This window comes from Dreissena polymorpha, chromosome 12, assembly GCF_020536995.1.
Source record: "Dreissena polymorpha isolate Duluth1 chromosome 12, UMN_Dpol_1.0, whole genome shotgun sequence".
Classification (NCBI taxonomy): Eukaryota; Metazoa; Mollusca; class Bivalvia; order Myida; family Dreissenidae; genus Dreissena; species Dreissena polymorpha.
In genome coordinates, this window is record NC_068366.1 from 17,872,846 (window position 1) to 18,017,024 (window position 144,179).

Consider the following 144,179-nt stretch of genomic DNA (forward strand, 5'->3'; position numbering starts at 1 on the left):
ATTATACTTGGCGTGGCTATTTACTCCATGACGGGAACCAGTCCACAGTCTTTGCTGCAGCAGGCAACCAGTCTGGGACACCCTGGTGAATGTGGTACCAGTGAAAACCTGTCTGCTGATACTTGTAAGGGAAACAATCTCGGGCACCCTGATGAATGTGGTATTGGTGAAAACATGTCTGCCAGTACTTGTGACAAGATTCCTAGTGAAGTTGTCATCAGTCAGACAGATGGTGCAACTAACAATATCAACTGATGATAGCTAGTCAGTAGTCTGTGATATTTGTTGTTTAGTTTCAATAATATTTTTTTCTTTAGTGCTCAAACCTTAATTTTGATATATTAATTGCATTATTTCAATCAATGATCTGCATGATTGAATATTGTAACATTTATTGTATTAGGGCAGTTGATAGATGCTTCAAAACACTGTACAAGCAAATCATATCAAAGCCCAATGTCACAGGAACATCAAATACTTAAAATTCTTTCCACAATTTCACATGTTAATGACTGGGCTGGGTTGTGGGCACCATTTATTGACATTACGAAATTCACAAATGATTCGAAATAGCACCAGATTTTTAGGGTAAACTGACATGAATTTCTAGTCTTTTCTCATGTAACTGTACATGAAAATACTATTGTTTACCTTTCCTGATGCAACACAAACCTTAGTCTCCTGCTGTAATGAACGTTTTATGTACATGTTAAAGTTTGATATTTTCATATTTGATGGTGTTGCGTATGTGTATTTTATACCACAATGCAGAACAAATTAAGTGAAATTTAAGACACATACATGTATACATATTTCAGTAAAATAATGGTTGACTAATATTGTTCATTTTTGTCATGTTGGACTTGCTCTTTAGTGTATGTATTAAACGACCGGTAATTGTGATGCTGTTTATTATGTAAGCAGTTTGTGTATGTAAACTATGCATATTTATTGCCGTTTACTATTGTGTATTTATTTTACCCAGTAACAGTTGTGAATGCATAAACAGTGAATTTGAATGTATTATTTTAAATTGTGAAATAACAATTAGTCATATTTGTAAGGGGTTTGCATGTTTGTTGTTGTTAAGAAGTTGGGACTTATACATCTTGAATTAACGGTACTGTACCATAACATAATATATACTATTGAAGAAAATGCATAACGCTTGTCAAAAAAGTATGCATCTTGATATCCTTTTGTTAGAGGTTCTTTGTGAATGAAAGGTGTTTTTTAGCGAGGCTGTTTTCGGAGAAAACCCAAGCTATTGTCATTGCCAGCTCGTCGTCCGCCGATCTGCCGTCCGCCGTAGGCGTCGTGCTTAAACCTCAACATTGGCCATAACTTTTTAAATATTGAAGATAGCACCTTGATATTTGGCATGCATGTGTATCTCATGGAGCTGCACATTTTGAGTGGTAAAATTTCAAGGTGAACATCATCATTCAAGGTCTAGGGTCGAAAAAACAAAGTCAAGGGAAGTAATAAGCTTTAAATGGACATAGTTATCTGACCTGCCCACATATATAATTTTGTTAAGGTAGCGCACCTCTAATGGGCACATATCCAAATATAATTTAATTAATTATTTTCCTAATCAGCATCATTTCACTGAACTACATGCAAATTTGTAGGTAGGCTTTCCATGCTTTTTAAAAAAATATACCGATTTTTTTCAAAACCACCCTCACGCTCGGCTTTTGTCCAGTTTATTTTCACCCCTGGGGTATATAAAAGTTCCATAATTCATTCACATTTCCAAATATGGGCATGCAGTTGGTGTGTACAGATGCAGTAAAGTTGTTTAAAGTTTAAACAAGATGAAATAAGTATTATTTTACAGACATTTCTTTTTTACAAATTTTAATCTATGGAATAGCGCCATGAAATGTAAGTGATTTCAGCCAAGTAAAAATTGGGTCGGTTAAAAACAAAGTGTCATAAAATTTAAAATAGTATCATTTAAGTTATATTTTAAACTAAGTTTTTATAGAAACACTATATACAGCAAAAATACCAAAAAAATAGACAGATTTACCGTTTACTTTTTGAAATAAAAATAAAAATGCAACATGCATCATTCGTATTTTCAGCAGTAAATTAATCAATTTAGCCATAACGTTGTTTTAATTTTAAAATTGAAGGATGTGCATACAATTTTCAACATATTTAACAATAAGCATAGCTTATGTGCTATATTAAATCAAATTACGTTAGAAAAGAAATAAAACGCGTCGCAAAAAAGTATGCGATGACGGCAGGAATCGAACCTGCGCGGGAAGATCCCAAAAGATTTCTAGTCCATCGCCTTAACCACTCGGCCACGACTACATCACATCAGTGCAATCTTAAATTAGATATCCATAAGTAAACAGGTAAAAAAGCTCGCTCGATCTTTGAAGAAATCGCGAAATCGTATTTTTCAGATGATAATTGGATCAAAGTCAATATTTATAGTGAAAATAATGTATTCTAAATGAATAAGTTAAACATATATCAAAATTCGAAGTTTGAAACAAATAAAATGCATCTCTCGGAAATAAGCGATCATTGAAGATCGGCAATGATCGTAAAATAAATCGCGGGAAATCATTAGAGGTGCGCTACCTTAAATAAATCAAAGCGGCGCAGTAGGTGGCATTGTGTTCCTGACAAACACAGTGTGGTAAAAGGTCAAGGTCATCCTTTACGGTCTACGGTAAAAAATACAAATTTAAGGGAAGTAATAAGCTTTAAAAAGGGAGATATTTATTCAATATTGAACATAGCCACTTTATATATTTGGCATGCATGTGTATCTCATGGAGCTGCACATTTTGAGTGGTCAATCACAGTCACGGTAGTGACTTTTAATTATTTGCTACTAAAAATAGAGATTTGTTGGAGACAATTATTTTCAAGGGAAGTAATTTATATAATAATAAATCTCATATTATATATTTCCTTACCAAGAATTGAAGTTCTTTTCACAGTTACTGTACAGATTTATTATTTTGATTATTTATAACTCAAATGATTGATTTGTCAAAGGTTTTTTTTTAATGATATAATTATAATTTCTTTGATGTTCATTACATACATGTGGACTTTCGTCCATAGATACATGATCAATTATGAAAAAGAAAAAAAAACTATGGCTATAATCTTTTTTTAATTTTATGAAAAAGAAAAAAAAAACTGGCTATAATCTCTTTTAAACCACAGGCCTTGGTTGTCAGTGATGTCTGACATGGTCATACATAATTGACTGTGAGACCCTCCCCCCCACCCCGGTTGGATTGGACAAAATTCAAGGGAAGTAATAAGCTTTAAAGGGAGATGATTTCTATGCCTGCCAAATGATAAATAGCAATTTTATTTCAAAGCGGCACAATAAGGGGCATTGTGTTTCTGACGAACACATCTCTTGATATAATTATCATTTCTTACCTGTTCTAATTTGTGAATGCTAGTTTTCATTAAATATCAGTGGACTTATGTCCATACATACACGATGAACTCTGGCTATGATCTCTTTGATAAACCACAGGCCTTGGTTGTCAGTGATGTCTGACTTGGTCATTTTTAACTGTCCACAGACCTCCCCCCCCCCCTCCCCCGGTTGGATTGGACAAAATCCAAGGGAAGAAATAAAGCTTTAAAGGGAGATGATGTCTATACCTGCCAAATGATAAATATAAATTTTATTTCAAAGTGGCGCAGTAGGGGGCATTGTGTTTCTGACAAACACATCTCTTGTTGGGTCACTAGGTCAAAAGTCAAGGTCACTGTTACCTCTATAAAAAAAAATACTGACAAGCTCTTGCAGCTGAGCGTTGGCACCCGCTATGCGGTGCTCTTGTTTAATCTGTATTATAAATGATTGTAATACTAAATATTTAATTTCGATATCCTTTTTTAGAGGTCCTCTTGTAAAATTTAAGTGTTTTTTGTCTCTATTTGATAAATGATTAAAGTACTTTAAATTTAAACTTTTAGGGGTTGAGACATACATGCTGTTTGTATCGTTTATGGGAGTCAGTCTTCAAATATCTAGGACACTTTATTTATAAAGTTTTGCTTTGTGTAAAAGGCTCAACAATATGTTTATTGTTTTGCAACATTGATATCAAGTAGATTTTAACACGTTAATAAATATTCTCATGGACAATCCTATTATTTCCCTTTTAGATGTGTTAACAATTTCCAATCTCCACGCAGAGTTGTTGTTCCATGCAATGTATGTCATCACAAGAAAATCCTACTAGATTTGGTAGGATTTTATTAAACCCCCACAAACGAAGTTTAGGGGGATATATAGGAGTGAACTTGTCTGTCGGTCAGTTGTTCGGTCCGTATAAAGTGTCTGCCCTATAATTCAAGTTGTTTTCATCGGATCTTCACCAAACTTGGTCAGATGTTGTATCTAGATGAAATCTAGGTCATGTTTGAATATGGGTCATGCCGGGTCAAAACTAGGTCACTGGGTCACTTGGTGCTTTTTAAACATTCAGCATGCTGTCCGCTAATTAAAGCAGTTTTCATCCAATATCTTCACCAAACTTGTTTAGCAGTTTTATCAAGATGATCTCTACGCCAAGTTTGAACATGGGCCATGCTGGGTAGGTCACCGGGGCACTTAGTGCGTTTTTAAACATTCAGCATGGTTTCCTCTCTCTAATTCAAGTAGTTTTCATCCGATCTTCACCAAACTTGGACAGAAGTTTTACCTAGATGATCTTAAGATCAAGTTTCGAACATGGGCCATACCAGATCAAAAACTAGTTCACGGGGTCACTTAGTACGTTTCACGCATTCAGCATGGTGTCCGCTCTCTAATTCAAGTAGTTTTCATCCGATCTTCACCACACTTGGTGTATCTAGATGATGTGTAGGAAAAGTTCGAACATGGGCCATACCGGGTCAAAAACTAGGTCACGGGGTTACTTAGTGCGTTTTAAACATTGAGCATGGTGTCCACTGTTTTTTGTGAAGACAACATGCAAAATATTCTGTGTCAGTGCGGCATGTGGCTGTATTGGTCACGTCTGTGACAAAGCTCTAGTTCTTTTGTTAAAGTATAATATTATGACAAATAGTATCATTGTTTTTTATATTTTGAATACAGTGTATAATACAGTGTATAAGTTTAGGTTCTAAATAAGAAAAGAAAATACTTTACCTATATTTAAAAAGGGGGTTTAATGCATTATTGTACCACGTGGCTTGGCTATCATCACACTGTTGGTTATGACGGCAGAGGTTTGATCCAGCTATGCAGGTTCCAGTCGATTCTCTGCGCGGATGTTGAACGATATCCTGTAGAATTGTATTGGTACACCCTATCATTGATTGTCAGTGGTATTCTTCTATATGCCACATGCAGCACGCGTCAACATCCAACTCTCCAATATCTTGTTTTGTAGTATGATTAAAGTTTAATTGTTGGAATCATCGTCTTCGTGTAAACCTAAAATCATTTTATAACACAATATTTGTCATACTTAAATGAATGCAATGGTGGTCATTCCTATTGTCTCAAATCACATACGACGCACGATATTGCCGATTTTAGAAATCACCTGGTGTGAAAAGATCGGATTAAGGTTGCCGGACTTTGACGTAACCTTCACATTCTCATGGTATTTAATGCCCCGTTAATATCGGCGTCATGTCGGCATGTTATAATATCCCGATAATGGACCTGTTGTGTATGGGTTTCTTTTGGGACGTAAATGCTGAATTGGCATATCTATTAAGTCAGACAAGTTAACGATCGCCGGTGGGGTATTGGATTTTGTCGGTCTATTTGAGGAAACGCTATCATATATTATTAGCGTGACCGATTCACATGAATTATACATAAGTATGATAAAGTGTTCCATGCTATTGATTATCATTTTGGCATAAGGCGGTTTATTTATTGTGAGAGATATCTTTGCCAGGCTGAATATATTTTAAAGGGCCGAAACCAGTCTAAACTGTTTTGTCGGCGCCATGTATGTGTCATTTGTTTGAACTTGATGTGACCGGCAATACATGGGGCATCCTGAGAAGCACGATGCTGATTAATTACTATATTATATTCATTTATCATGCTTTTAGTCGTCATAATAAGAAATCGTTCTAAATTTAATAATTCACTTCGGATACATGTACTAAGAAATGAATTTCTGATATAGAATTCATGTTAGATACATGTACTAAGAAATGCATTTCTGATTTTTAGCGAGGCTGTTTTCGGAGAAAACCCGAGCTATTGTCATAGCCAGCTCGTCCGCCGTAGGCGTCGTGCTAAAACCTTAACATTGGCTCTAAAATCAAAGTGCTTCCACCTACAGCATTGAAACTTCATATGTAGATGCACATTGATGAGTTCTACACGCCACACCCATTTTTGGGTCACTAGGTCAAAGGTCAAGGTCACTATGACCTCTAATATCAAACTTTAACATAGGCTCTAAAATCAAAGTGCTTCCACCTACAACTTTGAAACTTCATATGTAGTTGCACCTTGATGAGTTCTACATGCCACACCCATTGTTGGGTCACTAGGTCAAAGGTCAAGGTCACTGTGACCTCTAATATATAACTTTAACAAAAACCTTAACATTGCCTCTAAAATCAAAGTGCTTCCACCTACAAATTTGAAACTTCGTATGTAGATGCACCTTGATGCGTTTTACACGCCACACCCATTTTGGGTCACAAGGTCAAAGGTCAAGGTCACTGTGATATCTTAAAAATAAAATCTCTGACAAGCTTTCGCAGCCGAGCGTGGCACCCGTTTTGCGGTGCTCTTGTTTAAAAATCGATTTGTTAATATAAAAATATGAGGACCGTTTTGTGAAATATAAAAACACTATCTTGACATAATTTATTTCACACATCGCATTTGTGATATCAGAAAATTATTCATTTATATCATGTCTTCGCTTCGATTTTTTATCAAACTAATTTAGACCTTGTCGAGTTACGCGGTCCATTCATTGATAACTCTCTGGGGCAGATTTCTGTCATATCGTTCTGGCGGGTTTCCAGGTCGCCAGAACGACTGACACAGCCGACGAAAAGACAAATGAAGGTACCTGGCCTTTTGGCGTGCCCACGTGCAGGCAACATTTATAGCCGCGAACACAACAGAAGCGAAACCAAAAAGTCTGTACCCCGCCGCCAAAACGAAAACACGAACGACAGATCGCCAAAATAGACGGGCCGATAACCAACCGACACGCCAACACGAGAGAACGAAATTTGTAGCGAATGACGTATCGGCGCATATCAATGTCGTTTTGGTGTTGTTTGGGCCCCTGTCCAACAGGAAAAAAAAGACGACCAAAATGGGAGATTTATGAGTCGTGATGTCGCATTATCGTCAGTTTGCTGTTGTGTCACGTCATCATCATCGTACTGTCGCACTTACTGTCGTATTATCGTAGTATCGCCTCCCGGTGCCAATGCGTATGTAAGTTTCTTCTATCCACGGTACGTTTACTCATATACCGGTAATTGAGCTGAGATCATGTAAATATTCAGTGTTCTGTAAGAAATTTGAATTGTTTTAAAATCTTTGTGAACATTAAACAATGCACGTGGACATCTTCACGTTCGCAGATAAATTTCATTATAAGCACACGTGAACTCCTTTGAGCGCGCGGCTGAGCATCTTGACGATATAACGCGAGCAGAGCTATGGAGGTCCGGGAGCATATCTGCGTGCAACCTTGGCATATGTATGTGCTCACTTCAGCACTTGAAAGCGCGTTGACCTTGTAACTAAAGCGATTTTACCTTCGCTCTTTTACATCTTACGATCGAATCAACACACATTCAACTAGGAATACCAACTCAAAACGGCACCAAACATAAATGCCGGATAGCCTAGCGGAAACACAAACTTTGCTTCACGCCTGAGGTCTCTTCTTTAAACATTCATATAGAAAGGCTTGCAGTGTTTGTACATAGTTACACGGCTTCATACTGACCCCGTACGGTGTGATACAGGGTCGTAAAATTAATATAATTGAGTCGTGCTCTGTAAAAAGGGGTTTTTATGCATGTGCGTAAAGTGTCGTCACAGATTAGCCTGTGCAGGCTAATCGGGGACAACACTTTCTGCCTAAACTGGATTTTTGCTAACGATAAATATCATTACAGCGGAAAGTGTCTTCCCTGAATAGCCTGTGCGGACTGCACAGTAATAACCATTTTTCTTACCCACCTAATACAATCGGCTTTTAATTTTATTTAGATATTTAGTGTTGTTGTGTTAAACGACAGTACTATTTTCTATTTGATCTCAAGTTTACGAGTATAGTGATGTGGCTTAAAAAGTATCGAATTAAGGTAGCGCACCTCTAATGGGCACATATCCAAATATAATCTGATTAATTATTTTCTTAATCAGCATCATTTCACTGAACTACATGCAAATTTGTAGGTAGGCTTTCCATGCTTTTTTTTTTAAATATACCGATTTTTTCAAAACCACCCCCACTCTCGGCTTTTGTCCAGTTTATTTTCACCCCTGGGGTACATAAAAGTTCCATAATTCATTCAAATTTCCAAATATGGGCATGCAGTTGGTGTGTACAGATGCTGTAAAGGTGTTTAAAGTTTAAACAAGATGGAATAAGTATTCTTTTACAGATATTTATTTTTTACAAATTTCTATCTATGGAAGAGCGCCATGAAATGTAAGTGATTTCAGCCAAGTAAAAATTGGGTCGGTTAAAAACAAAGTGTCATAAAATTCAAAATAGTATCATTTAAGTCACATTTTAAACTTAGTTTTTGTAGAAACACTATATACAGCAAAAATACCAAGAACTAGACAGATTTACCGTTTACTTTTTGAAATAAAAATGCAACATGCATGGTTCGTATTTTCAACAGTAAATCACCCAATTTCGCCATAACGTTGTTTTAATTTTAATAATTGAAGAATGTGCATAAAAATTGCAACATATTTAACAATAAATATAGCTTATATGCCATATTAAATCAAATTACGTTAGAAAATAAATCAAACGCGTCGCAAAAAAGTATACGTCGTCGGCAGGATTCGAACCTGCGCGGGAATATCCCAAAAGATTTCTAGTCTATCGCCTTAACCACTAGGCTACGGCACCTAATAGTAGGCTCTTCAACCTTCGAAGAAATCGCGGGAAATCATAAGAGGTGCGCTACCTTAATACATGGTCTAAGCTTAAAAAAGTTTTGGAAGTTCAGGAATATAGACCATTTAAAGAAAAATCACAAAAGAAACGGTCATCTAAAAGAAAACCGATGGTGGAGGAAGGAACTAATGAGGGAGTGAAAGAAATTGTTAAGCACTGACACGTATGAAGTGTTCCTGCTAAATTATTGTATTAGCTTTCGAAAACAACCGGTGTGAAGTTGATTCGTTAAAAATTGTTCGAGTTACATGGTTTACAGTAAAGATGGTGTAGTTTTTCGGCAAATGAAGTTGCACTCCTTGTTTCTATTATAGCATATATATATATATATATATATATATATATATATATATATATATATATATATATATATATATATATATATATATATATATATATATATATATATATATCTATATATATATATATATATATATCTATATCTATATATATATATATATATATATATATACTAGGGGCTTCCCTCCTGTGGTCGAGCATACCAGTGTCATCACCCAAATCATCAAGGAAGCACGCGAGAACAAAGGAGACATCGCGGTGATCTGGCTTGACCTAGCGAATGCATATGGCTCTGTTCCGCATCATATGATACAAAAGACTGTATCATGTACCCATTCGATTTCGGCAGATGTTGCGGCACTATTTCGACGAGGGAAATAACCACTGATTGGCAGAGACTGGAAGTAGACATCGTTACCGGGTACACAATTTCAGTGGTACTGTTTGCCGCGGCCATTAATCTGATAGTGAAATATGCGGAGAAGCCATCCATAGGACCCAAAATTACTTCGGGGTGTATCCAATCTCCAACGAGGGCATTTATGGACGATATGACCATTACAGCAAAGTCGTTTGTCGAGAAAAGGTGGATGCTGCAAGACATTGGCAAAATTATCGAGTGGGCCAGAATGAAGCTCAAACCCTAGAAATCAAGGAGCATGGTTCTGAGGAAAGGAAAGATTCAAGAGAGTGCGAGATATCGAATCAAAGATCAGCTGGTCCCGACTGTTAAGGAGCAACCAGTGAAGTGCCTGGGGAAATGGTTACGAGGCTCACTCAATGATCAACAGAGTATCAAAGACACGGTAGTGCAAATGGAGAACTTGTTGAAAGATGTGGACAAGTGTGGTCTGCCAGGAAAATTCAAGGCATGGATTTACCAACATGGCATCCTACCACGCCTATTGTGGCCGCTGCTGGTGTACAGTGTACCGTCATCAACAGTGGAAGCAATGGAGAGGACAATAAATTCATTCCTCAGGAGGTGGATGGGGGTGCCAAAGAGTTTCACCAGCCTCGGTTTGTACTGCACAGGCAGCAAGCTGCAGATACCTCTCAAATCACTGAAGGTCACAAAGGCTCGGAAAGTAATAATGCTACGAGACAGTACTGATGAGAAGGTTAGAGAAGCAGGAGTGCAGGTCAACACCGGGAGAAAGTGGAGGGCTGACAAGGCAGTGGAAGAGGCTGAGGATCGTCTTCGGCACAACGACATTGTCGGTAATGTCGCACAGGGGCGACTAGGTTTCGGATGCGTCACCTGTTTGCAGTGGAGCAAAGCCAGTGCAAAAGACCGGCGCATTCAAGTGCAGGAAGATGTTCGCCGAACGGAGGAATAATCAAGGCTCACCAGAGTTGTTACCCTACGGAAGCAGGGAAAATGGCTGAACTGGGAGGGAGTACTCCAGAGGAAGCTTACATGGAATGCGATCTGGACCATGAAAAGCGACATACTTAGTTCTCCGCTGAAGTCTGTCTACGACGTGCTTCCAAGTCCAACAAACCTAGTGACTTGGGGTCTTGCCGAAACGCCGGATTGCAAGCTTTATGGAAGACCAGCGAATCTGGAACATGTCCTGAGCTCATGCAGGACAGCCCTGTCTGATGGCAGATACAGATGGCGTCACGACAGGGTTCTTGCTTCAATCGCCGATCATCTAGATCAAGCACAAAAAGCGCAGAAGACGACCAACAAAAGCCCCTTATTCATTTCCTTTGTCAGAGCCGGAGAAGGGGCAAAGGCCAAACGCGCATGTGGGATTATTGGAACGGCAACAGATTGGTGAATGGAAGCAGACTTGGAGAAACGGCTCAAGTTTCCGCAGGAGATCACCATGACAAACCAGAGACCCGACATAGTACTGTGGTCAGCTGCATCAAAACAGGTTGTGATGGTGGAGCTCACAGTACCATGGGAAGAGCGGATCGAGGAGAGCTTCGAAAAGAAGCGTGAAAAGTACCAAGCTCTCACAGATACCTGAACAGAGGAAGGCTGGAAGGCATGGTGTTTCCCGGTGGAGGTGGGCTGCAGAGGTTTCCCAGCGCAATCACTGTGGCGCACTTTCAGCAGACTGGGGGTTACAGGAAAAGTCCGGAAAAGGGTCATATCGGTTGGTACACGTGAAACAGAGTCTGCTTCCTTGTGGCTATGGCGGAAGAGAGAGGAGAAGTGGATAGGGGGACACAAGGCAGTTGAATAGCGACTGGCCAACGAGACCTGGCAGATGAGGAAGTGTAGCGGAGGCTTACTATCTCCTGGACGGAAATTGATCACTTTCGCTCGGCACACCATAGGAGGACGTAGTGAGACAATGCCGAAACGTCCGATGAATATGGCCCCACCTGATTAAGGAGATAGTAGCAGCATCACGGCTGTATCTGACAACTAAAACAACATTTGACTTGCACTTTGTACGGCTTACATTTCTTAAGGAGCCTAGCGTACAATTCAAAAGACCGGAACCGGAAATTGTAGTTTTTACGGGTCTTGCAGATTTTACGCTACAACGGGGTTAAGTATAAGCGATCATTTCCAAGTTTGCTCCACACGGATAATATATAAGCAGAACAAACAATGTGTCCTTAAAACAATTAATTACAAATATGTCATTACATTCAATTACACAAACTCTAATAAAGATCTGTTTTTATCAAATATATGTCAAATAGTGACCATAATTGAAGCACACCAAATATGCTCTTTTTGAAATTTTAAACTGTTTAATAAAGAAAAATACACATTTAATTAATGGAAACCAACTTCAAATTAGTTCTCAACCTTAGCAATAACAGGCTACACAGTGGAGAAGAACACACGCTTTCTTACGGTGGCATAGAGGTGTCATTCACTTCTCTCTTTTTTTAAACTGCACTCCTCTTTTTTCTATCTCGTGGCCACGACTTACTAACTCGTGACCACGAGTTAGCTATGTAGTGGCAACGAGATAGAAAAAAGAGGAGTGCACAACCAAATAAAAGAGGAGGGCAATTAAAAAAAGAGCGGCGCCGAAAATAAAGGGAGGGTGCATTAAACAAGAGGAGAGAATTTTAGCTATTTCGAGATGTATTCCACATTGTTTGTCATGGTGATCTTTATACAAAGGGAAGTAATCATCAACAAAAGAAGAGAACATTTTAGCTATCTCGAGATCCCGACTGAGCTAACTCGTGGCCACGAGATAGCTAAAATTTTCTCCTCTTTTTTTAATGCACCCTTCTTGTATTTACTGCACCCCTCTTGTTTAATTACTTTCCTCTTTTATTTAGTTTTGTACTTCTCTTTTTGTATCTCGTGGCCTCGACTTAGTAACTCGAGGCCACGACATAGCTAACTCGTGGCCAAGAGATAGTAGGTCGTGGCCACGAGATAGAAAAAAGAGGAGTGCAATTAAAAAAAAAGTTAATGTCACCTCTATGCCATCGTACTTTCTGCTGTTTTTATTGTTTGCGATGTTCATACACAATGTACCAAGTGTTGACAAATGTATAGTGTGTCTTGGATTAGGTTGGATAATATCTTTAAATTATAAAATATTTGGATATTGATGTGAACTTTCATGTGAAACCTCTTTCTATCTTCAACAAATAATTACATTCTTGTCCCTAATGAAATTCATCCCCAATAGTGTTTTATCACATAAAGCACATTTTTAATCATTTCGTGGTATGTTGAAATTGGGGTCACTAGGTAAAAGTCACTATAACACTAAGTGTGAAAATCGTTTCCGATTAATAACTCGTCAACGAAGTGACCGATTGGCTTGAGACTTCAGATATGTATTGGCCTTGGACAGTAGATGGCCCTATTGAAATTGTGGTCACTAGGTCAAAGTTCACAGTCACAATAAGTGTGAAACTCGTTTTCGATCAATCACTCGTCAACATTGACCGATTGACATGAAACTTTCCATGTGCATCGGCCTTGGGCAGTAGATGAACCCTATTGACATTGGAGTCACTAGGTCAAAGTTCAAGGTCACAATCAGTATGAAAATCGTTTCCGCTCAATAAATCGTCAACGAATTGACCAATGGGTTTGATACTTCAGATATGTATTGGCGTTGGACAGTAGATGACCCTAATGAAGTTGGGTCACTAGGTCAAAGGTCACAGTCACAATAAGTGTGAAAATCGTTTCCGATCAATAACTCGTCAACAAAGTGACCGATTGACTTGATACTTCCCATGTGCATCGGCCTTGGGCAGTAGATGAATCCTATTGAAATTGGAGTCACTAGGTCAAAGGTCAAGGTCACAATAAGTATGAAAATCGTTTCCGATCAATAACTCGTCAACGAAGTGACCTATGGGCTTAATACTTCCCATGTGCATTGGCCTTTGAAAGTAGATGACACCAATTGTAATTGGGGTCACTAGGTCAAAGGTCAAGATCACTGTCACATTTTGTGAGAAAATCGTTTCCTTTCATTTACTTGTCAACAAATTGACCGATCGGCTTGATTCTTCACTTGTATATTAGCCTTGGGCAGTAGATAACGCCTTTTTAAATTGGGATCACAAGTTCAAATGTAAAGGTCAATGTGACATTAGTGTTAGATGATTTTCGTTCGATACGTCATCAAAGAATTGAGTGATGGCTGTCAAGGCCTGTTGTTTGCTTGTTTTTTCAGGGGGGGGGGGGGGGTATCTGTCTCCGACCACGGAGCTCTTGTTATTTATACGAATGTTAAATTCGTCGAAGAATTTTACATTCTTTATTGTGCCATTTTTGTCATTGATTTATATTTCTTTAAAGGGGCCTTTTCACAGATTTTGGCATGTTTTGAAGTTTGTCATTAAATGCATTATATTGATAAATATAAACACTGGATCTAAAAAGCTCCAGTAAAAAATTAAGAATAAAATTTAAAAAAAGGGAAAAAAAAGTAGCCCGCAGCAGGGCTCAAACCAGTGACCCCCGGAGTCGTGGAGTAAAAACCAACTAGATCGCTCGACCATCCTGCCAAGTATGTATGTGATACGTATTTTATACTTTATATAAGCAATCTTCGTAGTTTCACAAAATTAAACGACGACAACAGAACTCTCCCAATTATTCAATCGTTTCGCGTTGCAACGCTTTATAATTTTCAGGTTTTTAAATCGTCAAAAGATGCATATAATGTCTATATTAAACCATGGTAAACGTTCAGTATTACTGTTTCCTTACAAATATCATAACTAAAACGAAAATTTGCGAATCTGAAACAACTTTTTTTCTATTTTGTCAATTTACCAAAACGTGAAAAGATCCCTTTAACAGTTTTTGATGTTGTTGCCCGAAAAATTTAACTTGGTCAGTATTAAAATAAGAAGTATTCACATGTACCGTTTTCTTTAATGTATTGATATTTCGTTTATTTTCATGTTCGCATTGGCGCGGCTTATATTGACAGCAAATCTTTTAACTAATTGTACAACTAACATTAGATATAGTTTACAGATATAGTTTACATTTTAACTACACAATCAAACAGGGGTTGCAAATTAAGTAATCAACAGGGCTAACGCATTTACATTTAGAAAGGGGAGAGTCATAGTCGGCAAAGTCGAGGTCGTCCAAATGCTTCAACATTGTTTACTGGGTTCCGTTTCGATTCTGATCCGTCCGTCTGACATTAATTATATTGCAGGTCATCCCTTCATATGACGGTGTTGGTGACCTTTTTCGATGAATTTAAAGTAGAGTTAGCATATTAGACTGAAGGTTTTGTTCCAAAATAATACACAGGAATGCGATCTGGTATATGCACAATGTCTCGTGAAACCGGCTCGTTGGCCACGGAGATGCTGGTCGACAGCGTCGTTCATTCGGTTAAGCATTATGGTATTCAACAAATGTATATGCATGGACAACAGCGTTATTCCTCGGTAATTGGAGTTTTTGTTGGGGCCTTGATAAGGTAGCCCTCTTTCCACTCTCTTGCTATTGCTCCTTCTTCTTTCCATATCTTGCTGAAGAGCTGGTGGAGTAGCTCCACACTGTTCTCGACGTCAGCTTTCAGCGACCATATTGTCTGGTCCTGCAAACTTACCGCTCCTCAATTGCTTGATGGTGAAGCAGATCTCTTCCTTCGTGGACGCGCGTCACTTGATTGGACGATCACTTGTAGCTGGTGGTATCTACGGTTGTTTCGTAGGGACTTGACTATTTGAAGCTCCTGAAAGTTCTCGATCCGCGTCATCTTATGACTTCTTCTGCTCGCCATATGCTATTACTCCTCCGTTATTTTCCTTTACTGGCCTCTCTGGCTTGGCAAACGTCCCAGCTATTCTCTTGGTGGTGGAGTACAGGTCATACGCCTTTCTGCTGGGGATCTTTGTTCTTCAAGGGCCGGATGTATGTCGGTATGCTGTTTGGCGCTTCTGTAGTTAACGGGTTTTCTCAGGGAAGGGTAGCTAGCCCTTCGCCCAACCCTCCTCCATTTTAGCTTTGAACCGTCCTTTGCGGATTTATTTCAAACCAGTTACCCTTCATAATTGTGCTGCATCATATTTATCGTATGTGTTAAACTTCGCACTTTGATCATCATCCAGGTTGAATGTAGGATTATCCACGCCTACAATTGGAACCGCTTTCACACAAATCGTTCGGTGTGTACAAAACATTCGGTATAAAATGCCTCCGTTTATACTACCGGCACGTTTTCCTTCCTTGTTATACATAATTATAGGTTACGGTTGCACACGACGCGCATAAAACTGTTTGTCCAAATTTTGAGTACAAGAGCAGAGCACTTACATCGTTCATTTGTTATGCATTTCCCTATAATTTAAACGATACACTTTTCAAATACTATTTCACCACATTTTGATCCACTTTTGAAAAGGACTTTAATTAGTCTTTACGGTATTTACCAAATAGTATCGAAACCGAAAGTGATCATCTGCATTTTGCGATGTAAACAATAAATATTTTTCAGTGTGAGGCAGAAAATACAACAAAGACAATGGAGTATTTTTGAAAAACAGACTATGATTGCCGAGTGTATTATTGGCTAAAAAGACCTTAAATGGCAGGTAATATGTAGAGAATATTTGTTGGTTTCGGTAGATTATCGATTTTATTTCACCAGTGATCATAAACAAACTAATTAAACAAATGTATTTCCCTACGAGTGATCATAGATTACGAGATAAACATTGAAACTCTACCGACAACCAAAACAATTTCTTCCTGTGAAATGCTTTTCCGTCATTTTATTGCCGTCACTTGACTAAATATTTCATTAAAATTTCGCGAAAATAATAGTTAAATAATTTATTTTCTTTATGACATCTTGTGCAATGTCTCCTGCATGTCTCTATCGTTTTCTCGCGCAGTTTTTATATCTCGGACGGGTTGTTCAATATGGATGCCACAATGGTATAAAATTAATTGAATGTTCTCTTCCTTCTTAATTCATATTTATTAACACTTAATTCATATCTATCAAACAAAGACAATAGGATATGCTTACTAACATTTTTGCGTTCTTATAAAATTCCTATGGTATATAAATAAACCAGTAGGCTCTTGAAAGAAGTAACTGCTTCGAGATGTTCTTGGTATAAGGATATGTATACATTCGTATATGAAAATTAATGTTTGGCTTTATTGAATATCAGTTTCATCGTGCTACAGTAGCTCTCTATGTAGCATGGTTCGTAAATCGACAAAACCAGCAAGGATATTTAATATTTTAATGACATTTTATTAATTTATTTATATGTATAGCTTATCTTAGTAGTTTTATTTAAAAATAAACTTGTATTTATATATTAGCACCTAAATCAAATCATTTCCTTATGCCTTTATACAAATTCATCGATATCCATTTTTTCGGTTGATTTATACGGCAAATAGAATCTATGATTATGAACAGATGATACTTTTATCATTTGACTATTCAACACAGAGGTAAAATAGTCAACGGGATCAATGTCTGTATTAACATCGTACTTATCTTATCATTAATTCTGGATATTTGTTTTGGGTTTTATTTTCAATGCACGAAATAACCATTATATTTTTCATCTTCTATAGAGTTAATACCGTTAGACGTCATACTACATTTCGATACAACAAACATGGGCGTCATATAAAGAATTTTATAGATGAAAATATATAATATTTTTTTATCAAATCGTGACACAAATACAATATCATTTTTATACAAAATGTTTAACTGGATAGTGGCTTTCAATAAAAACCCATAACTAAACATATTATTTCAGTGTTGTTGTTTTATCAAAATCGGGGCCGGTATCCGAAAAAAGTATAAATTTTTCCCAAATGGGACCTAAAAATTCCCAATTGAAGGTTTCATTTTTTTTAAATCAACATTTAGTTATTCTCCGATTCCAGCTCTACTAGAAACAATTTATTAAATTTAACAGTTCAAACAATTTATTTCTCATTTTTGAAGCATTTTGTTAGCAAAAACAACAACACCAATTTCCCAAATTTTGGTCAAAACGCCGCGATATTTCCCACTCCAAAGGGACCCGGCCCAATTCTCAAAATGGCGGAAAATACACGCTGCTTTTGTATAAAACAGGTGTTATTGTCACCGTCTGTAAAAAGTGTGGTTCATTTCAGTGACTTTCTTTTGATACTTCATAGCTATAAACATTAACGTGTAACGAAAACGATGCCTTATACAGGATATAATAGGATAATGATTTGCTACATATGATTGCTCCGACAAATGCCTCAGTCGCAAATAATCTGGTCGCCGGCCGATGTGTCCGATCTTCAGGCATCGGGAAGATTGGACACGTCGGAGCCGTCCGTCGTCCGATGAGTGACAAAGTTTAATATCTCAGTCACAAATTGACACCGACCACAGTCCGATCAGTGGACGACATATTTTTTCAGCTAATCAGGCTGGTGCCCGGCCGATGATCGCACGGACACAGGGTCATCGGGTCATTTTGTAGCACCGGGTGGCGTCTGGATTAATTTTTAATCTCATAAAAATTTTAACCCGACTTCCGGCCCGGGAATGAATGTAGTTGAGATCGAAAAAAGATCGGACGATCAACGCACGGTTATCGCATCGTGTGCGCGCGACATCGGATTAATTGTACGTGTATCTTAACGAGCGCCGTTCGGCGTTCGTCGGTCATCGTACGGAGCACCTCCGGCAATCAGACGGTCGCCGGCCGATGTTTATGCTCCTGGGAAAAACCTTTTATTTTGCCAATACACGTTCAATGAATCCGATGTCGGGCGATCGCCGGGCGATAACCTTGCGTTGATCGTCCGATCTTTTTTCGATCTCAACTCGATTCCTTCCCGGGCCCGAAGTCGGGTATAATTTTAAGTGAGACTTAAAATTCACCCGGACGCCGCCCGATGCTACACAATGACCCGGTGTCCTTTTGATCATCGACCGGGCGCCAGCCCAATGATCGCAAAAATACTTCGTCCGCTGATCAGGCGGTGATCGGTCTCTATTTGTCTCTGAGGTATAAAGCAGACACCTGTACTGTAGAGGTGAACGTATATCACTTGCTGATACCATAATACAATAAAATTTGTTGTGTTTCAATACGGCAACTATGTAGGATGTCCACATAGTCAAAGTCATTCGCTAAGAGCTATGTAAACTCATTTATTCATTACACATAAGTAGTTTTGTTCAATAATTATCAATACCGTGCCTTCGTAAAATTGGTAGTTAAAGACTAATAGTCTGGCATAAACCTTTATCTAGCGCAAAGCCTTCAAAATATTGAGTGGACGTTAACATTGGAAATGAGCCGTTCTCTGTGTAAAGGGGGTTTAATGCATGTGCGTTGTAACAAAACGTATATTTTGGGCAGGATTTAATTTATATAATGATCGAAATTTGTAGCAACGTTATTTATAAACCAAATTCCATACATTCTTCAAAAGGCATTCACCTAGATCAACATTTCAGTAGCCTCGGATTATCAAACATCAATAAGTTTCGGACACTTTGGATTTTTAGATGGGCGCTTTAGCGCCCGTCTAAAGTGCTTAGTGTGAAATTCAGGTCGATACGACTAGGTATGATTAACCCAATACCCGCTTGCGTATCCGCGCAAGAAAGAGTTGTATAATTTATGCAAGAGGTTTGAGTTCTCCAATTATGTGTATTCACAAATGGCAACATTATATTAATATCGTGTTACATTCAATATTTTCGAACGGTGTTTTATAGAAAAGAATCAATAAACAATGATCGTATTGTACGTGTCGCGGAGGAGATTGTTTATGAATGATTAAAATAGTCCACTTTCTGCTGCGTGTGCGTGACGTAGTATTTTCGCTCAGCTCATTCATAAATCTGAGGCTGGCGATAAACAAAGGGGAGTCCGTGTGATAATAACGCAGTAGTATAAGGTTACGCTTGTTTATATTCACAGGTCTCAATTAATAATACGTTGACCACGAGTTCAACAATTATTACAGGGATACGATAGACAACATAAAAAAAATTTTCATTATCGCTGAAACTGTTAAAAAAACATTTAAATATTACAATAATATTCCCTAAAAAATGTAGTCTTGCTGTTTTGAAATAAGGTTTGGAATTTTGTTTTCTAAATAACTTAATTCAAAACAAAAGTTTAATTATAGTGTTTTTGACTTGTTAGTCGCATATTTACCGCATTATAATGTGTGTTATAATAGGCAAACCATACATTAGTAATATGCAATCTGCCTTCGCACATATAAGGAATGGGTCAATTAGGTGCTGCGTTTCCTTTGCTTACTTCAGTTAGAGGTCAATTATTTAAGTAATAGCAATCACAAGGCTCCGACTTCAAAGGAATTGCGGAGCTTTCTTACATAATAAAAGTCGTAGTCGCATGGTATTTGCGTTTTGCGTCCTATTTGGTCACGTGGTTCTTTTTCCCGGTAGTTTTGGCATTCATGATATATGAGGCTATTAATAGATGCGTCTGTCGATAAACAAAGGAAAGTTTACGGGTTATAACAACGCAATAGGTTACGCTCTCGCATACAACTCAATGACGTAGTACAGGTCGTAAAATGAGAGATTCGGGAAAAAGTTGACGCTTATTTATATCAAAGACCCATATTATCTATAGGTCTTTGTTTATATTCTCAATGTATAAAACGTTGAACATAAGTTCAACAATAACTTCAGCGATACGATAGACAAAAAAAAGTTTCATAATTGCTAAACCCGAATATAACAATTTATATTAATAATACGAATGCAATAGCAGAAGGTTAGTAGAAGGTTAAGCTTGTTTATATTCACAGTTCTCAATACATAGACAGTTGGATATGAGTTCATGAATTACTACAGGCATACTATAGGCAACCTCGAAAATGCTTTTTAATCGCTAAAACCGAAAACAACCTAATATATTATATTAAATATATTTATAACAATAAATGTCTTTTAAAAATGTAGTCGGCGTATACGCTGACTTTGAAATAAAGTTAGCAATTTACTTTTCTAAATAATTAAATACAATTAAACAAAAGTTTAACTATTGTGTTGTGTTTTTCACTTGTAAGCTGCATATTCACCGCATGAAATGTGTGTTAGCATTGTCAAACCACACATTAGTGTGAGTTAAATAAAAAATATACTACGGGAGAGCACTTCATATGTGTCCTCATATGCCTTGTTATGAGTATCTTTCTTCACTATCGAAATATATCGTATGTTTATATTTGATTTAAACGCAGTTTTCTTTCGACACATTTAAATCACACGTCAATAGCGCCGTCATGCGAAAATGGGTCTTATGCGTTTCGGCAAGCGTTTGTTAAACCCAACATGTGCTTTTGCGCAGTCAGGCCATAGGCGACGCTGTTCGCTTTAAAATCACTCAATATGTTATGTTTCTCCTTACCAGAAGGAGTGATAGCTGAGTGGGCTATTTATATGATGGGCGCATATGGAATAAGACCCATTTTCACATGACGAGGGTCATTACAAATCTCATTGCGAATTGAAAATGCCACATTTAAGAACAATGCTTTTTGATACAAAATTGAATTGAAAATAGCAAACTTGTTAATAATGGCAGCCTATCCACACATTAAGGAATGATTTCCAGACGTGCTGACCAAGTACGGCAAACATTGTGGTATGATAATTAAACGATTTTCTCTTATCGTGACACTATACTATTTCGCTAATGATTGTTTTCTCATCTTGGAGGCGAAAGTGAAATTCTGCGAGATGGATTGTAACGCGTAATTGTAACAGGGCCACAATTTGTGTCGTTTGAGCATACAAAGAGTAGTCCGGAATTCCTTACACTGAACAGTGCTACATCCTTTGAATTGAGCACATACGCAGTGGTGTAGCAAAAATTCAGAGGTTGTATCTCGAATCAGCTTATTAAATATTCGAAAATATTCATGCGTGTCTGTTGGCGTTATGTAAAAGTCACTAAGATGAAAACTGAAACAGCTACGCCTAAAAGCGCATGAGTGCTCTATACCTATGTTTATGTTAGCGTTGTTGACACCGTGTGAACTGCTCGGGTAATAAGTAAAGCATAAACAGCAATGTTTATATACTTTTATTCCTCCATATACAAGATACGAAGATTGTTGTATATTTTGAATTTGTATATGGTGTCAAAAATCAAAAGTTTTGTACACGGAACTTTCATTATGAATTTATATTCTTGGTGAGATAGTCATTTGATATTAGAAAAAAATATTCCTTTAATATGATGGTGACTGCAAATTTTCTTTATATTAAGTTATCATTACCATTTTCATCATACTTTCTATGCTTTCAGAACTTCCAAAAAGCATGTTGTTTTTATTTTGTCTTAGTTATTTCTCTGAAATAATAAGGATGATAAAAAATGCACACAAAACTCGACCCGTGCGCTATGACACACACTTTATAAAGTTGAATGGCGTGTGTTCATTTCAAATTTGCGATTGATTTTCAAAAATGAATTGCGTGTTAAATTATGCAATAGCGAACATCTTCAGTGCCTTCAGCGCTTTGATTTATCATAGTTGATGAATCCTTGCATATTTACGTATCCACTCTGGATCAGCAGACGATTTATTTCATACGGAGGAATCCGAGATAGCCGATGTATCACGATTGTTACGTATCATAAAGATCGTCAAAAATCGGTTAATTCCGTATGTACTCTTTATGAGTCCCTTGCATACGTCGTATTTACGTTGCTTACACGTGACTTTACAAACGGCCAATCAGAATTGCACACGTTACAATCAACTTCTGTATTTTCTTAGTAAATAGCCAGTCTTACAAGCGCAGCCGAACATAAAATATGCATTATTGCTTGTTGTCGCGGGCGGGCCCGTTGAGGGTCTTCGTGTTCATCTTACAAATAATTGAAAACGTTGTGTTGTGTTAATAAGCAGAAATCAAACGTTAAGAAATCAGCATTGGACTCTGTCTACATAATCGTGTATTGAGAACTACGTCACAGCGTTAAGTGTCGTTTCAGATTAGCCTGTGCAGTCCGCACAGGCTATTAAGGGACGACACTTTCCGCCTAAACTGCATTTTTGCTAAGGAGAGACTTTCTTTAAACGAAATATATCATACAAGCGGAAAGTGTCGTCTCTGATTAGCCTGTGCGGACTGCATAGGCTAATCTGTGACGACACTTTATGCACATGAATTAAATCCCATTCAAAGAGCACGGCCCTAATTTAAGCTTTCGCAACTGCTAGAGCGATATTTTGAAATAATCAATGCATCTTTACTTGAATTAACGAAGTTATTGTTTGTATAAACATAACGCGAAGATGACATTTAACTTCCGTATGAAGTAATTCTTTAACTTGGGTCAATATATTTGCAATGTCTACATAAAATTCAAGAGGATTGCACAAACAGTGTCTATTTTGAAGATCATTTATTTATTTAGACACGCACTGTATGCAGTTTACACATTTTTACTAAGAGAATAAAAATGCAATAAATCCAAATTATGTGCGTTGGCTAAGGAATTCTAAATAACCTACGAGTTTCTTAGATCAGGGTACCATTGACGTTTTCAAATTTAAATTACATTATATAGTTGCAGAAAAACACGTCGAAATGCACGATGGTAATAAGGCTGATAATTATCTTGGTTGAACTGGGACCGTTTACCTTGGAATATGATTTATAAGTGGTAATGAATATTATTGTAGCCCACCAATTGTCAATTAAAGGCACATTTTCATATTTTTACTGGCCCATGCCTATATATTTTAATTGATACTTAATGTGCTAAGTTTTGAAGCTATTTTAGACCGACAAAGATGGTTAGTACCTGAGCAAAGTTGATATTTGACGACATCCACCTCTAAAATGTAATATTTCTAATGTCCCAGGCATGATGATAAAGTGTAAGTGGCACAAAATATATTTCTCTGGTGATTTAGAGAGGGTTTCTATTTGTGGACTGGAGGAAACATATAACTGGAAACATAAAAATATGCACTTGGGCACTGAAATCATGCTCATAATGTTCACATAACGTATTTAACGAGTGTCCCGTAAACTGCGGTAAGATACGTTAAAAAAATTTGGTATCACATATTTGGTATGAAATTATGTAAAATAGTGTGAATTATATGCATATGACATTGGCAATGGTCACATAATATGTTCATAGTAGTGATTAAACTCATTATTTGAGAATTAAAACAGCATAAATCGACGAAATTCGAATTTTTAATTGTTGCGTACATGTTGTTTAAGATACGTTAACACTGTATCGACTAAATAATCTAAATGAACACAACAATCATATTCCAGGCTATGATTCCTTAATCGCTTGCTCTATAATGACAAGATATAGCACAAGTATTGTAATTAGAACCACAAACCTAATGATGGTAATAAAAACTAAAAATGTTGGTAAGATACGTTATGGTAAGATACGTTAATATGTTTTCATGTAATCATTTTCCTATTTTTCAAAATCCTAAATATAGATTCTTTAAACCATACACGTGCACAACTAACATTAGATAGACTCGACAGAACCATATGTTCTTGGATGATAACCATAGTTTTTTTGGCAGGTTGATTATATAAAAGTTATAACTTCATATATAAAAGTTATAACTTCATATAACGTTTGATACTGGACCAGTGGTTAATTTAATGTGTTATAACTGGGATAAGTTACCGTTTTAGAATCATTCGTTTTGTGTGTTTACATGATATTATACTTTAAACTTAATTTTCAAATGTATATTGTTAACGAATATGTGTGCTTTTTAGTGCATAAAACGAAACAAACAAGCTTAACGTATCTTACATAAAGTTAACGTATATTACACGCTCTATGTTATGTTTAGGGTACAACTTGTAAAAGATGGATTTTATTCTCTCAGTTAATGTGTGCTTGGTTGGTATTACTAGGGTCAAATTACATTACAATCTAAGTATGTGTTATTTTGAACGGGTATTAGGAACTGTGTTTTTTATATTGTATTTACATCTTACAATGTTGCTAACGTATCTTACATTTCTATCCGAACTCCACCATGTGTATGTAAGAAAGAATACAGTGATAGGAAAATAATTTGAATTTGAATTTTCTCGCTGGGACATGGTAATGTTGATACATGAACATGTTACAGTAGTCGATGAGCTATATACCTTCACGAAAAGCACAATGACCTTAAGCAGTTTGTTTACATTAATCTGCACAATCAGTGTTTCATGGAGAATGTATACTTTAACAAAAATATATAATCCTGTTAATTAAGATCGCTGTCTTTTTTGATTTACCATATCTTATAGCTGTCACTTTGTAAGTTCATGATCTTTTCTTGACACTGCATACAGTTTAGATGATAAAAATAATCACACAAATTATAATAAAAAAGAACTTGACAACGAGAGTGCTCTTTATGTTAGATTTTATACGATTTTTTTTATATATATTTCAAATTTATCTAAAATTCATTGTGATCTTACTTGATTTATATGGCAATCAATGCGCTACTTACAATGTTAGACTTTTGGCAAACAAAGATTTATCATGATCTAGCTGGATTCTTTAACATAATAAACAATGAGCTAAAGTGATTTGTTTATAAGTACGTGCAGCAATTTGCAAAACTTCTTTTTTTTTGTTCAGAATGTAGACTGTGTATTTTTATTAATGAAGTTTTATAAACAAAGCAATTGCAATAATAAAGCATCGACGAATTCATAGTTTAAACAGATATTGAGCAACAGACTAGGCACGAAGATGTTCTCTAAGATGGATTCACACTGTAAGATACGTTAACTTTTGTAGTGGTATACAATGTCAAAATATTGATCCAGTATGGTTTACGTGGGATGATTTGACAGTCAAAATGCATTATGTACAATATCAACTATTTTTATGCTTAAATAAGCAAGCAACTTAAGACAAAATGAGTATAGTTGCCACTAAGCTTAAATGTAAGATACGTTAACAATTTCATGTATTTTATTTGCATTTATTTCAGCAAGTGGTTTTGTTTAGACGTTTAAAAAGCTTTTACTTCTAAAGAAAGGCAAGTCAGTCATTCTTTGATAGGTTTTTGTTCTATAAATTGCATTTTTCAATGCATGATATACCTATGTAAAATAGGTTAAAAAGCAGTACAATTTATTATCAAAATATGAACCATTTTCTGCACACATGAACTGCAAATTATTTCCTCATAAATTAGATACTATAAGATTGATGTAATGACAGCGATGATTTGGAAGAATATGTTCGTCTTAAAAGTACACCATACATAACAGGGATCGAGCCATTCTTGATCTTGTTTATTTTATATATGTTTACTATAACTTTATGATAAATTATTCCTTAAAAGGCAAAGTTATACGAAACAACTTATCATTGTTATAGTTATATGTCATTCCTTCACTAAAAGGAATAATATATATTTGGATAGTTGTCGACTCTGTAGTTTTAACATGAAATGATATCATATATATAACGTATCTTACAGATTATATTATACATACGATTTTGTAGTGACTGTCATATTTTATTGATCGCACACACGGTATAGCTTCCCACATCGATTTTTTCATAATTCAAAGTCTAAAGTTTCAATAGGATTTATCAAAATTTCACTAACTACAGGTTGTGGCTTACTACTTTTAAAAATATAAATGTCCCTTGAATTGACAATGGGCGAGCCCTCATTTGTCTCTTGAAAGAAATGTTAAAATGTTACCATGACCACGTTATAAATAATACAGTTTGACCATTGAGTGACGTCCCTTAAAAATACTTTCATAAGATCCTTTATACATATGTATAACTTCAACAAGCATATAATAGATTTACTATGCATCGTTTTTTTAACATACAACGTTTTTTTTATACATGATTCACATTGTTTGCTTCTGACAGCAAACTGTCTTAACTTTGTTTTAAAGAATTCAAATAGCAGGATTTGCTTTCTATGCTACAATTAACTCACTTACTACAAATACTCATATCCCTAACTCTAATAGATCTAGTATCGGTCCTCCTCATAGTATCGTGCCTTTAACGAAAAACCTTCAAGAAGTGCTAGAGAGTTAACTTTTTTTCAGTTTTTAGAAGTTTCAATTTTATTTGATGGTTACCCAGGACTATTACAACGATCATTCTCATGATTTCCGGTGTAGGTCATGTTTATTCCCGGGTGATGCTATGATTTTTAATTACGTAACACACAATATTATGTTAGTTTGTTTATGGAGTAAGAGTAGATCTAGCTTTATCAAATGTTTTAAATGCCGCTTATTTTTGAATAAAAGAATATTTTAAGAACAACAGGAGCAAGAGTTTCTTACTTTTTTAGAACAAGTAAATGCACATAGTTGCAAATCTTAGCAACCCTGCAGTCGGAAGGGCCGATACTATGAGACACATGAAATAGATTACTACAGAGAGCTAAGTCTAGCCAGTGTTTTTTTTTAAACATTTCCGATTTAAATGCAGTTTTGTTGAACATTATGTCCAAGAATACACATTTAACTTTCTGTATATAAAATATGCGTGTTTTTGTATTTGTTCACTTCCAAAATTCGTACGTATTCATTAAGAGGGCCGATACAACGGATAGACATGCTACGCATAGACATGTTGTATGATGATATTTACAATCCAGTCTGTCGAAATGATGCATAAAACGTGCGCACTTTTAATTTTGCAAATTTTACGCAACAGTGGAAACGTTGCCTTTGGATAAATTAGCACTGCTTCACCTAGTCAAGATGCCTGAACAAGTATGCGTACCATAGTCGCGAGATCTGACACGTCTGGATCAGCAGACGATTTATGGCAGTCATCTCTCCTACGAACGATTCCGGAGATAGTCGGTTTATCACGATCACCGGTCTAACGGAGGATTCCGAAGATAGTCGATGTATCACATTAAAAATATTGGAGAAATTTTCGCGAATCGACCGGTAGGTTACACACTCAGAACATGGCATCCGTGTCAGACGAAACTTTTTTCGAAGGGACTGAAAAACTATTGGAAGTTTGGTTTTCTTCTACGGATGACGATGTTAGATGTGATTTACGGACTATTGACAGGTACTTTTTAATATAAAAATATCTTTGCGCAATTAAGTTATGTGAACGCAGTGTGCAACATATTTTCGTGATATGTATAACCAATGCATAAATCAGGTTAGTTTACACTAAATCAGCTTTTTAATCATTTTGGGGAAGATGACATGTTCACGTTGACTTGGTAAATGAAGAGTTAATTTTCTTAAAATGAAGAGTTAATTTTCTTAAAATTTGGAAAAATGCTATTTTTGTTTGATAACTAATTACTACTCAAGACAGCACTGTAGTCTGTAGCACTCCACTTTGAACATAGCCCCCAATTAAAATTTAGGTGCTCAAAAATGTTGCAGAAACACATAATGGCTCAGGATAAATACAAATTATTAAATAACTACTTTGATACCAGAAGAGAGAAAGAACTCTCGACAAAGGCCCTACTTTTAATTTAAAATTGATAAGTGGAATATTATTCATGAGATGGCTGTAAATACATTATTAAGCGAAACAAACTGTGTGTTATCTCTCTTACTGTGTTCCTGCGAGTTGATTCATTGTGACCATTATGTATAAATAATAAGTCAGCTTAATGTCAACAAAGCTCCAAGACAACAAAATAATCATATTTTCATAGATTTTTGCTTTTACCAAATCATACTTGGTGCATTTCAGTTTTTTTCAGATGCCCCCGGGCCATTAGGTTTGGTTATAGAAGGGTGTTTTCTGACGTTTATTTTTTACATTAATGTGTCAAATTTATGTGTTATTTGATGAACTATGACGCATAAAACAGGGGTCTCCTGCCTGCAGCAGTCAGTCTAGATTACCCCCTACAAAAAATATTTTGATATTGCACCAGATAATAACTTCAAGCTGACTATTGTGGCCTACGGCCAGTATTTTTCACTCTGAAAGCCATTTTTCACCTGTTTACAGTGGTCATGAGGCAGTCATTTGGAGGTGGGAAAAGTAAACACTCAAATCACTCTCACTAACAAACTTTCGGCCTGTATGCTAGTAGATGTTTTATGTATAGCACTGTTTATAACAGTGCATTATCAAGAACACCTGACAATCTTAATTTTTAAATATCGTCTAATGAAAGTAATACAGACTGGCAGTTTACTCTTTGAACAAGATGCAGGTATAAACAAAAATATGATTCTTTTATAAATTCATAATTGTAAGCATAGGTATATATTTAAATCAATTTAATTAACAAATATATTTATTTGTATTGTTCAATAATTGTTTTTGTTATTAGTTTAAATACAGTCTAAAGACTGCTCCTCGACCAACATCATCAGCATGGATTACCCCGTCTTAGAATGTTTCGGCCCTTTACTTCCATGAACATTCTGATAGCGGTGGGCCCACAGTGGTGATCAGTCACTGTGTGTTGGTTGATTGCTTCCGGCTCTTCTCCTCTCGCCTCAGCCACAGCCAGCTTGATGCCCGTTCGGCTGCTTGGCTCAGTCTCTGGATAGCCACTCGTCTCTCCCTGCCAGTTGTTCCTAATGCTGTCATCAGCCTGTGCACGGACTGGGAACAGAATATTTGTGTACGGCTGGGTGGGATAACAACTTGCCAATACTACCTACTGAATAACCATAAATAGGGCTCATCTGAGAACAGCGGTCCCCTTTCTACAACAGTCACTTGGCCATTACCCTTGACTGACCGCTGTTCTCAGGTTGGACTGTAAATAAAATGCAAGCGCTTGGGGTACTACCTACTAAATTTCTCTGCTTAATTTGCCCATAACGATCCCAAAACTACATAACCTAGTAACAAATTGATAAGTCACTAAGTCGGACATCAGGTGTTTGCAAACTTTGTATAATCAACAGAATGGTTAGTTGCAGTTACTGAAAAAATACACTGATCGGAAAATTTCAAGAGCCATGGAGACTCTGATTTTGGAATCCAAGCGTCCCAGCGAGGGACCACTTAATGACCTGTGGAAAGCAATAATACTGATCCTTTTGATTGTTGCCTGATGTTATAACCAAAATTTGTCTGCTTGTGGTTTACTTGTTTTTCTTAATTTACATGAGCACTTTTTATTAATGTACTTTCGCATATACATAAACACATGATTTTTCTCATATCACTGTACATCTGTTGTCATCAACAACACAACAAATTTAGTCACTACTGGAAGAGAAATACAATTAGAAAGAAATCCAAAAGCTTAAACAAAGTTATCATGAATTTCACAGATTTTTATGAATATCTATTCAAACCAACTACATGTTATCTGTGCAAATAAATAGCCTTTATTTGGGAAAAAGACATGTTAATGTCAATATCAGATAAGCATAGTAGGATGATGTAAGAGGAGCACTTATATTGCCTTGCTATGTTAGCTAGCTTTTAAAGCAACGAGGTAGAGCGTCTGCCTAGGAGCTGAGAGAGCCTGAGTTCAATCTCCATGGTCAGAGGGGTAATCATGTGACGATCTAAATGGCGATGTCTTTGTTGAGACAAGTATTTTTGGCCGTTTTATACCCTTTATTACTTATATTTTTTAAAATGCTGATAACTTTCCAGCCATAACAGCAAGAAAGTAACAAGCATTTATTTTGTTTTAAACAGTCTATTATGTGAAGTTGGAAAACGGTGTTTGCCCAGACGGTGTATGAGCAAAGGGGGTATGCCCATGCGGTGTATGAGCAAAGAGGGTTTGCCCAGACGGTGTATGAGCAAAGGGGATTTGCCCATACGGTGCATGAGCAAAGGGGATATGCCCATGCGGTGTATGAGCAAAGGGAGTTTGCCCATACGGTGTATGAGCAAAGAAGGTATGCCTATGCGGTGCATTAGCAAAGAGGGTTTGCCCATACGGTGCATGAGCAAAGGTCCATCTATCTTTAATAGAGAACTCTGTACTCTATGGCTTTAATCTTTGTTTTTATGACCACTGACATTTGCATGGTCAAAACAAAGCAAATGAAGCTGAAACAGTCCATTCTAGAATTAATGTCGTTTTCCAACTTCACATAATAGACTGTTTTAAGTTACACCTTAGTTAATATAATAGTGAAAACACCCACTCTCAAATTTGAAGCATGTTTTAGAAAAACAACAAAAACACTATTTTCCCAAATTTGGTCAAAATGCCAGCTTTTTTCCCCAATCCCAAGGGACCTGGCCCCAAAATGTTGAAAAAAACACTGTTTCAATATTGTTAAACCTTAACTCATTTGCAGTATCACAGACTCGGAAACAAGTCAATGTTTTAATACCTGTTTTTTTTTCTCTCCCATTTTTTTCGCTTTACATACATTTCATTTAAAACATTAAGAATGTTTTAACTGATGATAACATGGTTAATGTTGTTATCCCCACGTTTTCAGAGAAAAAGTGGGGAAATTGTATTGATGTGTGTCTGTCTGTCCGTCCCTCCGTCCTGGCCACCTGCTCCTCCTACACTATTAGCACTAGAACCTTGAAACTTACATACATGGTAGCTTTGAGCATATGTGCGACGGTGACAGTGAGGGAATTTTTATCTGATCCCTGGGTCAATGGGGGTTGGGGCAGGGCCGGGTCAGAGATTTTCACTCATTTTTTTATGTTATTTTACATTAACTTCTTCATTTCTGCACCGATTTACTTCAAATTGATACTGAGCCTCTCTTATAACAATAATGTCAATCTCAACTATGCATAGCCCCATTACAAACCCTTGAGCACCCCGGCCACATAGGCCACGCCCACCCAAAATTGCCATTTACTAAAATTTCTTCATTTCTACACCGATTCACTTCAAATTGATACTGAACCTCTCTTGTGACAATACAGTCAATCTCAGCAATGCATGGCCCCATTACCAATCCTCGTGCATCCCGCCAACATAGGCCACGCCCACCCAAAATTGCCATTTATTATAATTTCTTCATTTCTACACCAATTCACTTCAAATTGATACTGAACCTCTCTTATGACAATATGGTCAATCTCAGTTATGCATGGCCCCATTACCAACTCTGGGGCGCCCCGCCCACATAGGCCACGCCCACCCAAAATTGCCTTTTACTATTATTTCTTCATTTCTACACCGATCCACTTCAAATTGATACTGAACCTCTCTTATGACAATACAGTTAATCTCACCTATGCATGGCCCCATTACCAACCCTGGGGGGCGCCCCGCCCACATAGGCCACGCCCACCCAAACTTTTCTTTTATTATAGTTTCTTCATTTTTACACAGATTCACTTCAAATTGATACTGAACCTCTTTTATGACAATACGGTCAATCTCAACTATGCATGGCGCCATTACCAACCCTGGGGCGCCCCGCCCACATAGGCCATGCCCACCCAAAATTGCCTTTTACTATAATTTCTTCATTTCTGTACCGATTTACTTCAAATTGATACTGATCATCTCTAATGACAATATGGTCAATCTCAACTATGTAAGGCCCCATTACCAACCCTGGGGCGCCACGCCCATATTAGGCCACACCCACCCAAAATTGTCTTTCTATAATTTCTTTATTTCTACACCGATTCACTTCTAATTGATACTGAACTTCTCTTATTACAATACGGTCAATCTCAACTATGTATGGCCCCATTATCAACCCTGGGGCGCCCTGCCCATAATAGGCCACACCCACATAGGCCACGCCCACCCAAAATTGCCTTTTACTATAATTTATTCATTTGTACACCGATTCACTTCAAATTGATACTGAACCGCTTATGACAATACAGTTAATCTCAACTATGCATGGCCCCATTACCAACCCTGGGGTGCCCCGCCCACATAGGCCACGCCCACCCAAAATTGCCTTTTACTATAATTTCTTCATTTCTACACCGATTCACTTCTAATTGATACTGAACCTCTTTTATGACAATACAGTAAATCTCAACTATGCATGGCGCCATAACCAACCCTGGGGCGCCCCGCCCACATAGGCCATGCCCACCCAAATTTGCCTTTTACTATAATTTCTTCATTTCTACACCGATTAACTTCAAATAGATACTGAACATCTCTTATGACAATGCGATCAATCTCAACTATGTATGGCCCCTTTACCAACCGTGGGGCGCCCCGCCCATAATAGGCGACACCCACCCAAATTTTTTTTATTATAATTTCTTCATTTCTACACTGATTCACTTCTAATTGATACTGAACTTTTCTTATGACAATACGGTCAATCTCAACTATGCATGGACCCATTACCAACCATGGGGCGCCCCTGGGTTAAACATGCGGCGTTGGGATACGCGTCGGCCTCTGCCGCGCCATTTCTAGTATTTAATCTATGTCAATGTGTGCAATAAAACTATTCAAGCTATATCATGATTTGCCTCACTGCCCTGATTTTGCCATACAAATTTACATTTTGTTGTGCAAATATTATCGAATGGTGTCATTCATCACTCCAATTGGCAAATGTAATTTATATATGGTATGGGGTCATATTGTGGAAAGGTTCCTATGGACATACACTGTTAACCCTTTGCATGCTGGGAAATTTGTCGTCTGCTAAAACGTCTTCTGCTGAATGTCTAAAATTAGCATTTTTTCGATTTTTTCAAAGAATACTATCAGAATAGCTAACAGTTTGGATCAAGATGAGACGCCACGTTCTGTGGCGTCTCATCTGGATCCAAACTGTTTGGAAAGGCCGTCAAAATTTGGTTCCAGCACTGAAAGAGTTAATAAGGGAAACGCCCCAAATGAGAATCAGCAAAGAGATAGAAACTTGCACTATTGCCATTCTTTTAAACATTCTATTGAAAATGCGTGACTGGCAGACTGTACACAGTCATGTTGACTTTTTTTAACAAAAAACCCACAGATCCTTATCTCTGCTACATGCATGTGACCCAATTATAACACATCATAATTTAATATTGATTACTTGCCAATAAATTTCCTTTCCTTGTTAATAGAATTGAACATAGTATTTTTGGTGTTATTTAGTAAAAAACCATTCTTAAACCAATTCCACATGGCATCACTATTCATACATGTCTTTTATATTCTTCAGCAGAATCAGTTTCTAACTTTTTGTTATTGATAGATACAACACCACTTGCAGTTTTTTCACCAAATTTTGACAATAATTAATAAATAAGTATTATTTAACTGGACATGGTAAAATATCAATACAAATATTTTTAAAGGGAACAAGATATCGATATTTAACTGCCACTGAGTGTTATGAAGTGTGGTCTTTATTTGGTAAATGCTATGCCGTGCAGTCTGTGTAAATTGCATGATTTGTGTTTGCAAGAAGCATGCTCTGTGTTTGCTGAATCTTATGTATTGTGCTCTGTGTTTGCTTAGTGCAGTGTGCTCTGTGCTTTCTGTATGTTATGCAGTGTTTTCTGTGTTTGCATGCTCTGTCGTGTTTGCTGAATGTTATGCAGTGTGCTCTGTGTTTGCATGCTCTGCATTTGCTGAATGTTATGCAGTGTACTCTGTGTTTGCTGAATGTTATACGGTGTGCTTTGTGTTTACATGCTCTGTGTTTGCTAAATGTTATGCAGTGTGCTCTTTGTTTGCATGCTCTGTATTTGCTGAATGTTATGCAGTGTGCTCTGTGTTTGCATGCTCTGTGTTTGCTGAATGTTTTGCAGTGTGCTCAGTGTTTGATGAATGTTATGCAGTGTGCTCTGTGTTTGCATGCTCTGCATTTGCTGAATGTTATGCAGTGTGCTCTTTGTTTGCATGCTCTACATTTGCTGAATGTTATGCAGTGTGCTCTGTGTTTGCATGCTCTGCATTTGCTGAATGTTATGCAGTGTGCTCTGTGTTTGCATGCTCTGCATTTGCTGAATGTTTTGCAGCATGCTCTGTGTTTGGTGAATGTTATGCAGTGTGCTCTGTATTGGCATGCTCTGCATTTGCTGAATGTTTTGCAGCATGCTCTGTGTTTGGTGAATGTTATGCAGTGTGCTATGTGTTTGCAGGGAGGACTGGGAGAAGCTGTTGAAGCTGGTTCAGTGTGAGGTGATCTCCCACGAGGTGAACCCAGACATGGACGCATACGTGCTCAGGTAGTGTTACCTTGGTCACTGAAGAGACAGTTTCAATGATATCTTGTGAGTGAGTTATGACTCGTACGCCAGTTGGGATGCCTGCAACTTAATATTTTCTCAATTAGGGTTGATTTCAACCCTTTGCGGGTTTGCTACAGAAATGTTGCTTGTTCCAATGGCTACAGAAATTTGTTATTGGCAGCATTTTGGGCTTCTACATTTTCTGAAAATATTTTGAATAATTTTGAAATAAATTTTACGTTTTTTTGCAGATTTTTTTTTCTAAGATAGAGATATAAGAAGTTTTGCTGCTTAGATAGCCTAAGCCTAACGTTACTCACAAAGAATATGATAAATGTTGTTATTTTTCTTACATTGGGATTTTTCTCCGCATGAAGTCCATGAAGGAGAAAATGATATCAGTTATTGACATGGTATTTGGTAATATACTAATGATATGAATTCTTGCATCAGGTAAGCAAAAACCATGTATTACAGTTGTTCATAAATTAAGTTTATAAATAATATTGCTGCGGGCCAAAATCCATACACCACCCCTTTAATATAGCCTTTAATATAAAACTGAAACTTCATAATTAAACTAATTTAAAGGAGCTCTAAACCTCGCACTAGGCCAAGAATTATTCATTGAACATTTAAGTGTACTTAAAAATTAAGCCCATAGCATCACAATTCATATTAAAGACCAATAAAAGATAATACTTTTCAATTAAATTGCTTTTTAAATACTCATTGTAGCACCAGAACGTGTTCAAGTAGAATTGTTAAATTTACTGTAGCTTGAAGCCTGGTTATATTATTGACTGAAAGTTACGAAATAACAGTAGATTGGACCTCAGACTCACAAAAGCAGATAAGACTGGTTGTATGTTTACAAACAACTTACACGTCATGTGAGTTCTTATCTGGTGGACATATTGGGAGTCATTTCACAAGCCATAGTGGGGAGGTTTTTCATTCTGTTATTAAAGGGATTGTACCACATGATTAAACCTTACCCACTTAGATACACATTTTGACACGTTTGGAGTCCTAAGAAAGTTGAATTTAATAAAATACCTTTCTAACTAAATTCAAGTTTTGTTTTCAACCCTTAGTTACTGATGAGCAGCAAACAGCATAAAACGTGAACAGACTGTGAGTTACTTGCAGGCTGTTCTGGTTTTATGCTGGTTGCAAAAGCCATTTTCACTTTGCTTCTTATAGGGTAAAGGGTTAAATGCATTCTGAACTTTTATGTGAAAATCTTTCCAAGTATACAGACACCACAAAATGTGTAAGACTGTAAGACACGTCAGTGTTTGTTTCATTCAAAATCGGGTCGAGTAACCGGCCCCATTCCCAATTTAAAAAAGTATATATTTTTCCCAAATGGGAGCCACAAATTCCAAATGGAAGATTAAATATTTTTTTTAATAATAATAATATTTTTTTTAGATCTCAATATTTTGTTCATCTCCCATCCATTCAAGTTCAACCTCAGTAAATATAATAATGAACACACCAGTCCTGTATTCTCAATTTTGAAGCTTTTTTAGCAGAACAACAACAACGCTAAAATTTTTCCCAATTTTAGACAAAACGCCGCAAATTTTCTCAATCCAAAGGGACCCGGCCCCATTACCAAAATGGTGAAAAAAACACTGTATGTCGGACATAATTTGAAAGTGTCTGACATTGCGCCAGACAAGTTCTTCTTGTTTCAAATTGGGCTTCTGCCTTTTATTAAGGTTATCTTACAGGACATCAAAGTCTGAACAGCAACATATCTGCAGGTTCTGACATGTATTTGCTGATGTCTGTAATATAGAAATGAGCTGCAATATGGGAAATTGGGCTTAATGCATGTGCATATACTTTAATGGTATTTTTGTTGTTGAAAGTAATTCTTTCCTTAGTTAAAATCTGTTTGAGGCGTTAAATTTTATCCCTGATTAGCCTGTGTGGACTGCACAGGCTATAAAATAAAGACAAAACTATGCACATGCATTAAGCCCCATTTTCCCAGAGGCTCAAACATTATTTGTATGATATTCAGAAAATAATTTATTGGCAAACTCTTTTAAATAATATATATAAAGCACAAGTGTTCTTATTTTTCAAGAATAAAATGTATAACAATATGAGGTAGTCATTACAGTAAACAGAAAAGTTCTTAAAGTGAATGGTAACCTTTAAATCAAACAAGAAAAATAAATATATAAACATTGTCAAATTTCATTGTTCCCTTACATCCCTCCTTTGCCTATATAGCAAATAAACAAAAACTCTGTTTTTTTGGTACTAGCCGTTGGGACTCGCATACCGGCTGAATAGATTTATTGCAGTGATGATGTACATTTATTAAAAACTACTGAATATACAATAATAATTTACAACTAAATAAGCCTGTATATGTATGATGCAATAAAGAGTTTCACGTGTTATTGTTAGGCTGCTACATGTATACTTGTTTATTTTTTCTGCACACATTTTTAGCAGGCTATTGTGCATTTACATATAAGAAATGAGTGGGTGGTGTACAGTTAAATAAGCATTTGATCATGTGACATATTTCCAGCTGTTGTGTTTTAATTGGATTCAGATCAAATATCTGTAAAATATATGCCATCACATCTCTGAAATGGTAACTGCACAATATCTAACCATTACATGTATAGCTAAAAATCTATACTAAACTCTCAATATCAAATATTTCTTTAAGCTGGTCACTTGAGCACAACAACTTGCTCATTTTGAGATCACCTTCTGTCCGTTTTCCATCATCCGTGATGGGTTGCCAACATTTCGCCTTGTTAAAACTCTATAGGCCACATTTACTGTCTGATCTTCATAGAAATTGGTCCAAAGTTTTGTCCCAATTATATCTACGTCAAGTTTGAAACTTGTCCACATGAGGTCAGATTAGGAGTCACATTAATTTTATAGTCCAATCTTCATGAAACTTTGTCATAACATTTTTTCTTGATGTCTCAACCAAGTTTGAAAAATAGTTTCTGTTTGTTTGAAAACATGGCTGCCAGGGGGCAGTTTTCCAGTTTTCCATATACCACTATAGTAAAAACTTTGTTACATGTAACACTCGAGTTTAAACAAGGTCAGAACATTAGTTTTTTTATGATAGCTCAGCTGAGTTGGAAAATGGTTCTTGTCTGTTGAAACACATGGCTGCCAGGGGGCGTGCAGTTTTCCTTGTGTGGCTATAGTAAAACCTTGTTAACAATCTAGAAGTCACATTTATAGTCCAATATTTATGGAACTTGGTCAGAAAATTTGTTCTAATGATTTCTCGGCTGAGTTTTAAATTGGTTACAGTTTGTTTAAAAACATTTCATCCAGGGGAGCAGCAGTTTTGCTTATATGGCTGTATTAAAACCAGGGGTGGCGAAATCAAATGTCCGAGTTGCCCGAGTCGTACATTTGCTTGTCTGGGCAACTGATTTTTTTCAATTAAGTTGTCCGTGGACAACAAGTTTTTTAAAAGTCGGGCCCAGGTATACAAAAAAATACATTGTATTAAAGCCGTAATTAAGTTTTACAAAACCGGATGTTGACATGCGATTACATTGTCAGTGCTATTTGCGGAGCAATCAAGCTAAAATACGGGCACTCTCCTGCGCAGTGATCACCCTTATTCTGTAAGAGACCAGGAGGCATGTCGCATTTTAAACATTCGGCCCGACTGTAAGACAGTGTACAGACTGGTTTCTTTATTTTTACAATCAGACGGATATAAAAAGTATCAAAGTAAGATAATCAAAACACGGTCTACCTTGTTATTTAAGACGACTTTAATGGTAAAAATGGAACATTTAGTTTTTTAGCTCATCTATTTTTTGAAAAAAAATTATGAGCTATTGTCATCACCTTGGCGTCGGCGTTGGCGTTGGCGTTGGCGTTGGCGTCGGCGTCCGGTTAAGTTTTGCGTTTAGGTCCACTTTTCTCAGAAAGTATCAATGCTATTGCATTCAAACTTGGTACACTTACTTACTATCATGAGGGGACTAGGCAGGCAAAGTTAGATAACTCTGGCGTGCATTTTGACAGAATTATGTGCCCTTTTTGTACTTAAAAAATTGCAAATTTTGGTTAAGTTTTGCGTTTAGTTCCACTTTTCTCAGTAAGTATCAATGCTATTGCATTCAAACTTGGTACACTTACTTACTATCATGAGGGGACTGGGCAGGCAAAGTTAGATAACTCTGGCATGCATTTTGACAGAATTATGTGCCCTTTTTATACTTAGAAAATTGACAATTTTGGTTAAGTTTTGTGTTTAGGTCCATTTTATTCCTTAAGCATCAAAGCTATTGCTTTCATACTTGCAACACTTACTAACTATCATAAGGGGACTGTGCAGGCAAAGTAATGTAACTCTGACTGGCATTTTGACAGAATTATGTGCCCTTTTTATACTTAGAAAATTGAAAATTTGATTAAGTTTTGTGTTTAGGTCCACTTTATTCCTACAGTATCAAAGCTATTGCTTTCATACTTGCAAGATTTATGAACTATCATAAGGGGACGGTGCAGGCAAAGTTATGTAACTCTGACTGGCATTTGGACGGAATTATGGGCCCTTTATACTTAGAAAATTGAAAATTTGGTTAAGATTTATGTTTTGGTCACTTTACCCCTAAAGTATCATAGATATTGCTTTCATACTTGGAACACTCACAAACTATCATAAGGGTACAGTAAAAGGACAAGTTGCATAACTCTGGTTGTCATTGTTACGGAATTATGGCCCTTTTTTGACTTAGTAACTTTTAATATATGGTTAAATTTTGTGTTTCGATCCACTCGAAGTATCAAGGCTATTGCTTTCAAACTTCAAATACTTACATGCTATCATGAGGTTACTGTACCTGGCAACTTGAATTTTACTTTGACCTTTGAATGACCTTGACTCTCAAGGTCAAATTATTAAATTTTGCTAAAATTGCCATAACTTCTTTATTTATGATTAGATTTGATTGATACTTTGATGAAACTACTCTTACCTGACATACCACAATAGACTTCACCCAAACCATCCCCCGTGCCCTCCCCCCCCCTCCCCCCCCTCCCCCCCCCCCCTAATTTTTTTTTTTTTTTTTTTTTTTATAAGATCATCTCACAAATGACCACCACACCCTCACACTATACCCCCACCCCACCCCCCCACCCCCCCCCCCAAATTTTTTTTTTGATTTTTTTTTTTTTTTTTTTTTTTTTTTTTTAAGATCATCTCACAAATTATCACCACACCCTCACACTATACCCCCCCCCCCCGATTTTTTTTTTTTTTTTTTTTTTTTTTTCGCTTTTTTGGAAGATAATGTAATAAATGTCCACAACCCCACACTATACACCCCTCTTCACTCCACTCCTCCCTCCTTTGTGATTGAAAATGAGAGTCCCTTCACCTTTAAAAAGAAAATAGATGAGCGGTCTGCACCCGCAAGGCGGTGCTCTTGTTTAAATCTTCAACAACGGAGCAGAAACCCGATGCTTTGAGCAGTCCACCTCCCCAAAAAACTAAGAAAGATTATGATAAAAAATTTGATCTAAGTAAACGCACCAGAACTTTTCAAGAAACTTGGCTCACAGATTTTCAATGGTTACCAGTTGATGATAATCAAATTGCTACCAGTAGGCTAGCGGCGCAGAGCCTCAGTCTGATGAGGTCGACATATTGGACTAGTTTAATTTGTTAAGATTATGATGTACTTATGTTCAGCACATGTTTTTATAACACTAGCTTTGCAAGATTAAACGTTTTAGAAAGTCTTTATATTGTTTATAATATACTGCTATAATGAATGTACTATTGAAATACAACTATAAACAAAACTAGCAAATCATTCTCATTTTGGTATATTCCACATTGTTTTACATTAATCAATAAATGCGTTTATAATTTATATAAACATTAACGGACAAGTGTAGTTCAGCAACGGACAAGTTAAATTTCCTAAATGGTTGTCCGTGGACAAGTATAGTTTTTTTAGATTTCGCCACCCCTGAAAACCATGTTAACACTCTTGTTGTAATGAGGATGTTGGAGCAAAATGATTCATCATGATGGTGGTGGTGATGGTGATTGTGCTGCTGCTGCTGATGATGATAAAGATAATGATGATGATACAAATGAATCTTTTTGACCTTTCATTCATTTATCCTCCTCTCTATATAACTCATTTACCATAAGTTGTCACATATAAAGCGCCTCAATGTATTGCAAGCACCCCCTTTTTTAAACTCATTTACCATGAGTTGTCACATATAAAGTGCCTCAATGTATTGCAAGCACCCCCTTTTTTAAACTCATTTACCATGAGTTGTCACATATAAAGTGCCTCAATGTATTGCAAGCACCCCTTTTTTAAAATCCAAAATGAAGAAAAAAGAGCTCAAGCCAAAAACACTTGCAAATGGAACCAAAAATTACCGCCATTACAATAGCGCAATCCAATAATCCAATAGAATTTCTCATACTCTTTTTCTGCTTTATAACTGACTTTGATATATGATAACAATTGAACAATTTTTGTATTTAATTATGCAAAAACTATTTCATAAACACTAAATCTATTGAAAAAGTACAATGTTAAGTTGTTCTTGCAAATACATATTGTAATTAATCACCCCCCCCCCCACCTATAACATCCAAAGATTCGGAGATGCTTATCTCATGATCTCAAAGCTTGACTACAATTTGTGAAAAAAAACTTCCATTTTCTTTTACTCATTATTAAATTACTTTCTTCATATTTCTTTTATCAAAAATATAGCTTTGTCCCAAATGCTAACAAATTTCTATTTTTAACCAGGTTTTCCGAAGGAAAAAAACTGGTTATTAGATTGGCGAATGCGGGCGGGCTGGCTGGCGGGCTGGCGGGCGGGCGGAACAAGCTTGTCCGGGCCATAACTATGTCGTTCATTGTCAGATTTTAAAATCATTTGGCATATTTGTTCACCATCATGGGATGGTGTGTCGCACGAAAGAATCACGTCAATATCTCCAATGTCAAGGTCGCCACGACTAAAAATATATTTTTTTTTTAAACAAACTTACAAAGGGGGTTAATTTTGTTTGTTCATTTCAAAAGTTCAGTTTGAGTTTTCTCCCTTTATCAGATTTTTTTTTCACAATGAAAACCTGGTTTTGTGACAATTTTGTCCCTTGTTAAAAATATAAGCATACACAAAAAAATAAAAGCATATATTTATATATCTGCCAGAACAATATATACCCTTTCTTTTCACAAAACAACATTAACAACCCTTGCTTAATGTTTATACTACTCTGGTGAGCGACCCCAGGGCCAACATGACCTTCTTGTTAAATATGCCAGGCATTTAGAAGTGTTTTTGTTATTTATGTCATGCAATGTCATGCATATTTGAACTCTCATCACTATTTACTTGTTTGGTTGGCTGGGTTTGATGCGTAAAATCTAATAAGAACATAATTATCTCATGCAATATACATTACAGCCAACGCCGCAAAAACATAATCCGTGGCTATGCCACGGCCAGATTATTAGCGCGTGGCGGCCGAATCGTGTGTTCACGCGGCGTATCGCCGTGGCACTCAGCATCGATCCGCGCAACGACGCCGAGTCTGTATAAACCTCGCGTACTTTCGTGGAGTAAATCCGCCGCATACGTACGCAACGGATCGAGTGAAAAGATATCCACCTACATGTACATACATGTATGTGTAGCGTAGAAACCAAGATTTACGCTGGTTTCATAATTATTATTTTCACGTTTAAATAAGCGATATGACACGTAATGCGCTTTAGCAAATTATTGTTGAATTAATTACGCGCAACTGTTAATGTTTCGTTTGATTATCAAATTATCATTATTAAATTTGTAATCCGAAACACACTTCCGAATTTTAATGCTAACACGACCTTTGGCTAATTCTAGCGTCAAATAAACAGTGCTAAAATATCCTTTGTTTCTTAAAAAGCGCGCAAAAAGTATGCAGAAATGTAGAACGTCGTTTGGAAAGTGTGGGTGTTTTTTGTGATGTATAAATACATGAACATCACGTCAGGCGTAAATTGCGTGTTCATTGGAAAAAAAACGCCTCATTTAGACGGTATTTCATCATCTCTTTAAATAGTAACAAATGCCAAAATGTATTTGATACTTAAGAAAATATGGAGAATGTTTGTGTATCGTAAATATTTACCAGCATTTGCTTTAAAATTGGAATATACGGGATTATCGGGTAATTAGTAGCGATATTAACAGTTGATAATGAACAAAATAAAACGTGTTTATAAACGCATATTCGAACAATAGTTATAATAAGCTGATAATTAACAAAACAACAAATACGTCTTCACCGTCTTGATTATTGATGTGGCTTTAAACTGCTAATTTTCTCAGCTTAAATATAATAGCAAAATCAACATGCAATTAATTTATAAATCCACCATATGCTGGAGCTTTGACCACCTGTATGTGCGAAAACATCATTACGTGACCTTGTTTATGTGTGAAATACATACACTTCGGGCGGGAAACAAACTTAATTGGCCAGACTCATTAACTATGCTTACATGTACATGTATATGCTAATACAATCCGCGCACAATAAATTTATTATGATTTTAATTATTATTATAATTGTTATTTCAAAATTTGTTAACTACATGTAACTAATAATTTTAAAAAGATTTTTTATTTCATGATGCGCATCGACTAGGCATCATGTCGCGGATCGCGGCATGCCTCGGCAGACAGATGCGAAGCTTTGCGGCAAAATGCGACTTGCTGCCGCATACTGACGCGTCTTCATCGACTAACGCGGCATTGACTCGTTTCGCCTTGTAGCCGCGGATCGCGAAATACGTTTGTTCCGCGTTGGCTGTACTGTATGCTGTATGGATGAGAATATGGGGTATGTTAAAATTGCACAATAAAATTGCACAATTTATCAGTTTATGTAACAATTTAAAAGTTAACCATTCTACGATTTACAAGAAAAACACAAATAACTAATAAATAGGAGCCTTGTTTTGGGAAAACTGGGCTTTTTGAATTTGCGTTAAGTGTATTTCCAGATTAGCCTGTGCAGACTTTCCGTTTTTAGGAAGTTTCTCTTTCCCAGGAGGTTTCTTCTAAATGAAACTTCAGTCTAGGCAAAAAGTGTTGCCACTGATTACATGTAGTTTGTGCATACTGCACAGGCTTAATAAATTGGGACAGCACTTTCGTCACTGGCATTAAGCACCGTTTTCACAGAGTCAAGCTGAAATATTTGTGCAAGCTTTCCCAAGAAATTTGTTGAGGCACAGAGGCAACACCCAAGGATGGGCTATGATTGCGGTTTCAAGGATTTTGGTTTCAAGGATTGAGGTTTCAAGGCTTAGGAAATCCATGCACAGCATTAATGTAATTTTCATATCCAAATCAGACTATGATGAGGACAAACATGTATAGTGCGTTGAACATCTATATAGCCTTTGGTCTATATGTTTTTTGGCATAGACTACTTATAAATATTTGAACAGCTCTTTCCAAACAATGACTTATGAACCGGCCTTCCTTGATGGAATGATTGTTGCCTGAAGAGCAAAACATTGGAGACTACATCAGCTACATATGTATAGCTTTTAGTTTCGCTCTATATGTTATTGGCGTAGACTGCTTATAAATATTTGAATAGTTGGTTTCAAACCAGTGAATTATGAATGGAATGATTCTTGCCACAATAGCTGAACATCCGAGAGTATATCAGCTTATAAATAATTCAAATAATTATCTATTTATTATCTTTGTCTCTCTTGGTGCATACAAACAGTAATCGATTGGATTACATCCAAGCATTGTAAAGATAATAATTGATTTGAAGGCAACTGAAACTGCATTGTTGTAGTAAACACCACATACGGTTGGAACTATTTCCAGTCAAAACATTCAGGGGAATTGAACAACTTGTAAGAACTTGTATTGGCAATTGATTGCATGGCATTTCACCGCTGGAAACTGTACCAGGTCTCCTGGGAGTTGTTGGCCTGCATAAAACATGAGCTGGGTTCACTGGTTTAAAGGGGCTTATTGACAGTTAATTGTGGGCCTTGCTCTGAGAAAATGGGGCTTAATGCATGTACATAAAGTGTCATATACCAGATTGTTTTGTGCAGTCTGCACAAGCTATTCAGGAACAACACTTTCAGCTGTTATGGTATTTTTTGTTAAAAGGAAGTCTCTGTTTAGCACATATCCAGTTTAGGGGGGAAGTGTTAAATTGCCCTCATTAGCCTGTGCAAACTGCCCAGGCTAATCTTGGATGCCACTATGCCCATGCTTTAAACCCCATTTTCCCAGAGGGACACTCATAAATAACACACAAAGTCAGATCTTATCATGAGGCATATTCTTATATGTAATCAATATATTTTTCCAGTAGCACTACTACATTTGTATATTGATTATAATAATGTTTTATGACACATATGTCCCTTGTGACAACATTTTCTAGCCTCGCGCTACATTGGTTCTAAGCCTCGCATGATAAACTTGATCTTTATCCAAAACTCACATAATATTCTCTATTTATCTCACAAAACATCTCAGTGACATGCTGTTCAAAATTAATTTGTACCAAATATTTTCCATTCATGCATATAAGACTGATTTGTTAAGTAGTTTTAATGTAATAAATGACAGCCTTGTGAAATGTACTGATTTTATGGATAGTAGACCCATGTGTGAGGCAGTTATTTAATAAGAAGTTCTAGAAATAAATTACTCTTAAGTAAAAGGGAGGGCTTTTTATTTAGTGAAGGAATGTTTGATCTTAAAGATTGAGAAAAAGGCCAAGGGCCTTCATATACATAGAGAATATTATGTTAGTTTTGGATAAAGATCAAGTTTATCATGCAAGGCTTAGAACCGATGTAGCGCGAGGCTTGCCGAGCGCTGACATGGTTCGTGCCGAGCATGATAAACTTGATCTTTATCCAAAACTCACATAATATTCTATTTATCCTATTATTTTGTGGTCGTTAATCGTTCAAAAAGAGTAAAACTACTTTAAAATTCAAAGAAACAACGCTGGTTTTCCAAGTTGATTCCGAAATGTTTGTTTACTTCAACGTCATCATTTGCTATGACGTCACATTGAAACATATAGTGTTCTTAACATAGAGATCGGAAAACCATGGTCTAAAAATAGCGATAGTATAAAGCCCATGTTTATACGATCGTTGTTATACTATCGATTTTCCTCTGGTAATAGGATAAAAAAGCTTTTTGTTTCAAACTTGTTCACTTGTATATTCAATATACATTTTTTGTAATAAATGAGCATGTATTTCCATTGGCTAAATATGAAAGATTAGAATCTTAGGATTAAACTCATTTATTTTCATATCCATGGGGCTAAGAAGATGGGAATGGGGGTCATACCAGCGGGTCATATGTTTAGAAACCTCCGCAATTTAACTACTAAACAAGGTGAAACATGATTAAAATATCATTTTTTTAGCTCATCTATTTGTGGAAAAAAAAAAGAGCTATTGTCATCACCTTGGTGTCTGCGTCCGGTTAAGTTTTGTGTTTATGTCCACTTTTCTCATAAAGTATCAAAGCTATTACATTCAAACTTGGTGCACTTACTTACTATCATGAGGGGACTGGGCAGGCAAAGTAAGATAACTCTGGCATGCATTTTGACAGAATTATGTGCCCTTCTTATACTTAAAAAAATTAAAAATTTGGTAAAAAATTTGGGTAAGTTTTGTGTTTAGGTCCATTTTGCTCCTAAGTATCAAAGCTATTGCTTTCATACTTGCAACACTTACTAACTTTCATGAGGGGACTGTGCAGGCAAAGTTATGTAACTCTGACTGGCATTTTGACAGAATTATGTTCCCTTTTTATACTTAGAAAATTGAAAATTTGGTTACGTTTTGTGTTTTGGTCCACTTTACTCCTAAAGTATCAGAGCCTTTGCTTTCATACTTGGAACACTCGCAAACTATCACAAGGGGACAGTACAGGACAAGTTGCATAACTCTGGTTGTCATTTTGACGGAATTATGGCCCTTTTTTGACTTAGTAACTTTGAATATAATTATGGTTAAATTTTGTGTTAGGATCCACTTTACTTCTAAAATATCAAGGCTATTGCTTTCAAACTTCAAATACTTTCATGCCATCATGAGGGTACTGTACATGGCAAGTTGAATTTTACCTTTACCTTTGAATGACCTTGAATCTCAAGGTCAAATTAGTAAATTTTGCTAAAATTTCCATAACTTCTTCATTTATGATCAGATTTGATTGATACTTTGACAAAACAACTCTTACCTGACATACCACAAAAGGCTCAGTGACCCAAACCATCCCCCACCCCCCCACCCCAGAATCCCCCCCCAAAAGTTTTGTTTTTTTTAAAGAACATGACCACATCCTCACACTATACCCCCCCCCCCCCCCCCCCCGACCCCCCCCCCTTCAATTTCTTTTTGAAGATAAAAAAACACAAATATTTATTTGTATTATTTTAATTTTGAAAGACCGTAAAGTATCCCACCCAAGAATCCCCCCCCCCCAAAAAAAAAATATTTATTTATTTTGCATTTTTGGAAGATAATGTAATAAATGACTACAGCCCCACACTTACACCCCTCTCCACCCCACCCCTCCCTCCTTTGTGATTGAAGTATTGAAATAGGTCCCTTCACCTTTAAAAAGAAAAATAGATGAGCGGTCTGCACCCGCAAGGCGGTGCGCTTGTTAGCCATATTACTTACTTAGGTAACAGATATGTCATTTAACCAATGTTACTAAACAAGATCACATTGGCATGCCACTTTACCAATTTAACTAAACAAATTTACATTGGCATGTCATTTACCTGTCAGTTAACAAGGTGAGATTGGCACGCAATGTTATTAAACAAGGTTATATTGGCATTTCATTTTACCAATGTTATTTTAACAAGTTCTCATTTGCATGTATTTCATTTAACTATGTCACTAAATAAGGTTAAACTAAATTGTCATGTTACCTATTTAACTTAACAAAGTTACATTTGCATGTCGTTTTATTAATGTTACTAAAAAAAGCCACATTTTAATGCCATTTTGCCAATATTACCAGGCTTTTTCCGCCCTATGCCACGGGTCAGAAATTCGGCCCCATTCCCAATGCAAATCTGGTTGTTTTTTTCCCAATTGAATTTTTTTTTCCCAATTCCAAAAAAAAAAAAAAAAAAATTTTTTTTTTTTTTTTACCTTAAAATATATAAGTTAACCTGATCCGGTGTAGAAAATAGAAAGTGTTGCATAATTAAATCATCTGTTGCCTTGAATTTGTTTTAAAAACTGTAAAATATGTTAATGATTATTTAAGACTTTCCTTATTTTCCTCAAAATCCGGCGCTTCGCACGATTTTTTTCACCTCGAAAAAGGCCAGGCCTTTTCCCCATATTCAGATTAAAAAACCTGCACTTATCTCACATGTTCATAATACTTTGTAAAATTTTAATAGTAAGTTATCAAAATAGTCGTTTTTTACCAGTTAACGGCTTCTTTGAAATATAAGAAACACTATTTACATGCGATAATTTTTCCCAATTGAGCCAATTTTGCGAATTATTTTTTTCCCAAAATGGGTGTTTTCACGACGCGAAATTCCCAAAATTCCAGTGTGGCGTATTCCCAAAATGGAGCGGAAAAAGCCTGATTACAAATCAAGATCTTGGAGAAAGTTAACTTGATTTATAAAAGAAAACCGCAAGTATTGGTTGTGATATTAAAGGTTTCATCTATATTGTCAATTGTTCAAAGATGTTGAAGTACTGTATTCAATGTTTATTGGTGTGCCTGCTTTATAGAGAATGCGCTGCAAAAGTTGCCCTGTATAAATTTAAGTGGAAAAATCTGCAAAAAACACCATCAGTTTGTTGTACCATGTTTTAGAAGTTTTTTGCAGCTCACCTGTGCACAATGTGTTTGTCCCAATGATATACTGGCCAAGTTCATAACTGGGTCACGTGAGGTTAAAAAGAAGGTCTCTAAGGTCAAGTTATAAAAGAAGCTTGTTAACAAGTCACATTTATCATCCGATCTTCATGAAACTGAGTCGACCATTTGTTTCTAATGATATCTTGGTTGAGTTAAAAAATGGTTGCGGTCCATTTAAAAAAGATTGAATTCAGAGTTGTGACATTTTTCCTGTTATGGCTATAGTTAAATTTTGTTAAACACTCTAGCAGTCCAGGGTCCTCACACTACTTTGGGGGAAGGGGTCCGCAGCCCTTAGGAGGGGGAATTTTCGCGGCGTTTCCCTTTTGGGGGGATTTTTTAACTTACTTTCTCATTATAATTTCATTTGTACATGTTTGCACTATATTCATTTCATTTTTCATAATTGAGTATGTTTGAAAAGATTAAATTGAAATAGAATTGAGATGTAACAATAATGAGACACATCTTTTTATTAAAAAAAATAAAAAAAACAAAACATTTTTTTTTTAGGGGGAATTTTTCCCTCCCAAAAGGGGAAAAAAGTATACTTTTCAGGTGGGGGACTGCCGCCGAAATTCGATAGATTGAGGGCCCTGCAGTCACATGTTTAGCTCAATCAACATAACACTTGTTTAGAAGATTTGTTCAAATGATATTTGGGTGAAGCTCAAATGGTTCCAATCTGTTGAAAAAGATGGCTTCCATGGGACAGGGCAGTTTTCCTTATTTGAGATTTATTGAAACCTTGTTACATTACCTCTCTTGAAGTCAAATATTGTGCCCAGTCTTCTTGAAACTTGCTCAGAATGCTTTTTAAATTATATCTGATTTTAGGTTGAAAATTGGTATTGTTTGTTGAAAAATATGGATGCCATGGTTTATACTAGCTTAGCTTGTAATTTTGGTTAAAGTTCAACATAGGTTGAAGTTGCTTCTTTCTTGATATGAGAGAAAATAACAGTTATGCACATAATCAGGGATCATATTTTTTTCGGTTTAGTCGGTCCTAGACCGATTGGGGTCATGAAAGACCGATTGAAAATCCCAAACAGTCGGTCCAATTCTGTTTGCTAAAATTCCCATGTCATGAAATCGATTACACCGTGTACATGCTAACATACATTAATGACATTCTTAACTCGATTATGTGTGATAAATCATTGGCTGCAGTCTCTAAACCGGTCAGTGCACGTGAGACCAAGAATCAAAAACTTGTGAACAGCGGATTAAAGACGCATCCAAAAAGACGCGTCTAAAAATGTAACTCAACAAAACATGCTGATACATTTTCCACCAGCGTAATAATCCGGTAATATAATTATGAATGAAAGTCGCGGATCTGATCGACAGAACAGCCGAAAGTTATTTTTATGGGCGGAACTTCACATAAAATAGTTCACAAGAAAAATAGTATGCATTGTACAGTTCAACCTGTCAATAAAGACCACTCAAGGGATTTGGTCGTTGTGGTCTTTGTTCACAAGTGGTCTTTATTCGCAGGGTCGATCGAAACTTTGCAAAATATGCTAGTAGATTTTTAACAGGTACCTTATCTATGTATGTGCTCTATTGTTTAAATTTTTGAATACTTATGCATGTATAATGAAATAAAGGATTGAAAACAGTTTTGTTTTACATTTGTATATTTATTACATGTTGTATTTCTATTCCCTTATGTTTTTATTATTTATTTAATTTATCATATACTGACTCGAGCCAGCCATTGCCAGCCTTCAAGTCCAAATATCCTAACTCACATGCAAACTTCAAGGCTTTCTCCTGGATCATAGGTCCAGACACAGGCAAGAGCCTTGCACTTGCGCCAACAAACCACTTATGCACTCATTCACTGACGCGAATTCCGACTCACGCTTAGGGGGTTTACTTTCACAGTTTATGTTCTCCTCGAATTCGTCCATAATCTCATGTTTACGCCTTAAAATGCTCTGAATTTGAGTTTTTCCAACACCAAGATCACAAGCCACTCGTCTACAACTGTGTCCTTTACCTAACAAACTAATGACCTTAACGCGTTCTTCCAACGTCAAGAACTTACGCTTGGATGCCATGATGGTTAACTTGAACTGACAATTTACTTTTCTATAATCTATGAACGTCTTATTACGGAGAAATGACTTTCAAAATGTTTGTCTTTAATAGGCATCGTAAATGATATGAAACCGTCAATTTCCTTAATGAGTTTATGAAAGCCCCAAATTTGTCTTTGATATTTTCGGCAATTAGTACATTAATCTCGAGTCACTTAAATACAAAGGCAAATTTTTACACTTTTGACCAACTATCAAATGCATAAAAGAAGCAGGTGACTACCAATTAGCAATGCATGTTAAATAAACAAACAACTGCTATCGAGTGCAATAAACTGTCACTTGCCAATATCTCCATAGCGACCGACGAGTCCACTGGTAAGATGTGTATCACGTGACTACGCAGCGTCCTGGCGGCCATTTTTTTTTTGAAAGTTGCGAAATCGTTGATTTTTATGATTGCAGTGGGCGTTGTAAGCTATCAAAATGGAGATTTGGGAATGTAAAAGGGTGGTCGTTGGTCTTTGTTCACAGGTGGGCTTTATTCGCAGGTTCAATATATAGTGAAATCGTTCGGGAGGAAATCGGTATGGTCGTTATTGACTGTTGGTTGCTATTAACAGGCGGTCGCTCGGGCAGGTTGGACTGTATTAATCTTTAGTAAAACCTTGTTAGAATCGATAATAATTTGTGTACTTTATACTTTGTTGTTGAATAACTCACGACCGGAATTAGATGCGTGGTTTCAAATGTTTTGCTCTCGCGATTAAATCCCTACACATCTAAACTATCAGCCGTGGGTTATTTGACAACAAACTATAGACTAATGTATCCTACCGCAACCCAAATTCGACGACACCTAAATTTGACGATTTAGTGTTGTAGCTCGTACAAGCACGTTATAAATGGCCAATTACGGGTTTAAAGACAACAAGACCATGCTACTCAGAAAGCGTTCATTACGAAAACTCCTAGTCGTACAAAACACCACAGGTTACATTCAACTATTCATTTACACACAACACTACATTCCTCCCCACCTTTAAAGAAAAACTGCATAAAGTTAAATTAAACAAATTACTGAGCAACATTTTAAAAGAATAAGTAATCAAAGTAATTTGTTTCAATGTCCATGTAAATAAAACACAAAACTTCACAGTCCTTATAGATTAATCAAATCTCCACTCTCATAATAACTCTGATAAAAGTTTCTTTACTTAAACATATCAAGGAAATCTAAAGTTTCACACAATTGTTCAAAGCATAAGTATTTATGTGGGAGGTAAGTCATAATGGTAATAATAAACAACTCACATTCAACATACACTCATGGTTCAGGCATATAATCAAAGATTACTTGACTAGACAATAAACATTAGCAGCCATATGCTTAATGGGAAATCCTTTTGATACTTTGTTTAATTATTATACAACAATATAATGTTATTAACTTAATCCTAATGTCTTAAGTTTAATAGCTTGTCATTGCCTATAAATGATCATGGCGTAAAGTGATTATTATTTTACATTGATAAAACAATCATTTAACAATGTTAACAATTTAAACAAAAATTAAACTTATATCAAAACTTCCAATGGTTTTTCAAATACCATGATCTTGAATAAAACAGACACTGCTAACCTATGTCAGTTCAAAATCACAGAGTCTCTTAGGCATTCCCGCTGCTCTAGGTGGATTTCTGCGCAAGGGAACAGGAGTCATTGTAGGAGACAAATCAGATTGACTCGAACCAAGGTCAGGTAACTGAGGGACTGGACATTCAACAATGCTTTCAGGTTCACCCTCAGGATCAGGATCAGGATCAGGAATACTAGCATTAACAGGTCTGAAATGTGAGGAATTGCGAGTAATGGTATGACCATTCCTATCAGCGATAACCATGCTTCCACGTCTCTCTTTGACTGTGTAAGGGTCAGGGTTATATGGAGGTGTAAGTTTGTCAACCTTACGCTGTTTGACCAGCACCTGGTCACCTGCTATCAATGTACACGGACTTGTGTGACGTCTGCTGTCTGCATACTGTTTCATCTTTTGCTTACTGTTTGCATCATTTATCGCCAAACGAGTAGAGACAGAAACAGGATAGACAGGCTTTGAGATTTCAGGTAGTCCCATACTCATCTTTCTCCCAACAAGGGCTTCAAAGGGGGATATCTGAGTGGATGCATGGGGAGTTGCTCTATAGTGCATGAGAAAATCATGAAGTTCATCTCTCCAATCACGGTTCGCAGCAACTGCAGCCCTAACAAACTTGTTAAGTGTGGCCATAAACCTTTCTACAGTTCCGTTGGCCTCAGGCCAAAGAGGAGTAATTCTTCGGTGTTTGAACCCACAGGTAGAAGCAAACTCTGCAAATTCCTGTCCCTGAAATGGAGGACCATTGTCTGACTTCAGGACAGAGGGAAATCCTTGTCGAGCAAAGATAGACTTCAATCTAGGTACAACAACTCTGGCAGCTGTCGAATAAACAATCTCCACTTCTGGGAACCGGCTGTGTTCATCCATTACAACAAGCAAGTATTGGCCAGATGGGAAAGGACCTGCAAAGTCAACAGCAACTTCTTCCCATGGCTTAGAAGGAAGCTTTGTAGGACAGATAGGTTCTCGTTTGTTTGGACCGGGATATGAAGCCTGACATGGGATACAAGATCTAACCGCATCCTCAACCATCTTATCAATGCCGGGGAACCACACCTTCTCCCTAACTAGTTGCTTTGTCTTAACCATGCCTTGGTGGGTATGGTGAGCAATTTCGACAACATGCTGCTGCAAGGAAGTGGGAACAACAATGCGGTGGTCACGCAAAATAACACCATCTACTATCGAAAACTCATCTCGAAACCTGACAAAGGACGTACAATCGGAGTGAGACCAGTTGCCGGACTGAATGGCTGTCATAACTTTCTGCAGTGTAGCATCCTCTCTGGTTGCGGTTTGAATCTCCTGTAAGGACATAGCTTTCGGTACTGCCTTCTGGACAATGAAAGCAACATGAGCCTCAGCTGCATTATCACGTTTTGGCCTCGTGAATGGGTGCCTGCTCATATAGTCAGCAGGATTCAGGTCATCTTTACCTGGACGATACTCGAGTGTGAACTGATACGGCATCAACCGAAGACGCCATCTCTCAATGCGCGCAGAAGCAGGTTTACGACTGTTCACAAGACCTAGAAGGGGTTTGTGATCTGTGATCACCTTGAATTCAGAAGCAAAGAGATACAGATGGAAGTGCTCAACACCATAAACAACAGCTAACATCTCACGATCTGTTTGTGAATATCGCTGTTCCACGTCTGTGAGTGCACGGCTTCCGTAACATATAACTCTACCTTCCTGAGTGAGAATCGCTCCGACTCCAACAGGGGATGCATCAACAAGAACCTCAGTTGACTTGTTCTGGTCAAAGTAAGCCATCACCTTAGTACTAGACAGAGCAGATCGCAAACTATCAAAAGCATTTTGGGCATCACTTGACCAATCCCAAGGAACATCTTGCCTAGTGAGACGTCTGAGTGGCTCAGTCATGGTTGCATAGTGAGGTATGTATCGAGAAACATACTGCGTCATGCCAAGGAAAGATCTTACTTCAGCTGGGTTTTGAGGAGCTGAGTGACCTACAATAGCCTTAATTTTTTCTGGATCAGCCGAAACACCTGTATCGCTGAAAACATGGCCAAAGAAAGAGATTTTGTTTACAGAAAAGACACATTTATCTCTGTTGAGTTTGGCACCACATCTGTTCAGTCGCTCCAATGTAAGGCTAAGTGCTCGATCATGATCTGACTGAGATTTACCATGAATAATGATGTCGTCTGCCAAGTTCTTTGCACCAGGGATGTCAGCAAGGAGGTCTGCAACCGTCTTCTGGAAAATTTCAGATGCAGCATTCACACCAAACAATAGACGTTTGTAGCGCCGTAAACCAACATGAGTGACAAAAGTAGTGATGTACCTGCTGGACTCATCAAGTTCAAGTTGGTGATATGCGTTGGACAGATCAAGTTTGCTGAATACTGTAGAACTATTCAAATCTGACATAAGTTCTTCCACAGTTGGCATAGGGTGTTTCTCCCTAGAGATAGCCTTGTTAGCCTCACGCATGTCAATGCAAACACGAACACCTTTTGACTTTTTGGGGACAACTACAACGGGGCTTACCCAGGGTGTGGGACCTGAAATAGGCTCAATAACATCAAGGTCTTCAAGACGCTTGAGTTCAGCCTCAACATCTTTGCGTACATGGAATGGAATTCGCCTATGACTCTGTGTCACTGGGGGAACATCATGATCAATGTGCAGTTTCACAGAGATGCCCTCTATCTTGCCCATCTTGCCATCAAACAGAGAAGGGTACTGATCTGGAATAGAACTTGAAGCTGCAAACGAAGAAAATGCAAACTGAACAATATCCAGAGCTTGAGCAGTTTTGGCCCCAAGGAGACAGCTGGACTGCCTAGAGTCAGTGTTACCTACAACATACATGTCAGCAGTAACTGTTTTACCCTTATAATTGATGGTTGTTTTAAAATAACCCTTAACATCTAAAGGTTGAGATGCACCGTATGCAAAAATCAATGGTACAGGCTGTTGAAGAGAAGGTTTGCTGCCCATGTTATTGTAAATATTTTCATTCATTATATTTACACTAGAACCAGTATCAATCAAAAATTTAACATCACTGTTAAAAATATTAACACAAACAGAGGGTATGCTAGAATTTGTACAACAAAGGTTAAATACAGATTCATCACTAGAACTATTTTGTGTAGCTTCTGAAGTACTGGCTTCTGTATAGTTCACATGTTGTAATCTTGATCTGCAAACTGTTTGAAAATGATTTAATTTGCCACAATGATGACACTTCTTCCCAAATGCCGGACATTTCCGGTCTACATGTTTGCCACCACAGTTACGACAGTCAGTGCCAGTTCTTGATGCCTGGGATGGGTTGTTGTAGGAACCACGACCTCGTGAAGATACACTACGACCACTCGAAGACACACCACGACCACGCGAAGACACACCACGACCACGCGAAGATACACCACGACCACGCGAACCACCAGGGATAGTGTGGATAGCGTTAGCGTTAGCTGCTTGCCGTCCCTCCATGTCAGACGCTCTAACCTCGGAAACCTCCAATGCGCGAGCCTCTTCAATAAGTCTGTCAAGAGTAAAGTTATCTCGCAGAGCTCGACGTCTGATGCGTGTAGACGTGCATCCTTGTATAACTTGGTTAAGGATCTCAGTGTCCTTGTTGTGAAATTCACATGTCGCTGCAAGGGTTCTTAGCCTTGTGTAAAAGGTGTCGATCGACTCACCAGATTCTTGTTTCGACTGCCTAAACTTATAGATTTCGTAGGTAAGATTCTGTTTCGGAGTGAAATAGTTTTTGAATGAGGAACACAATTTTCCATATTCGTCAGGGGTTTCTATGTTATCACCGTTTTCATTCTGTACAGTTTTAGTAGAACCTACCCCTTTTTGTTCATCAGTGAACGAGTCATATATGTCGAAACACTCTTCGCCACAGTAATGCAGAAGGAGAGCCTTTTTGCGCTTGTCAATATCAATGTCCAGTGCACAGATTAAATTGTCTAATTTTTCCGTCCACTTACGCCACCGTACGCCGGCTGAATTTGACGAAGAATTTGACGTGTCGCCGCTGTCATGGATGTTGAACGAAGGAAATGGAGGAAGGTTGGCCATCCTCGTCGCCAGTTTAGTGTTGTAGCTCGTACAAGCACGTTATAAATGGCCAATTACGGGTTTAAAGACAACAAGACCATGCTACTCAGAAAGCGTTCATTACGAAAACTCCTAGTCGTACAAAACACCACAGGTTACATTCAACTATTCATTTACACACAACACTACAGACGATGTTCTATTTGTATTGATTAAATGGATGATAATTGTCTTGGAATCATTTCAAAGTAATACAGCTAAGTTTAAAATTATTATTTTGTGCTATTAAACATTTCGTTATTTCTTTCATTATTTGCTAAATATTGCTTCATGTAACCGTTACATCGTCGAATTTGGGTCACACTGGGATACACGAATACTTTCTTAATTATTTGGTGTGTTATTGTCAGTAGCTAACCTACGCACAGACATTTGTTTGGTTTAGTGCATGTTTGCAAGCTATTATGGAGTCGACAACAATTTAAAACATTGTTATAGACTAACACAGATTAAATATTGACATCGATGAAAAAGTCTGATAAAACAGCACACGAAACACGATGAAATAGCAAATGATAAATCAGTTGAGAAAACTCGTTCCGTTTAAAAAAATGCCTAAGGGATTTTTACTTGAACATTTATTATACCACCTTCATGAATGGCAAAATCAATGGTATATATTTTAACGTAATTTGTCATGATTTCGGACATAATTTTTTCGGATACTTTTTCCCAATTTATATCCAGACCGATTGATGTTGCGGGAAAATATGATCCCTGCACATAATGTATACATCAACTGACCAAAATCAACATATGTTTGGTTATTGTGACCCATGTAAGAGACTAATTTGTCAAATACGTGAGATACAATGAAACATCAATAACTCAAGGAGGCATCCAGATGAGGAAAAAGCTTGAGTTATCAAGGGTCTTGAGTTATCCAGGTTTTTATACAATCAAGGTAAATCAGTGATGTTATTTGTGTCATTTTCTGTTGGGAATGGGACTGGGTGATGTGAAAAAATTCATTAGGGTTTAATTTATAGAGCTTGATGATAGATGACTTAAATGTTGAGATTCAATTTTTTTTAAACATTCAATTGGAAATTTTGGGATCCCATTTGAGAAAAATATATATGTTTTTCCATTGAGAATGGGCCCCTCTACAGACCCAAAATTTGAACGAAAAAAACAACATTGATAGCAAACAATTATTCCCATCAAAATGTGCAAAATCATTTGTATTCAGCAATCACAAGCACACAATTATTTTTAAAGCAATGCAAGTCAAACTTGTATTTAATATAAAGTACTTTATATATAAAATTAGATCAGCAAAAAATCATGCACATTCAAAACGATAACAACAATGTGCAACAACATGTATGTGAAATGTCCTATTGCGGTAGCCATATCCAACATATACATCAACATGACAAATAAACTGTTCAATGTTTTTACATGCAGTTAATCTTGTTAACCAGTTATATATTAAATGCGTAATCAGCAGGAATTGTGAAAAACGTTTCCTAATAATCATGGGCAAAAATAAATGACACTCTTTATTAGGGTCTTACAATTGTCCTTGTAATATGAAGTTATTGATGCTTTAGTTTTAGGGGATTATTATACCCCCATTACCATTTGGTAATGGGGCTTGTCACTTTGTTGGTTGGTCTGTCCATCTGTCGGTCTGTCGTGAAAATTTCATCTGATCTTCACCAAACTTGGTCAGAAGTTGTATCTAGATGTTGTCTAGGTCAAGTTTGAATATGGGTCATGCCGGCTCAAAAACTAGGTCACGGGGTCACTGAGTGCGTTTTAATCCAAAAGTTTGTCCGGACCATAACTATGTTATTTATCGTTAGATTTTAAAATGACTTGGTACATTTGTTCACCATCATGGGATCAGGTGTGTCATGCAAAAGGAGTATGGCAATATCTCCAAGGTTAAGGTCTCACTTGGAGGTCAAATGCTTGTCCGGGCCATAACTTTGTCATTTGTTGTGAGACTTTAAAATCATTTGGTACATTAGTTCACCATGATTGGACGGTGTGTCATGTGAAAGAATGACGTCGATATCAGCAATGTCAAGGTCACAGTTTGAGTTCAAAGGTAAAAAATGGCCAAAAATGAGCTTGTCCAGACCATAACTATGTAATTCATTGTGAGATTTTAAAACCATTTGGCACATTTGTTCACCATCATTATGAGGATGGTGTGTCATGCGAAAGAATAACATCGATATCTCCAAGTTCAAGGTCACACTTTGAGTTCAAAGGTCAAAAATGGCCATAAATGAGCTTGTCCAGGCCATAACTATGTTTTTCATGGTGATATTTTAAAATCATTTGGCATATTTGTTCACCATCATTGGACGGTGTGTCATGCAAAAGAATAACGTCAATAGCTCCAAGGTCAACTAGGTCATACTTTGAGTTCAAAGGTAAAAAATGGCCATAAATGAGCTTGTCCGGGCCATAACTATGTTGTTCATTGTGAGATTTTAAAATCATTTGTTCACCATCATTGGACGGTGTGTCATGCAAAATAATTACGTCAATATTTGCAATGTCAAGGTCACACTTTGAGTTTAAAAATCAAAAATGGCCATAAAGGATCTTGTGGGGGCCACAACTATGTCATTCATTGCGAGATTTTAAAATTACTTGGTACATTTGTTCGCATTCATTGGACGTTGTGTCGTGCAAAAGAATTCAAGAATTCAAAGTCAAAATGGCCATAAATGATAATGGCATAATTATTCTTAAAAATCGCCAAAAATTAGCTTCTTTTGTTTTGTGAAGACAGCATGCAAAATATTCTGTGTCAATGCAGCATGTGGGGGTATACTTCACGTCTGTGACAAAGCTCTAGTTTCATATGGGTACTACAACTGTTTTTTGCGACTTTAATTTTTAGTTAACAATGCTCAACAAAAAGGAATTATACTGTATCATTTCCATCTGTTTAGTATATTTCATTCATCACATTATCAGTGACATGCCATTCAGGAAACATCTATACATGCACATATTTGCAGAGAACCCATGACTGTGTGGGTGTGGGGTAATTATCCAGTAGTTTATATTGCTCATCGTTCCTCTGGGAAAACAGTTATCCTGCAATGTGACTGTTAAAATCAGCATCCATTTCCTTCATAGTTCCTGAACACACATGCTTCCAACTCTGTCACTTGATCAAACGTTTTACACAGAGTCTGGCCATTTATAAGCTGGCCTCTTATACTTCTTATAAGTATATTTTTTAAGATGCAAATATGTTTAAATTGTCACTGCTTATTTCTTTAATGTCACAAATTACTGGACACTATATTTTAGGATAGTAATGTTTATGTAGGACAACTTGCATTTCATGAACAATATAGGAAATGTAGCGTATGAATGCTCCTAGCTATTGGAAACCATCTGAGCCTTAGTTCATGTTGCCAAACTTTATACACATCTATACATTTCCATTTGTATGGCCACATATAACAGTTTTGCATGAACAAAATGTATAATGAAACTTAACTCAGAAGCATATTTCTGCATTACTTAAATGAATCTTAAGCTTGGTTGAACATCCAGATAAGCGAGTTTTGTTTTAGTTCCGTCATTAAAATTCCTGTGTACAGGATTAATAACCGATAGATAAACTATTAAATTTAAAAACGTCGCCATGCAATGTGCTCTTTTACGTAAATACAAAAAAAGAAAAAAGTCATTCAAATCACTGAATTTGACATTTAATTTGATTAAATTTGGTTCACATGACATATATTTGAAAAGCAACGTCATCATACGACATATATTTGAAAAGCAGCGTCATCATACGACATATATTTGAAAAGCAACGTCATCATACGACATATATTTGAAAAGCAACGTCATCATACGACATATATTTGAAAAGCAGCGTCATCATACGACATATATTTGAAAAGCAACGTCATCATACGACATATATTTGAAAAGCAACGTCATCATACGACATATATTTGAAAAGCAGCGTCATCATACGACATATATTTGAAAAGCAGCGTCATCATACGACATATATTTGAAAAGCAACGTCATCATACGACATATATTTGAAAAGCAACGTCATCATACGACATATATTTGAAAAGCAACGTCATCATACGACATATATTTGAAAAGCAACGTCATCATACGACATATATTTGAAAAGCAGCGTCATCATACGACATATATTTGAAAAGCAACGTCATCATACGACATATATTTGAAAAGCAGCGTCATCATACGACATATATTTGAAAAGCAACGTCATCATACGACATATATTTGAAAAGCAACGTCATCATACGACATATATTTGAAAAGCAACGTCATCATACCAGTACCTAGTAATACATGTACAATGATTGTTGTTTATGCCTGACAAGTCCTTAGAAATTGACTAATGCTATTTGAAAATGAGTATTCCGTAGCTTTAAATATATTATTTTTGACTTGCCCTTTAAATAATTTGGTAAGATCAAGATATCATAATAAGATGTTTCTGAAATAATAATTTTATAGTGTTTAATTTGTGTTTATTGAATAATACTATGGGGGCATGTGATTGCTATGTTTTTGCAAACATTTGAAGCGGTTATTATCGCATAATGCACTCAAAATGATCTTGTCACAAAATTTGACTTACAAAAGTTCTTTGCATTTATAATCTTAAATTTAACAGACAGAGCATTTATAAACTTAAATTAAACAGACAGAGCATTTATAAACTTTAATTAAACAGACAGAGCATTTATTAACTTTAATTAAACAGACAGAGCATTTATAAACTTTATTAAACAGACAGAGCTTTTATAAACTTTAATTAAACAGACAGAGCTTTTACAAACTTAAATTAAAGAGACAGAGCATTTATAAACCTAAATTAAACACACAGAGCATTTATAAACTTAAAATAAACACACAGAGCATTTATAAACTTAAATTAAACACAATGCATGTATAAACTTTAATTAAACACACAAATGAGCTCTCCAAACTGACAGCAATGTAAAACAAATTAAATATTTAAATATTTTGGTTCACATTACATGAACTGGCAGAAGTTATTAAACATTGGATATTGCTTTTAAATATTGATGAAATATCAAACAATGATTCTGCATTTTGAGACAATAATTGATCATGAATAAATTAAAGAAAACCTTATCAAAATTAAATGTTAATTTATTTTATATGTTGTCCCCTATTAGTGAAATCGAATAGGACTCATGGTTTGCGCTCTGTCAGTCAGGCTGTCACACTTTTCTGGATCCTGCGATTACTTCTTCATATTTTTTTCATGAAACTTGAAACATGGACAGATGGCAATATGGACATTATGCATGTTATTTCATTTTGTTCCTACGTCAAGAATTCTTGTTGCTATGGCAACAAATATATAAGAAATATTTTAAAAATCTGAAAATGGTGGAGTTTCACCGGTATGGGACTTTTATTGCTTGGCATTAGTCTTGTTTATATTATTTTATATATTTATTTATTCCTAGACAGACCTATGGTTATTGATTTTTTTAATGATAACCCGCTTATTATTGATTTCTCTTTTCACTAACTTTAACTTTTCTGAGTTTTCATGTTTGATATTTTAAATTGTATAATAATTAAGGCTGCTATCTACCATTATATACAGCCTGTTTAAATGCATACTACATGTACCAACAAAATAATTAATTCCACATAAACAAATTTTCAGAGATAATTTTTTGTTGTCACCATGTTTGATACATTCTTATACATCATTAGCCTATAGCTTTGTTTTACCAAATTGTATACATAGGAGACCCATCATACAGTGGCCTGCCGTTTTGCTCCTTGATAGGTAACTAGCATTATGCCAACTGCAATTATCCCTTTACCATTTAGATACGTATTTTGACGCATTACTAAATTCAAGTTTTCAAGGCTTCATTTCCAACCCTTAGTTATGATGAGCAGCAAACAGCATAAAACCTGAACAGACTGCAAGTTACTCGCAGGCTGTTCTGGTTTTATGCTGGTTGCAAAAGCCATTTTCATTTTGCTTCTTATGGGGGAAAGGGGTATATTTGACCAGCATCATGCCAAAATGGGTCTTATGTCATATGGGGCAAGCATAGCTCCAAATAAGCCTGTGCAAGATGGTCTGTAGCTATTCTGCATAGGCTGGTTTTGAGCTATGCTGGTTGCATATGGCACACGAGTTCAATTGCTCATATTTTTAAGTTGGCCTCATGGAAAACAGGGCGTTATGCATGTGTTTACAGTATCGTCTGCAAAGGATTATATGGCTTGACACTCTATACCTAGACTGGAATATAAATTTATGACTCCATTAAATTGTTGGATATTTGCTCAATATTTGTTTCATAGTGATAGGGCTTGCTTCTAGAAATCTTTATGGAGGTGGAGATATTTACAAAGTATTGAATTGCATAACAATCTTGAGTAAACCTGTCCACGTGTAGTGATTTTAGCTCCACTGGCCAGAGGCCATCAGGGCTGATGTCATGGTCCTGTGTCTGTCGTGCTTGCGTCCGTGCGTTAACTTTTCCTTAAAACATCTTCTTCTCCTAAACTACTGGTCCAATTCTGATGAAATTTCACAGGAATGTTCCTGGGATAAACCTCTTTCAAATTTGTTCAAATTATGCCCCTGGGTACAAATTTGACCCTGCCCCGGGGGTCACAAAAATGAAAATTTGCTTATATAAGGCCTATTTTGTGAAAATTTTCAAAATCTTCTCCTCCATAATCATTGGGCCTAGGGCTATCAAATTTGATATGTAGAGACATCTAAAAGTCCTCTACCAAATTTATTCAAATTATGCCCCTGGGGTAAAATTTGACCCTGCCCTGGGGTCACAAAATTGAACATATGCTTATACATGTATAAGGCCTATTTTGTGAAAACTTTCAAAATCTTCTCGTCCATAACCATTTAGCCTAGGGCTATCAAATTTGGTATGTAGAGACATCTAATAGTCCTCTACCAAATTTCTTCAAATTATGTTCCCGGGGTCAAATTTGACCCTGTCCTTGGGGTCACAAATTTGAACATCATGCTTATATAAGGCCTATTTTTTGAAAACTTTCAAAATCTTCTCGTCCCTAACCATTGGGCCTAGGGCTATCAAATTTCGTATGTAGAGACATCTAATAGTCCTCTACCAAATTTTTTCAAATTATGCTTCCGGGGTCAAATTTGACCCTGCCCCGGGGGTCACAAAATTGAACATATGCTTATATAAGGCCTATTTTGTGAAAACTTTCAAAATCTTCTCGTCCCTAACCATTGGGCCTAGGTCTATCAAATTTGGTATGTAGAGACATCAAATAGTCCTCTACAAAATTTCTTCAAATTATGCCCCTGGGGTCAAATTTGACCCTGCCCCGGGGATAACAAAATTGAACATATGCATATATAAGGCCTATTTTGTGAAAACTTTCAAAATCTTCTTGTCCATAACCATTGGGCCTAGGTCTATCAAATTTGGTATGTAGAGACATCTCATAGTCCTCTACCAAATTTTTTCAAATTATGCCCCTGGGGTCAAATTTGACCCTGCCCAGGGGGTCACAAAATTGAACATATGCTTATATAAGGCCTATTTTGTGAAAACTTTCAAAATCTTCTCGTCCATAACCATTGGGCACTAGGGCTATCAAATTTGGTATGTAGAGACATCTAATAGTCCTCTACCAAATTTCTTCAAATTATGCCCCTGGGGTCAGATTTGACCCTGCCTTGGGGGTCACAAAATTGAACATATGCTTATATAAGGCCTATTTTGTGAAAACTTTCCAAATCTATTCGTCCATAACCATTTGGCCTAGGGCTAATAAATTTGGTATGTAGAGACATCTTATAGTCCTCTACCAAATTTCTTCAAATTATGCCCCTGGGGTCAAATGTGACCCTGCCCGGGGTCACAAAATTGAACATTTGCTTATATAGGGTCTATTTTGTGAAAATTTATCAAATCTTTCTGTGACAACCATTGGGTCTAGGGCTACCAAATTTGGTATGTAATGACATCTTATAGTCCTCTACCAAGTTTTTTCAAATTATGCCCCTGGGGTCAAGTTTGACCCTGCCCCGAGAGTCACAAAATTGAACATATGCTTTTATAATTCCTATTTTGTAAAAACTTTTAAAATATTCTTGTCCATAACTGAATGGCATAGAGCGACCAAATTTGGTATGTAGTGACATGTAATAGTTCTCTTCTTAGTTTGTTCAAATTATGCCCCTGGGGTCAAATTTGAAACTGCCATGGGGGTCACAAATTTGAATATATGCTTATAAAGGTCTTATTTTTAGAAAACTTTCAAAATCTTCTTGTCCATAAACATTGGGGGTAGGGCTACCAAATTTGGTATGTAGTGACATCTTATAGTCCTCTACCAAGTTTGTTCAAATTATGCCCCTGGGGTCAAGTTTGACCCTGCCCCGGGGGTCACAAAATTGAACATATGCTTTTATAAGGCCTATTGTGGGAAAACTTTAAAAAATCTTCTTGTCCATAACTGTATGGCATAGGGCTACTAAATTTGGTATGTAGTGACATGTAATAGTTCTCTTCTTAGTTTGTTTAAATTATGCCCCTGGGATCAAATTTAAAACTGCCCCGGGTCACAAAATTGAATATATATTATAAAGGGCTTATTTTGTGAAAACTTTAAAAACTGCTTTTCCATAACCATTGGTTCTAGGGCTACCAAATTTGGTATGTAGTGACATCTTATAGTTTTCTACCAAGTTTGTTCAAATTATGCCCCTGGGGTCAATTTTTGACCCTACCTTGAGGGTCACAAAATTGAACATACCCTTATATAAGGCCTTTTTTTGTGAAAACTTTAAAAATCTTCTTGTTCATAAACATTGGGCCTAGGGCTACCAAATTCGGTATGTAGTGAAATCTTATACTGTTCTCTACCAAGTTTTTTCAAATTATGCCCCTGGGGTCAAATTTGACCCTGCCCCGGGGGATCACAAAATTGAACATATGCTTATAAAAGGCCTATTTTGTGAAAACTTCAAAAATCTTTCTGTCCATAACCATCAAGCCTAGGGCTATCAAATTTGGTATGTAGTGACATCTTATAGTTCTCTACCAAATTTTTTTCCTGGGGTCAAATTTTAACCTGCCCCGGGGGATCACAAAATTGAACATAATGCTTATATACTGCCTATTTTGTGAAAACTAAAAAAAAAAAAAATTGTCCATAACCATTATGCCTAGGGTTACACAATTTGGTATGTAGTGACATTGTATAGTCCTCCACGTAGTTTGTTCAAATTGTGCCCCAGGAGTCGAATTTGACCCTGCCCTGGGGGCCACAAAATCGATTATATGCTTATATAGCGCCTATTTTGTGAAAACTTAAAAAATTCTCTTGTCCTTAACCATAAGGCATAGGGCTACCAAATTTGGTTTTTAGTGACATCTAACAGTTCTCTACCAAGTTTGTTCAAATTATGCTCCTGGGGTCAAATTTGACCCTGGCCGCGGGGGTCACAAAACTGAACATACGCTAATATATGGGGCCTATTTTGTGAAAACTTTAAAAATCTTCTTGTCCATAACCATTGGGCCTATGGCTATAAAATTTGGTATGTAGTGACATCTAATAAATCTCTACCAAATTTGTTCAAATAATGCCTCTGGGGTCAACTTTGACCCTGCCCTGGGGGGTCACAAAATTGAATAAACGCTTATAAAGCGCCTATTCTGTAAAATCTTTAAAAAATCTTCTTGTTGAAAACCATTCAGACTATGGCTACCAAATTTGGTATACAGTAACATCTTATAGTCCTCTACCAAGTTTGTTCAAATTATGCCCTTTGGGTCAAATTTGACCCTGACCCGCGGGTCACAAAATTGAACATTATATACGCTTATATCTTGCTAATTTTGTGAAAACTTTAAAAATATTTTTGTCCTTAACTCTAGGACCTAGGGCTACCATATTTTGTATGTACATGTAGTGAGATATAGTAGTCCTCTACAAAGTTTGCTCAAATTATGCCCCTGGGGTTAAATTTTACCAAGCACAGGGTGTCACAAAAGTGTACATGTGCAGAATAGGGCCTATATAAGTATTTGCACATGCAGAGAATATTTGAATAGCCTTTTTTCAGCAGTAGAGCGATACAGGGCCATCATGGCCCTCTTGTTTGAATTGTAAACAAAGGCACGATAAACCACAAAATTGGCAAAAATGAAACATTATTAATATGATTATAAAAAACAGTTTACCAATTGATTTAAGTGCATGATAAACAGCATTTTTATGCCCCTGATAGGATGGCATATAGCTGTTGAACTGTCCCTCAGTCTGTCCGTACGAAAACTTTAACATTGGCCATAACTTTTACAATATTGAAGATAGCAACTTGATATTTGGCATGCATGTGTATCTCATAAAGCTGCACATTTTGAGTGGTGAAAGGTCAAGGTCATCCTTAAAGGTCAAAAGTAAAAAAATACATTCCAAGGGAAGTAATAATCTTTAAGAGGGAGATAATTTCTAAACATGCCAAATGATATATTGAAATTTTATTTCAAAGCGACGCAATAGGGGGCATTGTGTTTCTGACAAACACATCTCTTGTTCAATTTATATTATTAAGTGCTACACAATTATATGTCTGTATAATACACTAAATACACCATTACTAAATACTACACAAGTTTGGCATTTTTAGTGGGAAATTTTCGTAAGATTTTTTGGAAAAAAAATGTTACTATTTGCCATCGGAGAACAGCCTGTAAGAGACTGTTATTTTAGGCTAAAAAATCACTTACATGATATAACTTTATATTGATTTTCTCATAAAGTTTGACAAGGGAATAATATAATATTAGGATGAATTGTTTTTAACCAGGTTTTCCGAAGGAAAAAACTGGTTATTAGATTGGCGAATGCGGGCGGGCGGGCTGGCTGGCTGGCTGGCTGGCGGGCGGGCTGGCGGGCGGGCGGAACAAGCTTGTCCGGGCCATAACCTTGTCGTTCATTGTGAGATTTTAAAATCATTTGGCACATTTGTTAACCATCATTAGACGGTGTGTCGTGTGAAAAAATTACGTCAATATCTCCAAGGTCAAGGTCACACTTTGAGTTCAAAGGTAAAAAATAGCCATAAATGAGCTTGTCTGGGCTATAACTATGTCATTCATTATGAGATTTTAAAATCATTTGGCACATTTGTTCACCATGGGATGGTGTGTCGCACGAAAGAATCACGTCAATATCTCCAATGTCAAGGTCGCCACGACTAAAAATAGATTTATTTTAAAACAAACTTACAAAGGGGGTTAATTTTGTTTGTTCATTTCAAAAGTTCAGTTTGAGTTGTCTCCCTTTATCAGATTTTTTTTCACAATGAAAACCTGGTTTTGTGACAATTTTGTCCCTTGTTATCTATTGTATTTAGCAGCTGTAATTCCTTTTTAGGTTTATAAAACAGTGTTTGTTTTTGTTCAAATTCAGGTCTGTTACCATACATGTAGGTGATAAATTATATATTTTTCCCCAAATGGAACCTAAACATTCCTTATTGAAGATTTCAATAAAAAATTGATTGAATGTCTGTGTTTCTATTTCAGTGAGAGCAGCATGTTTATCACTGAGCGTCGGTTCATCTTGAAGACGTGTGGCACCACGACATTGCTGAACGCCATCCAGCCCCTGCTGAAACTAGTCAAGGAAAAGTGTGGCTTTGACACTGTCGCTGTAAGACATTTCCTTACAGTCACAATGCGCTGAAGTTTGTTCCAATCATGTTATGTGTAATTCTTACACAGTTGAATTTTGCACACCTTGTGGGTTCATGTGGACATAAAAACAAAGTCCATTTCCATTATTCAATTAGATTATGCATGAAAATGCAAGAAGTTGTAAATATTGAATATTTGTCTGTTTTAATTTGATTTGTTAATTTTTTTTCTTCATGTCTACTTTATTCTTGCACACTCTGACAGTGTTTAATGGTTCAGACATTTTGCAAAAAAACTATTGAAACAATCTTAAGGCTGGAATGATAGTAGTCTGTTGTTTCGAATTCTGACATGAATGTCCCAGTATGGAACAGTTGCCAAATCATTTTACAAAAATCTATTTGCAATATATAATGTTACCATTTTAGCTTATTGTTGCCTTTTTTGTTCCACTAAGAATATAATATCTTCTGAAAAAATGAAGGTAAATTATATTTTAGTGATATATTTGAGACACATTTTGGGAAAATGCTTAAAGTGTAATCCCAGATTAGCCTGTGCTCCGGCTAATAATGGACAACACTTTCTGCGTACATACTGGATAACTGTTTAGAAGAGACCTCCTTCAAACAAAATAATATTCATTAAAATCGGAAAGTGTTGTCCCTGATTAGCCTGTGAAGACTACATAGGCTAAGCTGGAATGAAACTTGACGCACATGCATTAAGCCCAGTTTCCCAAGAACCAGGCTCATTTTGTTGAAAATTGAAATATTTCAGGACATTTTCTACTCGAGGAAGAATTTCCTGCAGCCTGATAAGCAGCCATACATTCACAGGACCTTTGAAAAGGAGGTGGATATCCTGGACACCATGTTCAAGAGTAGGTCACTTGACACCATGTTCAAAAAGTACCTTGACACCATGTTCAAAAAGTACCTTGACACCATGTTCAAAAAGTACCTTTACACCATTTTCAAAAAGTACCTTGACACCATGTTTTAAAAGTCCCTGGACTATATTTTTAAAAAGTCCCTTGACACCATGTTAAAAAGTAGGTCCCTGGACACCATGTTTAAAAGTAGGTCCCTGGATACCATGTTAAAAGGTCCCTGGACACCATGTTAAAAAGTAGGTCCCTGGACACCATGTTAAAAAGTAGGTCCCTGGACTCCATGTTCAAAAGTAGTTCAATCATGGACATCATGTTGAAAAGTAGGACACCATGTTCTAAAGTAGGTCCCTAGACACAATGTTCAAAAGCAGTTATTTGACACCATGTTCAAATGTATGTCTCTAGAACCGTGTTAAAAAAGATCCCTAGACACCATGTTGAAAAGAAGTTCCTGGACACCATCTTCAAAAGAAAGATAGTTTCTGGACAACATGTTTAAAAGTAGGTCCCTAGACACCATGTTCAAAAGTAGGTCCCTGGACACCATGTTCAAGAGAAGGTCCCTGGACACCATGTTCAAAAGTAAGTCCCTGGACACCTTGTTCAATAGTAGTTCTTGGACATTAAGTTCAAAAGTAGGTCAGCTGTCTTTCCATGTTCAAAAAAAGGTGAGAGTCTTTGTACCACATTCAAAAGAAGGTCAGCTGTCTTACCATGTTAAAAAGTAGGTCCGCTATTTTACCACGTTCAAAAGTCGGCCAGCTGTCTTTGTATCATGTTCACAAGTAGGCTTGCTGTCTTACCATGTTAAAAAGTAGGTCAGCTGTCTTACTGTGATCAAAAGTAGGCTAGCTGTCTTTGTACCATGTTTAAAATTAGGTCAGCTGTCTTTCCATGTTCAAAAGTAGGTCAGCTGTCTTACCATGTTCAAAAGTAGGTCAGTTTTCTGTGTATCATGTTCAAAATTAGGTCAGCTCTCTTACCATGTTAAAAAGTAGGTCAGCTGTCTTACCATGTTCAAAAGTAGGTCAGCTTTCTAAATACCTTGTTCAAAATTAGGTCAGCTGTCCTTCCCATGTTTGAAATAAGGTCAGCTGTTTTACCATGGTCAAAAGTGGGTTAGCTGTTTTACCATGGTCAAAATTAGGTCAGCTGTCTTACCATGTGCAAAAGTAGGTCAGCTGTCTTACCATGTTCAAAAGTAGGTCAGCTTTCTGTGTATCATGTTCAAAATTAGGTCAGCTGTCCTTCCATGTTTGAAATTAAGTCAGCTGTTTTACCATGATCAAAAGTAGGTCAGCTGTCTTACCATGTTAAAGTAGGACAGCATTTTTAAAAGTAGGCCTGTGCCAGTATTCACCTAACAATTATTAGACTAAAGTTTAAGAATAAAGAAAATTATTTTGGAATATTCAAGAATTGCTTTAATTTTGAGTCAAACTTTGCATTAAATGCCTCTGTATACATCATTCTTCACGTAGAACATTCTGTTGAGGACATTATCACCAGTGGTAGCATATATGTATTTAAACAGTGGACGCATTTTGCGTATTTCTCAGTATATTCAATTTCTTCATTATCACGTCTAAGAATGGGTTGGTGAGTACTGGCCTATTTGTCTTGATACTTGGGCCTAGGTCACAATCCAGTAGTAGTGTTTTTTCCAGGTCATTTTAGCGTGGCGAAAAGCCACGCCGCCCTCACGGATAGCCACTCTGCCCTTTTCAAAGGCAAATTTTGCCACGCGCCCTTATCGATAACATCTTTATTGCTTACTTGGTCCGCAAAATCAGCATCCTTGATTGTCTGTGACGCTGCGACTGTGCTTGATTTACTCGAGAGACGTCAACGTCTAATCGACTATATTAATTGAGCAGATTTAATCTATTACAGTGCTCGATTTATAGGTAGGTCTTACTGACTGCTCCAAAGCTGTGAATTAGTCATGCGTGAATAACCCCGTGTCAGTATCAATCGATAATGCCAGAGGCTATGTTATACCAAGCGTACTTTTCGGTCGGCAATGTGTACTCCTCCACGATAAAATCGTTACTTCGGAGACTTTTTATGAAAAACTCAATGTTATTCTCGTGGCAATTGTGCATTCCATGCATTATTCAGTAATATCAAAACATATATTTTTACGCATAATTACATTTAAAAACACAAACAAATTTATTCTTTATCGTTTTCGTCTTTAAAATAATTAGATATAATTATTGAAGTAATTACTGAGACGTATACTAATTTAACAAAATGCGAATCGCGTACACGATTTAACATTGCTATGCGCACCTGTAGCTTACATCATTTGACATTTTAACAACATGGCAGACTATACAAAATTAAATTGTGACTCGGCAAGAATGGCAAATAACGTCATAAACGATCGAATTAACTATGGAGGTTATACATTAAGAAGGAATTAATGAAATGTCTGTGATAATCAACGATGCATAAAAATGTTTTAGATAGCAACAACATTATTTATTTATTTGTAATCTACTCGGTGGATGTATGTCACGGAAACGAGTGTTTGCATATTGTTAGCGATCAATTTACTCGCAATGTTATTTTAAAACTCTGGCAAGATTATTGTTAGAAAATGGGATAAGACAAACATGGTTTCATTTATTTGTTAGTGGATCTGTGTATAATCAGATTCACATGCATATATTGCTTTATTATGTTTGTGGTGCTGTACAGTTTATTGAAACAGCATGGAACTTAAATGTACATTGCAAGGTAAATATATTATTATAAATCATAGTAAGTTAAATACATCAATTACCATTAAATGTGCTTGTTTATATGTTATTTTTTCCACAACTGCTTCTGATGCAATTACATGTTTCCCCGTAATTCAGGTATTCAGGGAACGTTTTTGCCCTTTTTTGCCTAAACTGCGCGCTAAAATGCCCTTTTTGAAAGTAATGCGCCATGCCCCTTTGCCCTCCTGGGAAAAACACTACAGTAGGGTCACTGCAGACCAATCTCCGAATATTGACATTTGTGTGCATGTTAAATTTTGGCAGACTACATCTACGAGTGAGAAACTTGTAGGGATGTCACAATCAAATGCGGCTGAACTTTGTTAGCTACAACTTTCTTTTTTTTATACATATGACATCCAGATATCTCTAGTGTGACATATCCAAATATAGACTTTCAAGAAGTGTTTTATTGAAAACACTTTCAATAATTCAATATTTCATAGTCATTTTATAAGAAAGCAATTTTGTACACATATAATGATCTCAAATAAATCAATAATTCAATTTAATTTAACTCAGTGGTTTCAATACAACACAAGAGCTACTTAGACGTTAACAATTTGTTACCAATTAAGCTCATAACTATGTTCATCTTTAGTCATCTTGATCTCTCAACACTTTTAGTCAAACATATCATACTACATGTGAAAACCATTCTTGGATTGACAATCATTTCAACATGACTGATTGTTCTTGTTGAAACTTCAAGACAACAAATTTATTAACCAGGTTTTCCGAAGGAAAAAACTGGTTATTAGATTGGCGAATGCGGGCGGGCTGGCTGGCTGGCTGGCTGGCGGGCTGGCTGGCAGGCTGGCGGAACCAGCTTGTCCGGGCCATAACTATGTCGTTCATTGTCAGATTTTAAAATCATTTGGCACATTTGTTCACCATCATTGGACGGTGTGTCGCGCGAAATAATTACGTCTATATCTCCAAGGTCAAGGTCACACTTTGAGTTCAAAGGTCAAAAATGGCCATAAATGAGCTTGTCCGAGCCATGACTATGTCGTTCATTGTCAGATTTTAAAATCATTTGGCACATTTGTTCACCATCATTGGACGGTGTGTCGCGCGAAATAATTACGTCGATATCTCCAAGGTCAAGGTCACACTTTGAGTTCAAAGGTAAAAAATAGCCATAAATGAGCTTGTCTGGGCTATAACTATGTCATTCATTATGATATTTTAAAATCATTTGGCACATTTGTTCACCATCATGGGACGGTGTGTTGCACAAAAGAATCACGTCAATATCTCCAATGTCAAGGTCGCCACGACTAAAAATAGATTTATTTTAAAACAAACTTACAAAGGGTGTTAATTTTGTTTGTTCATTTAAAAAGTTCAGTTTGAGTTGTCTCCCTTTATCAGATTTTTTTTCACACTGAAAACCTGGTTTTGTGACAATTTTGTCCCTTGTTTTATATAAAATAAGGAAGGGTATATGTACACTTCGACATATCTGAAAGTTTTCCATAAGCCCGCTTTAGATAACACAGTTAAGTAGTATTTATCATCAGACACATTGAACTTTATGCTAAAATATGGAGTTAATACTGTTTACAGATTATGCATGCAGCTGTTGATGTAATTTATACTCTTGATTTACTGTGTTTACAATATCTGCTTCATATTTCATTCACAATTACAATGACATAATATAACCATAGCATTCATAGTTTACAGCACCATTTATTGCTAAATTACAGTGTTTATAGTGTATAGAGAATTGTGTAGTATAATATATCCATGCTGTCAACTAGCAATTCACATTGAATAATTTTTAGGTATTAACAGTCAATGGTTATTATGCTTTGTAACCACAGAGGAGCAAAATATTTGTTGTGAGTCTTCATATCATAATGCTTTATAGAAAGTATATTTACTTTGCACTGACCTGTTCCTAAATACTGCACTAAATCATGAGTACATTTAGTAAAGAGTTGCATATTTAATAAAGTTATATAAGTTTTTTAGTAAGTTAAAAAGTATGACTTTTGTAAAAAGATACAGAGCTCCATATAAGGTTTTGTGGAATTCTTAAATTACTACCAGATTTTCAAAAAGAATTCTTAACTCTGAAATTTTATTCGTAACGTTACTACTAAGTTTTGGAAAATAATTCTTATTTTTTCTAAATGACCTAAAAATAGATAATAATGGTTATTTTCATGCAAAAAAAAATCAAAATAAACATACTAGCAACTTTATTTATGCGAGTTCAACAGTGTCTTTTCAGTATTATACAATTTTTCAAATACATTCATATGCCCAAACTGTGCTTAGATTGCATGCCTTAGATAAATTTTTACATATTTCACAATTAAAACGGGTCTTCCCCTTCAATCTTTTCAACGATTAGCCACGGGACTTGTCCCTTCCACTCGTTCAATGTTTTTGTTGTGTTAAAGTTTGGACTCGTCCTGTCGCGTTTTTGTTTAGCTTTTCCGACTGTGTCGGCAACTGAACATACAACATCGTATAAGATCTTTTTTATAATGTCTTTCTAAACATTTAACTTCGGCTCACTTTGCGTACAATATGTTAAAAGCTTGTTTTTGGACGCTTTGCAGTTTTTTAAGATGTTCTCTGGGCGCCGCCATTGTTTTTTGACAGAAAGACTGTATACGCCGCTTATATTTGAAAAAATGCGATTTGTTATACAAACCCGATAACCATTCTATATAAGCACCGCAAAGATCTTTAATACGCGAAAAGAACTCAATAAAAATCGATACGAACCGATGTAAAAATAATATTCGTTACTTGATTTTGTTATTCTTAATGGTACAACAAGATTTTAAAAATAAATACGTAACGGACTTGAAAATAATTTGTTATTACCAAAATACGACCCTTATCTGGAGCTCTGAAAGATAGTTGTAAATATGATAGGGAGTGCTCAAGGTGAGTAAATGTGATTTCCCTATGTCCAGCGTTGGTCATGGTGCTTTGTTCTGTGTCTGTGTGCGTCGTCAACGTTTAGCTCGTTACCACTCTACAGGCCACATTAGGACTCAATCATGACTTGGTCAGAGTGTTTATCTGGACAAAATCTAGTATGATTTCAAATCTGGCCTCAAAACAAGGTCACCTGGTCAAATCTTAGAAAAACCTTGTTTCTACTCTAGAGGCCACATTTAGAACTCAATCTTGATAAAACTTGGTAAGAATGTTCATGTAGACAATATTTAGAATTAGTTTGAATCTGGGTCATGTGCTTCTTAAAACTAGGTCACAAGGTCAGGTCATAGAATAACTATGTTACCACTGAGGGAGCCACATTTTAAACTGTGTCTTAACCATTTACCAAGTTGAGATACATACTTTGACGCATTTGTAGTCCCTCAGAAAGTTATATTTAGTTAAAGACCTTTCTATTTAGATTCAAATTTGAAAGGCTTCATTTTTAATCCTTAGATACTGATGAGCAGCAAACAGCATAAAACCTAAACAGACTGAGAGTTACTGGCAGGCTGTTCTGGTTTTATGCTGTTTGTACATAGTCATTTTCACTTCTGCTTCTGAGTGGGAAAAGAATAAATCAAAATAGCTAATTATTGAGTCACTATTCTCCAACAAAAATAATCAGTGTAAAAATCAATACAATTGGGGTTTATGCCAAAAGAAGTAAACGCTTACATAGAAGACAATGTTCTCAATGTTGAAGTTAGTTTGCTGTGGGACAGGGTCAATGAAGCTTGGTTAGAATGTGTATGAAGAATCCAAGGCCTATTCAGAATCTGGGTCACATATGTCCGACAACTACATCACCTGTCATCTGTTAGAAAAACCTTGTTATCACACTAGAAACCACATATATAACTTAATCTTGATAACCTTTGTCGGAATGTGTATGGTTATATTTTCTACACTGTGTTTGAATCTAGCCCTGTTTTCTTGATATGTTAAGAATATAGCTAAATACAAGTAGTATTTAAAACCACACCATATTAACCTTGATCTGAGAAAACTGTTCTTTATGCATAAGCGTTTAGTGCCGGTTTTTTTTTGGCCCGATTTAATAGCCGAAATTCGGCTATGTTCCCAATCCCAAAAAGTATACTTTTTTCCAAAATGTGGCAAAAAATTCCCAATTTCCAAAAAAAAAAAAATAAATGATTTTGTTCTTTTAATTTGAATGTGATTATAAAGAGTTATATCAAATTTAGTATTTCCCTAATCAGTGGACTTTTCGTGTGAAAAAAAAGGCTAATGAATTTATTTTCCTAATTTCATGAAAATGCCGATAAAATTCCCAAATCCAAAGCCATAGGCTATCTTCCCAAAAAGTGGGAAAAACCCTGGTTTAGTGTCATCCCAGATAAGCCTGTGCATAATATAATGAAATTTGTAAAAAGTATAAACATTTGTGAACAAATCCCTAATACATGCACATGAACCGGTACCCTTTTCTAAGTATGAAATCTCAACATCAACTTCTAGTGACCCCATTCGTTATTTTTTTGTACATAGATGGGGCCGCCTACACGCTGGGGCGTATCAACCGTGACTGCTGGTATCTGTACACGCTCGATGAAGTGGGTGTCAGCCAGCCTGATCAGACAGTGGAAGTATCCTTGCAAAACTTGGTGTAGTGTAATATATACATGTTAATGGGCCACAATCTGGAAAAACAGGGCTTCATGCATTTGCGTTAAGTTTTGTCCCAAATTAGCCTGTGGAGTGTGCAACGGCTAATCAGGGACAACTTTTCCGCTTTTCTGTTTTTATATTAGAAGAAAGTCTCTTCTTAGTGAAAATTCAGTTTCGGCGGAAAGTGTTGACCCAGATAAGCCTATGGTGATTGCATAGGCTAAGCTGAGATGACACTTTACGCATATTAATTAAACCCTGACATGTAAAAAAGAACTTGAGTTTGAAATGATAAACAGACCCCTCAAACATTTTAATCCTGAATTAATGTCATGATTTGAAGATTCCAGGTTTACTTGCATCGTCATGATAGTTGTTTGGACCCTACTTGGCAGATTTTGTTTATTGTAACTAAATATTCTTATTCTTACTTATATAATCATCAATGTGGTAGGTGTTCTGGACCCAGATGGTTTAATAGTTAATGACTGGTCAAACATACTATAATAAGCACGGTTAATTTAATTTTTTGAATGCAAATAGATTTAAAAATCATTTTTATTTTTTTTACAGTCCAATATCAGCTCAAAGTGTCTAATAGTTTGAAAGATTTAAGCCCCTTGAGATTAGTTAAAGGCAGTAAATAAAATAATGAAAATTGTACCTTATTCTATGAAAACTGGGCTTAATGCCTGTGCATAAAGTGTCATCTCAGATTATTCTGTGCAGTTTCAGGATTGATACCTTCAGTTTGTATGGAAGTGTTTATTTAAAAACATTCTGTTCTAAACAAAAGTCCATTCTAGGCACAAAGTCTGCACAGGCTAATCTGGGATGACACTTTACGTACATGTATTCAGCCATTTATTAAGCCCAGTTTCCCAGAACAAGGCTCAATTTGTCTTCAAACATTAACTATGTTGAATTCGATGGGTTCTCGAGCAAGGCTCAATCAGTAGTAGCTCCTGTTAATGTCCTTAACCCCTTGCTAGCTGCTCATGTGGGACCTGTGCCCCAACATCATGAACATCTTCACACGGGAAGTGAGCGCTGACGGGCCTGACGCCACCAGGGTGAGTGCAAGAGGACTGTATTGTTGTCATAACAACCAAGAACTGTAGAGTTGCCATGGCAATCAGAAATATCAGCGCATTATTATAGAGTTGTGTGTGTCATGTTGGCAGGAATAAGCCGTAACTTACAGACCAATGCCCAAATGCCTAAACAATTGTATATTCTTTACCAAAATGGCTGTAGTGTATCATAAGCAGTAGGAAAATTTGTGGTAATTTTGCATTCATATTCTGTATTAAAAAGGCGGTGATTTTTTCAGTTTATTTTAAATTTTGCTCTTGAATTAATCTTGATCTGAATTGATTACATATTATAATAATGGCTACTACAAAAACTTGTTATGATGCATGCTGAATACATTGGAACAAATTAACAGTATTTACCTGCTATGGGCATTTCTGAACGATTGCTAAAAATGCTAATAGACAGTTCTTCAAGCAGTTATTTTGTTGTGAATTATGGTAAATGTTCACATTTATAGGTATGTAAAATGCCCATAGCAGGTAAATACTGTTAATTTGTTCCAATGTATTCAGCATGCATCATAACAAGTTTTTGTAGTAGCCATTATTATAATTAGTAATTAAGAAGTATTACATTAAAGAAGTTGAAAGTCAACACAAGTTTTTCACAACCGATACTTCAAAACTTGACTGAAAATAAATAAAAAATTCCAGAAATCTGGAATTGACAAGATCCTCCCAGATGCAAAGATTGATGAGTTCCTGTTTGAGCCATGTGGCTACTCTATGAACGGACTGCTGCCCCACGGCCAGTACTTCACCATCCATGTGACCCCGGAACCCAACTGCTCCTATGTGAGCTTTGAGAGCAACGTGCCCAAGGTAGGTCAAGCCTAACTGCTTCTACGTGAGCTTTGAGAGCAATGTGCCCAAGGTAGGTCAAGCCTAACTGCTCCTACGTGAACTTTGAGACCAATGTGCCCAAGGTAGGTCAAGCCCAACTGCTCCTACGTGAGCTTTGAGAGCAACATGCCCAAGGTAGGTCAAGCCCAACTGCTCTTACGTGAGCTTTGAGAGCAACGTGCCCAAGGTAGGTCAAGCCCAACTGCTCCTACGTGAGCTTTGAGACAACATGCCCAAGGTAGGTCAAGCCCAACTGCTCCTACGTGAGCATTGAGAGCAATGTGCCCAAGGTAAGTCAAGCCCAACTGCTCCTACGTGAGCTTTGAGAGCAACGTGCCCAAGGTAGGTCAAGCCCAACTGCTCCTATGTGAGCTTTGAGAGCAACGTGCCCAAGGTAGGTCAAGCCCAACTGCTCCTACGTGAGCTTTGAGAGCAACTTGCCCAAGGAAGGTTAAGCCAAACTGCTCCTTTGTGAGCTTTGAGAGCAATATGCCCAAGGTAGGTTAAGCCAAACTGCTCCTATGTGAGCTTTGAGAGCAATGTGCCAAGGTAGGTTAAGCCAAAGTGCTCCTACGTGAGCTTTGAGAGCAATGTGCCCAAGGTTGGTTAAGCCTAACTGCTCCTACGTGAGCTTTGAGAGCAACTTGCCCAAGGAAGGTTAAGCCAAACTGCTCATATGTGTGCTTTGAGAGCAACGTGCCCAAGGTAGGTCAAGCCCAACTGCTCCTATGTGAGCTTTGATAGCAACTTGCCCAAGGGAGATTAAGCCAAAGTGCTCCTACTGAGAGCAATGTGCCCAAGGTAGGTCAAGCCCAACTGCTTCTACGTGAGCTTTGAGAGCAACGTGCCAAATGTAGGTCTCTGCCATAACCATGGCACATTGGATATGGTGTCTACTAGTTTTACCCAAGAAAAGGACACAAGAGCATTTAAATAGGTTTAATATTAGGTGTCTATACTGGATTGGCAATCAACAGAACCAGTGCTTGCTTAAACATATGTTTCGGAGTAACTATCATCAAAAGACTCCCTAAATTGCAGAGCTCTATAGAAGATTTAGGACTTGCAAAGTAACAGTTAAGGTTGCTTAATCATATATAGATGAACATGTTGAAAAGCAATCTGAGTAATTTTAATGCCCCGAGAATCTACTGAGAGGCATATATAGAGATTACCCTGTCAGTTGGTTCTTATGTTCGTCCATCTGTACCAGGTAAACCTAACATGAGGCAAGAACATTCCCACATCACCTGACCTCATTTTGACCATTACATTGATCTGCTTTTCAGAAAGCCCAAAGTCATGGTTAAGGTATCATGTAGCATTTCGTCTAAAAATCAATTCTGCATCCAACAAAGCTTTGATACTTACATGGATGCTATCTATGAGCACTATCCGTACATTCACTTCACCCTAACCTCAGTTCAACCCTGACTCTGCCCTTCTTATAGACAAATAAAAGTTTCATATTTTTGGTTTTACCAAAATGATGTGTTTTATGCAGGTAGCATCGACAATGCCTCCTATACTTGCATGGATGATGTATTTAAACACTATCAACACAATAAAATATTGAGCTGACCTCATTTGAACTTCAAAGTTTTGGTATGTCTGTGCATCGATGCAGTCTGGTCAGTTGGTCTGTCTGTGGATTCATTCAGTCTGGTCAGTTGGTCTGTCTGTGGATTCATGCAGTCTGGTCAGTTGGTCTGTCTGTGCATTCATGCAGTCCGATCAGTTGGTCTGTCTGTGCATTCATGCAGTCTGGTCAGTTGGTCTGTCTGTGCATTCATGCAGTCTGGTCAGTTGGTCTGTCTGTGCATTCATGCAGTCTGGTCAGTTGGTCTGTCTGTGCATTCATGCAGTCTGGTCAGTTGGTCTGTCTGTGCATTCATGCAGTCTGGTCAGTTGGTCTGTCTGTGCATTCATGCAGTCTGGTCAGTTGGTCTGTCTGTGCATTCATGCAGTCTGGTCAGTTGGTCTGTCTGTGCATTCATGCTGTCTGGTCAGTTGGTCTGTCTGTGGATTCATGCAGTCTGGTCAGTTGGTCTGTCTGTGCATTCATGCAGTCTGGTCACTTGGTCTGTCTGTGCATTCATGCAGTCTGGTCAGTTGGTCTGTCTGTGAATTCATGCAGTCTGGTCAGTTGGTCTGTCTGTGGATTCATGCAGTCTGGTCAGTTGGTCTGTCTGTGGATTCCTAGTCTGGCCAGTTGGTCTGTCTGTGCATTCATGCAGTCTGGTCAGTTGGTCTGTCTGTGCATTCATGCAGTCTGGTCAGTTGGTCTGTCTGTGCATTCATGCAGTCTGGTCAGTTGGTCTGTCTGTGCATTCATGCAGTCTGGTCAGTTGGTCTGTCTGTGGATTCATGCAGTCTGGCCAGATGGTCTATCTGTGCATTCATGCAGTCTGGTCAGTTGGTCTGTCTGTGCATTCATGCAGTCTGGTCAGTTGGTCTGTCTGTGCATTCATGCAGTCTGGTCAGGAGCTACCTTGTCCGCTTCTAAAAACTTTAAGATCACAAAACCTCTGTGACTTTATTAGGAATATGGCTTGCCATGACTAAATAAAGACTAGAAATGGCGCGGCAGAGGCCGACGCGTATCCCCACGCCGAATGTTTGACCTAGGTGTGCCCCAGGGTTGGTAATGGGGCCATGCATAGCTGAGATTGACCGTATTGTCATAAGAGAAGTTCATCATCAATTAGAAGTGAATTGGTGTAGAAATGAAGAAGTTATAGTAAAAGGCAATTTTGGGTGGGTGTGACATATGTGGGCAGGGCGCCCCAGGGTTGGTAATTGTGCCATGCATAGTTGAGATTGACCGTATTGTCATAAGAGAAGTTCAGTATCAATTTGAAGTAAATCGGTGTAGAAAAGAAGAAATTATAGTAAAAGGCAATTTTGGGCGGGTGTGGTCTATGTGGGCGGGGCCCCAGGGTTGGTAATGGGGCCATGAATAGTTGAGATTGACCGTATTGTCATAAGAGAGGTTCAGTATCAATTTGAAGTGAATCGGTGTAGAAATGAAGAAATTATAGTAAAAGGCCATTTTGGGTGGGTGTGGTCTATGTGGGCGGGGCGCCCCAGGGTTGGTAATGGGGCCATGCATAGTTGAGATTGACTGTATTGTCATAAGAGAAGTTCAATATCAATTTGAAGTGAATCGGTGTAGAAATGAAGAAATTATAGTAAAGGCAATTTTGGGTGGGTGTGGTCTATGTGGGCGGGGCCCCAGGGTTGGTTATGGGGCCATGCATAGTTGAGATTGACCCTAATGTCATAAGAGAAGTTCAGTATCAATTTGAAGTGAATCCGTGTAGAAATGAAACAATTATAGTAAATGGAATTTTTTGGTGGGTGTGGCCTATGTGGGCGGGCGCCCCAGGGTTGGGATTGGGGCCATGCATAGTTGAGATTGACCCTAATGTCATAACAAAAGTTCAGTATCAATTTGAAGTGAATCCGTGTAGAAATGAAAAAAATATAGTAAATGGAAATTTTTGGTGGGTGTGGCCTATGTGGGCGGGGCGCCCCAGGGTTGGGAATGGGGCCATGCATGGTTGAGATTGACCGTATTGTCATAAGAGAGGTCCAGTATCAATTTGAAGTGAATCGGTGTAGAAATAAAGAAGTAAATGTAAAATAACCTAAAAAAATGAGTGATAATTTCTGACGCGGCCCCACCCCAACCGCTATAACTTTTGACCCAGGGGTCAGATCAAAATTCCAAATAGTGCAGGGTCGCACATATGCTCATAGCTACCATGTGTGTAAGTTTCAAGGTTCTAGTGCTTTTAGTGTAGGAGGAGATAGTGGCCAGGACGGACGGCCAGACAGACGGACGGACGGCGGAGATAACCACAATATCCCCACCGTTTTTTCAAAAAGCGTGGGGATAATGATGATGATTGAGACTGTTTGCTTGATAAACCTCTCAATGATGGCATGAAGAAGTGCCTCTTATCTTTTGACTTTGTGTTCAGGTGGAAAAGAGGTTTTGTTTCTGTGAACTGATTTGGTAACATTATTTTGTGTGCCCCAATCATGGACATTTACCTTTTGTCTTTCATAAACATACCTTACAAGATATTACAGCCCTAAACTATGCCCTCAGGCTGTAGACCATTTTCAAAATATTCCTACTGAAGTTATTTAAGAAAATCAATTCAGACATTAATAAGAACAGAAACCAAATCAGTACAGGAAAACGCAACCTGTTGTTAGTTTTTTGCTCCCCTGATCTTTGGTATTGGAGGTAATAGAGTGCTTGTGTGGTTTGTCCATTTGTGACAGGTGAATAAAACTAAATGTTTCAACTTCTATCAATACCTGTTGATGGAATTCTTTGATACTACATAGATTTTGGTAAAGACCTTTTTTTGACTTTAAAATAACAATTTTTGCTTAAACTTTTCGAACTTACATGTACACTGTTGTTTCTGATAACCATTACATATCTGTCCATTACACCCAGCCATGCTTTGACCTTGGGTCTTGCCTACATTGAACTAAAAATAATTTAAATGGGCTACATCCTTTTAAACAAGATTTTAGTGTTTTGTCAATAACGAACACCTTAACTCGGGTAAAATAATAAAATGTTTATATATTGATAATAATAATAACAAGGTATAGGCTAAGTTTTTGTTTGACTCCTGTTATCAGTTTTCCAACTCACTTGAATAGGTTTAAGAAATTGTAAACATATGTTACACAATCATTTGTTCTAGAATTACCCAATATTTAGTACATTCATGTCATATGACATACGTCATTAAGACACCACGTGTTAAAAGATTGCGTTACAAAAAATCCAGATAAGTTACAAAGATATCAGGCAACATTACGCTTGGGACATAGCTTAAATGTTTCTCTATGGTAAGTGTAAATATTTCATTCAGTCATCACATGCATGGATTATCAGATAAGCTTAGCTGAAAGTTCTCATTGGAGGAGACCACATTAATGTACTCATGAGTTGTTATTTAGGTCAAGTTTGGCAATAAAACTCAAAAGGGTTAAGACTATTGTCTTAGTATGTTGTTACAGGCATCAGGCAATGTTACTCCTGGGGCAAAGCATTAATGTTTCTCTTTGGTAAGTGAAAATAATTGATTCCCTCATCATATGCATGGATTATCTGATAAGCTTATCTCAAAGTGCTCATAGAAGCAAAGAAAATTAATGTACTCCTGAGTTGTTATTTAGGTCAATGTCTTGAATTTTAATAAGAAGGGTTTAGTGTATTTTCTCTGTACTTTATAATAGATTCATATTATGAAGAAAACAAATTCTCAATTTCTTGAGACCAAGTCAATTTTTATTTGGCGCATGAAATGAATTATGTGTCCTTTTACCTTTACCTGTTCTTACCTTTTTTGTGATTTCAGATATCTATTATATTCCAATAATTTAAGTTACATTAGGTTTATGGTTTGTTTGTTTTTGTCAACAACCATTATAAAACCACTTATTCCTCAACAAACTGTTATTGTGTTTGTGGTAAATGAATAAGAAATACATATTCTCATTAGGTAAACATTATACTGAATTTAAATGTAACACATTTCTTTAAAAAAGGTCAACAGAAATGGGCGATAATTATTTATTATATCGAAGATGTGTTTTCACTTCAATGGCATCATGTATGTTCCTCCCCTTGGACATTTACTGCATGAAAGTCCTTCCTAAACCATTACCCATATTGGTGTAAATTAAATAAACAAAGTGCTCTTCTGACTTGCTTAAGAGTCAAAAGGGAAAAAATAAGAGTTAATGTAAGTAAAAATCCGAAGATTATTTAGACTTTTTTGATGCGTTGGTTTACAGGTAGAACCCTTTCTTGACGTCTAGCTATTTGTTTATATTTTGAGTAGAGAAGTTTTCCATTAAAATGGGGACCTCCTGCAGATCTCTAGGTGGACACTTTCAAATACACAACAGCATCTTGATAAAAGCTTATGTCAAAAGTCTGATATTGATGCATAGGGTCGCTTACTTGTGTGGTCCTTAAAGAGTCACCAGTGACTATGAAACTTCTCTCTTAATTTTATTTCAGCCTAGTTCTGGGCAAACTGAGCTTTACTCATGTGCATAAAGTGTCGTCCCAGATTAGCCTGTTCAGTCTGCACAGGCTCATCAGGGACAACACTTTTTGTTTTTCTGTTAATGGAATTTTTCATCTATAGGAAGTCTCTTTTAAGTCACCTTAAGTGGAAAGTGTTGGCCCAGGTTACCCTGTGCAGATTGCGCAGGCTAATCTGCGATGACCCTTTGCACATTTGCATTTAACCCAGTTTTCCCAGAACGCAGCTCAATTCTACTCCAGTTTGACCTCCACTTTCAGGAGTCGTACAATGGTCTGATGCTGAAGGTGTTGGAGACATTCAGGCCTGGCAAGGTCCTACTGACCCTCTTTGCTAACAAGGTCAGTGAAAGAATGGAGACCTAAGTAGGCTGTTTGGCTGGAAAACGTCTAGATATGCTTCTACACATAGATAGTTGGCTTAATACATGTAGTTGCTTTAATTTAAGATAACTTGATTCTATTCTTATATTTTTTACGAGCAAAAAGAAGTTACAGTCCCTGCTTTATGAAACTAAAAATGTTGGCCAGCGCATTTCAAAGTTTACCAGTGCAGGGAATTGCTGGTTTGTTGTTTTTGTGATGTGGATTATTATACTATTGATTAAAAGATAATTGTGTTTTTTATTTGTAGAAAGATCAGTGATACCATGTTCTATTCTAACTTTATAATCTCTTTACCATAGTGTGTTGATACTCTTAACCAGTTGTAATTTGTTCTATGTCTATTTATTAGACTTTTTCTTAGGAAACTTGTGTAAATGTATGATTGCATGTGTGTAAAGTGTCATTCCTTAGATTAGCCTTTGCAATATGCACAAGTAAGTCAGGGACAACATGTTTTGTCTAAACTGGATTTTAATTAAGAAGTGTCTTCTTCTTATCCTGATCATACTGCACAGGCTAATCTGGGAGGACACGTATGCACATGCATTAAGCCCAGTTTTCCCAGCATAAGGCTCATATAAAGATCATTTAGATTGTTTATAATCCACCTTTTACCTTATGCTGGTGATCTTGTTTGTAGGAGTCGACGGCCCGCAACAGCCACAAAGACCTGGATAACTTCCTGGTTGGGAGCTCGTATGTGCGCGTGGATCACCAGTTCTGCATGTTCAAGAACTACCAGCTCACCTACACCTACTTCACCCGGCCCTACATCTAGGGCTACGTTAACAGAGGTGATTGCATCTGTTGCCATAGTGACAGGTCAAAGGTCAATGTCGTTTCTCCTGCTGAGGTCATCACGAGTCGTCAGGCAGAGAATCCTAAGCATCCTAATTCCAAAGTGGGGCCAACACTCGCTTCGACGAGTGTTGAGTTTGGAGACAGGAGTTTAACGATTCTCTTGGCGAAGAAGCCAGGGAGAACGGTTTTGACCTTTAACCTTTGTTCACTGTGCACTGATCAACCCTCTGTTAGTAACCCCAACCACAGTTTTTTCCCGTTTTTGTACTTGTACAAGTTGGCACGCTTTATTTCTATAAAACTCTTTTCTGTTTTTGATGTTGTCTATGTTTGGAAATCAACAAAAATGAGAAGGAAGTTTAGATTTTCTTTCACAGCCATGACCAAGAAATGCAGATAACATGCCCTACAGTAACAATAGAACCATTTACTTTTCAATTTTACATTATCAGTTTTATAGCGCTTTGTTTAAAAAGCTTATTTTTTTATTAACTTGTTATCTACATAATATTTTAAAACAAACCTTTGTTATTGATGGAACTCACTTAAGGGTATAAGAGAATTTTCATGCATTTTATTTTTGAAATTCTGTTATTGATGGACCTTTAATAGATAAAGCTTCAATTGATGTAAAGCTACAAAGGAAGATAGTTTAATGAATTTTGTTAGTTTTTTAAGGCTACACAATGTTAGTTTTTGCTAAGCATCCTATTTTAGTAAATTAAAATACATTCTTTTGTGTTCCATTTTAATGCATTTACCAAATTTGCATTAACAATCATGTTTTAATATTATCTCTGTTATCATCTGTCATAAAACACAATATCCACTTTCTGACGCACTTTGGTTTTATTATTGAAGAATTTTGTTTTACAAATTGTGTTCAAACTTCCGTATGTATTTGATTATGCAAAGACATTATCTTAAATTATTATAACCATTGTAAAATAACAGTTACTTTGGTCTTATTGACCTTTGTGCACTAAACACCTTTGATACATTCATTATGAATCTCTAACTGTGCATTTTTTCACAATGGATTTGGTCCTTTACTGAACCTCATGGTCTTTGGGTACAGTTTTTTAAATCATGTACAAGTGTCATGAATTTGTAGGCATTGAAAAAATATTTTAAAATTCTAATGCTAGTCTAATTGTTCTATTATTGTTCTTCCCCAGAATTTGCATTATGTTTTTGCTCACCTGAGCATGAAGTGCTCAAGGCGAGCTAGTGTGATCACCCTATGTTCGGCTTCTGTCGGGGAGTGTGCGTTGAGTGTGTTGAGTGTGTCTTCTACGTCAGCTTGTTACCTGTCTATAGATTTTATTTTCTATCAAATCTTGGTGAAACTTGTTTGAAATGTTTTATACTATGTAGACAGTATGTAGGCAGAGTGTGAATCTGAGTCATGTGCATCCGAAAACTAGGGCATCAGACGGTTTCTTAGAAAAACCTTGTTATCAGTCTAGAGGCCACATTTATGACTCAGTCTTGATTAATTTTTAGTTAGAATACTTACCTGTACAATATCTATACCGAGATTAAATCTGGATAAATCTGTGCTATGTGCATCAAAAAAGAAGGTAACCAGTTGAAATGTTGGTAAAACCTTGTTACCGCTATAGATACCATATGTATGACTTATGTTTTGATAAAACTTGGTCAGTCTGTTAATCTTGACAATTTAAAGGCCATGTTGGATCTGGGCCATGTGGGCTCAACTTGCCCATCATGTCAAGTCTTCAACAATTGATGTCTGTGAACTCGTGTGAGCGCTTAAGGGATGTCATGGCCCTTTTGTTTGTTAATATATTGTGTTCTTGGATTACACTGTTTTGAAGAGAAAAGTGAAGGCATCTGTTCTCTTTTACGACTTAAACTGAAATTGCCTGTCATAGTGTTTATCCAGCACAGCATCTTTATTTTTGTGTTTTGTTTTCTCATTGTGGCTGTGTTGACCAAAAGTTGAATTGATCACTTTTTTTGTTCTTTTTGTATTAATTTTGTTTACTTTCCAATATTTGTCCTGGTTTGAGTCACAATTAGGTGCCATTTGTTGTATTCCTCTTTAAGTGAGAACTACAGTCGAAACCCGATGGCTTGAACTCGGGGACGGACAACAAAAGTTCGAGCCATCCGGAATTCGACCCAACGGATGTCTAATACACTTATGTTTACTAACATGAATCTGCAATAGATTTACATATCCAGTGGAAGGGTATTCATACTGCCCAAACTCCTTTCTACTTTCTGCTTTTGCATGAATAAGAACCAAATACAATCATTTATGTACTATTGTTATGAAACAATATTTTAAAACAATTAAAAATAAAATTAAAAAATTGTCATATACTCAATGTATATTTTATCGGCACGTTTTTTTACATAGCACTTTTTATATGTACCGGTACATATTAGAAGCAGCACATAAAACAAAACTTGCTTAAGCGCTATATACACATCTCTGAATATTAAACAGCACTACACATATTTACTTATTCACTTTCTTTTTTAAGAATAACATCATGTCAGTATGTTTTTTATTCATGAGTTGTTGTAAAGATATAAAGCGTTCTATTCCATTAAGTTGCGAATGTACATAGTGTGATGCAGCCATTCCAGCCCTAATAAAAGGCATTTACAAACAGAATGCAAGATTTTATACAACATGTTATATTTTGCTCAAATCAATTAAGGAATGAGTCGATGACATGTTTCAATTATGACTTGCCTTTAATCAAGCGCTCCTTATCGATTAACAGCTTTATGCGACCCGAAGTGAGTTTGAGCCAAACCAACAAAAGAACGTGTGAAAATTTTGACTAGGACTGAAAACAGTTCGAGCCATCCGATAATTAGACCCCCGCGAATTCGAGCCATCCGATAGAAATTTACATGAATGTACATTGTATAGCAATAAAAAATTGGTGCTTTGAGGAGAGTTCGAGCCAACCGGAAATTTGAGCCAAGCGAGTTCGAGCCATCTGGTTTTGACTGTTCCTAAGTTTTAATAGATAAGCAGGGCATTAATTAATGTAACTGCATGCATGTTACACATTTTTAGATTACTGATCACTTTTAATGTTATGATAAAAAAGTATAGCATATGTTACGTTATTAAAATATATATGTTATTGTTAATGGTTTCATGAATATTGTTTTGTTGGATATTGAAACAGTTAAAGTGTGATAAATTGATAGCATTAATGTTATTACTTTTCGATATTCGATTCCTTCATCTTTATAACTCGCCACCATTTAGTGTAAAATGCATGTTTGAGTTTCTTCTTGTATTTTTATTTGCCAATTTTGCCTGCCTTGATTTGTGACAGTGATACAGGGTGCAATTATTTTTTTATTATTTTGTATATTTTAATAGCAGAACTTGCAATTACTTTCCTTTGTTGGTTCTTACGAGTGTAATTTTCTGATGTTGAAGTTTGTGTTTTCATACATCACAAATTTAAACTCTGGTCATCATTGACTTTATCCATTAAATGTATAATAAATAACACACACAGTTTGAACCATATATGCAATTGCTTTCTTCAAAACATTGTATTCCATTATTATTATTGTATTATTATTTTGTTCTGTTTAAGAAAGATAAACTGTCTTTCTTTGTAGATTTATGTCAGGTTTTGAACTAACTGGACTGTTATATCATATAAACATTTTGGACATTGATGCAAGATCAGAGACAATGTTTGTATTCTATATTTTGTTAAAACTCTAAACTTGTTAATATTAATTTCTTGTTAATTAGCATTTGTGTTGTTCATTAAGATACTCATTCATACAATACAATTGATCCTGTAAAAACTGATTGACACAGTTTTGATTTACAATTTTCGTTTTGAAATCTAGGAAGTTAATGTTGGAAGATTTTTTTACGTTTGCATGAAGTAAATGGTGATTGTTATTGTTTGGCTGTATAGGCATGGTTAACAATCCAATTGTCATTGTGGCTGTTTAGGTATGGTTAAAAATCCATTCTTTATTTCGGTTGTGAATGCTTGGTTTAAAATCCCTTGCTGATATGTCTATTGAACTGTTTTATTGTGATAAACACTCATAGCAGAATCAGGCATTATAAATGCTTTTCATTGGTTTTATTACATAGACTTCTTGAGGGGAAACATAGTACATGTATAGTAATTGTGGAAAACATTATCATTGAAATTGGGCTTTTTTGAAATGGTTATTTGTTTTATTCTAATATTTACAAGGTCATTGTTATTATAATTATGCTTAGCATGTGTCAGTTAGTTAATGCCTCTGTCAGTGAATTATAGTGTTAAGAAAATAAATACTTCTATTAATTTTCAGGTCAAAGGTCAAAGTTACAGGCGCTTGTAACACAACATATGTTATGTATGGTATCTAAAGCATGCTAAAACCTATGATCATCCAAATTGATATGCTGGTTACTTGGGGTCAACTTGTCTGCAAGTTAAGATGCCTAAATGTTTTAAAAGCATCTTGTTTGTAAGTAAAACTGTTATGATGAAATATCGGAGTCTCAGATAAAACAAGTGCCATTGTTAGCATCAGAGATTGCAATAACCAACATATGCCAGCTCAATTGTTTGTTTGTTTGTAATTAAAATTATTTGTTTTTCTTTGGTTGTATGATTATTTTACTACTGGCTAAGTAAGTGTTTCTATTTTATTGTTATCATGTAAGGGCTGGTTAACCTGCAAAGCAGTTGTGGGAATTGCTAAAAATACGACGACGTGGAAAGTTATTTGAATATTTCATCTGAATTTTTATTTCAATAGACTTTGAGCAATGAACAAGTTATTTCTGCTTCCATGCAACAAAAAAACCTATAATATAAAATGAAAGGTATTCTTGTAATAATATTAATATCCTATCAATGCTTTGTTAATTTGAAAAGTATTTTTTCAGAACCTAATACTTTGATGGATATTTGTTTATAATCATTATTTACTTTTATATTGGTATTGCATTATATGTATGGGATACTATATGAAGAATTTTAATACTGATTATAGTATTTTTTGAAGTCTTTAAATATAGTGAACATCAAATTGTGTAACCCAACATTCTGGAAACGGAAACATGAACTAAGTACATTCAGACTTGTTCGCTTTTCCTTTCTGGTAGCATTTACATGTTACATTTTCTGCGCAATTCAAATATTTTCTGATAGTGCGTATTTTGAGCAATTCCAAATTGTATTGGACAGTTAAGTAAAACAAGCTTCTCATTTTACTTGTTGCATCTAGCACATGTTTTATAGCTGTTTGATATATAATTATGTAGTTTATGTACGTTCTTTTATATCGATAAAAATGTACGCGGAAAAAAGTGTCCATAAACATGACAGTTTAACACATTAATGATAAAGGAAACATCCGACAAAAATATTGAAGTTCCAGTGTTACTTGAACAAACTCTTCATTAAACGTATAGGCAATTATTATTGGTGTTCCATATGAACAGATTACACCAATAACGGATTAAAGACAATCTTGAAATATTGTTCATTTAAAAGCAAAGAATATACATGATCTGAAGATCTGATGTTTTATTCCATTTGAAATGACACACTAAATATATGCACAATCGCACACACACTTCAGCATTTTATATAGTTGTTTTCGATTTGTATAAGAACTTTTTATTACTTATTACTCACTTTTGTAACCTATTATATGACCATAATTCACGTTTTTATGAAAACATATATAGCAAATCTTTATAGTTAATATATACGTGTGTGTTAATTGATTAAATTGGTCAGTATGCCATCCAAATAACTGCCACAGGTTGGTTTAAAGTCTTTAATCTGAATAAACATTTCCACAATTTACATGTGTTTATTTACTATTTATACGTTTAGGGGGTATATAGGAGTTAACTTGTCTATCGGTCTGTCTGTTGGTCAGTCTGTCTGCTCTCTAATTCAAGTTGTTTTCATCCAATCCTCACTAAACTTGGTCAGATGCTGTATCTAGATAATGTTTAGGTCAAGTTCGAATATGGGTCATGCCGGGTCAAAAACTAGGTCACGGGGTCATTTAGTGCGGTTTAAACATTCAGCGTGTTGTCCGCTCTACAATTCAAGTAGTTTTATATCCAATATCTTCACCAAACTTGGTCAGACATTTTATCTAGATGATCTCTGCGCCAAGTTTGAACATGGGCCATGCCAGGCAAAACACAAGGTCACTGGGAAACTAAGTGCGTTTTTTAACATTGACAGGTTGGTTTTAAGTCTTTAATCTGAATAAACATTTCCACAATTTATATGTGTTTATTTACTATTTATACGTTTAGGGGGTATATAGGAGTTCACTTGTCTATCGATCTGTCTGTTGGTCGGTCTGTCCGCTCTCTAATTCATGTAGTTTTCATCCGATCTTCATTAAACTTGGTGAGAAGTTTTATCTAGATGATCTTAAGGCCAAGTTCGAACGCCATGCAAGATCAAAAACTAGGTCACGGGGTCACTTGGTACGACGTTTTACACATTCAGCATGGTGTCCACTCTCTAATTCAAGTAGTTTTCATCCGATCTTCACCACACTTGGTCAGAAGTTGTATCTAGATGATGTGTAGATAAAGTTCGAACATGGGCCATGCCGGGTCAAAATCTAGGTCATGGAGTCACTTAGTGTGTTTTAAACACTGAGCATGGTGTCTGCCGTTTTTTGTGAAGACAACATGCAAAATATTCTGTGTCAATGCGGCATGTGGGGGTATTCGTCACGTTTGTGACAAAGCTCTAGTTTCTTTTTAATGTAGAAGGTCCACTCCCACTCACTTTCAGCGTTGTGTTCATGAAAAATATGCTGTCCCTCAGCCCCATGTATTAACGTGTATACCTGGCTATATAATTAATGCACCATTTTGACGTTCCCGATATCGAGCACTGTACAATATGCCTCAATTAATAAAACAAATCGCATAAATTTTAATCGTTCTTCTTTACGACTCAATAGCCCTTAAACTTTAAGCTTACAATATACCCTGCTTCCCCACAGGGAGAATTTTCGAAACTATAATTTTATGAATGTACAGCACGTACACTGTTGCTTTGTGATTTGCTGAACAATGGCGGTGGTTTATTTAATGTTAAGGACATGTTTTAGTGGTGAGCTGTTAAAACATCCACTGTAGGGATTTTTAAGGCTTAACGTACATGCATTGAAGGATTTCAAATTTGTTTGGCAAAAAGGTTGACTGTTGACCTGTACAAGACAGTGTGTTTTCTAATCAAACTCTGATTAAAGGCAAATGCCACCTTAAGGGTTAAAAACGCGCATTTTATTGTTAAATTACCGCCTGTCCGAGTTCCATTTACTCCACTTATTAAAGGATATGTGACTATCATGGCACCATGTCAACGTAGGTTCCTTATTATATTTCGTTTTGAAAAGTGTCTCATAAAATTACAAGATGGAACATACACGATGAAGCATAAACGACACATTGTTCTAAAAAGGTGTTTTAAAGCTAGTATGTCAAAAGAAGCGGCATATGTTCAACGTAAAACAAATATGTGGCATCAAACATAATGTTTTGCTGGACCAGCTGGTCATGAAATCCTCGCAAGGACATTCTCCCCTTACCTTGATTCAAGTCTTCAGTGACTGGCATAAGCATGCGTACTAAGTAAACCATCAATGCCACGAAAATGTCACAATGCCGCCGCGATAACTGAAAAACTGTTGAAAACGCCGATTAATCAAACAAAACATACACATAAATATACAATAATATTGTATTTTATCAGGAGGCATGCGTTTTGATACGCAAGACGACAGTGAAGGCAAAAAGCGATTTGCAAGGAAAGAGATCTGCTCTCACATTTTAATGTCTGCGCCAAATTATCTTTTTAACATAGAAAGATGTTAATTAGTGTAGATACTGCATACTTTTCCTTAGCCCAAGTTGTACATTAGACATTAGACGAATCTGTGTCTGAAACAATATGATTTCGAATTTGTACATTTTTGTTTTAAAAAGGAAATACTTAATTATATCGAAAAGTATATGTCTCATCTTTCAACAACAGATAATTCCAAAGAAAATGCGGTTATTTAATATAACTTCGACAAAGAGATGATCACATTCGGCATTACGAAGGCTTACAACACCCTCAAAACCCTCAGGACCAATCAGCCAATGGCCCCTATTATAGCTGACGCATGCGGAAAATTCCTGACCGAGAGTGACGCAGTCCTGAACAAGCAGACTGAATTATGCAGAGACCTCTATAAATACCCACTTAAACAAGTCTCCTTCAGAACGATCCCAAACCAGAAGCGGACGACGAAAGTGCGTCCATACTGATTGCAGAGGTGGAAGAGGCAATGCGTTGTCCTAAGGCAGGAAAATCTCCAACAGTGGACGACGTCCCATCTGAGCTGATTAAGCACGGAGGAGAGGCAACGACTGCAGCAATGACGGCACTATGCAAAAAGACCTGGGAGGAGAAGAAGTAGCCAAAAGGGTGGACTCAGTCTCTTGTCATCCCGCTTCCGGAAAAAGGCAACCTCAAGCTGTGCGTGAAGTACCGTAACACTAGCCTCAACAGTAAACACAGCAGAGTCATGTCATGCTTCGCATCATCTTCAATGGATTGAAAAATAACGACGAGGAACTGCTGGTCAAATAGCAGGCTTGATTCAGACCTGGGCAGACCACAGTCAAACAGATCTACATTTGCAGAGTCATCATTGAGAAACACCTGCAACACCAGCGTGACCTCTTCCAGAACTTCATTTACTTAACGAAAGCTTTCGATATTATGTGGCATGATGGCATGTGGCATGTTAAGAAAGGATTTAACATTGACGAAGGGCTAATGCAAGTAATCAAAGAACTCTAAGGAAACGCCAGCAGCCTAGCACTTTTGTAATAGTCAGAATGGGGACTGCTTCAGGACATCAGTGGGCGTCCGTCAAGCATGTCTGCTCTCCTCTGTCCTGATTAACCTTTCCCGTGAAACAAAGAATGCATGGGACTCTACGAGACCACCTTCCCTCTAACCCCATCGGGGGAAGTCCCATCTAAAACTTGAGATTCGCTGATGGCATAGACCTTATGGGTGGTACAAGCAGTGGACTTTAATATCTCACCAACAAACTATGAAAGTAGGAGCATACGGGATGAAGGTTAGCACGGAAAAGTCGAAGATCAAGGTGCACAGCTCGACCAATCCCAGTGCAGACATTACCATTCACGACGAGGGACTGGAAGAAGTGACCTGCTTCAAGTACTTGGGAGCAACCCTGTCCAAGGATGGTACCAGTAACACTGAGGTACGTTTATGAGTTGTCATGGCGACCGCAGCGATGACCAAACTGAGCAGGTTGTGGACAAGCAGCTCCATCAGCTTCCCCACCAAGTACAGACTCTACAAATCCCTCGTTGTCTCCATCCTATTGTACGGCTGCGAGATCTTAACTCCTCACGCGGACATAGAACGCATGATACTAGCCTATGAACACAACTTCTTCGCATCTCTGTATGTAGCACAAGAACAACGAGTACGTCTGGAACATGACTGCATCACGTTTTGACCCACAAAAGCCCCTATCGGCTGCCGTCAAACGAAGAAAGCTGACTTTGTTTAGCCCGCCACCAGGCACGGCTCTCTATGCAGGACTGTTCTTCAAAGCACGCTTGAGGGGGGTCGCCGTCGAGGCCTTCAGAAGAACAGTTTGGTGGACAACGTGCAAGATTGGACATCACTCCATTTGGGTGCATTCTCAGCTTCCCAACGTTTACCCAAGTGGCGGAGGATTTCTATATGATAAGATTGAATATATTGTTTTTTTAAATTTTCTTACTTAGTAATTTAGATTTTTATTATAGCTAGTCCTAGAAATACATATGTACTATTTAGATTCATGTTCACCTGGCAAGCAACGCTTTCAATAGAGATACTCTGAAACACTCATTTTAGTTATAACAGGTAAGGAATACAGTTTTTCTACCGCATGATACATTAACTGGGTTCCTTAAACTTCCTTCTAACATCGAGTGTGTTGCCCCTGTAAACACTGTGTGTTAGTATCTAGCTCCAGCTTTGGTGGTTTTGTGGAGCCATTCCACCTTGATGTTTTCTCCGCAGCACTGCCTTGGCAGTCTTCTCGCTGTCTCTCTCCGCGATTCCTACTTTTGCCATCATCTTCCATAAGGATGTATCAGAGATTCTTCTGTACCCAGCGTCGACTGAGAACAACCATGTGTACCATCAACTCAGCATACATGTCTGTCTTTCATTCATGGGCCTCGTCACATCGCTCCTCCCACGGGGCTTAGATTCGATGAATGTCAACTTGTTAGTGTATGCTTACCTTTCATCTCACGTGACTGAGCTGATGCCGAAACTCCAATTCTGCTCGATGTTGACACAAGTTTCATGCATTATTCAAAAGGACGTTTGGTTTGGAATTCATTTCCCCCCGTTTAAGATCGATGTGATGTACCAGTTGCCGGGATAACTCTGAAATGGCACCATGTGTATTTTATTGGGCAATTGGTATGCTAATAGAATATAGTATAAGAATCTAATCTTCCAACCCTGAGGACCTGTGTCCTGTGTCAGCTTCCATCGCTTCAGGTTTGCTGGTGTGGGCAGCACTTTGTACTCGCATTTTAGCACAAAGCTGATTCTGATTGGATCCAAGTGCCGAATCTATAACCAAGTCAGCTTTCACTCTGACACATTCCATAGTTTGCCATTCCATCGGCATCAAGGCTGCGGCATCTTGGAAGCTCTCATCGCCTCTACGCTTTTTTTATCTTCCCTTTGGCCACGGCCCTTATCTTCTGCTAATCTGCAGATGCCCGGCTGTGTCATTCTTGGCAGCATTGTCCTTCCCTACCTTAATTTCATATGCCAACAATGTCTTATGTACCAGTATGGACTGGGCAGCTGGGCATCAACAGTTTTGCTCACTGACGATTTCCTGCCAGACATCCGCTCAATCCATGTTGCACTGTTGCACCGATCTTTCAGTGTCATCAGAAGCCTTGGCTTGTTTGAACTCCGCCACCTTTGATGATACAGGCAGTAAAGGCATCCCAGATGTCATGTACATTTTTGTTGCTAGTAAAAGCGAGCGTTAGAGGTGCTTTTCTTTTTCTAAACAATTGTAAATATTAACTTCCTGGTCATAAGGTTCGTACATTGGAGTTTTATGTACAGCGGTAAATACAGTGCTTGTCGCAATAAGCAAGTAGATAAAATAGATGAGCAAGCAATAATTCGTTCAAATAAACGATGTTGAAAATACTTGTTATTAAAATTGAGTATGACTGGCGAGCGGGTGAGCGGGAGGCGGTGTATTACTCGATACCTTTAGTTTGCATTTACAAACTTTGATAAAACTTTTGTATATAATGCTTGCATGGGGACTTCGTATTGCATTTTTGGCGTGTCGGTTAAAGTTCAGGATCAGAATGGCACTAATAATGGAAGAAATATTTTGCGCCGAAAATCTTGAGTTTGAATGGCGATATTGCATTGTTTGTGTAGGTAGCTAACAGGAAGAAGTATCGTTGGGTTGTTTTTTAGCCAGTCGGGTGTAAAGCAAGACCATAATGACTAACAATCGAAAACTAGATCGACAAATCTAGATTGAATTAAGGATAATGTTTGCATAGAGACCTAGTTCGGGTTCGCATTGGTTCATGTCGGGTTAGATTCTGGCGAATTTTACTTAAAATAGAAAAATTGCACACGCTTAATAACTTCAGTTTTAATAGAGGTATTACACTGAAATGTTGTGTAGGTAGTTTAAATGCAGATCGAGCTTGGGATTGCATTTGGGGCACGTCTGATCAAAGTCAAGGTCACTTTTACTTTAAATACAAAAACCGTATCCAGTCAATTACTTGAGTTTAGATGGAGGTAAAGCAAGGTAAAGTTGTTAGGAGGTTGCTTATATGCAATACTTAACATGATTCGGGTATAGATTTCATCAGTAACAATAGTACAAACTTTTTTATATTAATATTTTGTAGATAATTCTAAATCCGATCATAGTATTTTAACATTCTTTTTTTAATTCATACAGCTTTAAACTGTGAACATCATATCAAGAGCCTTGCTGATGGTGCACATTTTTCAAGATTCGTAGTATTTGAGCAATGCCATATTGCGTTTGGTTAGCCCATTCTAGAGGACAGAGAAGTTGTTGTATTGGAAAGTAAACATAATTGTAATACAATGACTCCGTCACTCGTGAACATATGTTAAATATGACCACTCATTGAATGAAAACACGATCTTACATCCAAATCAACAAATATCGTCTATACATGTATCTCAACCGATATGACTATTTAAAAGAAAATTTGTATTTTGCCTTGTCCGCTACAAATAATCTTTACAGGTCGATTATACCACTGTATCCTCTTTTCTGGTAGTCTGATAACTTAAAACTTAAAATCAATGTAGGCCTTAAATGATGTCACGAGAACGTCGACTCGAATCCCCGAACAATAACGCAAGTTACTCAAGAACGTTTAGAGAGCTTAGTTCTTCCATCTACGTCCAAAACATGTATTTCCAGAGCGACCCGTCTAGTTCACAGTCTCATTTCCTGCGTTAAAGGTTTAATTCTCACAGGTCTTCTTTGTCCAGGAAACTGTGTGAAGAAGTCCGACGAGAGGTTAGACGATGCTTGCTGGTGCCAGCGAAGGCACACGCATTTCCCATATCCGAATCTGTGCATCTTTTATATTTATACATTATGGAATAACCCGGTTTAAAAATCTAGAAAAACATGTATTTATTTCAAAGTTTGATATGCATGCATTTCGTTGCCATTTATATGATAATTTGTATTGATTCTATTATTTTAAAGACCCAGGCTGCATTTCTTTTCATAGTCATATCTGTTAACAGTTGTGAAACGTAAAAAAAGTGGTTTTCATTTTGATTTTCGACCCAAAACCAACAATTATACAGACATAAGAAAAAAAGTACTTGTTAAACTGATGTACACTCAATAAAGGGCATTTGCTAAGAAATATACAAGCAATTAATAGGAAACAACGTTTGAAATGACTCAACTCACAATTAATAAATCTTTTTATTCTGCTTCAACTGCATATTGACCATTTCTCAAACACTAGTTTTTATCTATTTAATTAAACATCAAGATTCGTTTAATTTTTGTCAGGATTTCAATACAAATATAAATACACATGATACAAGAAGAACACACCGCATAGACCAGCTTTTTTGCATTCCGTCCTTGTTATATACTATAAACAACAAGCGTAAAACCATACGTGCATGACCCAAACAAAAACGCAACAAATGTTAAACAAATCAAAGTATAAAGCAATCATTCCATGTTGTTCAATATAATATGCCTTTTCCAAAACTAGATGACTATTTATGATTACCTCGATTAATTTTGAATACGTCATAAATTTGCGTTCATAATAAGGAGCTCGCAAGTCTAATAACTACCATGAGTATAGCTTCTTAATATAAATTTTACAACAGAATATTGAATTTTTCGCTGAATTTAAGGTATTTAACAATTCCAAAGTTGTAATCAACATGCGTATACATCACTACCGATATTAAAATTAAATACGATACTTATGCTCGCATATGAAGTCGTCGATATTTGGTATGTCATAAAATATCAGTACGCCCAGCAATCGATAAGTCACCTGAAGTAAGAAGAAGACATCACTCTTGATTTAAAAAAAGAAGTTAACTAGTTTGGGGATAGACATACACACTAAAAATTACAAGGTTATAGGATTCAACTACATACTACGTCGATTGCATGTCGTGAAAGACATAATACTTCAATGTTATTTTGCTAATTTATTTAAATATAAAGTGTTTATGACAAGATTTATGAAATTGCGTTAGTTTTCTTAATCTATGAATATATGCCTTTATACTGTGTGTTATTAAATGTCCATATTTTGTTCACTAGATTTATCTATTCGTTACAAATCGCACTGAAAAGTTATTTGAGTTACACGACAAACACGAAAAAAACGTTTATTTACTATATACAAATATATATGTTTGTATACAATATTTATTTGGGAATATTGTTATCTTTAATATTATGTCTACAAGTTCAGTCAAATAAATACATTAATCTGCTCAATTTCATAATTTCAAAGTTGTTTCTGCGAATTTTCTATTTCTTTTTTGTCCTTTTCACTGGACAATCGCAATTCCTCCTGTCGAGCCTTCAACTGATCACTGGTCATCGCATCAAAGTTTGTCGACTTTCTGCGTCGCTTATTCGTTCGTATTGAGTACAAATGGCAAGTATCATCTTCCATTCCTGCAATTCAAGATTTTATAATACAAAAATAACAAGAGCCAAGCTTACATACGGATATCTTCATAAATAAGGTGCACTTATTACATTTATTCAGAACAGAAACAAATAACTTTATGGATTGTCCAGAAACTGTGGAAACATGGTACTTCCTCATAACTAGAATATTTGTACATGAATAAAATCAACTAAGTCACTATGAGTCACTTGAATACAACACACTGTATTTAGTTTTAATTATAAGTCCACAATACCTGTTTGGCCTTAACGAATCCATCTAACATCAAACCAATCCTTTTTTCGTTGGTTAACAGTCTTTGACCAGGTTTGAAATTGCATTTTCAGCTTTCTCAGGTTTTCATCCAGTTTTTTAAAGAATACCGCAAGATAAATACAGCTGGAACCTAGTTCACCGGCGTATACCAAAGCATCGTCTAAATTTCCTACATTAGCCAGTGCAGCTTAACGTCAAAATACATTTGACAATAGTGCAATAGTCTCTTTATTAAATTATAACAAACATAAACATAATTACAAAAAATGTGCATTCTGTAAATGATAAAATTATATTAAGTTTAATCTGTGTTCAATATTTATTGTCCTGTTTTGTTTAGGTCATTAGTATATTGCCCTAAACAAAATAACGCATGGAGGTAAACACGAATTTCGATCCTTTATACCCAACATACACATGAATAAATGTTTAACCAACCTTTTCTGTATTCGAGCTCAGTGGATTTTGCATCGAGAAGCCTCTTTTCTTGTTCATATTCGAATACTTTTCCCTTCACCACTTTTAGTTCTGCTTTCTTTTGTTGTTCTATTTGTGTTTCAAGATGTAGCTGCTTCATCATGTATTCATTTTAAATATGAAAACATACGAAAAATAGTTAACTACACTTTTGTTTTCGTAAACATTTAAATTGCCCCTATATTATATAACCAGTATTTATATAAATATAAATGTTTCCGCAATTCTTACACAATTTGTAATTTTGACATTAAATATACATATATGTTGCAGTGGCTGGGAAAACGGGTATTATGGCTAAAAAAACACATTTTCAGGTCATACTTTTTCTTTCTTTTAGAACAAAATGCAAAAAAGACTCTTTCATCGTTAGTTTTCGAGATATTAACGTTAACGTAATACCATCGTTAAATGCAAATTGACTCATATTTCGCAATATGCTTACAAAAATCAACACAAGACAAACACTTGTAAGATGATCAATATACACCCATATTTTCTACTTTATTGCATTTTATACATACTTACTACGACATAAACAAACACTTTATTTGTGTCCTCTGATACCTTTTTAAATATGGTTTCCATGGTTACAGAATGAGATTTTTTTAATACATTGATTTTTCTGTCGTTATTTATATGACCATATACAAAATAAAAAAATGCATATGAAATTGTAAACATTTGTTTTTATATTCATATTTCAGGTGCACCTTCTGAGATTATAAGTTAAGCATTGATAATGATAATACATCGTTTTTTTGTGTAGACAGTAAATGCACAAATATACCATGCTCACTTAAGGTGTTAGACAATACAAATTTAATATACACAATAACATGATAAACACTATACCCCAATGCATTCCGTGTTTTGTTGCAGTAAAACTGTGCTTACCATATAAATGGTATAGCATAATAATTACCCAGTGATAACAGTATATGCAAACTTTTTATCCAAATAGTTATCCTGAACATCACAAACCTACTTTAACATTTAACTAATTAACAGCTGATCATAATGTCATTCCCTTCACATTGTGAAATAAATTGTGAACTATTTTGTTAAAAATTGATTACAAAAGGTGCCATTTTTATAAATGTTTAAGCCTGGATTCATAACTTTGTTCAAAACATGGATAGTGGCAATATTTGCTTAAAAATTGTAAGCACATTCATGCATATTTGCAAGACAAAGCCTCTTTCAAAAATGTTAATGTGTACTAAGTACAAATAAAAGTCTAAGAGGATAATGTCACATTAATTGGTAATTTAACGAAATGTACGGATTATTCATCATGAATATTAGGAAACTGCTTGAACAATCTTTTTAAGATACATAACTGGCCCTACATATATGTAAGTGATCTGAAAGTTGTCCATTTACACAGTATTATTAATGTAGAAAAAGCAAAATAAATTAACTTATGAACATGAGTTATTACCCCAAACTGAATATATTGCTATTTTATTTGCTTTACCAGGCCTTTCAACATCAGGCAATAGGCATGTTAATTTTTTTTCAACACATGTCAACTGCAAACTTCCAACATTTTATCACATAAGTACCACTGTTGTTCAGCTGAAAGTCCCGGTCCTAAGATTGTGACTGGCAGTGGTAACATAAGTACCTTTGATGCTGACACCTTTTATCAATTACTGTGGAACCTTATGGTACTCAAAAAAATCTCTTCAATAGCACAAACGTTTTTAACCTTTAACCTTTTACCTTTAACCCTGGACATGAAACGTTTAACCTTTATATCAGTGAAGTTTGAGCCAAATTGAAATCAACCATGTCTATGCATAAATTTGTTCTAGTTCGGACTCGAATATGACTTTCAAAGGGACTTATTCACAGATTTTTGTATTTTTGAACAACTTCGATTGCGCATGCGTCGTGCCTACTAACAAACTTGTTCAACTCTCGTCAAAATTTATTATAAACACTAATCTTAGACTTCAAGGGATTGTTTTTTAGGTTAAAATAGGTAGAGGTTGTTTCACTGATTCATTGGCTACTTGCCTCCGTTTCTGGTAGTTATAACACTTTCGTGTGCATTACAGATTTTTCCTAGTGACCCTGACCTTCGGAAGCCGCCATTACAGACTTGTTTTGAATTATGCATACAGGTATTTTGATTCATTTTACAGCGTTCCTGTTTCTATCCTTGTTTACTTACAGACCAAGCAGAAGCCTACCCAACCACCCAAGTCCAAATAGTATCCAGCCGGGAAATGTTCATATTTATGGTTGTTTACTGAAATTTAACAAGTGGCATATTCCACAGAAATGTACTAGAACTTCATCATTGATGTACTAATGATTTTTCCTCTTTCATTATCTAATGACATAGAGACAAATCCAGGCCCCGAATACCCATGTGGTTCATGTGGTACTGAAGTTTTTGAAAATGATTTAGCCATACAGTGTGACAAGTGTTCTCAATGGTTCCATATAAATTGTCAGAATGTTGATTCCAACACATACAATGACCTTGTAGCATTAGATGGGTCTTTTTCGTGGATATGCTCGATATGTGATTGTCTTAATTTTTCAAGTGGCTCATTGCACTCGTTGTCGCCTCTCTCTTCCCATAACAGTTTTCAACCACTCAAACAATGTTAAACAGACCAGATGGAATACAACGCAGACGGCCACCAAGCCTGGGACACAGAAAACCCCATTTAAACAGTATCCAAAATTAAAAGTTATATGTGTAAACTTTCAGTCCATTGCAAATAAAAAATCTGAATTCTATGCCTTATTAGATCATCATAAACCAAATATTGTTGTAGGTACAGAATCCTGGCTTACTATAGATCATAAAGACTGTGAAATTTTCCCAAAGTTTTTTGGTTACACCCCCTTCAGAGAAGACCGAAGCAGCAAAGGTGGAGGAGTTTTTATTTTAGTGAAAGACACAATTTTGGCAACTGAACAGTAACAGCTAAAAACTGACTGTGAAATACTCTGGATTAAATTCATTTAACCTCATGTAAACCTTTATATATTGTAGCATACTATCGACCAAAAGAAGCTGACGTGCAAAGTTCGGAAGAATTTAGGAAATCTCTAGAGCTAACCGCCAACCTGAAAGGAAATTGTTTGATACTCGGAGATTTTAATTACCCCAAGCTCTCCTGGGATACAGAACACAGACCCACAATAAAACCTGGATGTAGTAATGTAAAACTTTATGATGACTTTATTGACTTGCTTGCAGATTTCAACCTTACTCAAATGGTGACTGAAAGCACAAGAGGAAACAACATCTTGGTCCTTTTCCTGACCTCTAATCACACTCTTGCTAACTCTGTAAAAACTCTTCCAGGTATTTCAGACCAAGATATTGTATCTTTCATTTCAGATCTAAAAGTAAAACTAGCAAAACAGAAACCCAGCGTTGTACCGCTGTATAGAAAGGCAGACTTGGATTCTTTTAAAACATACATGCAAGGAGTGAGTGACAGGGTTCTTGAAAAAGGTGAAAGTACCTCGGTAGAAGAACTTTGGTCAATTTTTTCAGATGAGATATCAACTGGTATTAAAAAATGTATTCCCTCAAAAACTATAGGTACAAGAAGATCACTACTATGGATTACACAACCGATAAAACGACTAATGAGAAAAAGAGATAACCTTTATTTCAGACTTAAAACAATTGAACACATAAGACCAGGAAAATGTTTCTCAATATTAAAAACCTTATCAAACGAAATACTAAAACTGCTTATAATAAATATATCGAGTCCATTTTAGGCATTGAAGACCATGACGTCCAAGAAGACAGATCCAACTTTAATTCGAAGAAACTGTATACTCTCTTAAAAAAACTCCAAACAAGACGCTCAAGGTATATCTACTCTTTTTGACAATGTTTCAGGAAAATCAACATCTGTGAATCAAGAAAAGGCCAATGTTTTGAACCAACAGTTCCAATCCGTTTTCACACCTATGTCCCCCTAACCCTATCTCAATCATGTCTCTCTTTTTTCAGAAATCTTAATGGAATTTCATCTTCATCTTTCAGAAAATTTCCAACAATGCCAAAGATCACAGTCAGTGTCAATGGGGTGCAGAAGTTGCCATCCAATCTTAAACCAGACAAGGCAGCAGGTCCAGATAACATCAAACCTCTTGTTCTTAAAGAATTAAGTAAACAAATTTCTCCCATAATAACACTTCTTTTTCAGAAATCATTGGACTCCGGAATTCTACCAAAAGTATGGACATCTGCAAATGTAATACCACTGTACAAGAAAGGAAACAGAGAAGACCCATCAAATTACAGACCTATCTCTCTTACCTGTATTTTATGTAAATCCTTAGAACATATAGTTTCCTCAAATCTTTCAGCTCACTTCAGTAAATATATCATACTTTATGACTTACAGCATGGCTTCAAAGAAAAGCGTTCCTGCGAAACACAACTTCTACAACTCATTGATGACCTGGCACGAAATATGTCATCTGGCCAACAAACTGATCTAATATTGCTTGATTTCAGTAAGGCGTTCGACAAAGTGAACCATCTTAAACTGCTTTTCAAATAACAGGAACATGGTGCGGATAAAGATACTCTCTCATGGATCAAATCATTCCTTATAGGTCGTACTCAAAATGTTGCTCTAGATGGAGAATTATCATCCGAGGTACCAGTGACATCTGGGGTACCACAAGGGTCTGTGCTTGGTCCGTTACTTTTTCGTCTTTATATAAATGACTTACCTAAATCTATTACTTCTCAAGTTCGCTTATTTGCAGATGACACTGCCGTTTATCTAACAATCAACAATATGCATGACTGCCATACTCTACAAGAAGATCTAGATAAACTTATGAAATGGGAACATCTTTGGGACATGGAGTTCAACCCAAGTAAATGCCAAGTTTTAAACATTACCAGAAATAAATCAAAATTCTCTTTAATTACAGACTCCATGGACAAATACTAGAAACTGTTGACAATGCAAAATACTTAGGTGTGGACATCTCAAAAGACCTTTCCTGGAACACCCATATAAATAGAATTACAAATAACGCTAATAAATCTCTTGGTTTTTTACGCAGGAACATACAGACAAGAAATTCCAACATTCGCCAGCTGGCATACAAGACAATAGTTAGACCACAGGTTGCTTCTTCCGTATGGAGTCCTCAGACTTAACAAAATATACAAAAAATCGAAAAAGTACAGCGTCGAGCAGTCCGCTGGGTCAAGCATAATTATTCTCCATATGACTGTGTCACCTCCATGCAACAGGAACTTGGTTGGCAGACCCTACAAGACAGACGAAATGACACTAAATTAATAATCTTTTTCAAAATTGTTCAAGGTTTAGTAGCCGTGCCGCTGCCATCATATATCGAGCGACCCACCAGAATTCACTCGTCACATGCACCCCTCTCTTTCAGACAGATCCATACCACTGCAAATTATTAAGTTTTCATTTTTCCCAAGTGCTATTGTGATGTGGAACAACCTCCCTGCCACTACAGTATTACATCCTGATCTTGAAGGGTTTAAGCGGTCCCTGCTTTCCCCTTCTGCCCCTTGAACTCCGAGAGACATGTTTTTATCAGCTTTAATTTTAAATCACTTCACCATGCATGATTAATCGTTTATTCTTATGAGTTTATTCTTATGATGGAAATTAATAAGGGGATATTTCAATTATATGTATATGCCATGTTAGGATGAAGTTTGAGAATTAAATAATACATTTTTGGGAGATATTTGTCATTTACAAATAATTTAAGAGTACACATAAACCAAGCCCTGATTTAAGATTTATTTCAAGTAAGAACACAAATACGTTTACACCCAGGGTGGGGTATAATTGGGATCAATAAAATGAAAAGTCAATTAGATAAAAGAATCGAAGGACCATATACTTAACAATGAGTTCTGGTCAGCATATAGACACAAGATTAATTGAACCCACACATGGTCATTAAAATAGCACAGATGAAAGGGTCACCAAAAAGCCTTATTTGCATAGGATATACAAGTTATTGCACTGACAAATATAAAGGGATTACTCTATACCAATATAAGTCGATTAGATTTCAGTATATTTGACAAGCAAGTAAATACATGAATATATTGTTCCTTCTAGAACATTCTGACGAGTCAGCCAATAAATAATAAGCACACTAGCTAAGGACCAATCAAAGTTTTAAAAGGAAATATATGCAAATTAACTTAGAGACAAAATGTGGATGTTGAGCGAGAAAAAAGAAATTGTCTGCGGTTAGATTTGAAAAGAACTTGGAGAGTTGTCACGTCTTCTTGACGTGGCGGCCATGTTGGCTGCCGCGCTTTAAAATTGTATTTCGTGTATATAAGCAAGCGTTGTGTTAAAAGAAATATTCAACAGGAATGAATCTCGATGAAATCAGAAATGAACTGTGGTTGTTACTGTGTGTTATCAACGAACAACGTGTAATTACGCTACATATTGAATATTGGTTACTAGTTTATGCAAGTGTTATATAATGTGATGTTGGTAACTTACCATTTATGGTCACAGTTTGCGCCATTAAGCAAGCGACTTGTTTGTTGAATGAGCGTCATATTAATATGATGAAAATGTGTGTCCAGCCATTCCATCAACCAACGAACCAATCAACCAACAATTTATACTTAAAAATCTGACAACTTCTTCAGAAACGTAAATATAACATTCTCATGCTAACAAGATACACATACACACGTTTGAACACACAGTCATACATTTGACTTGACCGTGGCGAGTATGTTTGATGCCGTTTGTATCACTCTACATCCTGAATACCCGGCTACACCGATCACTGCTATAGGACCGGCCAAAAATGTTGCGACAAGGCCGGTAACTCCAGCGATGAAATTGAACGGATTTGGGTTAGCCACAGCTTTTAAATATTTTTCTCCGCAGCGCGTTCTTAAAAAGAAATTTCCTTTTATATAGTGGGCTATTTAACATGACATGATATTTACCGCTCACGTTGTACAATATATTGACGTTATATAAACTTGGACCAAGCTTTTTCTGATATATCTGAAAATGTTTGAGATGCACAGGTTCATGGTTGATGAATATGGAAGAAACAAGTTCGTAAGACAATCCGATTCTGTTAAAATTCAATTTTCTACGTCACAAATTGGGAAATTACAAACTTTGTTTAACAAGATACAGTTGAATACAACTGTCTGAAAAACCCAATGTTGACACTGTCACAATTTTTAGCTGGGGTACGAATATTTTATTTTTCCATTTATTTCATTTTATAAAAATCTATCAGTGAACGTAAAATATAATACAACATTTTAATATTTTATCAAAACGTTTTATATAAACTATATCAATCGATTTCGCATAAATGGTCAAACATAACCCCCTATTCAAACACATACCAAAAGCCCCTAGTTACTTTAAGAAAGGTTTTTCCACAAGAATGGTTTTGTTGTTATTAATTAAACAAGTGCGGCTTTATTGAGAGTATTTGATATCATATTCTTCAGATTGCACACATGATTCGGCTTCATTTTTAAATGTCTTACATACTGCGACGGGCAGTTTTAAGTTAATTATTGCCTACACTGTATTTCTGGTACTATGTTAGTGTTAAAATCGTACAAATCGCCATTAAAAAACCCAACAATAACGGTCCTACCTGCGCTGCCCAAATCTTCTTCATTTTTTTTAATTGTTTCAGTTCTTCTTGTTATTCCTTTTCTTCTACTTCAAGTTGATTTTGATTAGACATCGCTTCCTCTATCAATCTTGTTTGGTTACGGATGGTTATTTCTAACGTTTCCATTTCTTCTTTGACATCTCGTCTGTTTTGTTCAACTTCTCCGCGTAACATTACAACTTGTAATCTGAACGTATTGCATCTTAAAAAGAGTTGCTATTTTTTCAGACAAAATAGCATAATGCATAACCAGTAAGTTTAGAATAAATAAAACTCTTGACACATTGTCAGAATTGAATTTCCTAAAACAAAACAAAAGTCGTATATTCCCGGCCTTAAACGTATTGCTTATACAGCTATTTTTCTATACAATGAGAACATACATATAACACTTAAAAAAATAAAAAGTACAGCTGGATCCACCGCCTTGGAATAGTCAATGCAAAACAATGGGTGATCAAAAAATCTTATTGACTGCAAATACGCTAAGAAATATTCAGAATAGTATAATTTTGATCCCCCATGGTGACATTATCATAAACCCTCAGAATAATACTAAACATAAGAGTTAAATAAAAAAGCTACGGAAAATACGTACGTGCGCAGACGCGTACAAACGAACAAACACATGCAATGCTTAACGTCTCTCACTTTACGGGGTTAATACAAGTGACATCAAGGTACTACAGTAATTTTTATTAGCAATTCAATTCATGTGTTTTGTCCCAATAATTTTCTTCAGGTATAAATCTTAATCCATTGGTTAATATATTTATTTTTAAACTACATCGACCTAAAAATTTTGTCAAAAAGCGAATTTTCCTTTAAACTCATATAATAACAGTAAAATGTTGTTTTTTCCAAGCGTTTTATTTTTTCATCATTGTGACAATGTTTACCAGAGTAAATGAGCAAAATGTGCACGGCAGAAAATAAATACAAATTCCGACTATATGCTTTTTTGAAAAGATAATAAAGAACCATTCAAAGGGGAATTTTTTTATATGACACATCTGAGTTCAATTAATAAGGTAATAAATGAAATACTATTCAATTAAATGATATATAAAGATGTGGTTAAGAGAAGTTACCTGGCGTTTGAATTCGCAGCAGCATTTTTCATTGATTCGACGTGAAAGTTCAACGGCCTCTTTTATTAAAGACGAGTCCTTTGAAAAGATCAATAACATCCGTCCGAACAAAATATTATAAACTTTAACATATTGGTTAGAAAATTTGGTATTGTTTCGTTTATTTAATACAACTAGCAACATACCTTCAGTTCTATTCCCTTATCAATGTAAGGAAACATCGTGTCAATTATGTGCTCTGAGGAACAAGCAAGCTGTAGCATAACTCTGTATATAAACGAGTGTTCATCTTTTGCTTTATTTACCATATTTCTCAGCTGCGAAATCAAAATGTATATATTCATACAAAAAAGATAAAAATTAATCATCTTCATCTGCCTGAAACATTTGTTCAGCAAGAATGAAATGAAAATCAAAACTTAACATTAAAAACAAATAACAGACATGTTCTATATAAGAATAAATTGGTACACATTATTTAAAACGAAATATTTTAACTAATAAATATTTACAGTTGATATGAAGACGTTTCAATTAATACAATTTAATATATACCTTTCCTGCAACCTCTGTGTGTTTTATTGCAGAAATCATTGAGTTCTAGGCTCTTTGCTATTTTGCTCTGTGGAATGTATATTCTTTTTGTTGTTGGTTCTATCTGTTAGAACATAAATTGCGTGTATTTTTGTACAAAACAACTACAACAATATATGTGTGCGATCCTTTTCCGTTACCTATCAAGTCCACTAGCAGAGTATAAATGTATTTTAATGATGATTTGAGGATGAACAATACATATTTATAAATGTAAATTTGATATACGTCAAGATAACCGTTGGGAATCGTTTATAATGTGTTTTACCGAAGGACACCGTGTTTATGCACGTTGTTGTATTAATTTGTTTATATTTAAAACATTACAAAAACATTCAGCGCCCTGAATGTCATCGTTGAATGATTAAGAGAAGGCCAGAAGATTAACAAAAGTACAGAAATCCATTTATGATTCCCATAACTGGAATAATGTATAATTATTTAGTTTACCGGTATATGCATATTGGAATATTAAAAGATTTCATAAAATTGTTATTGAGATACTTTAAATTTTGAAAGGTATTAAACGGTATTCTTAATTTCATTTTCGGTTGTATTCTTTATGATGTTTCTGTTTTCCGTTTAATGTTTTTTGTGGAGTTGTCCATTTTAACCGACGTTTCTTGCTTTATTATTCAATACTTCATGTCGCACTAGCACACTTTAATATAGATATAGTATATATAATATAGATATATTTATCTAATATATATTGTTATTATGAACTGCATTTTGTTTAAGACAAAAATACTGTTTCAATAATTGAAGCATACTTGAAACATCCGCTCGATAATTTACATGAAACATTACACGGAAGTACACTTTGCATCAAAATGGATAGGAAATTTACTTTATCACACAGTGATGTACTATTGACTATATTATTGTTTCCCATAATGCACTCCTATTCGAAATCCAAGTTCTAGTATCATAACAATATACCCAGTAAACGTAACTAAGGGTCAGTCCGTCTTTTCAATAAGGCATGTGTATAGCCTAATTAGTCTATATGTTTTCTCTTCGAACTTATCTTTCTGATCCACTGTATGTCTGTCCGCAAGGCCGTAAACTGGATCCTGAAATTTCAAAAAAGTACTGAACACCTTTGGATGAAAATAGTTTAATCATTTTGGCATTGTAAGGATTATCTACTTCCATGTGTTTCACCAAAAGTCAAAGGTCAGGCATTTGTTTATGAAAAATACAAAACAACACATATAATTTTTGAAAGCAAAGTTTACCGAATATACAATCATGAAACTTTGTATTAATATTAAAGGGATCTTTTCAGGTTTTGGTAAATTGACAAAATTGAATAAAGTTGTTTCAGATTCGCAAATTTTCGTTTTTGTTATGATATTTGTGAGGAAACAGTAATACTAAACATTTACCATGGTCTAATATAGCCAGTATATGCATCTTTTGACGATTTAAAAACCTGAAAATTATAAAACGTTGCAACGCAAAACGATTGAATGATTTGGAGAGTTCTGTTGTTGTCGTATAATTTTGTGAAACTACGAAGATTGCTTATATAAAGTATAAAATACGTTGTTCACATATGCTTTGCAGAATGACCGAGCGGTCTAATTGATTTTTCCTCCAGGATTCCGGGGGTCAATGGTTCGAGCCCTAATGCGGTCTACTTTTTAACCAGGTTTTCCGAAGGAAAAAAACTGGTTATTAGATTGGCGAATGCGGGCGGGCTGGCTGGCTGGCGGGCTGGCGGGCTGGCTGGCTGGCGGGCTGGCGGGCTGGCGGAATAAGCTTGTCCGGGCCATAACTATGTCGTTCATTGTCAGATTTTAAAATCATTTGGCACATTTGTTCACCATCATTGGACGGTGTGTCGCGCGAAATAATTACGTCGATATCTCCAAGGTCAAGGTCACACTTTGAGTTCAAAGGTCAAAAATGGCCATAAATGAGCTTGTCCGAGCCATAACTATGTCGTTCATCGTCAGATTTTAAAATCATTTGGCACATTTGTTCACCATCATGGGACGGTGTGTCGCGCGAAATAATTACGTCGATATCTCCAAGGTCAAGGTCACACTTTGAGTTCAAAGGTCAAAAATGGCCATAAATGAGCTTGTCCTGGCCATAACTATGTCATTCATTGTGAGATTTTAAAATCATTTGGCACATTTGTTCACCATCATGGGACGGTGTGTCCCACGAAAGAATCACGTCAATATCTCCAATGTCAAGGTCGCCACGACTAAAAATAGATTAAAAAAAAAAAAACTTACAAAGGGGGTTAATTTTTTTTTGTCATTTCAAAAGTTCAGTTTGAGTTTTCTCCCTTTATCAGATCTTTTTTTCACAATGAAAACCTGGTTTTGTGACAATTTTGTCCCTTGTTTTCCTTTTAATAATTCTATTCTTTATTGTTTTACTGGAGCATTTTAGATGCAATGTTTACATTTATCAATATAAAGCATTTTATTACAAATTTCAAACATGCCAAAATCTGTGAAAAGGCCCCTTTAAAATACATATTTGCTTCTTGTCTCATGAATCTAGGTGTACACATAGAGAGAAATGTAAGGTTTATGCGCAACATGTTGTACCAGAGGTCACACGTCTTGTTAACGTTTAACAAATATTCAAACTGCTGTTACAAGTGGTAATTGTATATTGTCAAGAAATATTATTAGTAACGCACATTCTCTCATTTCAAGGGACCTTTTCGCATAAAGAACCTAATTGCATAAAATACTGTAAAATACAGCTTAATTAGAGCAGCATGCTTTTTTTTATCAATTATCTATATCGCACAAAACTGTAAAATAAACTAATAATACATGTAATGAAGAACAAATAATCTGCCAAACAAGTCTTAGTTTAATAGATGATAAAGTCCAATATCATGAAAATAATATTTTGCGAATAAAGGAGAGTTTTGTTGATTTATTTCTCCCTTGTTTATTTAAATAGCCTGTCAAATCGTCACAACAGATCATACATCAGTACTTTTTACTCATTTAAGGCTGATTTGAACATCATCCAAGAACTATCACTGCATAAATGCACCATTAGTAGAATCTTTTATATTTAAGCAAAACATTCAAATACTAAGGCTACACATTTGACGACCTGCACTAAATACAGACATGTATCATACAAAAAAGACATCAGTGTCTGAATAACGATACAATAACAATCGATTTGTTTGTCATATACAAATCGAACATTTATTTACAATTAAGATGCATGTATCACATGATTAAATCACTTTGTCAGTAAAATTTATAATAGGGACACCGCTGGTATGCGAGGAGACAGACGAAGACCGTTGTCATCATTGTCCCTGGTCAATCGCTTTCTAGTTGTGGGTCACGTTGCACTCAGGTCTGCTCTCACATGACATAAACAAGAACTTGTATAGGTTATGAACTTCCATTTCAGACCAGTGGATATGATCCAGGAACATTTTGAGTACGACACGGCACTCCTGAAAATTCAACACATTCCCAATTAAATTAAAGTTTTTAAACAATCATTCAAATGCATATGTGTTGCATTTTATATTTTAAGACGAGTGTGTGGATAACGGTACTGATGTTTGCTCACCGCATCATAATCTTTGAATCGATCACGCTTTTTCTGAATTTGCCATTCTTCGCCACAACTAAAGACTGTTTTCAAGCCTCTGACCTCGATTTTCATACTTTCCCAGAACATCTAAAAATGGCTGACGTGCTCCAAGAATTTTCCTAGTACATCATACGCTTGCTCAAGTTATTTTGAGTCCACACGTTGAACTGTTAATAATTTAACATATATTCTATATAAATACACAATATACATACCAATTGGCGCTAATGGTATTTTAGACAAATTCGATAACAAGAAAACTGTAAAACTGTGTGCTACGTACATGTAAAATGCATATCACGAAACAAAATGCAGTAAAAGAAGTAAGATGCGATTCCCTCCGTTGGAAGGAATGTACCTTTTACAGCTTGCAGTTTCTCCACCTCAGATGTTGTCTCAATAACTTTTATGTTGTGTATATGCACACAGTCCCTAGCCGTTTGAATATATTTCCTTAACTGACATTTTTGGACTTCCAGGTCAGATTGTTGAATACAAGAATTGGTGGTCTAAACGGAAAGTTATGAAGAAAAGAAAAACAGGATATAAAGATATCTAGATTAATCCGACATAAACATGCCATCAATGAACATGTTACAAGGAAAACAATTTAAACAAAAATGTGTGTCTTGGTATTATATGACTAGTCACTGACGTAAGCAATGAACAAAAAGTCAATTTGATTTCCAAGATTGTTTGATTATTAAATTCGAAATCAAAAAGAAGATAATATGACACTTTTTTTCATATCACTATTCAATTGTGTTAATTGTTGTTTTGCATGCAATAATGATTTACATACGGCTCGAGTTTCAAGTCTTGAACCACTGGTGAGTTTGGTAGAAAGGGAATGCCACAGGCCTCTCAGCGAAAAACGAGTCCAAGAATCAACATCTTCACTTGCGACCATTTTCTGATAAATAATAAGTTATATTTATAATAATACCGTTAAGGTAAATTGAATATCAAATTATAAGTATTGCGTTAAAATCAGAACCCTACATCAATCTGTTATGTTCATAATATTTGTTTACTTCGATAACAATATTTTAATACACATTTTAAACTAAGCGTATGTTTAAGTTTATGGAAGGCTGTATACTACTTCATAGTAGAGAAACTTGTATATCTTTATATCTTATATCTGACATTTTGACATAAATAATAGTAATGCGAGTCATTTTGACAAATATTTAATGACAATGCCATATTATTAAAACTTCGAAATATTGACACTAGAAATCTAAATGTCTAAAATTAGCCAATATCATGACATCAACTAGTTACTTAATGTCCCATGTAACTCGCATACATAATATCTTTTGAAAATGTCCTGCTTGAGTGTTTGGCACTTAGCGTGCAGGTTTTCATTGCAAATATGCGTTGGTGATGATGCGAATTTTACAAAGCAGAATTATACTTCAACATTAACTAGTCAGTAGCAGTAACTTAGTAGTTAACATAAATTGACTGCAGTAGGACACAACACCACTTACTGTGTTTCTGTTTTTGCTCCGTCCGGCATAAGCATCTGCTTAGTCATATGCGAAAAAAAGAAGAACGTCATTAAAAATGCACATACTAACAATTTAAACCAACAAACAATTGCAAAAAAAGATCGGTAAGTTTACAAATTTATTAAAGTCGCCTGTGACGACGTTTAAGTGTGTTTACTTACTTAAACTATCTGATTCTTCTTTAAGACGTTTAAGATTATGTTCCAGTTCTGTTTTCTTTGTTTGAAGATCTTGCTGTTCTTGTTTAGATCTATTAAGTTCTTGCTCAGCAATTCTTCTTCTGGTTTGTACAACTTTATAGTTGTCATGTTTTTTCCGGTTTTTGTTTTCAATAACTTTCAGAAAGTTTGTCATTTCGTCTTGAAGTTTGGAATACCTGACCATTGCCCCAAAAGTCATGTGTACAATATAGTAATACAATTTTTAATTACATTAGATTCCTTAAGTAGAATATAATCAATTCGTTACAGTTTCATAGTATTATTTGTATTTTGAAATGTTTAACAATGTGACAATTCTTAACCCGCAATAGATATTTAAAAAACAACTTTGGCATTGAAGAGGTGAAGCTGTTCTATTTATGCTATTGAAGTTGACAATAACGATTTGTATATCTGTGGAAAGGAAAAGAGGTACTTAAATTGAGTATTCGATGTGTGTATATTACTTGCTGATGATCATATTATATCAGTATGTGTAATAATCGGTCTATAAGACAAGCAATAAGCAAATTTGCAAGTGACCATGCCGAAATATGCCTGACTTTATCGATTAATTCATAAAATTTTGTGTATAAATAAATTTTGCTTTTCTCCATGACTTAGGTTGAACATTTTCTAAATTGTCGATTTCGTTATAAGTACAGTTATACTAAATTTCACTTCCCAAATCTCAAGTTATGCGGATAAAAGACGATATATCTTTTGACGGTGAAGAGTTCATATAGTTTTCGTCATGATTTTCATTACTTTCCATGAGTAATATACGATGTATGAAACACCCGAATGCCAGTTCAACAATAATATGATGTCAATGTTTTTTTTGGTGAGGTCTTTGATTTGTGAATGATTAGATTTAAAGTGTTTATGCTGCATTTTAAATATCGATATATTTTTAGTTTCGGTTCTATATCGATGCAATGTAACCAGCCAGGTGTTTGCCATAGATGAAATTTCAATAAGAACGATATTAATGATAGCAAAAGATAATATACAATCAAGGCCACAACACGGGTCGTCACAAAATAAATAAATTATTTTGAATTAGTTGTACACTATCGTTTGATCTTAAACTGAGTCTTGGAGAGCTATTCATTGGTTATTCATATTTTCAGAAAGAATAACAATTTGATGCAGGGATGAAAGATAGTCAGAAAACCAGTAAAAACGGTAGATCGCTTAATATCTAAATTTGGTTTACTGATTCGATATTCAAATGATAAGCATGTTTTGTACATTGATAGAAAAGCGGTTTCAACATAAGGTAATATAATATCTCCATCGAAATACTCCACGAAAATCATGCTGTCTAAACCAGTGCCAGTTGTTAATAATAGAGATATTAAATATCATCGGAAACCAACTAATCGATAAGTTCATTCCACAAAAAACAAACAACAAAGGCCAATGCTGTCAAACACAAATGCAATTATATTTTAATGTGAATTGGAAAAAAGCCCATGAACAAGAGCCATACATTTCAGTTGTAATGTGTGTTTTCCTCTTCATCTCGTCTGCATTTTCTATAACTTGATCGCAGGCATTGATCAAAAGCTCTCTATCCTACAAAAAGACATAGACAATAGAATGAAGAAATAAATATAATCAAGAAATATAATCAGGTAATAACATTCTTTTAATTCAGGCTAGTGGCCAATAACTTGTACAATGCAGGGCAAAAATATAATACAACTCTTAGCATAAACATATGTTAAAACAGGGGTCACCGCCTTGGAACGGTTCATGTAAATCATTAGAAATGTCAAACGGTTAAAAGGGGCGACTCACTTCAAACTAAGTCTACAATATTTATCAAATCAATAATTTTAGTGTCAATAAACATTGCAAGTTTATTACTAAATGGTACATTGTACACAATGAATAAAAACTTTCAGAGGGACGAAATATGAAGAGAATTAAAATATCATATTAATTCCGTCGTGATTACAAGATTTAAGAACGAATCAACATAACATGTAAACTAAAGATCATTGTCTGAATCTTAAGAATTAGCGGTAATGCATGGTGAAATATTACCGATAATCTAGCGTGCATGTTTATGGAAATAGAAATATATAAACAATGGAACAACATATTGGAATATATTTTACTGTAATAACATAAACTATTATAAACTATTATAAATATTATAAATTGAAAACGAATAATGCTGATTCAACTTCACATTCCTTCACAATGGTACTGTCAAGAAGCGTAAACATGTTCATGTACAAAACTAGAGTCTAAAGAGTAAAAGTTGGCCGGAAAATAAAGTGAAGAAAGGTTTTATTAATTGTAATCCAAATCTCTATTTTGAGACAGACAACGATGTTTCCAAGCAAGTATACGAAGAAGGGATGAATAAAATATAAAGAACATATTTTTTTTTTTTTTTGGGGGGGGGGCGAACGTTTTATTTTTAGTTTTTCATGAAATCAAGTATATTCTTTATTTTTAAAGAAGAAACAACTAATGAAAGACAAAGTTTGAATAAAAGCATTGTCAGGCCCTCGAAGAATTTTCAGCTGCGCAATAAATTTACATAATTAGTATGTACTCTTGTAAGCTCTCCATAAACACATACATGATACATTACCTCTACCTTAATTTCGTGCAATACAAGGGGCATCATGAGCAATTGTGACTCCATATCCGGTTATCAATTCATTTATATTCATATGCAATGTCTGGGCGTTGTCAGAAAGCATAAGTCCCTGTAACAGTATGATATATATATATTTGCTGTGAAAAGCCCAAATATACCGTTCGATTGAGTCAGTTGTGTACAGATTTTGTGACCGAATGTCGTGTTATGTCTCCTCAAACAATCTGCTCAGAACTCGCTTAATATACCGCAAACTTGAACCATTTATATCTTCGCTGTCGAATGTGGCTTTATTTTTTTTCAAACGATTGTTTTTACCATCAAATATTAACGACAATGACCCACAGTCTATCATAAAAAGCGTAATGTATTGATATAACATCAAATATGAAACGAAAAATGAAAGAATAAAAATATCATCTTTACAATAAATGAATAGCAATTGGACATGCTTATTAAATATATGTATGTGTTAATGTCCTGTCATGCTTAACGATGGAAATATTTTGAGGGCGATTGCGCAATTTTAATTAAGTATGAGTCAAATGTAATTGCCGAATACCTTGTTTAGTACAATATGAGTTTTCCCGTGAGCTGTCCTCTATGCAGAGTTTTTGTTTCGTGATGCCTCATATCTAGTTATGCAATCCACATTGACAAGGCTACTGTATGAATAAGCAGAGCCAATTACTATATAGTTGCCATACAAAATGCCACACAACTGACCACAAGTAGAAATGAGGCTCACAAAGTATTTTTGTGGACCCTACGTCTGAGTTATTTCGAGGAGTTTTACATTTTGTCATATTTTATGAAAACACATTTATTTGCACGTATCTTTGCTCCATTTGTGGTTATTTCCTAATTGAGCCACGATTTAATAAAGTTCATTTTTTAACATGTTGATGTATTTGGCATTGTAAGTTGGATTTAGTCTAACATTCTGTCTTCCTGGCAGATAATCCGCACCTGTTTTAAACCGTAGCGCACAACATGTGGTGCTTGACACAAGTGCACACCGGTCATTAATACAATACATATACATCCGTTTACAGTAGAATCTGTGTAGAATTATACATGTTGTCTCAATGAATAATTTCTTACTCAAACGTACAAGAAAACTATTAGTGCTTCATTTTGGCAGCATTTAGAAAATTGGAAATATCGATCAGTTTGATAAGATAGTTGTCACATGCTGACAGAATAGCCAGAACACAGTTTACAGTTGCTCGACTTCAATATTGAATTTTGATAACATTTACAATGATGTGTTGACGATCCACATTATTCTAAGGCCGACAACAGATTGACATACGGATATTCGAGTATCGTTGTGCGCAAAACATTGTCATAGATGCACACAATATATACGCGAAAACTCATTTATTTCACTATACGATACTTAAAATCGCATTCGGTATTACATTCTTTTCTATAATTTGAATAGCGCATACCTGTTAATGACATGTTCCATTATCATTGCACGTTATGTTTGGACGATTAGTGACATAGCGGGTTTAATTTCACTCTTACACCGCTGGTTAGTAGAAAACACGGTGAAGTTGCCGTTGATAATTTTTTTTCAACATGTTTAGCATTCACAGGGTTGCAATAATTGAAATGTTCACCCAACATTATTTCGTAAATGACCGAGCGATACTGGCTTAACAGTAAAATATGCAACGAATATTTTTTAAATATATTACTGTACGTCGTAAAGATTAAAAGCACTGAACCAATGATATAAGTTGCGGCATGCAAAGTTCCGTCGGCTTTACATTCCTGTTGAAATCGTAACACCTAAAACCCTGCTTCGCAGTGCACACTGGCAAGCCTTTCGAGTTTATGTTGGAATTGTCCACAAGTGGGTAGTTACCATGATGCAATTACATACGTGGTCCGTAGTCATATATTTGTCTTTGGTATTTCAAAAAGGCCAATGCAATTATTATATTAAAATGCAGAGTGCCACGGAGTCTTGAATTCATATTTTATCAAAATATATATTATTGTGTGAACATATACGACTACACAATTTCATTGACTTGAAAGCGATTTTGAGAATTTTATATCAGGTGCAATTGTGTAGCAGTATAACGTATTTACAAACACATATAAGAAAATAAGGCATTCAGATTTGAGCATTCTATGATATATGTCTTTTTTATCATTATTATACTTTATAAATCTCCAGTATTTGTATAGCATACCAGCTCAAAAGGCCGCTTATTATACGTGTTAAATTTCATTAAAGCCACAGTCTGAAAGATTGTAAGTTGCTTTACTGCCATAAGAGGCATTGCCGTTGCATAAAAGTGCAGATGTTTATATCACGGTAACTCTGTCCATAGTATGTTGTAACTCAAATTGATTGGTTTTGTACATTGTATTATAAATATTTTAACTAAACTATCTGTTATAATATTTTATTAACTGACTCATTTTTAATGATATAAACAATTTTATGTACATAAATGAGACTTTAATACACTATCTGTCTGTCTGTCTGCTCCCCCATTTGGAATGGGAATTGAGCATAAACTGATCGCGAGTATTTGCGATTAAACGCAACACAAGGCTTATGTCAGGAGCGGGGATAAAACCGAATTCCATCGAAAATCACCAGACTATTGCAAGACTAGGTCTGAAGTCCCGTTTGCAATATTGGATTGAGAGATTTTCTCACTTGATGTGAGTTAATAAGTCTTTATACATGATAAATCACCGAAGTGCTTGTCCGTCACACTGCCAGGAGCCTCAAAATACAAAATCCAAAATGGCCACCGACGGTCATGTTGAAAAAGAAAACAATATTGCCTTTTGGAGTAAAATCAAATGTTTTACCTCTAAGCAGCACGGCACGGACAACGTCGAGTATCGCACTTTCCTGTACAACTGCACAATATCAGCAAGCTCCGTGGTAAAGGCTTCAGGCACTTTGTGGGCAACAGCATGCCACGGTGCTCCTCCCATCGCCCATGTGTAACTGGTGCTAGCAGTGTCTCGGGACCATTATATTTATAAGCAGTTTACATGCGTTGCGTATTAGAAAGGCTCCTCTACGAATATTTCCTTTGATTACACTGCTTGTAGGAGGTATGCAATCAAGTCCAGCACTAGCACTGTTATAGTTCTCTATTCGGAAATGATCAAATGTTTCCGCAGTTGTCGTCGATCTGGCCCCTGACCAGACGCGTACCAGATACTTGTCTGCTAATGCCTTATCCTGCTCTGACAAGGTATCTGTCTCTCCAAAATTCATTAAAAACTGTACCGGGTCAGATGTCACAGCTGCATGCTTGGTTCCCACTTTACTCATGCAGTCGTACGCCTGTCAATATCTGAGCCTTTATCATTGTCTTTGCCAGCGGTGTCCAAAGCCGAGAAGCACAACGGAAGCATTCTACGCTTATCACAAGTACCATACTGCTGCCATATTTCTTTCATACCGAGTGTCTGAAAATATGGAGTGAAGTGAAGAAATAATGCAAAGCTGTCGGTGTCGTTGGACATCATAACAACTCTTTGACACTGTTTGATATGAGCAGCCCATTCAACATGAGCCACTACCCTGGTATCGGCCTCCTCAATCCAGTTTAACAGTTCAGGAATTACTTCATTACCAAACTTAATTACTGTAAGAGCTTCATTGTCAGAGACAACTTGAACTTGCAATGCTAGGGTTTGCACATCGTCATTGCACACTATATCCCTTACCAATAGTTGAAGATTACGCTTTTTTCTTAGGATGCCCATAATTTATTAAGTTGTTGTCGGATTAGTGTTGTGCTCATGTCAATAATTGCAATACATGTTGCTTCGTCTCCGCACCGCAACCGTTCACCTTCCTTTAAAAACATTTCAACGTATGAGCCTAGTACAAGATGAATGTTCTCTGGCCCCTCACATATGCTTGACACTGAGTTGATGACAACATTGATTACACCACCCAGAGTGGAAACTTGTGCAAGTGGTATCTGTCGCATCTTAGACATGAAGTCGACGATGACATAAGTGGGAAGAAGAGATTCCCGACTCCATTTACTGATGTCCAGTCTAGATTCGATCTCCCCAATAAGTTTTGACTTATTAACATGGGCTAGGAGGTCACCATCAAATAATGGAGATGAAGAAATCAAATCATGGGATAATATCTGCTTGAGAGACATGCCTGTCCTTTGCAATGCCCATGCTAAGTGCAAGACTAGGTCTGAAGTCCCGTTTGCAAAATTGGGTAGAGAGATTTTCTCACTTGATGTGAGTTAATTAGTCTTTATACATGATAAATCACCGAGGTGCTTGTCCGTCACACTGCCAGGAGCCTCAACATACAAAATCCAATATGGCCGCCGACGGCCATGTTGAAAAAGAAAACAATATTGCCTTTTGGAGTAAAATCAAATGTTTTAACTCTAAATTATGTATGTTTTGGTAAAAACTCAGTTATGAGTGGTCTTGAGGGTAATTGATCCGGAAAGGTCAAGTACAAAGTCATATGATACATCAACGACGTTGAGTTGACATTGGACAGTAAAAGCCAGTGTATAAACTTTAATGTGACAAATTTTGCCGTAAATTAATTCAATTAAAATATTGTTTTGCACTTTTTACGTAATATTGGCATATTAAGATAATTTACGAATGTTGTTCTCACAGACAAGTGACTAATAATTTGAAAATGTTCACATATACTACAGTTAGCGGGACTCAAACCTAAATGCAGATGGTATGATGAAAATGTGAAAATCGACCGAACCCCTTTACCAAGCAATCCCGTGATATTTGTTCAACGATGGCTCAAATTCAAAACGACGTAACATCTATTTGATGTCAGGAAGACTTTGAGCCAATGTCATGTGTCGGTTGGGTAATCACTGAGTCATCCCCAGTCCTAGAGAAAGGCTAACGGGTTTATACTTATTCCATATGGCATTATAGCAAAAACGCACACAACACATCAACATGAAATCATTCTCATTTTAAAAGGTTTAAAAATACTTTGTTTCACATAGATAACATACAGTTCCAAAGTTAGTCATTTCAAATCAGGTTTCCACAAGGTGAATTGTCCACTTTACCATGACAAAATGTGATTCAAAGCACCCTAGCAGCACGGCACGGACGACGTCGAGTATCGCACTTTCCTGTACAATTGCACAGTATCAGCAAGCTCCGTGGTAAAGGTTCTAGCAGTGTCTCGGGACCATCAATATTTATAAGCAATTTACATGCCCAGCGTATTAGAAAGGCTCCTCTACGAATATGCTCTCATTACACTGCTTGTAGGAGGTATGCAATCAAGTCTAGCACTAGCACTGTTATAGTTCTCTATTCGGAAATGATCAAATGTTTCCGCAGGTTGTCGTCTATTGGCCCCTGCCCAGACGCGTACCAGATACTTGTCTGCTAATGCTTCATCCTGCTCTGACAAGGTATCGGTCTCTCCAAAATTCATTAAAAACTGTACCGGGTCAGATGTCACAGCTGCATGCTTGGTTCCCACTTGACTTATGCAGTCGTCGCCTGTCAATTAGTGAGCCTTTATCATTGTTTTTGCCAGCGGTGATCCAAGCCGAGAAATTGCCTGATGCAACGAAAGCATTCGACGCTTATCACCAGTACCATACTGCTGCCATATTTCTTTCATGCCGAGTGTCTGAAAATATGGAGTGAAGTGAAGAAATAATGCAAAGCTGTCGGTGTCGTTGTACATCATAACAACTCTTTGACACTGTTTGATATTAGAAGCCCATTCAACATGAGCCACTACCCTGGCATCGGCCTCCTCAATCCAGTTTAACAGTTCAGGAATGACTTCATTACCAAACTTAATTACTGTAAGAGCTTCATTGTCAGAGACAACCGAACTTGCAATGATAGGGTTTGCACATCGCCATTGCACACTATATCCCTTACCAATAGTTGAAGATTACGCTTTTTTTCCTCTGATGCCCAGAATTTATTAAGTTGTTGTGGGATTTGTTTGTCTGTGCTCATGTCAATAATTGCAATACATGTTGCTTCGTCTCCGCACCGCAACCGTTCACCTTCCTTAAAAGACATTTCAACGAATGAGTCTAGTACAAGATGAATGTACTCTGGCCCCTCACATATGCTTGACACTGAGTTGATGACAACATTGATTACACCAACCAGAGTGGAAAATTGTGCAAGTGGCATCTGTCGCATCTTAGACATGAAGTCCACGATGACATGAGTGGGAAGAAGAGATTCCCGACTCTTTTTACTGATGTCCAGTCTAGATTCAATCTTCCCAATAAGTTTTGACTTATTAACATGGGCTGGGAGGTCACCATCAAATAATGGAGATGTAGACATCAAATCATGGGATAATATCTGCTTGAGAGACATGCCTCGTTCCTTTGCAATATCCATGCTCTCTGTGCATCTGCATTATCGTTGGATGACGGGGCTTTCCGTTCCTTAAGAATAGCTTTTGATGTCAATAATGACTGTTTAAGATGGTCAGTGAACTTGAGAGCTTTCTATTTGAAATTGTGGAACTGATTTGTTTTGGCTTTCTCAACTATTCTCTTCTGCCTGTATGCGCGGTAAACACGTTCACCAGTATCAATACATTTGAGAAGCCGGACAGCAACCTCTTTGTCAACAGCCAGTTTTGTCAGTGTTTGTCAGTAAATTGTGTAGTGGAACGGGGACATTGACCGTCACTGTGTATGGGTTCTGACGTCCGAGCACATATTTCAACAACATTTCGACATTATGGTTGAACGGGTGACGACGAGTGGCGCTCAGCGAATGCTGAAGATGACATTCGGTGTGATCCATCGGCTTGTTAGTGGTTAGAAGATTGAGGAGCCTGGTGATGGACCCTATCTCATGGAACAAAAGCTCAAATTTTGCTACTGCACCTGCATTGCGTGTCTTTCCTACAACATAGTGACCTCCTGGACCCTTTGATACGCTCTCAATAGTCTGCTCAGTACTGTCGCAAAAACTATCTTGTAGGCCAAAATTAACGTCCTTGAGAGTTTTTCTTAACTGGGTACCAGGTTCCTGCATAATGTCCTGATTCTTCAGTTTGTTCACTATGTCATCAGCGCTTATATCGGATGAAAAAATGATGTCAGATTCGTTGATCCTACTACTGGGCGATATTGTGACCGAATGTCCATACTGTCTGATAATCAGCTGCTTCATATCACGTTTAAGAAATGTACTCGTAGGCACTTCACCTTCTTCTAATAAACTAAATGCAAACACTACAATATCAATCATAGTGCAACATTCAACCTTTGCCAGATGATTATCAATATAAGGAAGGGTGCGATTGAAGAGTGCACGCTTGATGTTGACATGATCAGTAGATTTAAAGTTACGGTCAAATATTCGTAGGTTGCTCTGAAGAAATGTGTTGTGGCAGTATAGGTCTGCAGAGATGACTGATTTTATACATTCCTCTTGGTTGTTGCTCAGACGATCAGTCACTCTTGTGAAAACTTCATCCTGGAAGTGTCTTGCAGCGTTGACAAATTTCTCAGCACTACCATACTCGCAGATTCTGTATTTGTCCCGGTTCCCACTGTGTTCTACATTACCAATATTACAAAATAACTGTTCTGGGATCTTTCTGACGGCTAGGGGTGGACATTGTAAAATGCTACGGCGAGGGGATTTGCTGAAATCAACACTCGTAGACGCCCCATAGTCTGTCTCACACTCCATTGGTTCTTCCTATTTTTTTCTCAATAGCCTTAAGATTGCCGGAATGTGTGTACGATTTATAAAACTAATTTGTATTGTGGTAAGAAAACATACCATTGTGATCATCCATCTTGTCATCCAAACGTTTGATGCGCTTTGTAACACTATCATTCCTTAGTGCAGCAGCTAACTTTACCCTCGCACGCCCCGCTTCTTCATTGGTTAGAGGTGATTTGTTATCTTCCTGGCAGATGATACATAAACTGGGATGCAGCCCGTCGTCCTCTGCCACCAAGGGGACCAAACATGTGCTTTTTGGAGAAGATATTTTATAATCCATAGTAACCAACTGCTAAGTTAGTTAATAGTGTCCAAAAATACACTAGCTCGTAAAACCTGGAATAGACTGATTTGACTCGACCAAATGTTCTCGTTCGTTATTTTGCCTTTTTTATAATAGTATTTTATTTGTTTTTATTTCACAAGTAATTAACGATATATTCCAATCAAAATTATACCTATGACATATAATTCTTAGTTCTTTCTGTATTCATGGTATAAAATCAACTGTTCCTAAATTATAGTAAATAGTGAAAATTGCTTGAAAATCTGATGTGTTAATTGTCTGTATTAATTCAAAAAGAGATACTGCATTGACATTTTCTCTGATAAACAGAGATCGTAGAAATGTAATCATTTAAGACTAGAATCAAAGCAAGAAAGCCAATTAATCAAACATGGGAACATACTAAATAAACCAAAATTTATCAAAATAGCAGCCAGCATGCTGTGGTAAACAGACTCGCATTTAACAATACTATACCGCGACTTTCCCGCTTGTGTAAATAAAATGATGGATCAATGTTTGCAATTAAATGCACTAATAAGCATAAAATTAAATGATTATCTACAAAGAGAAATGATTCTATTGAATATTTTTATACTAGATTTTAATACAAATACCATATGCAAATAAACATTTGACAATTTAAAAATGCATAAATAAGCGTTACATTTTAGTAAAACTGAAGCTGTCAATTCAGCAAATCAACGAATCAACGAATCAATGAACTGAGCAGCATTAATGACAACATGACTATGTACATGCCGTTTCAAGGTCATTCTGACTTTGAAAAGATACATTGTTAACTTAAATTTATCCTACACACTATATTTAGTCAGCATATGTATTTATTATAAATGTATATTGTTGTTACGGTAAATAAAAGTAAAAATTGTATTATGTCAGTGGCGGCCATCATTGAATCGATAATAGCAAAAACTTGGCATGATGACAGACAAACACCTCGGTTTTTGTTCATGTCTACAAACCCATAAACTCAATTCCACTGAGAAACGCCCTCAACTACATTTTGCAAACGGGTCCACATACCAAGTACAGGACTAGACTTCCAATTAGACAAATTGATCAACATAGCACCAGAATAAAAATTGGGCCGGTGGTACACAACTTTTTTTTTCTTTCCGTATGTAGTTCAACAATTGATCAATTCATCGAAGAATTGTTGCTGAAGAAATTGCACAATCAATCCTTTATGAATGCGGTTTTCATAAAGTAAATAAATAACATTCTAAATTGAACCTCATATATCATGACAGCTTGTTACAAAATAAAATCAGCTGAATACTATCGAATTATTTTAAAGTTTTAATAAGGAGTGATTCTATACATCGCACGAATTGATAGAATGCAATAATAATATTTATGAACGTTTAATACATCGCATAACATTTCACAGACAACGCGTACAAGATATTTTAAATCGGATTTGAACGAAGGAGGTCGAAGATCACAAATACACAGTATATACCGCGACCTAGTTCTTAAAACATTTCAAAATCTATAATGAAATGTCAAAATTGTTTATCAAAACATACCATTCTTTGTTCCACTTTTAGTTCAATCTCAAACTAAAATTTCATCATAACATTTTCTTGCTTAACGATGCTAAGAATGAAACCGCAGCGATCCTGTGTTAAAGTAATTGAACTCGACGTCTTTGTTAAACATGTTTGACTCATAAAATAAACTTTTGTTAGAGTCAAACACATTATCAGCTTTTTTTAGATGGATGTCTTTCGTATTTCAAATTGAAAATATGAGTTCATTTTAGTAGAAAAAAACAGTATAAAAACAAAACCTGTCAATACAATAATTTGTTTTACTGACTTAGTATTTGTTTAGGCTAAAGTTAAAGTCTTCACGGTGCGAATCAGCTTTTCGTGTAATAATTTAAGAATCACCTGAACGCATGTAATGGATATAAACATAACAGCTAGTGTTTTCGGAAATACAATTTATCACTTGTAGGACAAAATCGCCTTATATAATTTAATTTATCAATGGTACCATTTTGGTAATGTTTGTATGCCAACCTATGAAATCAAATAAAGCGTGTTCACACAAACAAAGAACTCCAAAAGCAGTTTCATGATATAACTTTTGAACCACTAACGTAAATGCATGAATGTTAACATAAAATAATCACTGCTAACGTTCGTAAAGTATTTATAATGAAACATAAGACACAACTTGCATTTCGTAATATTATCTGTTTCATTATTAGGGGGAATATTTATTTACATGCGATAAATATTTGTTTACGTAATTTTTAAAAATCTGTAATATAGGTGGAATATATTAAGCACACATTTATTTGTTAATCTTTTGAAAGAGAAATCTTCTCAAAAGTTCCAATTGTGTTCATAGAATAAGCCCTGGAATGGAATTGGCTTGTTTCAGACACTATGTATATGCATGTGTGCTTAGTTTAACATCTTTCATTACAATCGAAAAAAAGGCACAAGAGGAATGACAGAGTTTATCTTTTCTGTTTGTAACTATTTTTGTTTTTCCAAAAGTGGTCTTCTACAATTTTGTTACAAACGAATGCGCATGTGTTGTGGGTAACGTTTGATTATATGGAACAGGTCGCTTCAACACATCTATATCTTAAGCTGAGTTGATACTACTGTTTGACCAAGTGAAGCGCAAATAAAAAACCTCATATTATTCTATGATCCAATTATTATGTAAACATAAAACTCAGAATATTTCAATATCTTAACAATGACATTACACTACCCATTGTATTCATTTACGTTTTATAACTCCGATTAAATAGCCACATGCTTATTTGGTATTCATATATGACCATTATCTTAGCTTAAGTTGTAAAAATATCAAATCGATGTATCGAAATGGTTGGTATAGGGTTATAACCCTTCAAACTGGCGTTATTCATTAATAAACAAGAGCGCTGTATAACTCTTTGTGCAATTTGCCGCGCGATGCAGTTTAACATTGAATGCCATTGAATTGCTTTAATAAAATGTTTGTCACTCGAAAGATGCATGCGAAATAGCACCCGTCATAGAAATAGAATCAAATTAGAAATACATCAATGAGATTCAGTTAGAAAATTTGAAATACCTTTTACATCTGCATGAATGATCTTCAAGCAGTTGTCCAGATATATTTACTGTTTATTCATTTTTGTGTGTAAATTAATTTCTTTACAAAACGAGTGTTGATAAAAAATAGTTTCTTAACATAAGAAGAAATATAAGGCAAAAGTATAGACCTGAAGATATGCCCTTTAAAATAAAAAGCAATTTAACGTTGATTGATTTTCAGATGAAATGCTAAAAATAAAAATTGTATCAAAAAGATAGGCTTAATTACTTATATACCACAATAACCTAATATATTTGATGAGGACATTTGGCCTGATGTGGATGAGCAAGTTGGCTGATATGGTCAGTTGACCGTGATTTTGAAGACCAGTTTGCCTGATTTGTAAAAGTCAGGAGGCTTGTGTGGTCAGTTTACCGTTTTATGACGACCCTTTGGCCTAATAGTAGTATTTATAGTATTAGTAGTTGTAATAGTAGTACTATTATCATGAGTATAATTATTATTACAACTGGTATTATTAGTATTATTATTGGTATTTTTAATAATAATTATAATATAATAATAATTATAATTATTACTACTACTACTACTACTACTACTACTACTACTACTACTACTACTACTACTACTACTACTACTACTACTACTACTACTACTACTACTACTACTACTACTACTACTACTACTACTACTACTTCTACTACTACTACTACTACTACTACTACTACTACTACTACTACTACTACTACTACTACTACTACTACTACTACTACTACTACTACTACTACTACTACTACTACTACTACTACTACTACTACTACTAATAATAATAAATAATAATATGATGATGAAGATAATAGTAATAATAATAATAATAGTAATACAAATAATGATAATGATAATGAGAATACTACTACTACTAAAATAATAATAATAATAATAATAATAATAATATAAATAATAATAATATACGTAATAATAATATTAGTATTATTATTAAAATTAATATTAAAATTAATATTATTATTGTCATAATTAAAATAATCATACTTAGTGTCATTGTTATAATTATAAAAGTAATTAGTATAATAGTAATAATAGAAACTATTATTATATTTTTGTTTTATTCGAGAATCCTGTCAAATGCAAACTGATGATGGTTATTATTTCCATTTTTTGGAAAATATAATAAACATTTACTTATTTGTATGAGTAAATACGGAAAAATAATCAACGAATGCGAAAACAAACTCCTCTTTCAACATCAAGACTTAGCACATCGATTGCAAATTATTTATTAAATTCGTTTAAACGATTTATATGCGGTAAGTGTTTGCGTTTAATCGCGTTTCTAAAGAGCATGTTCGATTGGAATAAGATTGTTTTCTGAAAAACGCTCACGTGGATGTTTGCTCAAGGAGAACTCTTTCATCGATAATTAGTTTTCCTTACGGCATTTTTAATTGAATTTTGGAAAATGGAGAAGCTGGTGATATCCAATTAATTTAAACAGTTTTTTTATAATTGAAGTGGACATTTTCGATTGGTGAACATCCATTGTACTGGATACGTGTTAGGCAACTGCTCAAACTTCAATTTGTTGTATATCTTCATATATTTGTAATCAGCTATCATAGATTTGTATCATTTTAAAATGATCTCAATACTGGAATAATTCTAATTAAAAAAAAAAATATTTAAACGCAATAATATTTGAAAAAAGAACCGCTTTTTGTAAATATTATATATAATATAGTAACATTCGAGAGTACATTAACATGTTTGATAGCGAATTTGTCGCATTCGCGTTTCTGTTTAAAACTGCGCTGTGCGTGACGTCAACATTATACACTATAAAAAACGCACAAGTTTACGATAAGAATGTGGTTTTGCATTTGATGCATTGTGGCAGATTTAATCAAGACTTCGACACAGCAGCGTTCCGGATTTCTTCCAGTGATATGACGGAGTGCGGCCCTAAGAAAGTCAGCTGGTTCGACAACCCGGTGACCTACGAAAGTGGTTTTGTGTACGCAATAAAGCGGCAGAACGTGGAAAACTTCAGTGAGATGGGAGGGGTAGTATTATTTTATCTTATTTATTGTCATACAAAATTAGATTCTTATTTTGTAAGTTACCATTAGATAGAGGTATAATATATGTAATTTCAATCTGATTTGCGGATGCGATTACTACAATTATATGCCTTAAACACATTTCTATAATTGTATGATGTTCAGAACACATTCACGTACCTGTATCTATAAGTAATATCAATTTATTCAAGCAATCTAGAATGTTTTGTCGTTCTCTTTAGATAGTGACATATTAAATTATCCATATTTGAAAGAAAGAAAAGTACATAAACACAAAACATGGACATGCCGAATGAAAGACTACTATGACGTTCTTGTAATTATTATTGTTATCGATTTTATACGAAGAATACATATTTAATTATGATCGTGTGTTCATTATCTTATATAGATGCGTGTAGCGAAAGATGAAATATTTCAACGATTACTGCCACTTCCGCTCGAGACCGGCGTAATCATCAGCATCGACTTTGTCTCATATTTGGACAAAACGTGCGTATAATGTTCCACACTTTGCAGTTTTTATAACCCAATTTCCAATATGTCGGTCTGTGTGTGTCCGTATCGAAACAAGTTCTGAATCTAAAGTATAGCACGATTCTGTTTTGGCGATAATCTCAATGGACTCCGTTTGAGTGTCCATTGGCTTCAAAATGGCTATTGATTATTTTTAAGTTAAGTTCACATTTCAAAGTGAACTTTTTACAACTTAAGGGTTTGTTTGGGCTGTTACTTCTTTGTTCATCGTATGACATCAAAAGGTAAGCAATAAGTGACTATGTGTTACAAACAAACACAATACATTTTCCAGAAAGGCTAAAGCCATTATTCAATGTCAAAAGTGAAACAAATATTTTTAGCGTTGAAAAAGGAATTATTCGAGCTACATTTATTAATATCTGGAAGGAGTTCGAAATTATTTTTTACGATTGATAAATAATATAAGATATCAAAATACCAAATCTAGTGGTTTGCTCAAGCAATGTTTCATTTTGAGTATATTGCATTAAGGATGAATATATAAATGGTGAACGGAAAATTACAAGCATTCATCTCCTCGTGCCATTTCTGAGGTTTCTATTTGCTATGGTGAATTTTAATTTACAAAGGTGTTTATGCATTTCAATAATTTTATTGTTTCTTAATTATGAGCAGACTTGGGCTGGAATACGGATCATGTGTTTGTGTGTGTTGCTATTTTAGGCTGAATTTCAACATGAAGACGAACAGCTCAACCCATTATTTACACTTGGTGTTTAACAAGTTAGACAATGAATTATTAATTGAAGATAAGGCTGATCCCGAGAACACGAAGACGTTTCAAGGCTGCCCGCTGACAAACGGCGCAACGCACACCTTATCATTAACGTTCCAGAATGGGTCAACTGTAAAGGTCTGTAACACGTGTTATCATTTGGGATTTTAAAGGTCTAACTTATATGTTGACCGCATTTCAAGCAGGAGTGTCCGGTTCAATATTTACTCGGCGATCATTTTTCAAACTTTACAAAGGAACTAAGAAGTAGTTTGTCCATGAAGAAGAAAGGATGGCGTCTATTTATGCACGAGGATTAGATGCAATCGAGCTATAATAAATTGATTGCCGTGTTCTGTGAAAACATGACTGCATGCATGCTAATCAGACTACTAAGGCTAATCTGGAACCACATGCATTAGGCCGGTTTTCTTAGAACTCGGCTCATGAATATTTATACTGTTTCAGCATGGCTTTATGTGCTACAATATATTTCAATGAATTGTATAGCGTAGTGTCTAAATGTAATATTTACATGAAACCAATCAAGTAACATTAACAATTAATTATTATTCGGGTACAAAGAAAAGTCTCATTTTGTAGGCCAGTTTGCCCAAATTGACGTTGCAATATACATGTGTAGGTTACACGGAGAAGGCATTTACCAATGCATATTTATTACAATTTATATTGTGTTAATTGTTCTGATACTAGTCTCATTGTATCATTGCTGGTTTCTGCCATACAACTACTACGACAGCTTCAGCTACTTCTACTACTACTACTACTACTACTACTTCTTCTACTACTACTACTATTACTACTACTACTCGTTATGGCGTGTTTGGCCCAGGAATAAAGACCAGAAATATATTCCCATTCGATGAAAAAACGGGCACCAATGCGACACTTATGCCATTCATAATCCTGTGTGTTGTGATAGTGGGTAAATATGTCGTTCTTTCAATATGACGACTTTCAAATTTGCAAAAACGAAAGGGCGACAAATGCGACTTATTACATATAAGTTACTTTTTGTTGTTCTATCGTATTTTCGTGTTGGTGATGTTCAACTTCACATCTAATCGATTTGGAAAAAATCAACAACGTAAGTATTGCAATAATGACAAAAAAGAATAACGATACAATGCAAACTTAGTGGTCTAATGTTACTTACAAGACACAGACCCAATTGTTAAGGATTAGAATAGACTGTTTATGCGCGAACATTTGAAAACATAAGTTTTGTTTTATTAACAATCATCCATTTGTCGCATAGTATGAGAAAAAATGGCATTATATCCATAGAACGGACCTATTTTGGTTGGCAGATCGCAGTGCTTCACATCCAAGAATCGCGTGGTCAATCTAGGGCCAGGCCACTAAGTTTGAGTGGTGTAATATTCTAAGTAAACAAAGTAATATTCATCTTAAAAAAGAAATGAAATTCAACTGGACATCAGATGAAACAACAACGTTAGGAATATCTTTGCAAACAATGAAAATGAAACAATTTAAAAAAAACATATTGCCTAAATTACACAAATTTAAAAATTGTTTAAAATCATGACAGCATCGTAAACTAACACTAATCGGAAAAACACCGTGTTGAAAACGTTTGCGCTCCCTAAATTTATTTACACACTAACAGTTCTCCCAAACCCACCAAATTATATGATTGAAGATACAAAATCAGAAACATTTAATTTCATATGGGATGGTAAACCTGATAAAATTAAGCGAACTCAATAAATTCAGCCAGTAGAACATGGAGGTATCAGACTAACGGACATAGATTCATTCCTGAATGCAATCAAATGCAGTGGGTTAAAAGATATTAAGATAATACCAATACGTGTTCATGGAAATTATTCTAACAGAAAATTCTAAAAACATATGGTGACTCTTTATTGTTTGAATGTAATATCAACAATAATATCTTAGATGAAATTTCAACCCAAAACATATTTCTATCGAATGTTCTATCGGCATGGTGTACAACTACTTATAATTTAGAAATCAAAATAAACAGTAAAATCATTTTATGGAACAATAAGGATATAAATACTAACAATAAAACGTTTTTCTTTAAACATTGGTTTGAAAAAAAACCCATAAAATATGTGGATCATTTGTACGACTACAGAATAAACGACTTCTATTTGTTTGAAAACTTATGCTACATATACGGAATACCTACATTCGTAGAAAACATAACTGCAAAACAAAACAAGACGAACTAAATATATTACACGCTTCAAATTAAAACCCTGCGGAAATCTCCATAGCTCAAACTAAATGGCAAAACCTTCTTAGAGAACAAGAATTTAATTGGAAAAACATATTTGTCATGCCATATAAATCAACTACTGATAACACACTGAGACATTTTCAATATAAATACATCCAGAGAATCATAGCTACAAATAAATATCTTTTTAAGTGCAACCTATCCAACACAAATCTATGTGATATGTGTAGTGAACATAATGAAACAAAAGAACACATTTTCTGGGAGTGTAAACATATTCAATCTCTATGGAATCAATTGACAACCTTTCTACAGAAACGACAATTATATGTTAAACTATTTCTTTTAGACATCCGTTTTAGGGGTTAATGCCTTCAAAATACAAGATGTTAATAACGCTGTGAATTACATAATTATATTAATGAAATATTATATATTCAGCATGTTATCAATAATTTAAAACTGAAGCTTCAAATTGAAAAAGAAATAACCCTAAACAACGATACTCTTCATATATTTGAACAAAAATGGAAACACATTAAACTTTCATAAACAAGTCCAGTATGCATTCTACCTACTTTATGCAACTCATCCTTATTCATAATTATTCTCTTATTTTTCTCTCTTAAAAATCACAAACGACCAAAGAAAACAATACATATTAGCCTTTTTTTAATCAAAAGGAAACCACAAGGTCAAAAAGGTATATATTAGCATTTCTTTTATACCTAATGCTAAAATATGACATTTCAGCAGTGAAATAACAGCAGTGAAAAGAACAATTAGTGAAAAGAACAAATTTTCGGAACTTCTTTTTCTACTACTAGTAAAAGGGAGACCACTGCGTAGGAGATTGTTAAAAAGTTATTGCAAAGTAATGTCCCTTGTTTAAGCCGTCTGCATTTTAGCAATGTACATGTACACTATACAAGTATATGGGAACAATAAAAAAAATAAAATCTTTGTTTGATCTTTAAAAAAAAAGGAAGCAATTGCAGAATTAAGTGATGATGAATACCCTGCATTCATTGGTGAATTTTTTGATCTGGACAATTATGTAAACAATGAGCCTGAGGAATCAATTGAAACAGTTGTGGTATCAACAATGGGTGGGGCAAAATAGGTTGATCATGAAAATGAGGATGAAATATATCAAAATGAAATACTAAAAACTGTGAGTAATGTTAATACAAATTCTGAGGTTCGAAAGTTTAGAGCCGTTGACATTGACTCATTCTTGAGTGAAAATGAAAATGAAAATACTGAAAAGAAAACACATCAAGCCATGAAACTTTTTCATTCATTTCTGCATTACAAGGAGGAATCAAGACTGGCACAGTTTATACCACCTGACACCCTAAATGAATACATATGTGAGTTTTTACTATCTGTTAAAAAAAGAATGGCGAAGAATATGAGCCCACCACGTTAAGAGGTTTCATGTGCTCTATAGACAGACACCTAAAGAAACACAATTGCAAACTTAGGATAGCTACTGATCGAGAGTTTCAAAGGGCAAGAGATGTTCTCAAGTCTAAGCAAAAGGACCTCAAAAAGCAGGGCTTAGGTTACAAGCCGAAAACAGCAGAAACATTAACCGATGAACACCTTGACCTGATGTACAAGGCAAAGACATTGGGTGACCACTCGGCACGCTCTTTAGCTCATTCTATGTGGTTCGTCTGTGCAACATATTTTGGAATGAGAACAGGTACTGAAATCCGCAATATGAAATGGGGCGATGTCTCTCTAGAAGTTGATCTGAGCTCCGGGCGTCAGTTCATTACGTTGTCTAAGGAACGTCAGACGAAGACAAGGACTGGTGCTAATGTTCGCGATACCAGGTAATTTCTTTTTACTTATTTTTCAAAACATTATTAAAATAAATAATCTGTTCAGCTTCTATTAAATTAATTAATATTAAAAAATAAATAAATAGATAAATAAATAAAAAATGCACAAAAAGAATGAATAAATAAATAAATAATATCATATTTAGATTCTATAAATAAACAAATAATCTATTTATTAATAAATTGACATTTTCAATGTTATTTTTTACATCAAATAGTGAAAATATCAATTTTATTTCACTGATAATAAATCTTAATATTGCATCGGTACACCTAAAATAAGTGTGTTTTTCTTAGATAATTTTTTATTTTTTTAAAGGGCAAATCAGCCAAAAGCCTATGAGATACGTGATGATCCTCAACGTGATCCTGTTCATCTGTAAAAAACAGACGGCCTACTGACATGTTGGTTGCAGAATCTCCTTTTTTCTTGAGTTTTGTACACCAGCCCAAAAAGGCTGGTATAAGAAATCGGCGATGGGAGTAAATACGCTGTACAATATCATGAATGAGATGAAAACAGATGCAGGAATTGAAGAGGCACGCATAACACCATACAGGTACTAAAAAAGTAACTATTAACTATACACATGATCCGCATCACGTAAAAACAGACCTTGGGGAGATGGCGCCCAGGATAAATCCAGATCTGCTCGCATTTTAAAGCTGACTGCGCTTTCAAAAGCGAAACTGTTTGCTTGCTACATAATGTCTGTTTTCGTCTGGTGTGGCTCATGATGTTTTTTTTAAGTAGAGAAACTTCAGCGAACAGTTTACAAAGTTTTAGTTAAAACCTATTTATTTTTGCTCGATTGCATCGAAAGCCATAGGCTTATATAAACGCTCTCGAGTCCGTTTTCTGGGACTAGAACCAGTACTTGGTGTCTTTGGGAGAGATCAAAGAAACCCATGACCTCCCGATCGCTAGGCGGACACCATATCCACTACGCCACGCAAGTATTGACAGGACCTGTATAAAGTTGCGCCAGTCAAAAATCATAAAAAGCGACATTTAAAGTTATGGAGGCCAGAACTAGATGTTCTTTCATCAGTTTATTAATTTCCAGCTTTGAAGTTGTACAATACAGATACATGTTCACTTAATTTTGTAAATTTAAAACTAATATTTTATTTCTAATGACATTTTTACACTTACATTATCAAATAATCAATTCGATTTAATAGCCAATATTTTTGATCATCATTACACTGTAAGTGGCTAATGTAATTTTCTAAAAATCATTATCAGCATGAATTATCCTGTTTGTTTACATCCATTATACTGTATCATTTTCAATGTGAGAAAACGCATGGTGCAGAAGTTAAATGATGAAGGAGTCCCAGCTAATCAAATAGTTCAAATTTCGGGACCATAAAAACATCAACAGCATCAACAACTACAGCAAATTGAACAACCATCAGTCAATGGCCATTTCTGACATTTTGTCAGACTCGTCACGTCCAAACAGCATCTTGCCTCGGGCTCCCGCTCGTCCTGCAATGTCCACACACAATTTCGGGGATTCCTGTGAAATGCCGATGGGAAGAGGATTTTTATGAACTCTCACTTTCATGGAAACGTTGTGTTCAACTTCAATCGAAAGGAACAAAACACGCTGTCTCAGCAGCAAGTCCAACAACACAGCCATGTGCATCATGATTCTTCCAGCCCTGACATCGTGCGGCAATCGTTCAAGAGGATTAGAATGATCCCCAGTGACAGTGATAGCGATTAAGTTTGCTCCTCAACACTTAACACCAGTTTAAATAATCCTGTTTGTTGTTTATCCACAGTTTGAAACACTTATTTACTCAGTTGACAGTTTGTAAAAATGGCGCACTGTATGAATGAAAATGTCAAAATTTGCGTATTCCTACGACATCACGGACATGTACTGTTTAGTTAATGTTGTTACAAGTTAGTATTATTGTAGCATTATTTTATGCTTAACTTTGTTTGGTTATTTTAGTAACAGCAATAAAATGTTAAAACCTTTCAGCTTTGTTTACTGGTAGACGATCAACTATTGGACTTTTTTCTTTCGGCGGAGGAATGATGCAAACACTAATGACGTCATTTTGTGTATTAAACTGTATTGAGGCACGCCACGGGAGAGGGTTATTTTTCAGCGAAAGGGAAATTATTATTAATTATTTTCTTGAAAAGAGGCATAAAAGAAACAGACAATTTGTTCATGTCAGTGTAAGATCGTTTGTTATTTCACTTGTGATCATAGAAAAATAACATTTTCACTCGTGGCGAAAATATATTTTCTATGATCACTCGTGAAATAACAAACGATCTTACACTGACATGAACAAATATCCTCTATATCTTGTATAACATGTTTGAACATTATTGCTGCTACATGGTATCATTTTGCTGTATAATCATAGACATGTATACATTGTATGTCTTATAATGAATGAAAAAAGTTTGAGTGGTGATTTGCGATTAAATAATTCGGAAAGTCATTCTCCCCTTCTACATCCCTATTTTATTAGAGCAATTGTTTCTTTCTTGCGTGTGCAATTTGTACTGGTTTACTAGTATTATCAATTTAATTATTATATGTTTGAAAAATAAAAATAAAATATAAATCCATTATTAGTTAATACGGTTATCAATAAGTGTTGACACAGTTACGCATTTTTCCACGGTAATACACTCAACACATCGAAAACGATGAACAATATCATATGAAATCATTGATGCTTTTACCTTTTCTTATAAAGATACATAATCCCCTTGCAACTTCCGAAAGCTAATTATGAGATTTAAGTACAGTAATGCCATCTTTTTTTTTATTTTTACATATTTCAGGTTATGTTGGATGACCAAGAGTTGTTTCAATTCAAGAGCACCTATCAACCCAACTTCTCGCGATTTTTCAATTTTTGGAATCGGAAATAGTGATGACTACGCCTTGATCAGACGCGTAGAATTCACGAAGACGCCATGAACCACGTTCTACAATGGGATATATTGTTATTTGTTGGTTTGATTTTACAAATTATAATGGGCTGTTTTTTCCTAATAGCCTCACAATTGAAAAAAACAACAACAACAACATTACAGGTCTATACGCATCTGAAGACAAACGTATAATAATCTTTGATAATCTTTTTTTTATAGTGTATGCTAAAACCACAATGTTATTGTTCGCTAATGCTGTCTTCGAATTTTCTAAAGAAAGCACTGTGAACTTGGTACCATCAAACATTTTTAACTAAGGTTTTCCTTTGCGAATGAAGGCCATCATGAATATTGATATATAAACTTAATTTTGCTCGTATCACCAGCTTATACGGATTTCTTAAGTAATATGTACTGTTACTAATATTGGTAAAATTGTCTCATGCTTTCAATGTGATTTACATGTACATATCACCTCACCATTAGTCATTATTCGCTATTCGAACCTCTTTCAAGTGTCCCACTCAGTTGTGATGTGCCTATCATATCTGTTTCATTTGTGTTGTGATTATCATAACTGTTTCATTTTTAATTATTCAGCTCGGCTTTTCATGTTACAAATGTTCAAGTACCCTTACTAAATTTTGCTCTGCATATAATTACTGTTTAAAGTAAACGTACTCTGTTGGGTTTGCCTGCCTTATTAAATAGTTGTTAAGTGATTTTTTAAAATGCCGTTTGCCTTTTTTACACCATATATAATTTGCTTCGTTTGCATTGATTTTTTTGCGACTGTAATGTCGGTTTTTATCTTAACGTTATCCTGTTAAAGCTCTGTCATTAACACGTTGTCAGTCACTGATTTAGATTTGCTGAGGCTCACAAACATGAAAAGAGATAAAACGATCACTCTTAATTACTTCTATATTATCATGGCTCTCATGAAACACGTTCACGAATCAATCCGAGTGTGAATAAAGGGCACACCTCAAACGATTCATTTATTAGGTTGCTAGTATTATGTAAGTAGTGTTGAGCGCTGTGTATGGTACCTTATCTGCACGTTATATTCCTATATTGCCTTTATGTATTTACATAATACGTAAATAAATTATATTTTACCCAAGATGGTTACCAACTCGTAGATTGCTAATTTAAAATTAACCATTGTTTTGTTTATTTATGCCACTAGTTTAGGACGTTTAAATACCAAGCACATAATAAACATATAACAAAGCAATCGTTGAATGAATATACACTTCCACACTGGTTTGAACCACAGACCCTTGGAGTAAAAGTCTAGCACTAGGACCCTCCGGCCATCCGTGCTAATCCAGAGAGTGGATTATCTTATTCTTTATATAAGCTATCCCCGTAGTGACAAAAACTATAGCGATAGCAACAGAAATCTCCAAATTATTCCATCGTTTCGCGTTTGTAACGCTTTATATGTTTAGGTTTTGAACTCGTCAAAAGATACATATAATGGATATTTTAGCGCTTGGCAAATGTTCAGTTTGACTGTTTCTTCGAAATGATCGTACTTACAACGAACATTTGCGAATCTGAAACATTTTTTTCAATTTTGTCAATTAACCAAACGTGAAAAGGTCGCTTTAATACACATAATACATATGTCATGTTTCGGAGTTTTTAATGTTAGAACTTGCAGTATTGTTAATAATTGTATTTTTGACATAATTGATGTTTACACTGGGGATATTGTTTAGAGTTATTTTAATGATAGACTACTTAAGTTTTATGTCAATTACTCGTTGACACGTTGATCGCAGTACACTCTACGTGAAAAGAGACGACAACGAAATGATTCCACTGAGCGTCCTGGTTGTTCCAACAATAGCGAAATCCATCGACACAAGCCTCCTGACAGTTGCAGCCATATTTACCTATCTCCGACGGTTGAAGTTAGCCCAACCAGTCTCAGTCGATTCAATGCTAGACTTTGCCGTTCTGATTGGCGCAGACCACTACTTGGACTTGGTTGAAGACACTGTTATACGCGGGGAACGGTCCTACAGCTGTGAAGTCCAAGCTAGGCTACCTACTGTCGGGTCCTGTTCATACGGGGACTACATCAAAAACCACAGGCGCATTCTCTTGACGGATAACGACACACACATGGAAACAAAACGCACAAATGAGGAAAATGATTTCCATATAAACTCCAGAAAAACATTTGAAAGTTACAACGTTTCTGAGAAATACCATGAACTTTAATTGCAGTCGGACTTCCAAAGTACTGACGCCATTATGCCACGTCAAAATGACACAGAAGTAGAAGCCGGAAGTGGGGGTCACGTGTCAGACGCCGCCTGCATCCAGACGCCTGAGCTAATATCTCCGCTTCGCCGAGTATAATTTCGATCCCCACATGCGTATGTGCCCAGAGGACACAAATGCTTCCCGAGAAAGGTCGTTGTATACAGAGTCAGTCTTCTGAGTCGATTATTCACCACTCTGGACCTGACGGTTCCCCATCCCACACATTTTCTAAAGGCAAGCGCAATGGTGATACATATTATTCGTGTGATTACGCAGGGCATTCGCACGGCTATTCAAGACACACTGCTACCACTGAGCGTCGGTCAAGCATGGACACGTACAAAAACACGAAGCTCGGTGTTTCCAATATGAAAAATACACCTGAACACTCTTCCTACTGGAAAGAGAAAACATAGACAGATTCCCTTCATGGAAACAGTCACGATCACCACCATACCTATTTCCCTCATGCACCTTTCGAGTTTATTAGCATGTGTTCTTGTACGAAAATGCCACGTGTACTGCACGGTTCTTCTTCGCGCAACGTGAAATTTTGTAACCGATTTCAGACGTATTCAATGATTGATTTCTAATACCATAAGATATTGGCACAACTGCAAGAAAAACTGTCTTTTATGCTTTTTTAAAGATTTTTGCAAATGTATTTCAATAACTTTAGATATTTGCAAATGGGGTTCTTAACGGTGTGTTAACATTCTGTCCAGCCTCTGTGTAAACACCTGAAAACCTCGATGATTCTGCACACTGGTCTATCTTACTACCACGTTCATTTACCGCTTATCAATGAGTCATCTTACTATAGCAAGAGAAGATATCGTTGATTGCGTTTTAAAATATTGGGCGCAAGACGCAGTATTCTTATATCAAATTCACATTGTGGTTATATCCGAGAAATGCTGACTTGTATAAAATTCTAAGCAGTATAGGTATTTGAAGAAAAATGTTAAATTTCAAACTTGACATAGGAAAGCCATTTTCATTTAGATTTAAAACATATGTCACGTAATTACACATTGTTCCTTGATAATACACAGTAACAACTAAAGTTCTTTTTTTTTCATCGAGATTTATTTCTGTTAAATAATTTCTAACACAACGCTTCTAATGTTCATGAAGTACACTTTTACAGCGCGGCGGCCTATGGCCGCCACGTCAGGAAAGCGTGAATACTCTACTCGATTGTCAAACTTAGGACTCCTTTTCATACAACGCAGATGCCAATTTATACAATAATGGACAATAAATTGGGTGACGGCTGTCTGGATGATTGACTTTAACATGAGTTGAATTACCTGATACGGGATGGCTTTATGTGTGACTTACATATCTTGTGCATATATATGCCAATAATTAAGCGAGACCACGTTGTTTAACTGCATATATGAAAGTTCACCTGTCATTTAACATGAAAATATACACAAATTAACAGTGCTGCATGTGCTTACCATAGACATAACTAATTATTGAACCCAGCCATGGGCAATAACTTGGTGCATTTTTCTCGTCTAATTTTACGATGACATATGATGCCCATTTATGCATTTCTTCATGAAGACAGATATTATGTATTCAGTTACACCGAACAAGGAATATACATGAAATACACCAATTATGCGACACATCTCATTTTCATTAAAAAAAGATTTTATATTAATGATTTAAAATCTTTAGAAAGATCAAATCCTGAATGACAAGTGTCTTACAATATCATGTATCAATGTTAAATGACTTGATCGATTGTCCACGTAACACTACAGGCGTTGTTGACTAGTGCCCTCCTGTGCTGTCCATTCGAAGTAGGTATTGCCCGGGTTGAATATGTACCTGTTGCTGTCAAGTAGATGTCTTGGTTTGTTGTTTTCTGTCTATGATGATTCATGGGTGATGTTATCTACCATTGCTGTCGTGAAGAAGGTCTATCTATCGCCAAGCTGTGTAGGCAAATCGCACGTGGTCGGTTGCGCTCATCTGCGTATCAAGGTTCACATCGAGGCTGGATATGTCATCGTGGTTTCTGTTGTTTTTGTCGCTGAACCA

At 36.0% G+C, this 144,179-nt stretch overlaps 2 protein-coding genes across 9 annotated transcripts in view; both read left to right on the top strand.

Moving 5' to 3' along the window:
- LOC127854300 (solute carrier family 35 member F2-like) overlaps positions 1-1,192 on the top strand; it is a 154,737-nt gene extending 153,545 nt beyond the window's left edge. For all 5 annotated transcript variants that reach the window (XM_052389390.1, XM_052389392.1, XM_052389391.1 and 2 more), the window contains one exon: positions 1-1,192. This exon is cut by the window's left edge and continues 33 nt beyond it. In XM_052389390.1, the coding sequence (XP_052245350.1) occupies positions 1-255 (255 nt within the window). In that variant the 3' untranslated portion in view covers positions 256-1,192.
- A 15,125-nt stretch (positions 1,193-16,317) lies between these two features.
- Positions 16,318-92,247, top strand: LOC127853789 (S-adenosylmethionine decarboxylase proenzyme 1-like). 4 transcript variants are annotated; one of them, XR_008036747.1, is made up of 10 exons: positions 27,802-27,980; positions 34,905-34,991; positions 68,378-68,504; positions 69,269-69,371; positions 76,637-76,734; positions 77,749-77,829; positions 78,508-78,675; positions 85,046-85,126; positions 85,812-91,768; positions 92,206-92,247. XR_008036747.1 is itself a non-coding variant. In XM_052388561.1 (9 exons), the coding sequence occupies exons 2-9, from the start codon at positions 34,972-34,974 to the stop codon at positions 85,947-85,949; spliced, it is 816 nt and encodes a 271-aa protein (XP_052244521.1). In that variant the 5' UTR covers positions 16,318-16,478; positions 34,905-34,971; the 3' UTR covers positions 85,950-91,810. The 4 variants fall into 4 exon arrangements, 3 of the variants coding, with proteins under 3 accessions (XP_052244521.1, XP_052244520.1, XP_052244522.1); XM_052388561.1 differs by lacking the exons at positions 27,802-27,980; positions 92,206-92,247 and adding an exon at positions 16,318-16,478 and having other exon boundaries at positions 85,812-91,810; XM_052388560.1 differs by lacking the exon at positions 92,206-92,247 and having other exon boundaries at positions 85,812-91,810.
- Positions 92,248-144,179: the final 51,932 nt, after the last annotated feature.

Coding starts and splice junctions, on each gene's coding strand:
- LOC127853789 (XM_052388560.1), top strand. CDS start 27,871: ATGGCATCCGTGTCAGACGAAACTTTTTTCGAAGGGACTGAAAAACTA. Junction 27,981..34,904: donor GATTTACGGACTATTGACAG/GTACTTTTTAAT, acceptor ATGTGTTTGCAG/GGAGGACTGGGAGAAGCTGT. Junction 77,830..78,507: donor ACGGGCCTGACGCCACCAGG/GTGAGTGCAAGA, acceptor AAAAAATTCCAG/AAATCTGGAATTGACAAGAT.